This window comes from Pezoporus wallicus, unplaced genomic scaffold (genome assembly GCF_028554395.1).
Source record: "Pezoporus wallicus isolate ANWC-B61680 ecotype Strahan unplaced genomic scaffold, APGP_CSIRO_Pwel_v1 contig_7379, whole genome shotgun sequence".
In the NCBI taxonomy this organism is placed as follows: domain Eukaryota; kingdom Metazoa; phylum Chordata; class Aves; order Psittaciformes; family Psittacidae; genus Pezoporus; species Pezoporus wallicus.
This window is the reverse complement of record NW_026642884.1, coordinates 907,391-1,051,569: the sequence shown is the minus strand read 5'-3', so window position 1 is coordinate 1,051,569 and position 144,179 is coordinate 907,391. Positions and strand designations below refer to the sequence as shown.

General features: G+C 43.0%; 1 protein-coding gene across 2 annotated transcripts; it reads left to right on the top strand.

The window, feature by feature from the left end:
• Positions 1 to 55,638: 55,638 nt before the first annotated feature.
• PELI2 (pellino E3 ubiquitin protein ligase family member 2) lies at positions 55,639 to 134,605 on the top strand. Of its 2 annotated transcripts, none has more exons than XM_057433036.1 (6): positions 55,639 to 55,717; positions 81,873 to 82,002; positions 119,921 to 120,022; positions 128,411 to 128,608; positions 129,295 to 129,483; positions 132,618 to 134,605. In XM_057433036.1, the coding sequence occupies exons 1-6, from the start codon at positions 55,665 to 55,667 to the stop codon at positions 133,182 to 133,184; spliced, it is 1,239 nt and encodes a 412-aa protein (XP_057289019.1). In that variant the 5' UTR covers positions 55,639 to 55,664; the 3' UTR covers positions 133,185 to 134,605. The 2 variants fall into 2 exon arrangements, with proteins under 2 accessions (XP_057289019.1, XP_057289018.1); XM_057433035.1 differs by having other exon boundaries at positions 55,644 to 55,741.
• The last annotated feature ends 9,574 nt before the right edge of the window (positions 134,606 to 144,179 follow it).

The window sequence follows — 144,179 nt, the reverse complement described above, 5'->3', positions numbered from 1 at the left end:
TCTCGTTGCGTATGTGGCCTAGGGCAGGCTTGCTGTAGTTGCCTGTGTTCATACAATGTCTAAAGTAATCAACAAGATTTTCAGAGCACTGCAGGGCTGGATATTCAAGTGCTTGGTGCTCACTGACATTTCAGGAGAGTCCAGCTCTCATGTAAGCATCTAATAAGGCTCAGAGGGGAGAGGGCAATAACACTAATAGCAGCAGCAGCAGTGATCACTAATATGATGAGGCCTCCTCCGTAATTGCCTTTCCCCTGTTTTGTTTCTCTGCCACACTGACAAAGCAATCGGTTTAAAAATATCAGTAGAAAAAGCCATTTAAGTGGCTGGGTTTGCTTTGCATTGTGTATCAGGTCATATTGGCCGTGCCTGATAGCCCAGGGACATGGGGAGTCTCTCCCCCTAGCAGGGCATCCGTATTGTCTTTCTCTCTGGCTCCAGGATGGGTTCCCAGAGGGGACATAGACCTCGTGATGGTGGTGGACAAAAGCCTGGCACCTGATTGCTCATTGAAAGCCTAGCACTGTGGGACTTCACCGTGCTTGCAGGCTGTGCCCTGCAGCTGCCCCCAGCACTGCAGGTGTGCTGTGCTGTGCCCATGAAAACCAGAATAAAAGGCTAGTGGGTGCTGGAAAAAGGGTGTGTTTTGATGATTCAGGGTGCAGGTTAGAAAGGACTGTCTTCTTAAAAGACAGGCCCAGCTTTGCCACATCTGGCTACAAGCCACTGTGTCACCAGAGTGTTAACTTAGGAGAACAGGCAGGACCAGTGACTGATGATCTGAGTTATTTTTATATGAGTTTCAGTGTCTGTGACTTGCTGTCTCAATGCTCCATCCCCAGGCATTACTGCACTCTTGACTCTGCCGGGGCTTCAGTCCCATTGCCTTGCACACAGCGGTGTATATCTGCTCTGGGGCTGCATGCATTAGGAGGGGGTTAAGGGGGCATGGCTGTGCCCCCCCGGGCCAGGGGTGCCCGTACAATGACAAGCCTGGGGCGTCTTGCATAGATGTGCCAGTGTGGTCTGCAACAGAGGCTGCATTCATGCTGCAAAGGGGCTCTCCCGGGGTGGCACTTGGGTCCCTTCTGACCCCAGGGTGGGTTTTGCTTGGCTTAATATAAGACAGGGGAAAGAAAACCACCATAAAAAGGCACGATCGATCCAATATTCACTGTAACAACTGATTTGTGGATTTATGGCAGCAATCTGAAAAACGCAGTGACTTGCAAGCGAGCTGCTGGAGCTGGGAAGAGCGTGCTAAAGGCAAAACACAACGGGAAAGTAAATAGAGAGGAACCCAGCCTAAGGGCCAAAACTCATCTTCAGAAAGCATGGGGAGAGGGGAGGCTGTGTTTTGGATTAAGACAACGGTTTGGAGGTGGGCTGCGGAGATGAGGTGTCAGGGTGTCAGCACGTGCCTGTTGGTCCCTTATGCACCGCTCTCTATTGGTGTACAACATTGTGCCATAGGAGGTGAATTTTGACTAAAAAAGTTGATCTGGAGAGAAAAGAGGAACAAAAGATGTCTCAGTCCCAGGCCCGAGGTGGCCCAGTAGCAGTCCTCCAGCTTAACTGCCTTGAGTCTAGCCAGAAAGAGGAAAACACAGGTGTTTTTGTGGATTTGTGTGTGTGTTTTGTTTGTATTTGTTTGCTTTTTGTTTTTGTTTTTGTTTTTCCCTAGAAATACGCTGGTGAGTTGTTGGATTTTTTTTTGTGTGTGTTTTTTTTTTCTCTTCAGAGCAGACACAAACCAAAGCAAACATTTCTAAGAAAAAAAAACCCAGAGTTTTGTTTTGTTTTTCTCTCTACTTTGTTCAGACAGGGTTTGCTTATGCCCATGTGCAGGCAGGTTTGCTCGCCATCATACACTCTTAAAACTTCAGGCACCTCTGGCCCGGTGTATTTGCTGTTACCCTAAAAACCAGAGAGTATATGGACAGCAAGAGGCACATCAGATACCACTGTCCCCTTTCCCAGAAACAGCCCATTTTCCAGCTGTGTTCCTCGAGCAGAAAGAAGTTTACATGGAGCCATCAGTCTACCACCTGTGGGGATGCTTGGTGGGGGAAGCAGCTCCCACTCCCACCATCTCTGGCTGTGCAACACCTATGCTTGATTGTGTTCTGTTTGCTCCTGGTGACAACATGGGGCTGTACAAGGTGCAAGGGTGTCACTGCTGGTGGCTTGGCCCTAGCATGGCGAGGGCTGTGGTGTTAGGGTGGCTGGAGGCTGACCTGCTCCTCTAAGGGTGCCCTCCGCTCCACTGAAGATATTATTTCAACATTGCAGCTTCCCTCATGACTTTTACAGCTGCTTGTTTGAAATGGGTTTTTGGCTTCTTGTCCTGGAAGGGGTTTGATATCAGAGATGAAATGTGTCTGAACATTTAACTCCTGACCTCCCCCATCTTTTCTTCCCTTCATTCAGCAGCCAGGGGCCTCTTGGCCACTCTTGTGTTGAGGTGAGTGGCCCCAGTGAGTAGTCCACGGCAAGAGGACCAGAGCCAGGTTAAAACCTCACCCAGAAGGTGCAGATGTTGAATCCTGAGCAAGGAAAAGCCCTTTGGGCTCCCCTGCCCTGTTGAGAAGAAGGGAGCCCAGAGGTTCCAGACCAGGGTGCACAAAGACCTGTAAAGATGTCTGCTGCCTCCCTCAAGACATTCGTTTTCTTTTCCCTGGATTAGGTAGAGCACCTTGGGAGCTGAGGAGCCCCAAGAGACTTTGCAGTGGGTAGATGACACAAAATTCTAAGCTCACTGGTGTGAAACCCCAAGGGCGCATCTGTGTTGGCTGGTCTACGTCGGTACGGCTACGTACTTCTGAGTTCCCTAAAATGCTGAATTTGCCTTGTGTCTGTACATGAAATTATCTCCTAAATGTGTAATTTGAGTTCACCTTTGATCTCCAGCCCTCTGAGGCTCTGCATGCCCTCACCTCCAGTCCCCTGGTTTGTCTTGTTGGAATGTGATGGGACCAGTTTCCTGGGCAGAAGCAGCCTGTGGTTCCACACAGAACACAGGAAGGTAATGGAGAAGGCAAAAATAGGGGAAACCAACTTTCTCCTCAGCACCCCCTCTCTTGCAAGTCCTCCCTGCTCCCAGCTCCAGTTCCAGAAGATTTCCAGTCTTGCAAGAGTCTCTGAAGTGCTTTAACCTCCTTTTTTTCTACCTTGGTAGCACCATATCCTTTATTTTCTTCCTTCAGAACTCATGGTAACTATGCAGGGGATGCTTTTGAAGCAGCAATTTCTCCCTGGGAAGCAGAGACCTGCTGTGTGGACATAGCAGGCACAGAATCTGTATACAAACACATGGGAAGATGCAATTTTGAGCCATGAATTCAACCTGAGTGTGAGGAACTAACGTTTTTATGAAGGAACTGTTGTGCAATTGAAACTCCCAGCTGTAAACAACAGCAGTAGGCAGTGCTCAGGAAAGGTTACAAGACTCAAGACATGGTTATTGAAGTCTTTGAATGACCCATCAAAGACTGTAATATAAAAACGTTCTTACACTCAAAACTGCAGTAACTGGGAAAGGCTGCACAGCATAGAAAATTGGTCGCAGAGGGCTTGGAATAGTTTTGTGAATAGGATAGGAAGGCAGATAAATGTGGAGTCTGTTTAATGATGGTGATGCCGCTGCTTTCGCTGACCATAATACATAGGTTGAAAACTGGTGACATGTAGGAAAATCACCCCCTGTGTGGACAGGCAAGATGCTTGATAAAGTGAATGCAGATTTAGTGTGCTTAAGGATGGAAAGAGCTGGAAAGCCCACAGGCATGTCTGGGCATCTCAGTCTGCTGTGGCTCACTTCAGGGTATATCCTGCTCCTAGCTTGGGGTCAGCAACCAGTGTTGCATCCTTCTGCTCCCTGGGCTAAGCCCTGGCTTTACTGAGACCAAGGAGAATATGTTTCTATTGGATTTAAGAAACATGAGCCATGTCGTGACCAGCAATAGGTATTAATGTCTGCAGTGAACACAAAAGGGTGTCCACCATTGCAAGTATTTGGGCTCGGCACCTTGGAGATGTACCCCAGCTATGGATCTGCTCCCAGGAGTGCTTCCTCACCAGTGTTGATGTGAGGAAATAGAAGAATTTGAGCTGGACACTTAGGGAGGAAGACCCAATGTAAAATTTGCACTACTGCCAATACCTGTGGTCATTTTTCACCTGAGTTCTACTGTAAAGCGTTAACTTAATTCCTGTGATATCCTAGGGACAATGTAAAGCATCAGCAACCTGATGGACAAACTGATGAGCAAGGCTGTTGAGGAATGGGTTAGTGTTGGAGGAAGAAAAGCAAGCTGGAAGTTTTGACTTGCATCCTACTTGGTACCATTGAGGATCCGATGTTGCAGTTCAAGAAAACCAAGTTGTAGGGTGCTGCTTGGTTCTTCTCCAGCCCACAGGAGTCTTCCCACCCCACCAGATGTGTATAATGCACAAAGAGACACCGTGATGGGGAGAAGTGCTCTCTTCTACTAAAGGTACCATTTGAGTGTGAACCAAATCATGAGTGTTTTTCCTCAATATCCACCATCCCAGCCTCATGGAGGAGATGACTTCAGTTTGTACTGGAGGGTGACTGGGACAAGTGTGGGTTTTCTCCCACAGTGTTTGTACAACATGGATCATAGAATCACAGAACGGCTTGGATTGGAAGGGACTTTCAAGGTCATCTAGTCCAGCCCCTCTGCAATAAGCAGGAACATCTTCAACTAGATCAGGTTGCTCAAAGCCTCACCCAACCCGACCTTGGATGTGTGCAGGGATGAGACATCTACCACCTGGGCAACCTGTGCTAGTGTTTCACCACTTTCATCGTAAACAATTTCTTCCTCATGTTTAATCTGAAACTAACCTCTTGGAGTTTGAAACCATTACCCCCTGTCTTATTGCTATGAGCCCTATTAAAACACAAAGGGGTCAGGGGCCACGATTAGCACTCCAAGCTTCTTCTACAATATTAATATTATGAAATGATGATGACAATAGCAATAAAACCAGCAGTGATGACAGCAGCGCAAGATGCAGGACACATCTCCTGGGGGTATGTAGAAAGGTAGCAGACGGCTGGAGAAAACAGGAATGTACAAATGCTGACTTGAGAGCTCTGTCTTCAAAAGCACCTTTCCTGCACTGTTTCTCAGCTGATGGGCACAGAAGGCTTTAACAACATTAACTCATTAAGGCTGACTATGTCCCCGGGGGTGTAAAAGCAATGGGACATATTTCCATTTACATCTCTATGGCTGTTTCTCTGAGCATCGCATGTGATGAAGACAGGGAGAGGTGTTTTGGAGCAGTGGCTTTGCTTCGTCCATGGTTTTCTTTTTTGTCAGACAGACTGCAGCCACTGCAGTTTTCTGTTGGTGCTGCATATTGTATGGCTGTAGCTTTTGTGCATGGGAGATAGAATGGCCAGCGTCTAGCAACTCATTAGCTCTCCTTCAGCAGCTTTAGTGGTTAACAGCATAATTAGTTTCAGTGGTAAAAGAAGATTTTGCAGACCCAGGAGAGAGATTGTTAATCTGGCATTTCAGACAACAGCAAAAACTAGTAAATGACTTGTTTATTAGAAACAACAGCATAAATATTGCTTGCTGTTAAGCAACGTGTAACTAAAACACTGACATGAGGTGGCTTTGTTTTGTTTATGAGTTATGTTAAATAATTGTGCTTTCAATGTTGCGAGAGGTCTTGTAATGTCAATGAGCAGGCAGCAAAATGCCCGCCCGGATCCCAGTGTTCATTACCACTTCTGGGTAGTTTGTTGCTCTGCAAATACATGAAAAATACTGTGTTCAGGCTCAGCATCTGAGTCATCTTCCTGCTGTGGGAAGGAGGCAGATTTTATAATGAGGATAAGGACTGGCCGCTGTCCTTTGCACAGCATTTCACAGGCTGGGCCTTAAATCATTGTAGGAATTGCAGAATAACAGGGTTACAGGTAATGTTGTGCATCTGTCATTTTCAAGCGTTCCTCCAACATCTGGGTGATGGGCATCTCTAACTTAATGCTGGCAAATCAGACCTCAGAGTAGGCAGCGTTTGCTTGATGAGGAAACGTCTTTGACCAATTTCTGGGTCCTGGGTCTCAAGGGTTACCTGAAGGCCACATTCACATCATTGAAGACCACCTGAAAGCTGTCCAGAGCATCGTCTGGCATTTGACCATGACCCAAAGCCCAACCCTCCTGGCCCTGGTCAGCAGCTGAAACCAAGGACTGAATACTCCAGGAAAAACATTTCCTGCTGCTCATGCTACAGATTTTGCTAGATTCATGACGTGTTGGTAATCTCGTGAGGAGCACTGGCTGCCTCACATTTCCAGACTGAAGAAGGTCACCTAAAGTTCAGACAAGCTTTGGGAAAACATTTGAACTTCAGGATGTTTGTATGAACCCAACCTCTGACCCCTCCAGCGTCACATTTTACTAATTCATAAGTACTGAGGGACCAGCCCATCTATATATGTATGTGTGTATTGTGGAAAGAAGACTGGATTGTTACAAGAACATGAACTAGCAGGGATATGAGTGCATTGCTCTGGATTGTTGTGTCCCAACACTCGGTATCTAGACAATACCTCCAGAAACACATCCGTCCCTGAACAAAACGAGCTTGGTTACCACTAGGACACAAATACTTTAACCCCTTTGAGAAAATGGTCCTCACACCCTATTTATCATCTTGTGTCTGACTACCCCTTAGTCCCCCCAGAGCAATTTAGGCACCATGCTTAACAATGTGCACGTTATTCCTGTAAGCACATAGAAAACTGGCTCCTTGTTTGAAGAGGGAAGGTGGATTTTGTTATTGTAGCAGTGAGCCGTAGATCCAAGTGCCAAAATGAAGAGGTGGCCTCTGGGTCCTGCGTGGGCTCAGAGGAGTGCTTCTGGCTTTTGAGAAGTTGTGACTCTCCTCTGGCTCTTTTTTCCCAGGGCTCAAGGTCCTCAGAATCAGAAAGCAGAATTGCTAGTTATTTAAAGGGTATATCTATCTGTTGCATGCTGTGTGTATTTATAAGTGTGTGTGTAAATGTCAAAAGATTGTTGGAAACAGGGAAAGGGAGGCACAATGGAGTGGGGTTTACATTTGTGCTGGATCTTTGCAGGACAGAGTGTGACACTGGTGCCCAGAACCTAGACACCCAAGGGCTGGGGACCAACCCTTCTGGCCACAGCCCCAGCTCAGCCTGGTACACTGCTTCCCAGCTGATTGCGGGGTCCTTGGCCACCATCACTCACAGCTCTGCAGGAAAACTGTGCTGCATCTGGCCTTGCAATCTGATCACCCAGCTTGGTGAACCATTGCTAGCATGCAGCCAAATGTGCTTATCCCACCCAGAAAGGGGACTTGTGGGTGAGGGAAGAAGAGACACTTAAATATGGGAAGTTAAAAACCCTTTCCGATAGGCCCTGTTTCCTGCTTTTCCACTCAAAAGCAGTGTGCGGGGAAGAGTGCAGCAGTCCTACCCGACAGCTCCATTCTGGTAACTATAGAAACTTCAAACACAGCCAGAGTAACAAAAATACATCTCTTTTCTGGAGCTTCCTTTCCTTGCAGGCTGAGGCTGCTCCCTGACATGAGCCACCCCAACCCTGCAGGACCCCAGGAAGCCTCAGCCTCGGGTCTGAAATATCCTTATCAGCTAGAATGAGCAGTGTCATTTTATTAGCTGGAAATAGAGAGATGCAGAGGCAAAGCATGGAATACCTGGGACCAACAGAGATCTGATCCTAAACATTGCATTTGTGTAACAACTACATCAGTATAGCTAGGAGTTTACTACTGAATAGACGTGTATATTGAAGCAGAAAGGCTGCGGGAGGCCAGGGATGCTGGAGAATGGTGGATGCCAGGAGCAGCTTGTTGGCAGAATCCTGGTGGCACCCTCCTGCCACACCGTGAGCATCCAAATGGCTTTCAGGCTTTGCTGCAAACCACAGGACTCAGTGACCTGCTGGGATAAGGAGGGGTTCCCTCCATCATGCCTGATGGGCTGAGATATCTGTCAAGATGATTAGCAAGGACACAGGTGGAGGAAAAGGGATTCTTTGCTGTTTTCTGGCCTTTTAGGGAAGGTGTGCAGGCAGGATGGTGAGTGGCAGAACCACCTGAGAGATCCATCCCGATTTCCTTGCTCAGATGTGCCCTACAGCTCAGCATCCCAGTTTTGTCCCAGGTTGAGGGCAACATGGGGCAGAGACATGCCTGAAATGTGCAAGAGAACAACATATTTAATTGACACATCCCATGATAAATACATAAACAAGCGAAGTCTACTGAGCACTGAATCTGTGAGCCAGCTGTGTGCCAGAAGATTATTCTACTCTTGGTCTTGCCACTGCTATGTGCCAAACCACAGTGGCCCTTTCACAATCCCCTTGTTGGGAGTTGCCTTTGGCTGCTTGGGCTGGGTCTGCAGCAGCAGGCCCGCTGACAGGGCAGTATGGTCATCACAGCACCCTGTTTTTTTCCCTTGAATATTGTTCATAAGGGATAACTCAGTCAAAGGGAGCTTACAGCTCTTTGTGTTGGTTATTACTTGGTTTGCTAGGGCTAGCAGAAGAGAAATGGAATTTGTTTTGCCCTTGTAAGGGCATAACAGGTGGCTTTCCCATTAGCATGGACCCCCTGCACGTGGATGAGGTTCGAGTGGGCTCCAGAGCAGACCTTGCAAGCACATTCTTCTGCTGCTGCCAGTAAAGAGGCAGCGCCAAAGGTGGAGGGGTTGAGTGGATATCACCGTGTGGCTTCCCCAGCCACGGGGAAGGTGGAACGGCCACCCTCACCTACATCCACCCTGCTGCCTTGCCTTTCTCCCAGCCCTTTGGAAAGGTGCACAATATTCTAAAGCTGTAGAGGGATGCTAAGTGTAGTGAGCCCCCAGGATCAGGGAGAGACCCTGGAGCATGGTCTGTCAGATGAGGAGGGATGCAGAGACCCCAGAACAGGTGATGTTATGGGGTGGGAAGAGAGGATAACCTTGTAAATCAGTGTGGGAGAGGATCAGGCATGGAGCACAGAGGATGAGGTGACAACATTGCAGGAGCTGGTGTATGGGAGAGTATCTCCCATAAGGCCATTTCTTAAAATTACAGCTGCTTCCGCACTGCCTGCGGTGTCTGTTCCCATGCATTGCTACACTATTGCCAGGAAGTTTTCCCTAATATTTTTCCTAATTGGTGTCTTTCTTTGCTTCAGATAAAGCTGATTTCCTCCACTTGTAGCTGCAGCGGATGCTGAGAACAATGGGTACCATGCCTGCTCTGCCCACCCTGTGTGGTGGGGACTGATATCCTGCTTCCTTAGCACTGGTGCCCAGACATCTACAGGGAATGAAGCAAATTTGGAGAACTCACCCAAGGGAAAAGTGCTACTCCAAAGAAGTGATTTGGAAGATAACTTTGCAAAAAAAATGTAAATGGTAGAAAGCAGCAACTGAATGAAGAATAATGTCTATAGTTGTTCCAAGATGGGTACAGCAAAATAGACACAGGTATCCATAGCACAACTTCCATAAAATTAATAGAAATAAAAGAATCTCAGCACTGGCATGTCTGCAAGCGTAAGGAGTTAAGAAGCAGCCAAGGGTGACCAGCACGACGGAGGAAGACTGTGACCAAGCTTCAAGTGCTGTGTCGCGTTGTTGCAAAGAGAAGGTGCTGCTCAGGGAAACCTCATCCCAGGAGCCCTTCACAGGGCAGAGACCTGCTATGGGGATCCAACCACTGATGTGAAGCTGCTTATTGCGAAATACATAGATGAATGTATCCAGTTATCACTGTCTCTGGGTAAAACCTGAGCTTGTTGTTTTAAAAAATAGCAGATGGTGAAAAAGTCTGCAGCCCCCAATTGTTTAATCCTTTCTGCGTCAGCCCTTGTTTCCAGACCTTGTCTGGTTGCTCTTTTCTGGACTGGCTCCACCTCATCTGGGTTATCACAGTGAGTCAAAACACTGCACACAAACAAAGGTGTCACCTCCGGTGGCCGTACCCAAGGGTGGGTCTTGTGCCTGCCCCCTCCCTCCTGAGCAGCACCCCAAGCTGGTTCCCATCACAACCTCCTGAGCTGCTTTTTGCAGGTTATAGACCTCTCCAAAAGTTATTTCTCAATTGTGTTCCAAAACACAGCTCTTTACTTCTCTGTTCTTCCTGATTTGGGTCTAGATCACTCAGAATAAATGCCATGAATTTATTAAGATTGTTTCTGATTATTTGCCTCCCCAAACCCTTGCAGTCCTTGTAGCTCAGAATTATCTGCACACTTTGTATCACACTCTTCAGTCTATCAGCTGGGTTGCTAATGCAAATTTTGCATACATAGGAACTGGGTGCTCCTTCAGATCCTCTCTCAGTCTGACAGGGAAAGCCTGATAACAGATTGCTGAGCACAGGTTTTCTTCTCTGTTGTGCCCCCCCTTTATAACCTCACCTGGATCAGGTTTCCCTTATTTGTTTGCAAAGTTGTCAGCCAAGACGGTGCCAGGAGCCTTCCTGGAGTGAGGATCTGTCACAACTACAGCTTCCCTTCATCAGCCAGGCTGGCTTTCTTGTCAAAGAGTAGAAGGATTGACATGAATTTACTCTTGGAAAATCCCTGTTGGCAATTTCTCTTTCCCTGATTTCCTTCTGATCTAATACTTCTAAATTGTTTCACAGTTTTTACTGGTAGCTTTCTGGATGCTGAGATCCAGGTCATGGTTGGGATGCCCTGGGCACTGCCTAAATACACTACCTGCTTTGGATCTTGTGTTGCTGATCACAACCCGGGAACAGTTTGGCATGTTTTATTCACCAGTTCTTTGGTGGAGAGGACAAGAGATCTGCTCCCCATGCAGGCTGCTGCAACACCAATGGATTTGTTGTGGCTGTGGAGGGCAATCTCCCCACCATGTAGGCAGTGCACTCAGGATATCTGGGAGAAGCTCCCAGCTCTTTGAGGATGTCGCAGAGCCTTTCAATGCAATGTCAGAGGTCACTTGTATTTAGGTTTTTGGTGCTTGGCAACATTTATGAAGGGCAGAGAAAGCATAAGGGACTGGCGTATATTCTCAAATGCTCCATGACAATGTCAGCTGAGGAAGGTTTATATAGGAGCCGGAGCATATGGCATGTTTTATCACTGCAATCTTCTGCCAGGACATGTGCCGTCACCTAATCACATACCCACATTTTGTCTTCTCTGCTTTGCATCTTGCCTTATTTCCTGCAGAGGCATCAGCCATGGGTTTTTTAGATGGAGAACTCAGTGATGCTCCATCAGAGCAGTGGGACATCCCAGACAAGTACAGCAGGAAGAGGTTTCCCTGCAGGCATCTCCTGGATTTGGTCTCATGCTGGTTTGTGTCTCAGAGCTTGCTGAGGAGTTAATGCACCTCTTAGCTCCCATGTGGCTAAAATCCAGCTGGACTGGCTCCTGGGGAGATAAAAAGAGGATAAGGGCAATCAGAGAAAATAGATGTCTGTTTTAACACATTGTCTGTTCCAAGGTGACACCCTGCTCTGCATTGTTCCTATATGCTCACCTAAGTTGTTCTTAAAGATTTCCAGTGATGCAGACTCCTTTGCTTCCTCGGCTAATCTATACCCCTGCTTAATTAACCTTGTCATTAGAAAGATTTCCTCAAACCTCACCCGAATGTGCTAATTCACCCCTTGTTGTCCTTCCTTGCAGTGGAGATGGAGAACTCTCTGAAGGCCTGTTATATCTCTGAGGATTGTTGGAAGGTCTTTCCTCAGTTGTCTTCATTTCCATCAGACCTTAAGTTTTCTTGATAAACGGTTGTCTTTGCTTCACCCTTTTGGGCTCTGCCCAGTTTGTTTGCATCCTCCGGCACTGGTACTCTCCAACTAAGACGTTGCCAGCATTGGGCCAAACCAAAGGAAGACTCTGTGCGCCTTAAATCCAACAGCTGTATTACCTCATTCCATTTTCAGGAAAGAAAATATCAAAGGCTCTCATGGCCCCATCGTATTGGTGAAGAGGGGGACAGACACTGCGGAATAGAAGACAAGAGGTTCTGCCCATCATAGTGGGATTTCTGACTGCTGGCAACAAGGACCTTCCAGTTTGGGAAAAGATTTTCCAAACTGGAAAGAAAAAAAACCCAAGTCTATCGTGATCCAAATGTTTTACATTTGGAGTTCGATTTCAGTGGTATTTTCAGACCTGCTTTGGTTCTAGTGTGTCTCATTTTGAAAAGATGAGAACATTTTGTGCCAATGAAATTGTCTGGCTTAATTGCATGCTAGAAGCATGTTGATGTTTATATTATGTGAGTATTAATTTTAATCTCCAATATTAATCAGCAGCAATGTAAACAATGTATTGACTATTATCTTCACTAGGTTGTATTTGTATATAATTTAGTATTTACAACAGCTGTTTAATATTTTATATTGTGTGAGAATGTTTCTCTGTTACTGTTCACCAAGGGTAGGAGAAGAAGTAAGGCTTTAAATTGTATCAAGGAAGTTTAGATTAAGCATCAGGAGCATTCATTCTTAAGGGAAAGGCAGTGAAGCCCTTGAGCACTTTGCCAAGATGGTGAAGAAACTGCTGTGACCCCAGTGTCTGAACCCATGCTGTTGCACCAGGCCTTCAGACCTGTTCCTTTCATCCTTATTATTCCCATGGGGAAAGGAAGCTTCAGAAGTTGCAGCCTGTGAAAGGAATTTCTTCGAAATTCCTGAAATCTCATAGATCTGATTGCCCTAAGGGAACAATTTATTTATTTATTATTAACTATGTGACCAGCAGGTCAAAGGAAGAAGTTCTTCCCTGTGAGGGTGCTGAGGTGCTCGCACAGGTTGCCCAGAGAAGCTGTGGCTGCCCCATCCCTGGCAGTGTTCAAGGCCAGGTTGGACAGGGCTTGGAGCAACCTGGTCTGGTGGAAGGTGTCCCTGCCCATGACAGGGGGGTTGGAACTGGATGAGCTTTAAGCTCCCTTCCAACACAAACTATTCCATGATTCTATGATTCTGCAAAAAATGAAGAAAATTAAAGGCAAGATCTGGACTGGTTAAATTTTGCTTTGATTGGGATGTTGGGGTCGTTGAAGTAGCTTAAAATGAACTGCCCAGAAAACCATGGTCTAATTTCTCCTACTCCCAGAGTCAGTTAAACTTTAGCCATCGCTTCCTGGCAGGACTGAAGACCATGTATCCAAAGCTGGATTGTGGCATGTGCTTGAAGATCAAGGGTCTCCATAAGAAATTATATTTTTTGCTTGTAAAGCTGCAATCTGTCTGTCAGGTCTGCTGGGTGTCTGGAGCACCCAACTCAGGCACAGCATGGGAGCTGTGGCCATTTTCACCCCAAATTTTAATGGCAGAAGAACCTGCTGCCATTCACCTTTTACATAATAACCTGGAGCTAGAAAGCTTAGTGGAGAAATTTGTTCTTCAACATACAAGATGCTTTGGATCCTGTAGGAACTTTGTTTTTATTTTCCAAAGGGTAATGGCCATTAGGTGGAGATGGCAAGGGCAGGATGGGATGGTGACAGTGTCTGTGTTGTGTCACAGGCTATACATTGTGAAAGCTATGGAAAGCAGAAAAGATGCATTTCTCAGTCCCTTTGTCCCAGGGAAGGTACCTAACACCAGTAGTGAGCACATAGCACATTTAGAGACATCAGGAAAGAACACAACTTCAATTTAGGACACCTAAATTACCAAGACAATTGAAAAAACAATGCATCTTTTCAGCTGTTTGAGCACCTCTAGAAGTTTTTCTCACCGTTCCCTTACCTGCTGTGTCTCTCCTTGCAAGGTGCCAGAGCTGAGGAAACCTGAACTGTATTTCTGCCATGTCCTCTAACACTTGGATCTACAGCAGGACAACTTCCTTGGATGTGACTCTCGATTGCCAGCACTGAAAGTAGGGCAATCCACCCTATCTTCTTCAAAAATTACTTTGAGATCTCATGGAGTTTTGTAAGAGCTAAACATAATTTTTCAGAACTCAACTGCACTTTTGACATATTTTGACTTTGAAAATAGAAAGTTGGGGTTTTTTGTTATTATTTTTTTCCAGGAAGCCATTTGATTAAATTACATTTTAATGATGTTTCAAAAGACTTTAGTACAGGAAATAAAGTACTCACAAGTTATGCACCTAAGCAGTGATTTGCATTATATTTCCTCACAAAAAATATATATTCGTTGTTGCTATGAAACCAGAAGTTTTGCTTAGATCAGATAATTTTGTTCTCATGTAATGGATAAAGGAACTGAATGAACAATGCATTGCTAATGGTTTTCACTTTAAATCTACTTAAAGAAACCTCTCGCCTCCCACACTTTCCAAACAAATAAGGTCTTTTAAAAATGTTTTTTGGTAAGTTTAGTGTTCCTGAAAGTGCCTTCTGCAGCAAGGTGGGAGAGGCAGAAAGAGGGGTCCTGGGGCTGTCTGTTGGCCTGGCAGTTTGAGTTTTGCAATGGTTTATGCCTTTTTTAAGTTGAGGGGTGGTTTTTTGCTTACGCACCAGTTCCCCCCTTCACAAGAGAGGGGCCTCTGAGTGTCCACCTGCTCCTGTGTCCTGAGCCCAAGTAGAAGCCCAGTGTGTCATCAGGATGTTGATAGTGAGACACTGATGGTGAAATGATGATAATGAGAATCTTATTTTTGGCTGAATAGCTTTTTCTGCTTGCCTTTTTGAAGAAAGCTGTATATATATATATATATATATATATACACATACACTTCTGTTTTTTTATATCTATATATATGCACATACAAGCATATTCCTGAAAAAGGACTCAAACAGAGAAAGTTTCTCTTGCTCCTGTCGTTATGTATTTCTAATAGTGGATGATGGATTGCATTTATATGGTTTCCTCTAATCACTTTATTTAATACAAATATACCTCTGTGAGAATTCCTTGGAAGAACTGCAGGCAGAAGGCTAATTTAGCCTTGGTACTGATTCATATTCCTTCCGTGCTGCAGACATAACAGTAATGGGTTTGTAAAAGCTGGTGTTTGCAGAAAACCCCACCTGTTTCAGGGAGCAGCTCTGGGCGTCTTGTGAACCCCCGTCTTTCCCCTGTTATCAGCAGGAGGGTGGCTGTGAGAACAGTGCCTGTGTAACAGCTCGTGAATGGGAAATGAGATGCAGCAGCCAAAACTGGAATGAAAGTCTCTTTTTAGCTGCTGAACAGAAGATAGGAGTTAAAATATGCAAGTCCATGACAGAGCCAGAAAAATGTGCGCTTCGTTAAAATTAACCAGTGAGGGCTGTTCTCCATCCTTCCTCCTCAGCCGCCACAGTAAACACCACGGCTCCTCTCCAAACAGGAGCTTGTTTTTGGGTTTACCTTGAGCAAGCTTTGACCCTGCCATCCTCATTCATGTGTTGGAGGCACTGGGTACTGCTAGTTGCAAAAATCTTCCCAGATATCCGTCCCGGTGCATGCATACATACATGTGTGTATATATATATATATATATATTTACAAGTCTCTAGCTGCTCTGTTTGCAAAATAAACGTTCAGTCTGTGAATTAAAAAGAATGCAGAAAAACTGAGAGTGAGTGAACTTTGAGACTTTTGGAGCAAAGGGATGCTGTCTGTAAAATCAAAATGTTTCTAAGGCTCCTCTTGCAGGTACAGATACAAGTCCCATCTCAAACTACCTGCTTCATTACTGCAGCACTTCTGGCAAGTTTATTCTCTCAACTTAAACCGAGTTTGCAGGGAGACCAAGAGAACAGTCCCTAATAGTAACCTAGTTCCTACCACTGTTGCTTTAATTTACCACTGAGCATCACTGATTTAACTACAACTTAGCTCATTAAATCAGGGATGAAAGAAGAGGGCATCTCAGAGTGAGAGGAATTAACCCAGCAGGGAACAGGGTGATCAGGCATTGGAAGAGGCTTCCCAGGGATGTGGCGGAATTGTCTTCCCTGGAAGTACTCAAAATGTGTAGATGAGGCCCTCAGTGACATAGTTTAGTGTTGAACTTGGCAGTCCTGGGGTAAAGGTTGGACTTGATGATCTTAAAGGTCTTTTCCAAACTGGCTGATTCTATGAATCTATGAAATGGAGATGTAATATGTAATACAGGAGGCTCCAGGAACTGATTGGTATGGTAGCCCTTTAAAATTTTCTACCCAGGCAACAGGATCTTCCAAGGGGGAAGATTCGTGCAAGTAATCTAGGATATATCCCATGCCACACATAAGCCAAAAATCCCAGTGGATTTTTTTCAGTCCCTTAGCAAATTCTGGCATTAAACTTGCAGGAGTTGTACTAGTTGAACTGGCTGTCTTTTATAGATACAGAGAACACAGCTAAGGGAAAGCTGTCATGTTTTCCTTTTGCATCCTCAAAAACAAACTGTAAGAACATGTCCTCAGCTGTTGGGGCAAGAAGGGAGGAAGACCCACATCTCTCCCCTTGAAATCAGTGATAATTCCTGGATGGTTTGGATGAGAACAAGAGGGGAATTGGAGGATGCAGAGAATGTAACTGTTGGGATCAAAGTGAACTTCTGGGCTTGTCGCACTGGGGTGTGATACATAGCATGGCTGTTTATACCTCCAGTAGGTTAAATTAGCATCATTATCTATTTACAAATGAGTAGGTACTACCATGCTGCCTCTTAAAAAAAGCAATTTCTGTATCTATTGGGCAGTACATTAGATGACACCATTTAATTATAACCTAATTTATCTCTGAATGAAATATATGTAAAACTGCTGTACAGTACATCATTCCATTCAATTACTGCAAATCTCTGTCCGTTTGCTGCCACACACGAGCTCTGTGTTGCCAAGCTGGCCACACAGACCAGCGAGTGCTTGGCTTTTTCTCTTCTGTGCCTGATGAGTCAGCTCCACATTCAGCCCCAGCAGGCTGATTTCTGTCTTTGATGGCTTTTCCAAGCTTTAGTGGAGGCAAGATGTTTTCCAGCCATCCCCAAATGACCAGGGCTGAATTCAGCACTGCTGTTGCTGATCCCTCCTGAGAAACTGTTTCTGCAGGTGTCACAGGCCTTTGGAAGGCTCATGCCAAATGGGATGCCATCCTTGGAAAAGCTCCCAACATATTTCCATAGTATGCATTACAAGAGGTCAGCTTTGGGGTTATCAGGAGAATCCCACATCAAACTGATACAAGACTCAAGAAGAGTGTTGGAATACCTTTAAGGGATGTGGGATGATATCCTAGCCCTACTGAGGTGAAAGGAGTTGATGACCATGTTCATGGGTTAGGGTTTCTACTGCGGCCTCTGGTAGGTCTCCAAGGTTAACCTGCAGGGAAGCCAAGCTGAAATCCAGCAGTGGCCCATTATTTTAGTCCTTCTAGCAGAATTAAATCATGCCCCAAAAGTTTACATTTCACAAAATTCCATGTGTTTTCAGCCACAGAAGCTCACCAGGTGAAATAATCATGGCAAGATTTGCCAATTTGGCTTAAACTTGGGCAGAAACCTGCTACTGCTAGCCAAGGACAGATAATTTGCTGCCTGTGCTGCTAACCAGTCAAAAGAAATGTGCTTGTTCTACGTGTGTGTGACTAATGGACCAGTAAAATAAGGCTTTAAAATAAATAAATAAAATAGCTACGCCTCTGGCCATATGCTCTGGTTTGCCATTATGTCATGTCCCATTTAGCCATGCCACATTTGAAGTCAGGGGCAGGAGGGTGCACGAGACACCATGGCAGTATACATGGCGCAGCATATTTATTGGGCAGTTTAAGAAAGCCCTTATTCATTTGAAAAAAAAAGAGAAAGAGAGATGATTAAATTATTTAATTGAATTTAAAATGTCATTTCTGGCAAGGTTTGCTGTCTGAAAGGGCAGATGTGGATATAATTGTGTGCCACTGTCAATGATGCTGCCTATCTGAAGGCAGATATTCCTTGCTACTACCTGGGCTGGTGGCATACCCTCAGCTGTTGCCCTGGCTTACTCAGTCCTGCGCAAGAGGAAAGTGCCTGTGAAGCACTTTTCCATCAGCTTTAAGAGCTGGCAGCAGTGCTAAGTACCCTAACGACATGATGTTTGTGACTGCCGTCCTGTTTGCACAGGGTTGTGGGAAGCCAGAGAGAGGATTTCATGACTTTGGGAATACAAAGGGCAAACACTGTTGAAAGAATAACACTTTTGTGCAGCAAACCAGAAGATACACAGCTGCCCACTAGAAGCCTTTTGTATATAACACACAGTCACAGCCTTGCAAAGTGCAGTGTGAGAGGGAGGTCATTTCTATTATCATTAATTTGTGTGATATTACTATCTTCTGAGCAGACTGAAATTGGGCAAGAGGTTTAGGGATGGTTGGGAAATAGATGCAGACAGTGTTCCTGCTGCTTTTGCCCTGAGCTACAAATCTCCCTGTGCTAAAGGCACTTTCTTCAGACACAGGTGCCACCACTGCTTCTTCCTAGGACTATGAAATATTGAGGCATCACATTGTGAAGGGAAGGAAAAAAAGACCCTTTCGAGGGACTCCTCCAGCCCCGTGGTAGTGCAAGCCCTGTCTCTAGGGCATGGACGTGGGCATTTTCCAGCCTGAGACTGGGCACCAACAGCATCTGGCAAAGGGCCTTTCTCACAGAGTTTGACATGAAGCTGTCACAGCTGTAACATATATTTCAAAGCAGGTTCAGTCTCCTGCTCTTCAGTACTGTGTGATCCACAGGAAAGCACCCATTCTCTGACCATTTGCTTCGCATTTGGATGGTGTTGCTCACCATGCTGGAAGGGAGGTGCAACCTGGAAGGGATGTGAGTGGGGTTGGGAAGTTGGACCTTCTTCTCTTCTGCCATGCCTTTCTTCTGCAGAAGAAGAAAAGATTGGCTGCAAATCTAATAAAACACAAATCCCATGCATTTATCAAAGCCTTTGATTTGAAATACTCTCCACAAATCTGGTCAGCTTCATTTTGTCACAGGTAGTTTTTTAGCTATATTCACTGCTTTTGCATTTTCTTGGGGGGCTCCGTTCTGAATCCCCTTAGACCCATGGTCAGGATTTCTCTAGGGATCACATTTGCACTGTTACTTCCACCTTCATACTCTTTCCCTGCACAAGTCCTTCCATGTGGCCACAGAAACGTGCTTATATTTTTCCTATGTGCTATATATTGTTTGTCTGCTATATAGGGTCTGTCTTCTATAAATGGTCTATGTGCTATATAGCTATACATTAGTATTCCAAATACATTTACATACAGTAATTGTGATATGAAATAGTAGCTTTTGCCTATAACCACTCAGATCTCATTTATTTTACGAAGGCAGCTCCTGAAGCATGGCTTTAGGGACACACCAATTTCCAGCCTGCAGAAGGGTGTGTTGTTTTTCGAGGTAAACAATCTCATACCCACACTGACGCTGGCTCAGAACCTATTAGCGTATGGATTACGTGTAATGCAATCCATTATGCAATGCAGCCTGGATTACAGCCTGATAAACTCCATGTGCGCGTGAAGCTTTGCAAAACTGAAACTGTCTTCAGCAGCTCTTGAATGGTAGTTACCGATGTGAGGCTGCTCACACATGGTGTTTCAAGGCTCAGGCACCACAGTTTTTAGCTTTTCATTTCAGATACTCATGGGAGTTGAGCCTCCAGCACTTCCCTCCCTGTCAGTATGGGATGCCCAAACTGCAGGGAGGCATTTGCGGTTTTATGGCTCCTAGGGCACATCCTGGTGGGGATGAAGGGGGTATGCATCCCTGTTGCAGAGCATGATGCCTTTCTGTAGCATCCTCGGGTCCTCAGCAACTCCTTCTTCTGCTCAAATGTTGTTTGAGTGATGCGGAATCACACAGCTGGGGCAAGGTCTGCCTTAAATTTATGATGTCCGTGTGACCTTTTTTGTCTTTTTTCCCTCTAATCCAAATACACTATCTGCTTTTTATCCTGAGCTATAAGAGCTCCATCCTTTGCCTTTTGGATCATGCTAATTGGGTTGGAACAGAGGCTTTCATTACCAACAGCAATAGCTCACAAGGATCGGCACCAATTATTTTCCTAGCAAATGCTGGCTTATTAAATCTGAGGCTGGATTTTGAAGTCAGAGGTACAGGGGATAGGGATGCCACATTGGCCTGGCTATAAGGGCATTAGGGATGAGAATGATTACTGAGAAACATACATGGGCAGGGCATCACCTACTTTTCAGGCATGATTTTGGGGGATGTGGAGGTGTCAGACCTGATAAAAGGTGAGCAGCTGCAAGAACCATTCAATGTCAGGATTTCCCAAGGCCAAGGTTTAGCCTATTCTGTCATGGAATATGGGAGAGCCTGGAATCACAATTGCAATTGATAACAAGAGAGCTGGTGGGTTTATTAATCTTCCTGCTCTCAAGGTTAAGATTAATTAACCTCTTACTATGAGATGCCAGGATAGAGCACCCAAGGGCTGTTGGTTTCCATCCCTTAGAAAAACCTGCCTGGTTAGCCCTAGTACTAGGAATCTCTGTCTCCCCTTCCTGAGCTGGGATGCAAATGGAAAAAAAAAAATAAATAGAATTTCCTGTTCAGGGGGAGGATTTAGCATGGCCACTGCATCTCCAGGTCGGCACAGAGGAGTGGAAGCTGCAGAACAGATGCAGTAAAATATTTTTGGTCCAGGGAAAACACTGCCCTAAACTGTTGTAGGGTATTAGGACCGTACAAAAAGTGGCCTGTGCAATAGGGGTAGAAACCTTCAGGCTGTGTGGCACCTGCAGAGCAAGACCTTTTTTAATCCCTGACCTCTGTGCAGCTAATGCAGGAGATTAAGGGAGTAAGGACAGCTGCTCCGCTCCTGTGGGAACACCCAGCCGGGCTGCTGCTCCACACATTGGGTTTTGTTCTCCCAGGGGGCTGCTATTGAAGACATGGAGAGAGGAAAAGCAGCAAGGAATCATCTCTGATTAATCAAATAAGAGTACACACGTCCATGGGGATCAGCTCAGACCTGCACGGGAACGTGAACTCTGCTGTGCCTGATTAAACCCCGTCCATCTCCTTCAGCTTCTTGCCCTGATGCTGGCAATCACCAGATGTTTCTGTGGAAGGTGTAAGAAAGTCTAGGACTAGCCAGAACCCCCACTCGATGTTTTCTCTCCTCTGCCTCTCTGCCCTATTTCTTTGCCATGCAAAGGGGACTGCAGTGACTGCTTTGCTCTGGGCTGCAGAACGGCTCTGCATGCTGGGGGGTTCTCTATCTATCTATCATCTATCTATCTATATCTATCTATCTATCTATCTATCTATCTATCTATCTATCTATCTATCTATCTATCTATCTATCTATCTACCATTTATCTATCTATCATCTATCTATCATCTATCTATCTATCTATCTATCTATCTATCTATCTATCTATCTATCTATCTATCTATCTATCTATCATCTATCTATCTATAATCTATCTCTATCTGTATCTATGTATCCATCATCTATCTCTATCTATCCATCTCTATTATCTATCTATCTATCTATCTATCTATCTATCTATCTATCTATCTATCTATCTATCTATCATCATCTATCTCTATTTATCTACCTATCTATCTATCTATTTAGAGTTCTACTCATCACTGTGCCCAGAGCTGTGCTGCTTGCTCCTGGGGACCCCACAGCATCCCAGCCTCTTGCCCAGTAGAATGGACACAGATTTAGAAAGCCCAGCCAGCTCAGGGAGGGGAATGAGGCAGTGGCTGGATTTGCAGCATTTCTCTTGTATTTGAGAAGCTCATACTGGGCAGATTAAATAGCTTTGCCTCCTTCTCCCAGCACTAAGCCTGCTAAAGGCAGAGCTGCAACCCCTGCTCTGACCCCAGCCATGGTCCCAGAGGTCATGGAACATGGATTTTTCCAAGCCGCTCCCTCCAGCAAAGGCAAATGATGGGTGAAGCCCTGGAGTGGTCAGCTGGGGACAGGCACGGCGTCTGCAATACGTGCCCCTGCCTCGGTGAACAGCTTCAATACCTTCCCAGTCTTAGGGCAGGACCTTATCTTCATCTGCCCCTGCTGTCACTTTATTGCCCTCCTCAGCACCTGGATGCTGTTGCACGTTGCAGGATGAAGGGCTGGTGCCTATCACACTGCTGCAGACGCATCTTGTGCTGAGCCTCCACAAGTGCAGCTGTGCTGTGGAGATGCTGGATTTTTTTTTTTTTTTCCTCTAGAAATAAGACCCAACTTTTCTTAGATCTGCAAGGCTAATTGAGTGGAGGAATTGATTACCATGGGCATGAAACATTTCTTATCTCTTTAAATCCATAAATGACTCACACCGGCATAGTTATGAAATCTCTGTAAAGTCCCTGAGGTGTGTTCTGCCAGAGCAGAGATGCTTGTGGGGTCCCTTCCCTTGAGAAACATGAAACCCAGGGAGTGATGCCCCATTGCTTGATGCCTCTTCAGAGGATAGCTGTGATTTTCTGTCTCAAATGGCTTCATGTTGCTCCAATCAGCAGGACTTTTCCCCAGCCACAGTGGTGGAAACCACAGAGGTAGCTTATATTTTTGCTGGGGATGACGCTGATGCAGGCACATTTCAGCTCACCAGTGCCATTTGTCCTTGGTTTACCATTACTCACCGCCCTGAAATGCACACAACTTGTCAATCCTGACCATGCTGAAAGCAATGAGATAGACTTGGTGGTAGCAAACTTGTCACAGTGAAAGACTGTGTCACTGGGTATCTAATAGAACATATTTTAAATGACTATATGCGCGTTAATGCGTGTATTTAATATATTTAAATGTCTTTTAGACTGTGCAAGTTTTCTGAGCTCCATGAGGAAATACGATGATTGGCACCATCCACTGATGTATTCCAACAGCTCTGATGTTTAAACTCTTCCTTTCGCTGTGAACCTCAGCATCCCTCACTGACACGTGTCTGTGCGGTCACATAGAGTATTACAGGCACCAAGTGTTACAGTTTCAAGCCAAGCTTTGGAAGACTTTATGTGTTTGTGATAAATCCCAGGCTATTAGCGATTGCTTCATGGTTTTTTTTTCAACCAGGATATTATCAACAGCATAAGTGGATGCTTTCTACTTTATTTTTTTTTCATGTATCCTTTGTGGGCAGAACCACATAGTGAGCAATCTGTGTGCTCCAAACAAGATAATGTGATGATACAGTGGACCTCCTGCTCAGCTGGAGATTGCTAAATAATATATGGTATTCTGGTGAGATAATAACCCAAAATGGAGTGAATATTCCTCCCTGCAGCGTTTACATCAAATACTTTGTGGACAAAGAAGACAGAGGTAGTATCATCTGACTGGAGAACAGAAAATACTTGAAAAGTGGGGAGAAAAGAGCTAGTAATTGAGATGATTTTACATTCTTGAGCTTGCTAGGCTGGGAGGCCTTGGGATGAAAGCGTATGGAGGGAATAATTTGAGTTATAAAGAGTGGGCAGCAAGCTTGCTGCTGGATGAGTTAATGAGCTATATGAAAATTAAATCCCCAGCCTGAGAGCCCTGTATTGAAGATGCTCTTCCTTGCGTTTTTCTTGCTGGCTATCAGCAGATACTAGAAAACGGGATGCACGGCAGCATGGGTTTTGCCATAGATGATGCCAGGCCGACCCGCTGACACCCAATTTCTTTCTTCTAAAGGGAGGAGACTTTCTAGGCAAGGAAAATAGAGTGACTGTGGTACTCCTGCCTTCCCTAAAGCATCATCTGTATGCCAAGAGGATATTACAGTGTGAGTTTAAGGGTCAGTGTTGCTATTGTGGCCTGGGAAAGGCTGCAAAAGCAAGGGAATGTGTTAGAGGTGATATAAAATAGGGCAGAATGCCATATTGCACAGGGTGAGTTCATGAATTTTGGAGATGAAGCAGATTTTCTGCTGAACTGAGGGCTCATGACTGCAAATTACGAGGAGAAAGACCCTGGTGCATTCTCTATGTGCAACTTGCATGCAGGGTTGCTGGGGAAAAGCAAAACATGACCCTAAAGTGTAGTAAGCAAAATAGAGATGAAGAAATATTGAAGTACCCTGTGGAACACTGGGGCGATCTCTTTGGGAATATGCCACGATGTACTGGTCTTTGCTCCAAAGAGTCTGAGTTTAAATTGCGGCAGGTGCAGCAAAGGGTTGCTGGGAAGGGCAGGGGAAAAGGGACCTATTTTAGGCAAGGAGATGAAAAATATAATCTGTGTTTGGCCAAGGAGGCTGAGGGAGGATGTGATGCCTGTCTATAAATACAGCAGAAATGTAAACACCAGGGAGGGAAGCCAACCGATTTAGTTCGAAGGGCAATGTCAGCAGAAAAACAAATCACTCTGAACTGGGCTGGAATACATCTAAAAGGAGATCAGCGCATGGTTATAGGATCCTGGGATGACTGGGGCTAATAGGATTGCTGAGGGTGAAAGACCTCAAAACTAGTTTTGAGGCAGAGCTTGTTAAATTGATGACAGATCTGACAGGGCCATTTTTGCTGGCAGCAAACTGGGGGCTGAGCTGGGAAATCCCTCTGGGTGTGTATTACTGTGAGGTCCCTGGCTTGCACCCACAGCACTTCAGTGACCCTAAGCTTATTGTAATATTAGTAGTGACTATCACGAGTTTTAAATCTTAAATTTTTCCGCATGCCTATCCAATGCCATTTGAAAAAGAAAAAGTAATTGGACTATCTGAAAATGCCTCCTTATCTCTGGATGGATATTCTGGGAAAAATTCTTCCGTGTGAGGGTGCTGAGGTGCTGGCACAGGCTCCCCAGAGAAGCTGTGGCTGCTCCATCCCTGGCACTGTTCAGGGCCAGGCTGGACAGGGCTTGGAGCAGTCTGGTCTAGGGGAAGGTGTCTCTGCCCATGACAGGGGGTTGGAATTGGATGGGTTTTAGGGTTCCTTCCAACCCAAACCTGACTGTGATTTTATGCAGCAATGCAAAGCCACCCATAAAAGAGCTCACAAGGTCCTGTGCTGATGGGCAGAGCAACAGCAGAAACGTTATTAGTCCCTGAGTGCTCAGGGGAGTTAATGAGCCTGTGCATGGGTCAGGTGTGTGCCATGCCTGAGCCAGCTCCTTTCAACTGAGCTGCATCCCAGCGGTGCTGTTTTTAGGAGCATGCAGAGTGATAGAACCAGCACAGCTTCAGCTGATGAGGAAGACACAGATGGGAGGATCTGGTGGGGTCTGGCCATTGCAGAAGTGGGGCAAGCACTGCTGCAGGATGCATGGTTCTGTGCCCCAGGGACAAGGCAGGCAGCAGGGGGCCGGAGGGACTGGGATAAAGGATGCTCAGCTCTGTCTGAGGGAAGGATGCATGGGGGAGTGCAGGCACAGCAAAACCACTCTGAGCTGATGTGTACTGCTCCTGTTATGGGAAGCACAGTATTGCGTTAATGCTTTGTAAACAACAGCCCAGAAATTGGCAAAATTGACATTTTTTCTCCAGTTAACCTGAATATTTCCTGCAAGCTGAGAGCCTCCAGACAGATGAATTGTAAAGTCCTCTCTGTGTTTTTTGCAACAGGCCTTTGCAGGGAGATTTGCGGGCTGCCAGCTACACATAGGATTTTGGAAAGGGTCATGCGAGGGAAGTGGGAGAGGCTACCCTGGGGCAAAAGGGTGTTTGTTCCACAGCAGGAACAAACCTAGGAATGATTTTCCTACTTTTTTCCCTAGGCATTTTTTTGCTAATCAGATGAAGCTTGCAGATCTGCTAATTCGCTGGACTGGAATATGCTTAACCTCGTGATGAAGGTCTTGGGATAAAGCATTTGGGAAATTGGGCTGTTTGGACACAAAGGGTTTTGCTAAAGCTTGCGTGGGGTTGCAGTGACCTGATTACGACTTAAGGGAAACTCTGGCTTTGTAAGTGGGCTGGGTTTCAGATAAACGAAGAAGGTACCTGGACTGTGCTGTCACATGTAGGATATAACATTAAATGAGCTTGTAAATTAGATGGCTCTCATTATAAAAGGGCAAGTCTGATGAACAGTTCCTGAGAGCGTTCCCCAGAATGATGCCTTTGACTTCTGCTGCTCCTCTTATTATGGCAGGACAAGAAGGCCGGGTGGATATGAGGGGTAATGAACTGATGATAACGCCGAGCCTTGGAAGAGCACGGCTTTGATGCTGGCAATAAAGAGCAATCATTTTGCCTCTGAGCCCAGCACCAGTAAATCAATGCATGATCACAAAGTTCAGCATGGCTGCTCAGGAGCACAGCAAAACCATTATCAGGCCCTGGGGGACTGAGATTCCTTTGGAAGTCATTGTCAGTGTTGGTGGAGGTTTTGGGCAGGTGTCATGCCTAGTGTCCTACTGGGGCTGGCATGGGCAGGTGAGTCACTCTTGGGTGTATTTACAGTCAAACTCAAGGAATTTCCTCACAGCATCTCCCCAAAGTCTCTCCAGAAGCAGAGAACTCCAGCGCCCAGGGCTGGCACAAGCCATGGTGGAGAACAAGTCAAGAGCACTTGGCTAAGTCCTCAGGATGAAGGAGCACTGTTTTTTCCTGCCTAAAATGATCTTGACTATTAAACCTCAAGTCTTAGATCTTCTCACCCTGATGGTATCACTTCAGAGCATAAGATGATTCCCCTTGAGCTTTCTACTCTCTAGAACAACCTGTGTTTCAGCTCAGCCTACTCATAACGGCTCTGTGCTACGGCCCAGCTAAGTGTAAAGGCTCTGGGGACATAGGCAATATCTCTTCTGAACACCAACGGCTGGAGGATCAGAGATGTCCATCACATTGGTCATCAGGTTAGAGAAATTTTCACATGCAAGGGATAGATTTTGCTGAATAAGAAAGTTTTTGTTACCAATCCTGTAACTGAAGATTAAACTCCTTGCTTCACATCAGTTGCATTCCTGACTCTGGTGGTCACTTTCTTTGGTTTATTGGAAATACACTAACAGATAGGGGGAGAGCCTTGGGGGTTATAATGGAGAGGACCTATCTTTACGGGATCTGTACTGGATTCCCCAGGGGATGCTGCAAAAGGTTTCCTGAACTCCCCTGCTCTCCTGAAAGAGGTATTAGGCTCTGACACACATCTCCAGCCAAACATCCCCAGGCAATTTAGATGTTCACCATTCATAAACATGGTAGATGTTCACAGTTTTCTCTGGGACAAAGAGACTGATGCCCTGAGTGTCTGTGAGTATATGAGACCCAAAGCACTTTCCTTTTGGACTAATATTCTTCTGTGCCAGAGATTAAAACCTGCCCCATGCACTCTCCATTTTCTTTTCCTCATCTCTCCTGCACCCTTGATCTTTGCTCACAGGTTTGTCAGGGCCAGGACTACCCCTCACAGTGTGCCTGTGCAGGTTTAGGCAATGAGGTCCCAGCGCTGGTTACACCCCTCAGCAGGAATCGATATTCCCTTAAGCTGGAAACTACGTGAATAAACCCTTAATTTTTAGCACCCTGTGCTGCTTTCCTGACTCTGACTACAGCAGTTAGCAACCCTGAAATTGTCACTGTAATTATAGGGGACTTGGAAACCCTGAGCCCTGCCAGAAACATAACTTAATCTTTCCTGAGATGTTCCCTTTGAGGGCTGAGCATGGGGATTTACTCTTCTCGCGGTGGCAGGGACCAACCCTGAGCCCACCTCTGGCAGGGAGGGTCTGGGTGGTTGCTGTAGCCTCCAGGCATGTAACAAAGTGCCCAGGTAAGGGCAGCACATAAGCTTGTTACAGGGGCTTATTCACCAGATGGACGAGCTGTTCCCAGGTAGATCTCATTTTTCATTAATATGCCATTAGCCTTATTTGTGTGCCTTGCTCATCTCTGGCTGTATCATTGTCTGGCAGAGAGATTGTGTTTCCAGCTCAGCCTGCCCTTGGCATTGCGTTGCCGTTGCTCCTCACCTCCCCAGATAAAAATAAGCCATGAGGGATCTTGGACTACCTGGCTATGGCCATGCCAGCCATGCCAGCCTGCCCAGGGCTGAGACTGGTCCCAAAGGTGGCATTGGGTCACGGTCCCAGAGCTAGGGGAAAGGCACTGCTCCCAGAAGCATGGCTCTGCCATCTCTTCCCGGGGCGATGTGCCATGGGGTGAGAGGAACTCTGTACTGACAGGGATACAGGCTCCAGGGACCAACACCTCTTCCATACTTCACCTGCAGCCAAAATCAGGCTTGTCAAAAATGAATTAACCATGTTGCCCAGAGAGGTTGTAGATGCCTCCTCCCTGGAAACACTCAAGGTCAGGTTTGATGGGGCTCTGAGCAACCTGCTCTATTTGAAGATGTCCCTGCTTATTGCAAGGGGTTTGGACTAGATTACCCTTAAAGGTCCCTCCCAGCCCAAACTATTCTGTGATTCTATGATTTGACTGCAAGAGATGCCAAAGGTTTCTGTATCTTCTTCAGGTGCATCCTCCCAGCATTGAAAAAAAACCCTGGGATTTCAGAGCCCCTGGAGGGGTATCTGTGAGCTCTGCAGCATGTTGATGTGAGGACAGGTAGGTGACACAAAACCTACGGCACAGGGGAGAGCGATTCAGGACTGGGAACCTACTGGGTTCATCTGTAGCATCTATCAAACTCCTCTGAAAAAGTAAAGCCTGTCAAAATCCCTCCTCCTGTGTCATTCTTTCTTAAATGTTTTCTGTCAAGTACATTTGGTTCTCCACTTTCCTCAGTACGTACTGAAATGAGAGATTTTATAATGATTCACACTGTGCTCTGCTGAGCAGCTTCAAGCAGCAACCAGGGAGTCTGTTAAGTAGGCATCCAGCCCAGAATATTTTGTACACTATCTAAATACAGTGCTGTAATTAAAATACATGCTTGAAATAAATGACAGAGGGCTTGGGGTTTGGGTTTTTTTTCAATCCTTTAATTGCCAAGGGAGGATAAGGAAAGGCAGGTTGAAGTTGCACTGAAGTATTAAAAGGCACAAGAAGCATATATTTGAACAAATAGTATCTAACAATGCGGGCCGACGGAATGACTTCTGTTGCTAGATGTTCAGTTATCACCCAGGGAACTTTCTGTCTGATTAAAAATAATTATTGCTGGCATTAAATCTGTTTAGAATTACTTGGCACAATTCATTTCTTATTGCACGCTGCTACCATATGCCTGGTTTGTTGCGTGGAAAAATGTCTCTTTCTTTCAGATAAATAATGCTTTGTAAATATTTAGAGATGACTGTTCTGGATCAGCGAGCGGCTATTTTTTTCTGACAATAAATATGTGCAAATGAGCTTGTTTTTGGCAGTGGCTCCGCTTGAGGCAGACGCTATATGGGGCCAGATTAATCCCAGTGTAACTGTGCAGAGGCTGTGTCAAGATGACTTACCACAGGACAGCAAAAGGGTCATTTCTGCTGTTGAGTAAGTGGGGTAAAAGCAAATTTTTACAGATTTTAAATCTATTAAGCACAGTATTTGCAATGCCTTCGCAGGTACCTTTGCAAATGCCATGGGTTTCATTTGTTCCTGCCGCAAAATTCCCAGGAGGACCTGTGGGGCACGGGGAAGGGCATGTGAGCTGGATCCACATTGTGTCTGGATCTGACCCTGCTCCCCGACACCTGGAAGGAAGGTTTGCTTGAGGAGAGGGTCACAAAACCTCTTGGCATGCCTCAGACTCCCACCTGCCTGCCCTCTGCCGTCACAGGCTTATGGGGCTGGACGGGACCATGGGTTATTGCTCCTGAAGCTGTGTGACAGCAAGGGAACTGATGCTTTGCTTCTTTCCCCTTTTGCACATCAAAAGCGCTGCAAGGAAACCGCTCATCTCGGTGCCAAGAAACATATTTGCTGAACACATGTAACCACCAGCACAGCTGCTCTGCCTGGGTCTTGGTGATTCACAGGAAGGGACCACAGCGAGGGCTGTCAGAGGGTGCGCAGAATATTTAGAGAAACACAGTTTTCACATGTAGTGCTTTGTCCAGAGGCTTTAAACAAGATGATGATTCTATGATTCTATGAAATTACTCCTACTAGTGAGATAAGGGGCTTTGCGAGGGGTGGGAGTTCAGCCAGACACATCCCTCTGCTCCTGAGACACTTCCCAAGGAGCAGGGCTGTCAGATAGAATGTCCCAAATGTTGAATTTTCCCTCGGGACATGTACAGGAGGGAAGGTGCAAGTCCCAAGCCTCCAGCTGTCTTCACCGACGTACTGCCACCTCTTCGTCTCCGTCTTCTTTTTCTTCCTGGCAAATTAAAACTGGCAGGAGATCTCAGTCCTGCCTGGATTGGGCTGACTGTCTCAGTGAAGACTCTTCAGATGTATTTGCTTTGCATTCGATTAGAGCACAAAGGCAAGCAACAAGCATTAATGAATTCATTCGTTTATGATGACAATATGTTTTTGAGTCCTGCAATTGATTTGCCAAGCAAGCTGATAAAAAGAGCAAACCTTGCATTATTTACTGCCCCGAGTCTCAATGTAATGTCTGAATCAACAGACAGAGCTTGTTTGCTTTTTAAAATTCAAATGAAGACAATAATAATCTCCTTTCCAGGAGGCTGGCAGTCCGCTGCAGGAGGGGTTTTACCCACCTCTCTCAAGAAGATGTCATGGCTTAAGGCCAACCTGAATGACCTGGTAAAACTAACTTGTATTTGCCAGAGTTTCAAGGTCTGCACTAATGCATAGGGAGGCAGACACAGGGTCATGTTATGAAAACTCGAAACCAGAGCAAAAAGGCTTTTGACAGTTGGCTGAGTCATCAAGTCCTCGTGGTTAATTAGGCATAATTCCTAATTAAAGTCACTATTTACCTTGGAAAGCAAAGGACTGGGCTGCTCCTGCTCTTGCTGGGTGCAGGGCTTGGCTTTGATGTGTTTTCTGAGGACGCTGAGAGGAGGATGGGTAACTGGAGACAGACAAGAAACCAGAAACTAAGAAATAGGAGCCACTGAGAGGGTCAGAGCTGCTTCTGGTGCTTTGGGGTTTCCTCTGCACTGTCCCATGTACAGTGGCAGGATGTGATAGAATGGAGAGGGATGAGCAGTGGGAGCTCAGCTGAACACAGGCTGGATCAAAACCACCCCTGTGCAGATTAATAAAACAAATAAACAAACAAAAAGCAGAGGAGTAAAGAAGTTCCTTTATCCCTCTGGAATATCGGGTACTGCAGGACACACCTCTGCCTCCATGTTCACCCCTAGAGCAGATTGAGCAAACCCATCCTCTGTTTGCTGCTCCAAAAAACATGTTCAATCCTTGACCAAAGAGACCATTACAAAAGCAAGCCAAAGGCTCAGTTTAAACCAGCTTGTTTAAATATTTTCATGCTCCATGTGGTTAGACTCCAGACTTTTACTCCCTGCTTACTTTAGCCTGGAAAAAAAAAAAAAAGGGGATGCTGGAAAGCAAAAAGAAAGGCCTGATTCACTGATGAGGACAAGGCACTTCTGAACATAGGGTGCTACAGTTTCTCCAGGAATGCTTTTGGGTCTCAGAATGCCCTGTATTAAATAAAAATAACCAAAGATTGCGAAGGCACATAGGAGATAATTTTACCTGACCTAACAAGTTACAGGGTGCTGTTTGAGTGAACAGTATGCAGGGGATGCTCCTGGCCACAATTAGCAATCATTTGTGGTTATTAATGAACAGCCTATGCTTTCAGCACCCTCAGATTATTTTTGTTCAAGATCCTGAAGTGACTTTGGGTTTACTGGGCATTCCCTTCCCTGCATGCCCATGATGAGAGGTTGGAAGGACCCTTCCCATCTTGCTTCTCCTTCTGAAGTGATGGCTGCAGGAGAGCACCGGTGCCTCTGGGGCTATGCTGAGTCCAGGATCAGCTCCAGCTTCACCCACAAATTACTTGTGGTCATTACTGGCTTTCTGCTGCCCTGGTGTCTTTGGCGCGTCTGGTGTAATGGAGATGCTCAGCAAGGAAAAACCTTCCAGCATGCTTGCCTTGATACCCAGAACCCTATTTTCTTGGTTTTCCTGCATCCAGGAATGTGCTTGCAGGAGCACCTTCACAAGCCACAAACTTTGATGTCCATGGAAGAGATCGGGGAGATCTCCCCCATACCCTACATCTGACAGGCACTTCTTATGTCCTTCTCCCCTTTTACTGGTGACATGTGGCCTGGCTGAAAGCCTACCGTGGTCACAGCCATCTCTCCATGGCCATGGACCAGGCACAGGATCAATGTTTTTTTGCAGAAGATGATTTTTAGGAGGAAAGAGGCAGATGACAGTGGCATGCACTCTTTACAAACAAAGATAAACAAGGGTGCCCTAGATAACTCTGTTCTTGCTGGCAAGGGGTATTTTTAACTGGCAACACAACACAAAAATAACACAGACGGCTGGATAAAAAAGGAACATTTGCTTTTTTGGGAGATGGGTTTGCTGTGTTTCATGGGGAAAGCAAGAAGCTTCTTTTCTGCAGCCCTCTCCTGGCTCTCCATCAGCCACACCATTCCTAGGAGGTGCTACCCATAGTGTTTGCATGAACACGGTAGATGTTTTTAAATGGCAGCTATAAAGTAATAAAGGTTGAAAGGTCAGGCTTGGCTAAAAGCAGCTCTCAGGAGCCTGCATTTATAGCCTGGCCATGCCTTAAACCAAGATAGAAAGAACTGGTTAACTTTATGGATCCACTCATCCAGAGATACCTTGGGCATCTGGATGCTCTGGCTAACGCTGTCAGAAGGCAGAAAATACATCTCCGCCTCAGCGCCACTCCAAGAAGTGACTGTTTATGCAACACTCCTGCCTGCAGCCTGCCTTCCCCATCGTGCAGCAGAGCCAAGGCTGCCCTAGACCATGCCTGGAGCAGGGCTGAGCCTGCCCCTGGCAGGAAGAGGGCTCTGGTATGTCCTTTAGGGTGACTGGGGTTTTCTAGCTGTCAAAAGAGCCTTCATGGCTTTGGGGTAATTTATGTACATGCCTGTCAGCTGGCTTTTCCTTTAGAAAAAAATCAGGAAACAAGCTGAGGTAAGGATGGGATGTACAGCACGTGAGGAAGTTTTGGAGAGAGCCTTAGACCCCTAGGCTATGCGAGGCAGGCAGAATCTGCCAGGGATGTTATATATTCAGGTGGAAAAGCAGGCGTATCCCCATGCAGGTACGTGCACACACATGTGTAAGGGAAATTAAGCCTCTCTCGTGCTTGTCAGGGCTTCATTTGTGGGGAGCAGTCAGGAAAAAGAGTGGCTATGGAGGAAAAGCAAGGTCCATGCTCATAAAGCAGCCCTGTGCTGGAGGAAAACCGGCTCCAGTCTCACCAGCACCTCTCCGTGTTCTTGTGATGTGAGTCAGCTGCTTCCCTCCGCCTTCCCCTCCAGGATGAGTAATTCAGCCGTGATAACCTTTAACGAGTCCTGGGGACTGTCACAGCTTCGTATTTAAATGCAGCCTTGTGTTTCATTATCAGAGCCCAGGACGGAGACAAAGTGCCGGTGTAGGAAATGTGGAGGGGTCTGCTGGAAGTTCAAGAGACCCTTCCAAGAAATGCATTCAGTTCCTATAGCAGCATCTGCATTCGGTGGCGAGGGACCCCCACAACTCAGCCCTGTTGAAACTGCAGCAACCTCTAGTAAATCTTATTTGTATTTTAATGCTTAAAAGCTCCAGCAGCTGCGAGAGCCCTTGCCGCAGTGTTGCAGCACCTGGAGCAAGCCTTTGCTGAGCTGATCCTTGCGGTGCTGAGGCTGTGCCTGAAAGGGGAGGTCTGGTTGCAGCTTGTCCCCTGAAGCAGCCTGGCAGTGGCAGCAGTTCAGTCAGACCGTGTGGACCAAAACGTACATTTCTGGCTCAGACCTGGCCACTAGATTTTCTTAGGCTGTGGGCTTTTCGCAGGACAGGTTGGTTTCATAGAATCATGGAATCATTTAGGTTGGAAAAGAGCCTTAAGATGACCAAATCCAACAATAAACCTAATGCTTCCAAGACCACCACTAAACTATGTTCCTAAGTGTCATGTTTGTGGCTCCTTTTATTTGTACAACAGTTGGAGAGGTGAGTTGTGGCCCGTGATTTGGACATTTTTTGTATCTCATGCAAATAATGACCTAAAGCACCTTGGGCTGAGCCCAGTGGGTGCTGAGATTTCCCAGAACAGGTCCTGCACTGTGGGAGGGGGTAGCAAAACTCACATCAATCTCTCTCCCTTTCAAACTCACAGAGAAAGCATCTATACTGCATAACTGATGTGCCATAATTGTACTTGGGTTGGTGAATCAGAGAGGCAAGTAATTTATGTCAAGATTTTCCCATCACCCCTTGCAAATTATAATGTACTATATTGTCATGATAGAATAATGCTTATGTCTAATAAGTAGTTTTGGGTGCTGGCATCTCTTTAAACTTTACTGCAGTGATTTCTTTGCCTGTCCAGAGGTAAAGGCAGACAGCAAGGTCACACAGACAGGGAGGGCTATGTGGCTTCGCAAAAGGAGATGGCTTTTGGAGGTCAGAAAGAAAGGAGCCATTGTGTGTGCATGTCTGCTGCCTGGCATGGGAAGGGCTTGGTGGTCAGCTGGGCTCATCATGTGTCAGATCTGAGCACAGTTGCTGCCCTTTGATTTTGGGATTGATGGGGTTGTTTGATCCCCTGGCATAATGCTTAGCCGTTGCATGAACAAGGGATGCTTCCAGCTTTGAAGTCATGGGGTTTTGCAGAAGCATGTGGTCACTCAAGGCAGTGCAAGTCCTTAGTTGTGGTCTTCCCTCTGCACAAAGGGCCTAGAAAGATGCTAGTGGTGATGCAGATGATGAAAAAGAAGATACAAACAGAGCAGGATAAAACAATAGCCATAGGTGAGCCATTTTAAAACCAGTCCTGTTCCTAGCGACTTGCAAGTGCTGGTTGTGTTGTGCCTCTCTCATATCATAGAATGCCAGGTTGGAGGGAACCTCAAGGGTCATCTCATCCAACCTTTCTAGGCAAAGCATGACCAAGACTACATGGCCCAGCACTCTGTCCAGCTTAATCTTAGAATCATAGAATCGTTAGGGTTGGAAAGGACCCTAAGATCATCAAGTTCCAACCCCCCTACCGTGGGCAGGGACACCTTACGCTAAATCATATCACCCAAGGCCTCGTTTAACCTGGTCTTGAACACTGCCAGGGATGGAGCACTCACAACTTCCCTGGGCAACCCATTCCAGTGCCTCACCACCCTTACAGGAAAGAATTTCTTCCGTATATCCAATCTAAACTTCCCCTGTTTAAGTTTTAACCCGTTACCCATTGTCCTGTCACTACAGTCCCTAATGAAGAGTCCCTCCCCAGCATCCTTATAGCCCCCCTTCAGATACTGGAAGGTTGCTATGAGGTTTCCACGCAGCCTTCTCTTCTCCAGGCTCAACAGCCCCAACTTCCTCAGCCTCTCTTCATACGGGAGGTGCTCCAGTCCCCTGATCATCCTCGTGGCCCTTCTCTGGACTTGTTCCAACAGTTCCATGTCCTTTTTATGTTGAGGACACCAGAACTGCACACAATACTCCAAGTGAGGTCTCACGAGAGCAGAGTAGAGGGGCAGGATCACCTCCTTTGACCTGCTGGTCACGCTCCTTTTGATGCAGACCAGGATACAGTTGGCTTTCTGGGCTGCAAGTGTACACTGAAGCCGGCTCATGTTCATTTTCTCATCAACCAACACTCCCACGTCCTTCTCCACAGGGCTGCTCTGAATCTCTTCTCTGCCCAACCTGCAGCTGTGGCTGGGATTGCTCTGACCCAGGTGTAGGACCTTGCACTTGGCATGGTTAAACTTCATAAAGTTGACCTCACAAGCATGTCAAGGTCCCTCTGGATGGCATTCCTTCCCTCCAGGGTATTAACCGAACCACACAGCTTGGTGTCATTGGCAAACTTGCTGAGGGCGCACTCAATCCCACTGTCCATGTCAGCGACGAAGATGTTGAACAAGACTGGTCCCAACACTGATCTCTGAGGGACACCACTTGTTACTGGTCTCCATCTGGACATTGAGCCATTGACCACAACTCTTTGTGTGCGGCCATCCAGCCAGTTCTTTATCCACCGAGTGGTCCATCCATCAAATTGACTGCCATGATTTCTCAAATATGATGGCCAGCAGCTTCGCAACTTCATTTGCCAGCTCCTTCAGGACCCACAGATGGATCTCATCAGGACCCACGGACTTGTGCACATTCAGATTTTTAAGATGGTTTCAAACCAGTTCCTCTCCTACAGTGGGCCCAAGGTCTTCATTCTCACAGTCCCTGCATCTGCCTTCCAAGACTTGGGTGGTTTGGTCAGAGCCTTTGCCAGTGAAGACTGAGGCAAAGAAGTCATTCAGAACCTCAGCCTTCTCCAAATCCTGTGTAGCCAGTTCTCCTGAGAACTTCCTGAGGGGGCCTACATTCTCCCTAGTCTGTTTTTTATTTGCTATGTATCTGTAGAATCCCTTCCTGTTATCTTTAATACCTCTAGCTAAGTTTAATTCTAATCGGGCCTTAGAAAGCGTCCAGTGGTGAGGAATCCACTGCTTCCCTGGAGAAATTATTCCAATGGCTGATTGTTTTTATTGTGAAAAATTTTCCTCTTGTGTCCAGCTGGAAACTCCCCAGGAGTAACTTGTGCCCATCACCCCTTGTCTTTTCCATGGGGCACCTTGCAAAAAGGGAGTCTCCATCTTCTTTGCAGCCACCCTTTAAATACTGGAACATGGTGATCAGGTCTCCCTGAGCCTTCTTTTCTCTAGGCTGAACAAGCCCAGTTCTCTCAGCCTTTTCTCACACGGCTTCCCAGTCCTTGGATCATCTTGTGGCCCTTCTCTGGACCCTCTCCAGCCTGTCCACATCTTTTTCATAGAGCGGGGACCAAAACTGAGCACAGTATTCCAGCTGTGGCCTGACAAGTGCTGAGTAGATGAGACAATGCCAACTGTCACCCACGTTCTCTATGATGATGCCCTTGTTGATGTAACCCAGCATCCTGTTGGTCTTTGCTGTTGCTGCAGCTGCACACTGTTCACTCCTATTGAGCTGCTTGCTCACCAGGACCCTCCAGTCCTTTTCCGTAGAGCTGCTCCCCAGCCAGGTAGATCCCAGCCTGTGCTGCAGTCTTTGACTCTGTTTACCCATGTACAAGACCTTACACTTGTACTTCTAAATGTTATAGGTCCTACACTGCAAGGGACTGTCCCCAGAGATGAAGGGCACACATGAGCTGTTACCTGGCCAGTGGCTGGGTGACTTGTCAGCTCTGAGTGCCCATGAGCAGTCCTAATTAGAGTGAATAATACAGTTGCCATCTACTACTTTAAAATATAAAAAGCCTTTTTGTTGCCCAGATCTTCTTACCAAACTCAGTTCTGCCACTACCTGCAAAGCAGACCTGCATGGGTTATTTAAGTATAAAGTTCATTTTCCAGGGCTACTGAGCAGTTTCAAAGTACGACAACTCAAAAATCCCAATGTCAATCTAAAAAAATAAAAAAGGAGTGCTTTCTGTAACGTGCTGATTTTTTCAAGTGTCAGCCTCAAGATCTTAGGGGACTTGGTCTATACTTGAACAATTGCAGTTGGTGAGACTAGATTTGAAGGACTGTTATCTGTATATTAAGTCTCTGGCATTCAGTTATGTGTCACTTGTATGAAAACTGAAGCCACCTTCTCCCTCAGATCTCCTGTTAATAGTGTTGCTTTAATTTGGGCTTGTTAACAGGCTGTGTAATTTAAGGACATACCCCTGTGTTTGAAGCATTCCCAATCACATCAAGTCACTCACCAGTGCTAAGTACTGCCCTGCCTTTGCACATGGATGTAGCTGGAAAAAGCAGGGTCTCCAGAGCCAAACTACAGGTGGATGTCTCCATCTCAAAAAGGAGTTTATGCATATGTATATTTGAGTGGCCGAAAAATCAGGGTCTGTGTGTGCTTATGAAGATGCAACATGCCTGTCTCCTTGCTGGAACAGCCCCCAAAACCCATGGTGTCAGAGTAAAGAAGGGGGACAAGGGATGCCCGGTTTGGCAGCTGAAGCTCCAGCTAAGATTTCTTCTCTAGAGACATTGTCTCTGGGGTTTTCTCTCCTGCTGCCTCCCTGATGGTCTGCTGGGTCCTTGGGCAGCAGAAGGAAGACGAGGAAGAGAAGGAGGGCTGTCAGACAGTGCTTACTTTTCTGGGGATTTTACAGCACGTGTGCCTGCTCCGTGAGCTTCTTACCACATCCTTCTCTGCAGAAGGATCCCACTGTCTGTGCTGTCTGGTCTCATTCTTCCTCCATGGCTCCTACCTTGCTCTCAGAAGAGCAGTTCAACATGTCCTTGCAGCTTTAAATTCATCCACCTCTCATTGTGTCTTCACAAGAGCAAGGTTAAGCACATGCACACATCTCTGCTAATTTACAATCCAGCTTGGGAACTCCATGGCTTCTGGACGTTGCTGAGTGGTTTTGCCAAGCAAAATAAACATCATCCTTCCAGGATTCCAGCTGATAGTTTTATTTTAGTCATTTTTCCCAGTGGGAAATACAGAATCTACCCTTTAATTCTTTGCTAATACCTGTTTCTTTATGAAATATGTTGCTCAACTGAGTCATGGGGGAGAAGAATTACATCTAGCTGCAGAGTCAGTTCCCACTGCTTGGGATTTATGTCACGGACAACGTCTTTTCATCAGGACATAGTTGCTGTGGACATCTCACCAGCAAGACAGGAAGTTGCACTTATCTTGTAGTGTGCATGTAGAACAGGTATCTTCATGATAAATCCAGTGCCAGTGCCTCACTGGAGGATTTCGTTTCTGTGGTAGGAGGAATCTCATTAACACGAACTTCACAGGAATCCAGCACTGCCAGCCAGAAGACAAGTGCAGCAATGCTGTCATCATTTATCAAATGGAGAATGACCTTTGCTATCCATTAGGATGAAATGAAAAGCTTTGGGCTTTAACTTTGTTAAAGACATGGCTGTCTTTTTAGATCTTGGAGACAGCGTGTTGCTGAGATTAATCAAATTGTGCATTTTGCTAGTGCTTTAACAGTATTGTTATTTAATTCAATCTCTGTGTGATTTCAAGACAGCAGGCAGAAGAATTGCACTGAGCCTGGATGCAAAATCATCCTGCTGCGGTCAATGTCTGAGGAGGCAGAAGGGGTTTGGAACCAAGTGCCAACCTGATGTTTTTAAATCACACCCCTTGGATTCAAGTTACTTTTGGTCAGAATTAACTTTGAGTGTCTGTAGAACTGTGTATGAACGCTTGGAAGAGCGCAACTGCAGGAAATGGGTGCACCTCACCCTGGTCTGCTATAAATCTCCCCATGGGAAGAGGGTGTAGAGATGGGGTTTGTATTGCATTTTACTTTGAAAAATGTGGATGTCCCAAGGAAAGGTGGCTATGCTGAAAGGAGGGAGAAGGCATTGATCTGCTGGCATTGGCCATCAGAGAGGGTGCCCACAGAGGGAAGTGGGGCAGGGGATGAGTGTCCTTTGCCTCTCAGTGGTGGCTGGGGCAGGGGCTAGCAACCCGACCTAGGGAAAGACATCTCTGGCCATGGCATGGACATTGGAATTAGATGATATTTAAAGGTCTTTCCCAACCCAAACCATTCTATGATTCTGAAACCCCAGAAATCCTCCTGAGCTCCTTGGCCAACATTGCACATGACCTGTGTCTGGCAGCACTTCCCTCTGTCCCCACAAGCGTTTCCCTGCTCTTTTTTTCTTGTCACAGTGAAGCCTGCCTCCACTCTGGTGGTTGTGTGGGTTGATAATTTGGGATCATCTGTGTCCTGGACAACTCTTGGTGTTCTCACACCAAAAAGGAACCTATTTTATTGCGTAACCCTCCCCCCCCCCCCCGCCCCCCGCCCGGTATTTCTGTTTTTCTGGCAATCCATAAGGTGAGGACACTTCTGCTGCTGACCCATGCATGCAAGACAATAAGATGGAGGCTGAAACCTTCTTGTCTTCACCCAGGAGCTACACCCAGCTCTGCATCCCTGAGTTTCCAGCCATTGCTGCTCTCTGGGAAGCTGGCTGCTGCCGTACAGCCAAGTCCCATTCCCAACTGACTTGAGCAAAGGCAGAATAAGCCTGGAGCAAACAAAACAAACCCCCAAAATCCATGCAGCTGTGTGAATCAGTTTGAGGTCTCACCTTACAGGCTTCTCTGTGTGGTACAACTGAAAAACTACGATTGGGCCTCTGTTTAGAAAAATGGCTGTGTTTATAGATTGTAACCCAACCTGTATTTATTTCAGTGTAGGTCTGTGCAGATGCTTAACGTAAACATAAAAAGATCTTTTTCTTCTGCTTAATGTATCTGCTTATTTACAAACATAAATAAAATCTACTTTAGTGTGTATCATGTAACAGGGCCTTGTCTTGAATGAACAGCAAGCATTGTGTTCCAGCTTGCAGATAAGACCATAATACTTTTGCATCTAAACAACCATAATGATTTTGAATCTAAACAAGCCGTACATATATATACTTGTAGCTTCAATGGAAAAAAGAAAAAGCAATGACCATGACTGCTGGAGCCTTGTAAATCAACTGAGCACCATCAGCTGGTCTGACAAACAGCAGCTGATACCTCAGTGGAAATCAATCCGTTAATAGGCAGGTTTCCTTGTCTATTCCTAGAGTTAATGCAAGTCTCTGTAGAGGATCTAAAACGATTATCTGGAAATACATCCTTGTTTGAGAAGGGTCTTTGGGAAGTGTCTATCTAAAGTTATGTGAACTTTCAGTCTGCCAATGACATCGATGCAAATCACCTCTGAAGTGGACTTGATCCTGGATTTTTGCTATACCAAATACCATGGATATATGCCATTTATTTCTGGTTAATTGTAATAAGAAAGCTTACATCACTCAATTACAAATGCATATGTAAAAGTCATTCCCAGCGTGGACTGTGAATCTGCGTGGAGCTGCGAGTCACCGGATCCACATCTTGCTCTGGCCTGGCTCTCCCCTGGGAATGTCTCTGCTCTGAGAAACTGAGCTAGGAAGCTTGAACAAGGAAGGAGTGACTAAATATTGACTCAGAAAAAACAAAGATCCTATTTAGATGTAAATGAAAAGGGGCGGGGGGGGGGGAGGGGAGAGAAGGGGGAGTTGAGAAGAAGGAAGGAAACAGAAATACATAAAATAAGAGTCTACAAGAAGAATTATGTTGCTGCAGAATCCACTTTCCAGGTTTCCCTTGATGAGTTATCGGCAACACTCCACATATTCGAGCAGCCGGATAGCTGCGAGGCACAAGTACATTCTCCAGTAGCAAATAATTCCCTTTCCTGATAACATCTTCAGCAGGGCTTGGCTGCAACTGTGCAAGCAGCGCAAATTTTGCTCTGAAGGTACTGGGGGCAGCGTGTCAGGCTGCTCAAATTCAAAGCAAAAGCAATATATGCACCCAGGAGGGGAGGCTTACAAAGGCACTGCCGTTTTCCTGTGGGAGACAGGCACATCAGTGGCTGGGGGACCTTTAAGCAGCTGCCTTCACCCTTTCTACGCTTTCTACATTCGGACAGCAAAGATGATAACCAAGAGCTGATGGGAGTGTTTCAGTTCTTAACAGGATGGTGCCTGGCCACCAGCTCCAGACACAATCAATTTTTGGGTGTGGAGAGGACTGTGGAAGAGACACGGGGCAGGAAAATGTATTTTCTTCTTCTTGCTTCCTGGCTGTGCTGGGTATCTGGGCTGCTCATAGGGTCCTTTAACAGTATCAGCATTTGGATTGCAGACATGTCAGGTGTTGGTGCTGCCAGAGCCAGGTCCAGACACTGGTCTTTCCCATGTCCCACCAAGTCCAGCCTCACTCAGCTCAACTCAGCCAGCCCTGTCCACCCTTTTCATTGATTATCTGCAAGCACACTGTAGCTATATTGACAAATAAATGAATGTGCTCTATCACAGATAGTGAGTATGGACATCAGCGCTGGGCTGCTTCTGAGATAGAGCCATGTGAAGGTCTACGCAGGAAACCCTGCGAATTTAAGAGAGTAGTTTCTTCTTTGCCAAAAATACAAGATGCTCTTTAATGTGAAGTATCAACACTTCAGCATTTGCAAAACAGTGTCTGTCAGACCTCTCTGCATGAACATTAATTGCTTATAGGTGGGGAGGCTGCACAGCCCAACAGACAACTCTGGCCTTGGCCCAGCTGCTCTGTGACCATCCCATCTTTCAAATACAGGTTGTCCATCTGTGCCACCTATACCCCTTTACTTTGAGGAGTTATCACCCCTGGGTCCGAGAGCATGTGGCTCCAGGAAGCTGGAGTAGATCTGGTTTGGGAAGGTAGACTTCACCTGTCTCCCTGGTGAGCAGAATGAGTGTTAAGGATGTGTGAAATTATGTTAAAACAATGTAATATTTATTGGTTCAACTTTTTATTTCTCTTTTGTTGTTGTCACTAATGGTAACTGAGTAAGACAAAGTGGAGTACTTGGAGAGAAGGGAAACTCTGCTTTCAAGGTCAATAGTTTTTCTGAGTTCCAGAAGGATAACAAAACATGAAGGAGCAAAAGTCAAATCTCTGCTACAAAGCCCTGAGCCTGTGTTGCAAAATGCCACTAGTATGGGCTCCTCCACTAATGCTTACACCAGTCCAAGTGCTTGCATCAAGGTGTCAAACCTTGCAGGGTTCTGCTTACCCACATTGGCTTGGCTGTAGCTCTCACCAAGCAGAAACATCCTTTTCTTTCTCTTTTTTTTTTTTTTTTTTTTTTTTTTTTTTTTTTTGCCACTTGCTGGGAAAAGTGTGGCAAATGCATAATTCTGTCATCCAGGGACATGTGATTCAGCTGCTGCTCTGCACTGGACACACCAACACAAGGAAAATGGGTGCAAGAGCTCAGCCAAGGGGTCCTGCTCTGTCAGGACTCCCAGCAAGCCTGTTTATTCCTAACTTGGATTTTCCTGTGGATGAAGAGCAAGTTATCCTTGGAGACACAACCCAGAGATGTGCTCGCAGACTGAAATGTTGGGCCCCGCACGCTAGCTGGGGAACGGCGCATTGGCAGTAACCACTCATAGCACGCTGTGCTTAGCAGCACACATCTGCAGGGGCCTTGCTGCTTGTAAGGGTCTCCTGCTCCACAGTGGGGGAAAATGTGATTTTCCTGTGTGTTTTCTTTATTTTTGGAAGGCCTTGCAGGCTAGGATTTGGAAGCTTTCCCAGTTTTTGCAAATAAAACCGTGAGTCTGTCTGTGGAGCGTTGGAAGAGGAATCTCAGGAACGTGGGAGAGTTCTCCCCAGAGCCACTCTGGAGTTTCTCCTCTTGCTGCCTTGAAATACTCCTAAGGCAGTGGTTCTGCATGTCTCCATGTGCTGGAAACAAAGGCAAAGTGGAACCTAACAATAATTTTGTTAAAATAGGCAAATTTCCCCACCCAAAGCAACAGGATTGGGCCCTGCATTTACAGAACAAAAAGAAGGAAATAGCAAGCTCATGTGAATACATGGTGAATGCAGGACAAAATTGATACCAGCACCAGTCCCTGCTTCAGTCACTGCAATCTGTAAAATACCTCAGTGCATCTTTGTACTCCGCTTTTCATGTCACCACACAACGGAGGCTGTCTATCAGGGCAGTTAACCAGCTTCCTAACTCTAATGGGACTCAAGAAAGCCAAGAGATATTTAATGAGCTGAGATAAATGGCTGTAGCTGTCTCCCAGGCTGTATATATTAAAACCTGGGATGTTCTTTTCTTGTTCCCCATCTATGTGAAAGACATGATGACTAAGCATAAAATTTTATAGAACAAAAGCTTACGGGCATGGTATTCCCTATTTTGTGAGTTAGGAGTTGCAGCCAGTTCAGGAATGTGATGAACCCTGAAAAGAGTAAGTTTTTATTCCTAACCAAGGACTGGAACTGTGCAGTACTACCGGCAGGATAATCTATTTCCTCCAGGCTGCTGTCTTAAAAATGTCAAGAAGTTAAAGGGACTTGAGTAAAAATAGAAAAGAACATCCTGGATGACAGGGGAAGGCTTCGCATCCGGTGGGGAACTGGGGAAGTCAGGAAGGCACCAGGCAAAGCCCAGCACCAGCAGGGAGTCCAGCTCACATGGGGACCTGTGGGCTGGGTTGGGAGACAGGGAAGAAACCCTGTGGAAAATTAAAAATCCAAGATGACCCCTTTTCTGGGGGAAGTAGGGGTTTGTTTCTGCTTGTTGGTGCTACTCTGGCATGAACATGGGATCAAAATAAGATGGGTGCCAGGGCTAGGACTGGATCTTGGGGCCAGTGGGGTGGATGGGGGGGGCAAAGCACCTTATCCTGTCCACAGCAGCACCAGTGAGCATGGCAACCCCCTTGACTTCTTGCACATGGGCCACCTCAACAAACAGGAGCTCTTTTCCCTTTTAGTAGCAGTGAAGAGGTAACGCCAGTGACTGGGGTGGAGATGTGGAGGCGTGGCATTTTTCCAGGGCTTGGTGCTGAAATATCGGCTTGGGATAATTGAGTGAAGAAGACTCAGTCTGTCCTCTAGCAGCAAATTAAACACAACTTTGTGGGTTTGGTGGTTTGCTGCCAAGTGCCAATACAGCTCCATATTAATAGCTTATGACAGGATTATTCTCCCTGTTTTTGGCAGGAAGGAGCTCTTTGGCCTTAATCCTGCCTGTGGCTAAGGCAAGAAACCCAGCACATCCCCTTAACAACATCCTAACTCTCACTCCCAAATATTGCTTAAATCCCAGATTTTCAGAGATTAGCACAGTAGAATGACCCTGCATCAATCCAAAAGTGCTTCAGGATGATAGGGGGTGGTGAGGATCCTTCCTACACATCCCAGATGCTGAGGTTTTGAACATGGATTCCCCTGAGTGACCATGGGCACCTGTCCTCCCCTCAAAAATAGAACATAAACTGTCAGGTTGTTAAATGGAAAGCTCTTTAAAAATCTGTTTATACCTGTAGCAAGCTCAGCATTTAAATGACTGAAAGGAGAAAACTAAAGAAATAGTGTCGGAAATAGAAAAGCAAAAGGGATTTGAAGTGGTAGGTTTAGGAGGGCAAAGCACTCAGCACACAACTAGGTCAAAACCCCTTCAGGGGGCATCTGGATAAAGGCTCCCACAGCATTAATCCTTTTTAAAAATCACGGAGTCCAGCCAGGGACCTCAGTGTTCACAGAGAATATACTTCAGTGCAAATCTCCAAATTACGCATGTAAACTAGTTCCCAGGGAAATTCAGCATCCCAACCCTCCCTATGCTTGCAGCGATGAGGAAGTGGCCAGGGAAGCTTCAAGGGCTTGATTTTGTGAAAAGATGAGTTGCCAGCACTAGCAACCAATCTTTGCTGAATTCTACTGGCAGCATCACTGAAAATAAAAGCAGGAGTTTTCTCCAAAAGGGAATTTTCAAAATTTGTCCCTAATCATCAAAGTTTTGACTGGATATGTCAGAATTTGCTGGTTTCCGTGTGGGCAGCAGGGTTGGGCTGGCACTGGAGGCTTTTGGACTGGCCAGAGCTCATGTTGGGTGGGGGGGAGGCGGGCACGGACAACAAAGATACGTGTGTGCAGACCACTAAACCTCCAGGAAAAATGAGGACAGCCTTGAATTTTTATAAGGAGGTCAGCACAGCCATCGCTTTGTGCTTCCCACGGACCTGCGGACAATGTCCCTTCTCACTGTTACACATTTGCAAAGAGGAGGAGGGGAAACAAAAAGTCAAACTTTGTCTCCTTCGCCCTGATGGTGCCAGCCATGCCCTGTGGGCACAGAGGAGGTGATGGGGTGATGGGGTGGCTGGGGTGGAGGTGGCACCGAGCTGCAGCACCGAGCTGCTGTTGCTGCATCGTCAGTGCAAATTTGGGAAGGTAGAAATGTTTATCTCAGTATCACACTGGAAACTGTGTGTGGAGTAACCAGGAATCAAAGCATGAATAAATAACTGCGGGGGGGTGGGGTGGAGAAACCCAAAGCTACCTCAATGCTTGAGTCTGCTTTAAAGTTCTCACATGTCATGAAAGGGAGACATCTGCACTTCTTGTGTTACTTTATCTTACCAAAACCCTTATCAAACCAAAAATCTTATCAAAAAAAAAAAAAAAAAAGAGGAGCGTTTACCCATACACACACAAACGTTCCTGAGAGGATGCCGGCAACGAAACACTAAAATATTTAAATGTAGTACTACAGTCAGTCAATGACCTTTGCATAATTAGAAACTCCTTCTTTTTCTGATCATGGAAACGGCCTGTGGTTTCTGCCTTTGTTTTGCTTGCTATAGTCTCCATATGCTCCATTTGCATTCTGAAATTACCTATTGTCTGCACTTCTCGAATGTAAAGATTTATAAGCAGCAATGGCAGGGTTAGGGGTCCAGGTGGTGGGTTTGCAGGTCACTGAGGTTTTAGCTGCTGCATATGGGACGGGCAGAGGGTGTAGCTGTGTAGAGCCTTGCTAATGACTTGTAAGTTGGGCCAGTTCTTGAATGAGGAGGCTTTCTATGGTCCTGTTCCCATCTGCTCCCAAAAATCAGGCTAATAAAACACAAAACAACTCCCTGATCTCACACAGGGCTGCCACAGCCTCATCTTCCTTGTAAAGATGTCAGTGTGCCCCCACTGCTGGCTCCATCATGTGCCTGGAAATCAGCGGGTTTAACAGCTCACAGAGGAGAAAATAGTATGTGTCTCTTTGGGTTGTTTGTCCTATAATCAGGGGATTATGGCCAGAGGACCACCTTGCATTGCTTTCACCTTTTGGCCATCCAGAGTCGTAAGACCGTGTCCCTCACCTATTAAGTCAATGAGAACTGTCCACCAGCTCTACAGTTCCTTACTATCCAGACATGGATTTATAAGGTTGCTTTTGCTCTCCTGAATGTGCTCAGACTAAAATATCTGAACCAAGGAGTCCTTAACTCCAGAAGGCAGGTGGCGATTTTTATTAACAAGTGGTTTCCTGTTCTTTCTGTTCCTTCAATAATGCATTTTCTGGTGCTGTAGTTAGATGTGTGCTATATATATATATATGATCAATAACACTTAGCAATGAATTCATGTTGATTTTCTTTCAGCTCACAGGCCTTTTTCATTCATTTTCTGGCTCTTAATGGCAACAGCAGGTATATGTGTGCCCTTTTGTAGAAAAAAAATGTCTTGCAATCTTTTCATAGCTTCTTCTAGTGTTCCCATATAAAATCTTCCCTAATTTAACATAGTTAGTAAACCTCAGCAACACGTAACAGTGCTTTTTTCCCTGTCCAAAAGGCAAGGAGCTCTCAACTTCTTCCAAGGTAATTCAGCTCCTTTGTAAAGTAAAGACATTTTCTGATGAGGTATGAGCACCTTCATCTCTTAACAATTCCAGCGAAAGCCAGTAGCAATCAGGGGTCTACCAGAATTGCATTTCTCAGCCATTACCTTATTGCTGTGCAATACAGTTTCAGCCGTCCATCTGCTAAAGAACCCATAATAATGACAACTCGAGCTGTGTCCCCGCCAATCCTGACAATAGCGAGCCTTTCAGATTACAAAGCTAACGGCTTACTAATTACCCAGCAGGTGTAGGAGAAGTGACCATCTATAACCATCTATATAGTGAAACCTCCCACAACAAGGAGGAAGGTAGCACTTCGAGTTTCAGGAGCTGCAGTTGCCCATTGACTTAACAGGATGTTGCAGGATATTGTTCCTTCTGCTCTATCATCCTGACATCTGTGCATGGATGGTTGCTGGGTTTTTTTGGTGGGGTGTGTGGGTTTTTTCTTTTCTTTTGTTTTTCCTTTTTTTTGATTTGTTTGTTGGTTTGTTGTTTTTTTTTTTTTTCCTAATGCTCAGATTTCAAGGGTTCAGGGACAGCAACAGCCTTTTTTCTGAGTTTATCCATTGCCTGGCTGAAGGCAGCCTGGAAGCCTGCCAGGAGCACCTGTCAATGCACTTCGTAAATTATAGTAATGAAAAGAATGTCAAATGCTAGGAGGTAGTTATGAGTCTTTACTGATGTATATACTCTGAAGGCCAAATGCTGCTTTTAACATATTCAGATATGATCTGGAACCTCTTTACCCTAATAAGATGCAGAGGAGCAAACTGATGAACTGCTAGGTCTTACAGCTGGTGAAGTCTGAGTTCCCAAGCAGTTATCAGCTTCACATCCCGTTGCCCTTAGCAAAATGGTGCTTCTCTTCTAAAATTATATGCACATACCAGTGCTGCAAAGACTGCAAAAGACAGTGCTGAGGAGTTTGGGGAGATGAGGTGACAGGCCCCCACTGGCTCAGTGCTTTTGGCTGTGGAGACGAATCCTGTTTGGGAACAGCACAGGTTGGATCATGTTGGAGATGTGGAGGATGTTTCTGTAACCCACTGAATTCTGGCTGAATAGGAACTGAAATCACAGCTGGCTGAATGGGTGCTAGGGGACCATCTCTCATTTTTAATATGCAATAATTTCTAAACTGCATTTCATTTCTGTAGCGGAAATATGTGAAAATGATGTTTAATTTTAAGTGGCTTTGTGGGTGTTCATGCTTTGCTGGTGGGTGAAATACTTCAGTGCCTGAAAATTGGGAAAGTTTTGGGTTTAAGGTTTACGGTGCTGACATGCTCCTCAAGCATCCCCTGAAAATCAGATTCCTTGGTTAATAAAAAATAATTATGTGATATCAGCAGCTAGATGAAGTTTTCAGCATGTGCAGAGGTCAGTGCGATTAGCTGACAAGCCCTCGCAGCAGGAGGCTTTCCTACACAGGCTGATGTAGGGTAAACAAGAGAAACCAGAGCCAGGCTGAGACCATGAATCCAGACTTTACCAGAGCTCCAGCACTTGAAAAGCAGAGCTCCTCTCCTACCTTATATCCTGCAATGATTTGTGTGTTTTCATTCTGTTCAATGGGGGAAGTCTGGTTGACCTGTGGGAGTGCTGAATATCTCTTTGTGGAGGGGACCCAGCCATCTGCTCTCGAAGCTGCTCTCCTGGGGGATCAGGAGCACCATTGGCAGGGATGGCTCCTGTATCAGGACAATGTTGTCCAAGACTGAGAAACCAGTCTCACTAACTTTGTCTGTTGGGATGAAGGCCAGAGCAGCAGAGTTTCCCCTAAATTAGGTATAAGTAAATTATATGTCATAGAATCATAGAATCATTAGGGTTGGAAAGGACCTTAAGATCATCTAGTTCCAACCCCCCTGCCATGGGCAGGGACACCTCACACTAAATCATATCACCCAAGGCCTCGTCCAACCTGGTCCTGAACACTACCAGGGATGGAGCATTCACAACCTCCCTGGGCAACCCATTCCAGTGCCTCACCACCCTTACAGGAAAGAATTTCTTCCGTATATCCAATCTAAACTTCCCCTGTTTAAGTTCTAACCCGCTACCCCTTGTCCTATCATTAGAGGGTCTCTAATGAAGAGTCCCTCTGCAGCATCCCTATAGGCCTCCTTCAGATACTGGAAGGCTGCTATGAGGTCTCCACGCAGCCTTCTCTTCTCCAGGCTCAACAGCCCCAACTTCCTCAGCCTGTCTTCATACAGGAGGTGCTCCAGTCCCCTGATCATCCTCGTGGCCCTTCTCTGGACTTGTTCCAACAGTTCCATGTCCTTTTTATGTTGAGGACACCAGAACTGCACACAATACTCCAAGTGAGGTCTCACGAGAGCAGAGTAGAGGGGCAGGATCACCTCCTTTGACCTGCTGGTCACGCTCCTTTTGATGCAGACCAGGATACAGTTGGCTTTCTGGGCTGCAAGTGCACACTGAAGCCGGCTCATGTTCATTTTCTCATCGACCAGCACCCCCAAGTCCTTCTCCACAGGGCTGCTCTGAATCTCTTCTCTGCCCAACCTGCAGCTGTGCCTGGGATTGCTCTGACCCAGGTGTAGGACCTTGCACTTGGCATGGTTAAACTTCATAAGGTTGGCATCAGCCCACCTCACAAGCATGTCAAGGTCCCTCTGGATGGCATTCCTTCCCTCCAGGGAATCAACTGAACCACACAGCTTGGTGTCATCGGCAAAGTTGCTGAGGGTGCACTCAATCCCACTGTCCATGTCAGTGACAAAGATGTTGAACAAGACCGGTCCCAACACCGATCCCTGAGGGACACCACTCATTACTGGTCTCCAGCTGGACATTGAGCCATTGACCACAATTCTTTGTGTGCGGCCATCCAGCCAGTTCTTTATCCACCGAGTGGTCCATCCATCAAATTGATGTCTCTCCAATTTAGAGACAAGGATGTCGTGTGGGACAGTGTCGAACGCTTTGCACAAGTCCAGGTAGATGACATCAACTGCTCTACCCCTGTCCATCAGTTCTGTAGCTCCATCATAGAACTGTCTCCATCCTCTACCTCCCACCTCTATGTTAACATTCAATTTGAGACAAAATTTAAAAGGAAAAAGGGGCAACATCTTGGAGAAAGAAAATCCATTCCCAGATGAGCAACTGGGGCAGGAGAGACCATCCTGCAAAGAAGGATGAGGTGATTTGAGAGGTGACTTGACTCTGGGCTGCAGGTCCCCACCTGTGGATGGACTGGATCCTCCTGGGGAGAGAGCAAGAAAGGCGACACTAAGATTTGGATTGCCAGTGCTTCTGATTTTGGCAGATACATGCAAAAGGTGTTTATATCCCCTCAGCTATCACAAGTCCTTTAGGAAAGAAGCTGTAAAAAGACTGCACAGTGCCAGCACTCCAGGGAAGACGGGTAAGTGATGTGGCACAGGGCAGAGGGCTGGTGCTTCTGGGCCGTAGGAAAAGAGGTACAGACCATCCACCAGAATAACCCATGTCACTGGAAAAGACCTACAGAAATTTCCTGTCTCACTTTATTTGTCTTTTAGACTTAGGTTGATCTCTGAGCTGATCTTTCAAGAGAAGAACCTATAGTGATTGTAAAACCTCAAGATGTCTTTCCTGAATGATAATAGCTCAATTAGAGCCTGTCATTAGACAGATATGGCTAAGGACATCTTCTCTTATGTACTTTACTTGGACATTTTCTTGCTTGGTCCTTCTATTCAAAGACCTTGGTCCTTAGTCCTTTGCAGTCAGCTTAAAATTTTTGGCCTCTCAGCAAACTTTCCCATTACAAGTTAGCTTCCTGGCCAAGGTCCCACAGCACCACAAAATCCTGGCAATAGGCTCTCCTGAGTGTGAAAATAAGAACCTGTTTCTAGCCTTTGGTTTCTCTTGTAGTTAGCTGGTAATCCATGAAGCCTTTCCTTTGTTTCACGCTACTTTTATTGCTTTGACAGCTCTTACGGTAGCAAAGCTTTTATGAACTCCAGGTATGTGATACACTATCACCTTCTTCATCATATTCATTGACTGCTTCAAAGGATGTGAATGTATTATAAACTTTGACTTCTTTCTCCAATAAAAACCTGTTGCCCTTTCCCCGGTTTATCAGGTCTGCCATCCTTAGGTATCCACCTGTATCTATACTTGACTGTATTTTCTATGCATTTGCCTAGCACAGGTCAGATCAATTGGACCTTGATTCTTAAACTTGCCTCTTTAGAACCAGTTTCATGACTGCTATTTCTCATTTGCTGTGGACAAATAGTGTTAATTGCTCATATAATTATATTTGAATCTCTTGACAAGTCTTTGGTCAGTGACATCTCACCTTGGCAATTTGCTCCTTTCTCAGTTTATCCCATTTTTCCAAAATCTCTGTCGGTAACACTTGCATTTAAGAAGCTCATCATGGGGAAGACCCACTCCAGAGAAAGATGGTTTTGCTGTGCATGTCTCCAGCCCTGTCTCCCCATGCAGACACATGGGAGATTCATTTACCTGACCCATTATGGTTTTATTTCACCCAGGACTTCTTTCAAGCTTCTCCCACTTGCTCACAGCCCCCATGAGTCCCTTGTAGACTTTCTGTCTCTACTGTTTTTACAGGCATTTTTATGCCTCTGGCAAACTGTTCTGCAATACCTTTTTCACTTGCTTTATTGTGCTTTTATATTTGCTAGTGTTTCTGCTATATTCTATTTCCCTCATTTGGATGTAGAATTTTGATGGCTATCTTTCTTGTTCCTAATAGCCTTCTTCACTCTGCTACTTAACTCCTCTGCTTTTAGAAAATCCTTTAGGGTCTTTACTAAGGAGTGTTATGTGTTAAGCTGAAGCCTTTAATATACCTTTAAGCTCTGCCATGATACTCGAAAGTATTTTATCCTTTTAGCTCTTCCATTTATTTTTAATGTAACTTCCCTTTCTAAATTTTAGGTGTTACTGTGAATCAAGACCACTACATAGCATGGTGGAAAATTAAGACAATAGCAAGTTCAAAGCACTTAGACACCTTCCCAAATGTTGTAAAGAAAAGCAATTCTATTTTAGCCCAATCTATGATGGGCACTGAACCCCTGAACCACAGGACTGAAAGGGTTCCCAAAACATGCTAAGCTCAGTACTGCATCATTATCATAGAATCATAGAATCATTGAATCATTGAATGGTTTGGTTGGACAGGACATTAGTGCTCATCCAGTTCCAACCCCCTGCCATGGTCAGGGAGACCTTCCACTAGACCAGGTTGCTCCAAGCCCCATCCAACCTGACCTTGAACACTGCCAGGGATGGGGCAACCACAGTTTCTCTGCGCACCCTGTGCCACAGCCTCACTACCCTCACAGGGAAGAACTTCTTCCCAATATCTCACCTAAATCTACCCCTTGTCAGCAGTCCCTCTCCATTATAAGCAATGATATCACATTTTTTCCTGTAGTATATTCATTTAACCTAATTTTAAAGCATCTACAGCTCTTTCTTCTGCTGCTTCCACTTGGTGGCTGCTCAAAAGCCTTAGTCCCCTGCTAGCTGGGGACTTTCCAGCCTGAGGGGTTTGCACCCACCCAGGCAATACAGATCCTGACCTTGGAGCTGAGACAGATTTTCATCTTTCCTGGGGTTTATTACCTGCCCTGGAGCACCAAAGCCAGGCTGCTGTAACTCCAGAGATCAATTTTCCTTGCCCAAAGTATCCTGCACCCATGGCTGAACATAAAAGCGGTCCTGCCCCTGGAAACCTTCCTATTAACAACAACAACGTACAGCTGGGAATTCAAACCTTTATCCCTATTTATGCACCGATCCCATGTACCATGAGTTTCACGTGAAAGCTGCAGGTATGATGTGAGGGCTATTTACATCTTTCAATACTTTCTCTACATTTTAAGCCCGGTCCCTAAGCCCTGATTCATAGAAGTGCTGAAGTACTTACTCAGAGCCCAGCACATCTGTAAGTACTTTGCTGAATTAGATCCTTATTAATCTTCTTGCATTTAAAATAACTTTTTATTACATTTTAAAAATAAATGGGCATGTACTATTTCTTCATGTTTGGGATTTTTTCAAACATTTATTTTAATGCTCTTCTGGCTTGGCTGGATAACCTTCTATCCAGCCAAGCAGCTGCTTGTGCTAAAACTGGGAGCAAACTCCCTCTTACACCGCCAGCGCTGCTGGGAAAGAGCTCCATGTTATCTGTGATTACCACTTCCAGGGGGAAAACAACCAAACCTCCCTTAACCTCCCTGAAAGGCAATGCTGAATCCGAGATGGCAAGGCATTTTGAGTTGAAAAAAAATGCAGAATGCAGCTGTGGGTACATTTCTCAATTATTTAAATGTATTTGGGGGGAAAGGCCAGCCAAGTGTTGCCTGCACCAGTTGCAAAAGGAATTTTTGGAGCTGGAGGAAATAGTGGTGCTGGGGTTCAGGGCTGTGATCTGTGTGGGATAGGGACCTGTGCGATGTACAGCAAAGCTGCTTCATCCTCCTGGCTCTGCTTCATTAGTCAAAAATCTAAAATTTTAAAAATGAAAAGCATGTTTCCAGGGCTGGGAGCAATAGGTCCTTGGAAATTGCAATGAGAAAACCTATGATTTTGGAAGAAATGACCCAGCAGCCCTTAAAACACCTCGTGGGGCTGCGGCTGAGCTTCCCTCTTCTCCCACCAGCCTAAAGTACCCCATGGAGAGAAGCAGAATGAAGAGATTGTTCATGTACAAATGAAACACATTTCCAAGGAAAAACCTTATGCACTACCACAAGAGGCAGGGCTTATCTTGCTGTCTCCCAAATGTGAGCATCCCAAACCTCTACAGCAAATGCTCTGGTTTGCATGCTGAACAAACAAGGTGCAGCCTTGACAAAAGGGTGCAGAACCTTGCTGCTGTAAACCTCGTGTGCAAGGCTCTGAGCAAATTTTCCCTGTTCTCTAAAAAGTGTAGTGTTAAAAAACAAGAAAGTGGTAAAAAGGACAAAATCAGGTATTCAAAGTCCTTCCTTATCCACTCCATCCCCATGTAGATGCTGTAAATCCAGCCACGTTAATGGAAGGTTTGACTTATGGAAAGTCCAGCTGAGCTTGGGAGTGTTTTTTGGAAGACTATTGAAGTTTGTTTATGCCATATGAAAGCCAAGGTACTGCTGAAGTCTTGCTTTCGGGGGGAGAAATGGGAGAAGTTGAAGAGGATGCAGCCAGGAGGTTTGTTTTTCGCACTGTTTTGGGGGTTGTATTTATTTTCTTTGACAGTGACTTACAGCCAGGCTTTCTTTTCTATTTAGTTAGGGCAATAAAGAAGATAAATCTGTAATAATTCAGCTCTCTGTCTTTAATAAAATCTCGTCTTCTTCACACAGCCCCTGGGAAGACCTCCGTTTTGCAGTCCTGTGAGATTGGCTGGGTTTTTCCATTTCACCTCTTCACCAGAAGCAACTGAAACATTACCGGGAAAATTAATAGCTAAATAGGATTTCAGGCAAAAGGAAAGCTTTTGTCAGGAGGTGAAGGGCTCAGTCCTGACTCTGACCATGCTGGCTCATGGGAGGATTTTCAGAGAAGGCCTGTAATTACTTTTGTCTTTGTTAACAGGCTCCTAGGTTGGAGACCTCAAATAATGGCTAATAGGAATTTCTACCCTTGACGTGGATGGATGTGGAGCTGGTATTTGTTGGTTTTGTGCTTGCGCTGGGTATGGAGGAAAAGGGAAATTGAGCTCTCAGTGTAGGGCCCATGGGGCAGACACAGTGGCAGCAGTGGGTCGGGGAAAAGCCCTTGGAAGTCACTGTGGAAAGTTTGGAGTTGGGTTTTTTTTTTGAATCCTGATGCCTTTTTAAGCCTGATTCTTCACTGCACAAAGCTTTGGTTTCTGGGCACATGCCTACCAGTTTTTTGACATAATGACTTATCTCACCAAAATTTGTCAGAAATAAAAGTGAAAATCACAGAACCATAGAAAGTGATTTATGTGTTTATGTTTGAGTGCTGTAAGGGGCAGGCTTCCAGGGACAGCCTATTTTTTCCTTTTTATGGAAAGTAAGTGTTCGGAAGGAACGGCCACGGCCCAGCTTTGGAGCAGACTGTGAAGCTGGGGATGGTGGTCGCGCCTGGAGGGGTGCGTTGGAGCACTGAAAAGTGCCGGGTTTGCAATGGAGATGATCCAGAACCCTGATGTGATCTGGAATCCTGGCCCAGACAGGAGCTGACCCAGACTCCCAGGTGATCTAGAGCCTCGGGCCTCTGGGCTGGAGTGTGTCTAAAGACACCCCCTGGATGTTGACATCCCCGGGGCAGAGATGATCTAGAACCCTCCGCAGTGATCCAGTCTCCCAGGTGACCTGGAACCCATCACAGCCACCCTGCCCCCGCGGAGCGCGGTCCCTTTAAGAGCAGCCCAGTCCCCTTTACTCTATGTTTACATAACACACCGAGGCTGTACCACTCGGGCGACCGCTGGCTCAGAGCGGGGCGCAGTGCGAAGCGGCGGGTGACTTAGCGGCGGCCCCATGTTTTCCCCCAGCCAGGAGGAGCACTGCGCGCCCAACAAGGAGCCCGTCAAGTACGGGGAGCTGGTGGTGCTTGGGTGAGTGCTGCGGAGGGGAGCCGGGGGGGGACCACGGCGGTGGGGGTCAGTCCTGGGGCCGGGGGAGCGGCGGGAGGGTCCCGGCCCCTCAGCACTGAGATGGCGCTCGGAGGTGTGAGACCGCCGGCGGTGGCGAGGCGGGAGGGGACTGAGGGGTGGGGGGCGCCGCTTCCCGCCTTTCCACCTCCGGAGCGCGCAGGGCGGAGCGGCTCGGCCCCGCGCCCGCGAGCGGCCCCGAACAAACTTTGGTGGTGGGGGGTGCGGAGCTGCGGAGAGGGCGGCGGGACCCCCCCGGCCCCCTCCTTGCCGGTTGCCGGTCGCAGGTGCTGGCGAGCCGCGGTCCTTGGCTGCAGCCGCTTTCGGAGCGATCTCTGGCGGTTCCTCTCGTCGCTCCGAGAGACGGCGTTCTCCTTGCAAATTGCAGGGGAGATGACTTTGGAATTAGGAGGAGAGGCGGGGGGAGGGGGAGGGCGAAGCACTTCTATTCGGATCCGTAGTGGCAATGTTTATTTTCTTAGCTTGATATGGATCTTAAAGTAATCCGCTTGGTGTTACGTACTTGCCCTGCAGTTAAAGCTTGAAGCCTTTCTGCTGAACGCTGTAGAAGCAGATGAGGGAGAAGGGTCTAAGACGTGTTTGCTGAGAGCCCTTGTGAACCATAAAGGAGATGCTTAATTTTGATAGTTTAATATGTAGAAACGTACGGTTAATTGAATAATTTTTAGGAATCAATACAACGGAAAGGTTTCAAACCAGCCGTGAAGCAGAACAGTTGCAGCCTTCCAACACCATTCAGCCTTCCCCAGAATGTTACGTATTTTCAGCAAGGTCGTAGAAAAACCTTTATCGTGGTTTGTTAGGGACTTTTTCATTTTGTTTTGGTCACGTCATTTCATAAAGAGCTGTGTTCACCTCTGCAGAAACAGCATTTGAATCTCTGGGAGCAGATAAAAAGAGCAGTCGTGACTGGGTACTCTTGTGTCCAATGCTGTTTCTTTTTTCCTGAAGGGATGCTAAGTGTTTCTTATCACGAGACTAGGTCAAGCTGCAGTTACCATGGAATAAAATACAGCTATTGCCATGAACGTGGCACAGCTGCGACTGGAAAAACTTGAATTTAAGTTGAATAACTTGATTTGGGAGAAATACCCATATCAAACTAAATTTAATAAAGAAATGATCTTGCTGCTTCAAATGTGGAAATGGAGGGTAACTTCAGCTGTGCAACACTGTCTCTGATAATAAAGTCATAGTATAATGTTGAATCTTAAATTAAATTAGAGTGCATAAATTGATGTTATGCTGCAGAGGCTTTTTCTGCACAGCTGGAAACATTTTCCTTTCTGTTGCTTACTATTTTTAGCAGCAGTTGAAAGTATAGAAGTATGAAATGTTTTGTGTTTTGGCTCAGATCTTAACCTAGCAGTCTGGTGTGCTTTTCCTTTAATATGGGAATGCATTGATCTCAGCTTATCAGTTCTTCTAGAGGTTTTGATCCTCGCTGCTGTGTTCTGAAACATGCTAATAACATTTAAATAAATTTCATATGTCTTAATTTTCATTTGAATATCAGCTGTTCCCTAAAACTGCTGAGGTTGTATCTTCTGGATGTCACATGTGCTGAAAAAGCAAATAAATCCTCTTATAGTGCAGTTATGAGCAAGAAATCTGCAAGCAGGCAGCCAGGTCGCTTTGGTCAGTGCATCTCTGTGGGCTATACCGAAACAATGGGACATTGGCTGTAACAGCTTCCAGACGCCATGTGCCTGGTACATGTAGAAACAGGTAGACATGATGGAAGCAGTCTGTGTAATGATGTTTTCCATGCTTGGACTGAAGGCTGGGGGGTGTTAAGATCCTTTCAACACTTTAAGAGTTGAGTACTGCATTTGCTTTCAGAGATGTCTTAAATGTCGCATGTAGTGCTGTAAGTAATACAAATGTCTCTCTTTGGTGACTCAACATTTGTGACTAGGAACCCTTGGAACAGCTTAAGCATCTGTTCAGCATTCTGAAAAAAAATATAAAATATTTTTAATACCTTTTTTTGTATTAAAATCTTGTAATCTGGAGTTCTGTTTAAATAAGGCAGTGTAAATCTGCTCTCCTCCGTATAGTGAAACTGCGACTTGTGGACCAGACAAAGTGTAGCATTGCAGCTCTTGTTAGAATTGCTTGATTAAAGTTGATAGTGATCTCACAGCTAGATTTAGAAAAGTTATTTTGAGAGACTGTGTGTGGTTTTGTGTGTTTTTTTTTATTTTTTTAAAAAAGCTTTGATTGTGATGTTGATTAATATCTTCTCTCTTGATCTGTGAGACTTTTAAATTATGTGGTGAAAAGGATGATGAACAAAGAAACTGGCATACCTCATAAACTGCTCACAGTCCTCTTTTTAAGATGACAAAACTTTATCTTTCAGTACTCCTCTGTCTTCACAGTATTAAAGTATGGTTGTTGTATACTTGACCCTTAAATAAAGGTGAAGGTGTTCTTTTGGCAGTAGGTAATTCTTCCACCGGAACACATTCTTATGCTGTCTCACAATAGTTGTGATTGCTTCTCTGCGCATTAATGTGATCAGAGGGTAAAGCCTAAGGCATTTCCAAGTCAGTCATTGCAGCAAACACATTTCTAATAACCTTCTCTTAGTAGTATGTTACATATCATCTGTCAGTGATGTGGCAGCGTATATTTGGTTAAGATTTTGTTTGAGGTTTACATAATCAATGTTGTAGTGAATAAAAACAGTTAATGTAAATCAAGCCAGACAGGTCAAGATGGTTGGTAAAGAAGAGATCATCTGCTTGATTGTGAATCTGCTCGTGGTGTCATCTATTCACAGAAGGCTGTGGATGAAGCTTTCTTGATGAAGCAGAAACATTTATATTTTATTTTTTTGGGGGGAAGAGAGATAACAAATCTTTGTTTGAAGTCCTGTCAAAATGATAGCTCATTGTATATTTCTTGAAGCATGGGACTGGAGAGAGTTTCAAAGGAGATACTGAATTACAGTACCAAGTATGTGACTAGATGTCACAATGTTAGTAGGTTGTTTATCAGTAGCCTTCATCTGACTTCTGTGGTATCTGGTTACCACTAGAGGTGCGTGTCCCATCCCCTTCCTCCCAGTACCCCTTTTTCCTCTGACTTTGAATTGCACTCTGAAGAAATTGTTCCGTGAGAATGGTATTCAGGCCAGCAGTGCTTTTTCTTTTGTGTGTGCGGTGTGCTGGTCCCTGGCTGCATAGGGTAGCTTTCACTGAAGGCAGGTGTCAGTGGCCTGGTGCCGTTAAATCTCCCCTCCTTTGGGACTGTGTGATGTTGATGGGCAGCTTTAACTTCTCAGAAAAGCCACTTGACTAAAATGATGCAAGTTGAAGGAGGAGTGCCAGTGAGGTGTAAGTTTTAGTTAATGGCCAAGTTCTCTAGCGGTGAAAGGATTTTGTACCTGATGTTAGATATTTTCAGTGTGATGTATTGCAGCCAATCCCGAGGAGTTTTGGATGGGGTTTCTTACAGGTGTGTGCATGTAAATGTGGTATTTCTTAGTAACTAAAGATTGCCGTTAGCTATTCATTAGTAAGGAGGTACAGCCTGGTGGTTCCTCCGCTGGGGAGGAGTTCTTCTTACCTATTTAATTCTTTTTGCATTATCTAATTTATTTTTTTTTAATTGAACTAGACCAAGCTCTAAGGGCTGTCAGTGTTTTTACAGTGGTCACTTTGAAATTGCTGTCAATGCTTGATCTATACATTTTCCATAGTCAACCATTAAAATAAATGAATTTGTTAACTTACAGGCTGCAGCGCCTGAAGGAGCCACTGTGGATTGTTGTGAGCTTTGTTTAACATGAGTAAACAGGCTGTAGTTCTGCTTAAATTTAACCCTTTGAAAAAACCAGAATAAAATCCTCATCTGTGTTTGCAGTGATGAATTCCATGGTCACTTAGGGGAAGTTTTTCCAGTTGATGGTCCATTTTATGTGTGCAGCAAACTTAGATTTGAAACATGTCTTTTTGTGTTAATCTAAAGGGGCCTTCTGTTTTCTCATACAGGCTTTTTCTGACTGATCGAAGTTGCTCCTTAACCTCTCCCTCGATAGGCTAAATAAAGTTCCCGAAGTGTTTTGTACTTTTAAGCACATTTCCAGTTTTTAACTTACCTGTTTGGCTTTTCATGGAACCCTTTTGTTAATCACCAGCTGTGCAATTCGGGAAGAAGCTGATGCAGCTTTCCAATAGTGTTGACAAATGCAGATGCAATATGGTGTCTCTGCTTGTCCCTGGTAGCTGCTTGCTTCTGTTTATGAACCAGAGGCAGAGGGAGGATCATCCTGGCTACAGCATTAAATTGGGGACTTCTATGGCTTTGCTGTTTGATATCAAGCTGAAGAGCTTTTAATGATTCTGTGTTTTCCCACACTGTATGGTACAGGTACACTGGTGGTACTGCTTAGATGACTCGGGTTCTGCTGTTGAGCCTTATTTAAAAATGTACTTTAGGCTTCATTTAAAGGAGCGTCTATTGTAAGTAATGGTAGGCACCCGTTAAGTACATTCAAGATCATGATTCCATCTGAGAATCCTTTTCTGCAACAGCCATAGCTGGGAAGCTGCTGTTCTGGAGAAAATGATGTATTATTTTATTTGATATTGACAGTGGCTTCTCGGAGACCTTTATGTCTTGTGCTTAGTTTAGGGTGAATCTTCTATGCTGCATATTGAGAATATGGGATCAGTGCCAGTTCAGAGCTTGCAAGTAGATTAATCAAACACCAGAAGTATTGTGTCTGACTAGCGCACTAACTGCAATGTAGAAAAAATAGTAGAAAGGATTATATTTGAGGAAATCTTTTGTGGATTTATTTTCAGTGAAAGCTTTTGTATGGCTGGATAGAGCAAAGGTTTTGCTTCATTTAAGCTAAGAAAGAAAGCATACTTGCGTTGGTTCTCTGTGACTATGTTATTCCATGGAGTACTTTTGACTTTGTCTCAGAGTACGGATTTGTAACCAGCTGTAAGCTTTATTCACAGCATCTCAATACTGATGTAAAATCAGAAAGCAGAAACGGCAAACTCTAGAAACCAAAATCTGTATTTGTTAAAGCAAACATGTTTAACGCCTGTTATAAAAACCAAACAGAGTGCATTCTGCAAGTTAAACTGTAATCCCTTTGGTGTGTACAGGCAGTAGGTCACACATATTCAAGGGGAAGACTTTGTTTTTCTCTAAAAAGAGGAAACAGACTGTTTGAGTAAACAATGTAAGGCAGTGTTGCACTTCTCTTGTAGAACCAAAGAGCTGTGTCTTCCTATCTTGGCAAAGTCAGGGATGCGTAGTTTTCCATTTTCAGCTGAAATTTATTAATAACTTGGAAGTGAGCAGATACTGTGAAAGTCCACTTGTTTCTACTTTAAAATATGGATATAAACCTATAAATTACTTGCTAAGCTATTAAGATTTGGGGTTTGTTGCTGAAAACAGCATCTTGCTTAAGCTATTTCATGCTCTGCCTTAACAGCAGGCTGTTTTTCAGCTGTGAAACAAGGTTGCTTGAGAACAGTTTTTTTTTTTTTCCTAAGAAGTCAGGAACTTCTTATTATCCAGTTTAAATTATGGCTGTTTAATGCCCATTTATTATGGAGCTAATGCTGCTCCCTAACTTGCTTAGTCCTTATTTTTCAGTAGTGATACTTTGAGAAGATGCAACTTTCTTTTCCTCTAATCTAAGGTAATGAGAAGCTGTGTGAGTGTAGTATGGCAGCGAGCCTGAGCAGAAGGTAGGGTTTATTAGTTCAGAGTGCCAGCAGAGTTTTACAACTCTTTGCAAAATACTATTCACATGCCTGTAGGCAACAGCTGTTCAAGTAGGCTGAACCAACCGTTGTCTTGTGTTCTTCTTGCTGGTATTGTCTGCACATGCCTTGGTTCCGAATTTGCCTTGAGTATCTGTGACTAATATGGGTATGAAACCTTCCAAAGGTGACTCCTGTAGCATGCTGAACAGTTGTAGTCTGACTTCATGTTTAGTAGAAGTGCTTCTCATGATGTCATCTAGAGTTGTGATTGGTTATTCTGCACTGTTGTACTTGTTTATTTGTCTCTTGGTCAGCAAGGAAAGTGATGTAGAGGACCATTCAGTCTGAGCTCCCAGCTTGAAACAAAACCTGATTGGTTTCCAGGTGTAATTTGTGCTGTCAAATCCTGTTCCACTATTACAATTTGATACCCTAAATCTCATTTGTGTTGATGCTTTTCCTATAATCAACAAATATCCTTATGTTTATTCTCACTCTGTCCCAAGGTCACCACTGAAAAGCTTGCATGTGACCTGTCACAAGCTTAAACCTTGAGGGCCAGGAATGGGGATGCTGGTGTAGAGAGCATGTTTACTTCCAGAGACTTGTAAGGCAAAGATTCTCATTTTGCTTGGTTTATAAATACATCACTAAATGGTGTCCTCACATTTTTTTTTCACTTTTATCACCTGCATATGCTAATATTGTTTTGAAGGGGTCCCACTTCTCTTTTAGATGACTTGTTTTCCTCTTGACAAGATGTACTTCAGAATTTTATGCCTTCCTTACACTTGCCTCATATTTGTTTTAGGCACCTACTGGTGTAGCTTTGTGCAGGTTAGTACTAAGTTTTGAGATCATAGTGTTATTTGAATTCGGGGGGGGGGGGGGAAGTTCAATAATACTTTGACAAACTAAGTAACATCTGGGATTCGACTATTTTCATCCTATTACTTGGTAGCCTAGAACAGGTTTTGGACTTCGTATTAAGCAAATATTACAGTTAAGAGCAGCAGGGGCTTCCATAGTAGATCAGTGTGCTTTGAGCGTAGAGGTGTAGCTTGGAGTAGTGCTGTTGGAGCTCTTCAGAGGTGGTATGCTACTGTGCATGTTCTCTGGATGACCAGATGTGCCCCTTCCTGTGATGACTCCTACATTTAACCTTGCACAGAAGGTCACAACCTAAGTACTCAATAGTTGGGTCTCTGTGTGCTGTTGATGACTATATAATGGTTGCACTTCTGGCTATGAGATTTAAAACCCAACAGAGACCTGGGGGAGGGAAAGGGTGGCAGGCAGTTAGCTCTTTGGGGGTTTTTCTTAATGTCCAAGTAGGTATTGTGGTGCTGGGAGTTCAACAGCAAGAGTAACCTGTCTTCAGGTTTGACTGACTGTACAAAATAAACATCTTTCTACTGCCTTTCCCCACAAACAGCGCTTGTTGGCTAGAGTTAGAGCTTAAGATGGAAGAATACAGACCTTGTAGGGCTTGCAGTAAGCAGCAAAGCTTAAACAGTTATAATACAAACATTCAGTCTTTGAAAACTTGTTTCCAAGGGGCTGTGTGGTAGGAGGACACAGCATCTTGGTGTGGTTGGGTTATGGACGATACATGAACAAGGTGACACTGGGCTTACATTGTCTAGATGTAGCTTTTACTTGCTTTGATTAGTATGACTTCTGTTCCTAAAACCGGCAAGTATCAGCTGTTTAGTGCTGAGGTTTTGTTTAGTTCTTCCAAGCCTGGAATATGAAGTCCCACTAGGTTGGTCAGAAGTGTGCATGTGCTTCATAGTAGCAGCAGTTACTAGTTCATGGTGAAGAAATAACAATTCAGCTAAAAGCTCTCTTCCGTTTCACAACAGAAATGTCCTATAGATGAAAGATTGCAAACAGCAATTGTGAAAGTGGATACAGACAACATCTACAGTGCTGAAGAGTCTGTTGTATTAAAAGCAGAGTGGTTTTGAGATGAGCTCAATTTGATCAGGCATGATATGAGGGTGCATATTGCTAAAGGACCTATTAGGTATGCTTCTATCAACAGCAATTCATTTTTCCTGCAGGGAGGGAAAGTAAGCAAGCCTTGTTTTATGCTTCTGGAAGCGATTTGCTTTGTGGGGGGGGGGTCCCCCTCATTTAACAGTATCATCTTTAATAGTGGACTTAGGCACACTGCACATCTCAGCCTCCCTGTAGATAAAACTAGCCTACTTCAAGAATGGTGAACTAGATGTGGGACCGTTCTTAATCTAATGTAGCAGAAGGCTTCCTATACTGGGGAATGGCACGAATGCCACACATGCCCTTATGAAGCATTTGGCAATAAAGGCCTAATGCTAATTTGTCATATTTATTGCTTATACTGTGATACAGCTACATTACTGTGTAGTGACTAATTGTATTAAACAGAGACAAAAGCAGCCAGTTGTACAGCGAGAAAAACACTGACTCAGAATGTCAGTTTACTGTGCTGCATCTCCAGGGGAATGGGAACAGGAAAAAAAAAATTAGAGGTAGCTGGTGCATAGTAAGTTTAAAAAGAAGGCCAAGAAGTATTTATGGTCTTCTTGAGTGTTGTAATGTTAACTGATCTCCATTGTTGCAAAATTCCCTTTTTCCTCTTTGCATTGAAGGAATTGACGAAAAGGAGATGTTGGCATCATCCTTCTTACTGATAAACACTTTTGGAAGGCAATCTTCATGTTGCTACTGTAGTGATGCACTTGGGCTTTCAAATTACTATTCACCCTCAAATATGTATGCTATCTTTATTTTAGAATCCAGTAAATTCATAAACTGTCATGGAATGATTTTATTTTTCAGACTGGATGGCTTTAGTAATGCCTAAAGAAACAGGTAGTCTTCAAACTGATGAGGTGTATCCTCTTAAGGCATGTAAATGTCATGGATGAAGAAAAAATGGTACTGACTGCGAAGACAATTAGTCACTGTGTGAAACTAAACTAAATGAATTGAAGCATATACAAGCTTAAATCTCCTCTTGCATATTGCAAATAAGCTGGAGACCAAATGTGCAAACTCTCTAGCACGTGCCTTTAGGAAGAGTGAAAGAACTGTTTAGTCTAGATGCAGAAGTTAATGGGCTGAAACTGATAAAGCACAGCTGTATTTCTTCATGTGCAACAGCATGACCTTATTTTGATTGTTGATGTCTGATTTAGTAATGGTGGAGTCTTTGAAACAGGAGTAGTGTGTATGCCTTTCTTTCACAAGGGAGACAAAGTTGTTGAAAGATACTAAGAAATGTATGGTTCTTGCTTCCCTGCACATCCTTTGGCAGGGTTCTGTACCTCACAGATGACTGGTTTTTTTTTATGGAACATTGACTAATAATAATAAGAAATGTTGTTCTATTTCCAACTTGCCTTCCTCCTAGTCCATGCTTGACCTCTGAGAGCAAACAGCTGTGAAACTCAGTACTTGGATTCAAAATTCATTTTGGCATTGGAGAAGAATCTTTCAGCTGAGATAGGATTCTTCACCTTATAGCTGTTCTAACCTTTTTGCTAACAGATGTGTAAGACCTACTATGCATTACTTTTTGAATCTTAAAATTTGCTGGATAGTTTCCCAGTGCATCAGGGAACTGAGTTTTGAATTTGTGAGTTTAGCATGTGGCGTTTTGTTGTATGATGGGAGAGGTCACAGAGCCTGGCTGCGGGTCTGTACTCCCTCTAGCAGAACAGCAGTGAAGGTAGAGGATTTCTTCTTAAAAGTGTTCCCTCATCTGAGTCTGCCAGAAGATTTTATTGAAATGTGCTGTCAGTACCTCAGTGGTTTTGGCCAAAAAAACTACCAGCAAATGAGGCAAGTGGAACAAATTGGTCTTGGGTCAGATCTATGAGGAGTCCAGGTTTGCTTGGCATGAGCAGTTGAGTTAAGTTCTTCCATTGAAGCTGAATCTGGAGAAGGAAGCTTGGCAATAGGCAAATGGGTCAGTTTTGCATGGATTTTTACTCCTTTTTTTTTTGTTAGCTGGTCTTTGCTGGACCAGTGAAAAGTCTGAAGCACAAGAAACGCTTCTAAACGCCACTGACAAGCAGATGCCTTTGGGATAGTATTGGCGTTCCTCAAAGTTATAGGATATAGGGATGCTGGGGATGGACTCTTCATTAGGGACTGTAGTGACAGGACAAGGGATAATAGGTTAAAACTTAAACAGGGGGAGTTAGATTGGATATAAGGAAGAAATTCTTTCCTGTTAGGGTGGTGAGGCACTGGAATGGGTTGCCCAAGGAAGTTGTGAATGCTCCATCCCTGGCGGTGTTCAAGGCCAGGTTGGGTGAAGCCTTGGGTGGCATGGTTTAGGGTGAGGCGTCCCTCCCCATGGCAGGGGGGTTGGAACTTGATGATCTTAAGGTCCTTTCCAACCCTAACTATTCTATGATTCTATGAATGTGCCACCATGGGCAGTGACCCTAGAAGCTGCAATGCTTTTGTTGTATTGATGATGTGGAGATGTTTTCCTTAGGTAAGATGTATTGCTGAGGGTGCCAGGGGTAGAGGCTGCAGACTATTCATTTGTTTTTACAAATGTGAAGTGCCATTTCTTTCCAGAATTCCAAAAGCATTTCTTAACTTTTTGGTAGTGAACCTCTGCACCTGTTTAAAGCCTTTGACAGAGCTTTCCCAAAAGCTCTAAGTATGTTCCTCCTTTTGCTTTTGAGTAATAAAGAAGCCCCCTCTTTTTTTTTCTTCCTGGTATTTTCAGTCTGCTTACTGTCAGAGCAAAAGAGCCTTAACTTTTGACTGTTTTGTGCCTTATTTTCAATCTTTGAGCACAAAATACTGCTGTTACACTGCTGGCTCAGCTGTACCTTATCTATTTGGTTGCACAGTCATACTTCCAACTGTACTACTTGAGTGCTATCTAGTTTTATTGCAAGTTTTGAGTTTCTGGCATGCAGAGGCTGGTGTAATACAACAAATACCTTTCCATGTAAGGATGCAGGGAGGCTACAAACTATAAAGCACAATTCCCTCTGTAAGCAGAGTTAGGGTTTTAGTAATTAGCAGGGTCTAAGTCAAGTTCAGACTACCTTCCTAGTTTATTATGTGCAATGTGACTTTAAATTCAGTTCAGGAATTGGCTTCTGATCATGTATTGCTAGTTTGCACCTTAAACTCCTTGGAGGAGGCTGGTTTATATTAAGGCTTTAACTGCTGGAAATCTTTCAGCACAGAGAGAACAATTGTAAAGTAATACTTTGTTAAAGATGTTTTTGTGGCAAAAGTGATTTGCTCTTTCTCCTCTGGGCTTTTTGTAGCCAGTGCAGGCAGACAGGAAGGGACCAGCTTTGGGTTTGGCTAGATTCCAATTACAGACTCTATTCAGAACCAAGCCAGGAAGAGTATAGGCTGATTTGTAAGTTTTGGTAGAGATGGCAGCTGAGAAAAACAGCTGTCATAGTTTGTGGACTGATGAAATTTGTTATGAATACGTCAGGTAGTAGAAATGTGATGTTTTGTGCTATGTAGAGTTAGAGAAACGCATTAAAGATCAGTTTGTCATGTGTAAGTTAAGAGAGCAAAACGGTTGAGATAAACTAAAAATACTGGTAGATAGGCATGTATGATATTCTTTACTATACAGAAAGTGTGTAATAACCTGTAAAACTAGCTACTCTTTCATTAAAACCAGATGTGCAAAGTGATGTTCTCCCTCTACCTGCCACTGTTCTTACTTGTCTGTGAACTAAGTGAAGCCTGTGTAAGTGATGTTAAGCAGTCTATAATTTACTTAAATGAAGGTAACTTCCCACCTATGTTCATTACTAAGTCTAAAGAGAGGTCTGGTTGGGGATAATACAAACTTTCTATTTTCTTCCTTCCTCTACTTGTAGTTTTTATGTATGCTATTCATTCTCTGTCTTTAGAGAGAGGAGTTTTAAGTACAGACCTATGCAGAGCATGACAGCTGGTTTTATAGTTTCCTGTTGTTTGTTTTGTCTTTCTCTAGAACAACAAAAGTCTAGATAATGACTGTTCACATGTGCAGTTTGTCTTGGCATTAATTAAGCTTACTTAAAATTTAGGGAAGCTCTGATGAGGTGCTGTTTCAAACTGACCATGTTAACTGCTCGTAGCTTCTAGAACTGCCTGTATTTAAGTGGTATGGGATAAACTTTTTGAGGATCTCATGCTTCTTTGAGACTGTAAAAGCTGGAAGTTAGATGGTGGCAGAACAAGGTAGTTGTTTTGGGGTGATGACTCAAATGGATGGAGTAAAGTAGATATCTGAGGTAGTTACAGTTCCTGGCTGTCTAGGCAGTCATCTTGTGGGAGGACACCACATCCTCAGCTCCACTAGCAATATTAGCTCCCTGTTCCAGTCATTTTCCCATCTGCTTCTGATGAATATGCTGTGATTTACTGAAAGATGTAGTGACAGGAGAGGTGGTAGTCTGTGGCTGGAAATGAAGTATGTCACTGAACAGATTGTATTCCAAAGCCGTTCCAATGCTGTGTGAGCTCTACTGAGGAGAGTTTATAAGATGAATGAGATGAGCCCCCCCGCCTCCTTAGACATCAAGGAATCTATGTGACTGATTCTTACCTCTGAGGAAAAGCTTCAATTGGACCTGTCACCTTAGTAGACAAAGAAGGAATCCAACTGCAAGACATGTACCAGAGGAAATCTTAACTTTGCTGGTTCTCTGACTCATGGAGCGACTTGGTTTCTGATTATTCCCTTTGTCACTACTAATGCTTCCCCTCTACTGCCTGCAGTGATGGTGGATGTCAACTTTTTGAATGGGAATGGACACAAATGTTCTGGCAGTGCAAGTAACTATGGAGAAGGGGTTTGAATGTAGAAGTATTGCAATCCCTAGTGGCAGCCTGGGCTGCACCATAAGGTCTGTTCGTGAAGAAAACACAGTGCTTGTGGAGAATACTTCAGTAAATGTTCATTGTGTTCTATGTGTAAGTCAGTACAGTGCCTCTGGGTGGATAATTTTCTGGTGGTTATTGGGGTACTAGAAAAGCCTTAATGTGCTTCCTAGAGCACTGTGTGTATCACTGTGCGGTGATACTTAACTTTTGCTTTGAATCAGTTCATCTCTGCTTTTTTAGTGGAAAAATGATGTCCCTGAAGAAAAACTCTGAGTGTCTGCGTTTTTTGGAATACGGGGGTTTTGGAGACATTTTAAACGCAACCTGAAACTTTAGAATTGTAAATAATATATTTTAGCAGCCTCATTCTTGGATGTCTTGTGTGAGATCAGTTCAGAACTAAGACTAGTATGCTGTGTTATTCAGCATAAACACTGAGTTTTCTGGGTATGAAAAGCCTTCCTTTCAAAGTGGTTATGAAATAGCCCAGTTAAAGATTTTTGTCCTTGGCCAAAACTCTGAAAGGAGAAGTTTGTCTGGGATCAGTCCAGTTGCGAATGCCTCTGTAGTGAACTGCAGGCTTGTTATAATGGGCTGAGTTTTTACAGATGAAGATACTGAAGCAGATTGATGGGTGTGTTTCTGTACCTCATTCTTGCCTTCTGTTACCCCTCAAGGTGGCAGAGTGATGACATCTCTCGCCTGAGACATTTCTTAGATTAACAGAATCAAAGTTGTAGGTGCCCCCATCCCAGGCAGTGTACAAGGCCAGGTTAGATGGGGGTTTGAGCAGCCTGATCTAGTAGGAGATGTCCCTGCCCATAGCGGGGGTTTGGAATGGGATGATCCTTAAGGTCTCTTCCAACCCAAACCATTCTCTGATTCTATGAAATGCTATAGTGCTTTTTTCTGCTTTTGGAGGAGGAAAGTAAACAGTTGTGGGAGACCCTTACAAATACTCTTATGGGTACAATGCCAAAGTATTGACAGAGTAGCAACGGAACATGCTCTTTATTTTCTAAAATGCGCATGCAGTATCTTTAGCTGGGTAAGGAGGAATAAGTAGGAATTTGGTTTTCTGGAAAACCCACATGAAAAGGAGGTAGACTCTGTCTGTTCTAGTGTATTGTCATGCACTTGCAGGGGATTGGGATGCAAAATTCCTTGGCGTTGCAGTGCTCCTCTATTCAACTGAAAACAGCACATCATGGCCAAGGTGCCCTTATAGAGAATGATGTTGGGTACAAAAACTGGAGGACAAAAGGGAATCTCTGGAGCCAGCCAGCTGTAACCAATTACTTTATTTTTGTGGCTCTGAACTAGCTCTCTTTCAGACATGCTTTACTGGGGAATCCACTTCCAATTTCAGACTTGGGCTCATGAGCTTTATTTCTACAGCTGAATTTCCATTTGGCTTACAAATACTACTTCTAAGTCCTGTAATACTGTTTGGAATTTCAGCCTGTACTTTGGGAAGCTGCTTCAAACAGATCCTCCTTTTTTTTTTTCTTGTCTTGTTTGTCCTTTAGGTCATCCTTGCATTTAAAACTAAGGAAATCTAGAGAGAAACGTATGGGTTGGCTTGTTTTTTTGAAAGTTGGTGAACAAAAATAGTACAGTAATAGCATGCTGACTGCCTTTGTGGGTTTTGGCTAAGAAAAAGAGCTGGATTTCCAAAGGAAAAAAAAATGAGGGAGAACTATATGTGGTCTTAAACTTGTTTTCTGTTTTACAAACCATTGTGCTACTTGTGTGCGTTACTTAATATCTATTGGAATGTATTTTAATGAAATTTTTTTGAAACTTAAGTTTGTTGACTATGTAACCAGAAGTAGGCAGTCTGAAACAGCACTGCAAACAAGTGAAGGGAAAATCTTGGTCTTCCAAGAAACTTCACTGGTGTAGAGCCTTCAGTGTGGCTTGAGGGTTTTTCAGTGGTTGCATCTGTATTATAAACACCATCTTGCATAGCTATCTTGCATAAACTCATGTATTGCTGCATCATTGAGAAGGACGTGCCTTCCCATCTGGAGATGACAGTACTGCAAAGTCTCTGGTTTGAGCAGTTGTTGCAAGAAGTTCTATAGTGAGATTCTTCTAGGGAACAGAATTCCTGAGCATTTGGAAATGAACAGCGGTAGGAATACACCAGTTCTGTGACTTGATTCATTCTTAAGAAGTGCATGCAGATGCCTCATAATTCTGACCATATCATACTTACTTGATGTAGCATTTTGGGAAGCCCTCTGAAGGGAAGAAAAATCTCAAAATGCTGTGGGTAAAGGTGTGAAACTGGAATACTTTGCTGTCGTAAAGCTGTTTAGATCAGAGCTGGTTTTGCTGATCAGCAGTAAACATTTAACAGCCTTGCGGAATCTTTTCCTGGCTAGAGGTGTCTAACTTTGTTACAGATTATGATAAAAGCAAACAGCTAAGGTTGCTGTGAATTAGTAAGCTGTCAGAGTGTTTTAAGTCTGACAAAGATATATTGAAGTCTAGTTCTCTGCATTGCTGCACCATTAATTTCTGGTTTATTAAGAGTTTTAAAAAAAACCCAAACAGCCAAAACTCACAGGTTCAGTATCTACTATGATGCTTGTGTACTTCTGGTGCATGAACTGATCTGGTAGGTTTTGGATAGTTCTATAAAAGTGGGTATGAATAATTATTTCTCCTGTCTGGCTTTTAGTGCTTATAGCACACTTGTTACCAAAGAATAGGTAGTGCTTAAGTTCCTTGCTAGCTGTTCTAGGAGTAATGCTGCGTTGATCTTCATGGTGCTCTCTGGGCCTCTGGAGCTGTAGTTCTTCCAGGCTTGTGTACATTCCTGGTATCTCACTGGCTTTATTTCTACATCTACCTCATAGAGTGCCCATTATTTTCTTATTTACATAGTTTGGAGGGAAAGAATTAAGAGCAGGACCCTCTGGCAGTAACTCACACTGAGTAATACTAATGTAACCACAGAACAGTTCTCAGCTAGGTCAGTACATCTGGTCCAGTACATCTGGTCCAGTACATCTGTCTGGTAGTGCAGCAGTCCTCTAAAATAATCTCCATCTTGAATCTTTCAACCTCTAGATTTTGCTGGCTGCCAGAAGGTGAAAATACAGTTGTTTTTTCTGTTTACTTGCCTGCCCTAAATCTGCTTGTAGCAGGCTGTGTGGTAGATAATCTTGCCTTTGACTGCTTGTGTCACTGTAGCAGTTGATGATAATGCAGCACCAGTGATATTTAAGGAAGCTGCTGTGCTCAGAGCAGTAATGCTTACACGTGCTACAAAGAAGGAAACCTTATTCTTTATGTTTTGTTTTTTGATGCAGACATTTGAGATCATTAAGAAGTTGGGATTGAACAGGGAGCTGTGTGTTTGTAAGGCTGTATTTTCCCAGGGAAACTAAAAGGAATGTTAAAGTTGATAGGATTTGACACATGTTGCAGGTCAGGATATGGTAGTTGAGTGCTTCACTTTATATTCAGTACATTGCTTGTGAGATTACTTATACTCACAAAAGAGATACAAATTTTATCTCTTCCTCTATGCTAAATGATACTGGAATGAAACTAAGAAGATTCCTGTCATGCTTTAGTGTTTGAAAAAGCTGTAAGTAACAGACATCCTGGAACTGCTTGTTTGTGGAATCGCAGAAATGATAGTACCACTGCTTGTATTTGGAGAATAACTGAAATTATAAGAAAGCTATCACTTTTTCTTATGAAAGTGTGAGCTGTCAAATAGTTCTTGATAGTGTTTTATAAAAATGTGTCATTGCTTAGGAAATGAATTGTATGTAATGTGCTTTTTTTTTTTAAATGGCCCAAATGTCCTTTGAATCAAATGTAGTTCCTCTATAATGTTTACTGTAATGAAGTTTCAGATGGAAGATGGTGTTCATTCCTCAGACTAAAATTTGAACAGCTTGCTTTTGCACCTTCAAGAATGCATGAAGAACAAATAGGTTGGGAACGTGTTTAGAATGTCAGGGCAGGTGTGTTTTGAGGTCTCTTTTCCCCTTGTGTTACATAAAGTCTAATTTTTCTTAATTTTGAAACTTGCAGTTGTCTTTTGCTCTGGTATTTGAGAGAAAATTGTAAATTGTTTCTCAACAAAAGTGTGTGGATCCTAAGCCTCTGGTATTTTCTATAAACAGTCTTCCTCTTTCACTTCTTTATCTCTTGCATTGAAACCCAGCTGCACATAGTGCTTTCCTTTGAAAGGGATTTTGTGTTTATCTGACTTGTTTTGAATGCAGTAAAAGCTGGATCTCACTTTCTATCATATCTATCTGTATTTAACAAAATGCTGTATCAAACAATTTCAGTGGCATTTGGCTAGATTATAGATAGTTCTCAGATTAATAGCATTTCTGTAGTATGAGAGGTTTAGGGTTGGAAAGAGTATTCTCTAAACATGGTTCTTTGTACACCTGTTATGTTGTTTTAGCTAGAGTAAGAAACATGCTTTAAAATGAACTTGATTAGTTTATACTCTGTATTTTGCTGTGCACTAAACATTGTTGGTTTTATGCAGTCGTGAGTGGTTTTAGCTGACAGCTTTGGAGATGGGCTTAAAGCACTGAATAAAACTGCCTCCTTGTTAAATGAATGCTGGGGGGAGCTGTAAAATGTTGGAAATAAGGATTGTTAAAGAAGTCATTATATGAAAGAACAGATTCCCTTACCCTTTGCTTCCTAAAAGGAAACCCTCTTGCATTCTAATGCTCTTCTGGGATATTACTTACTGGAATTGGTATAGTAGAATCTTAAATGTGGGGTTTTGGTGGGGTTTTTCCTGTTAAAGCTAACTGCTGTTTTCCCCTACTAGTATCGTGTTTATTGATACTTTTAAGAAATGTATGTTGTGAGACTATAATCATTCCTTTCTCTGGCTATAGTGCTTAACTGGGCTGTCTATATAGGTTTTCAGCTACTAACCTGTTTGGAACTATCATGTTACTTGACTGCGTTAACTGAAGGTTATCCTGATGTTCTACAGACTACTGTCTGTATTGGTATGCCCCTTTGGGCATCCTAGAGCATCTTCTTTTAATCAAACTCTTGTGCTGCTTAAATAGTTGTCTTACACTAGCCTCTGCAGCAGATATTCTCCATTACTGCCTCGAAATACCTGTTTCTATGTTGTCATTAACACATGCAATTGAAGATCTTTAATTTCTTTAATTAAAGTTGCAATGCCAACTGAAACTTCAACAGAAACTTGTGTCATCACAGTCTTTCAAAAGTGGTGGCATGGTAAGGGTCTGCTGTCTTTGATTTCACAAGTTATTTTCTAGAAAAAATAATCGCTGGCAAATAACAAACCACTTGCTAAGAAAAAAATATGGTTAAAGAGAGTGAGAAGTTTCTGTAGTAAGTTCTTCCTGCCCTAGAAAAAAGATCAGTTAGTTTACATGAGTGTCAAAACTATGCTCCTGGTGAGATCTCCGTTATCTTACGTTACAAGTAGTTAGAGTAGTACAGCCCTGACTCCTGTGTCCGTCACGTGGTGACTGGCTGCTTTTGCTACTTTGCGTCTGTATTTTCATGCGCTGGTTTGGAGGAAACTGAATGTGCAGTGTAAATAAAGGTGATTAAAAGCAGTTCTTACACGGTCGATTTGGTATTTGCCAGCCAATAGCATCCTTTAACTTTCTGTATGGGGTGAAATTAGTTTAGATGAGGTGCGAGTTGTTTTGAATTGCCTATATCATGTTAGCTAAACATGCATGAGGATTAGGCAGTTGTATTTTCTAAAATTCTTCCTGAACCAAACTTGATTTTTTTTTTCTTCATATTGGGTAGCCCTGCATTGCGGGGGGGGGTGGTGGTGGTAAGAACATGTGGAGTAGGGCGGTTCAAAAAAGCAACCTGTGAGCTGATCTGAACTGTAGGGTACCAGATAAGGGGAAGGGGAATGTCGATGGGACAGGGAATGCCGAATGTGGACGGGGGTATCCCATAGCAGCCATAAATAGGCTTTTTCACCTCTGAAATAGTCTTTTTTTGTTGGTTTATTTTTTGTTGCTGTTGTTTTTTTTTACCCCCTGCAAACCAGAAAAGGAGCCAGTTCTCCTCCAGAGCACTAAGAGAAGTAAGGTCACCCTGGAGAACCCCAGCTATTTCACATGTGATTTCTTGTGCTGTTTTCAGTAGATAAGGTTCTTCTTAATTTGTATACTCTGTAGTGGAAGGAGGTAGTTTCTAGGTTATCTGATCTGTTGTAGGTGCCTCTGAAGATATTTTTTTGTATTACTATGTGTTCAGTTTTTTTGTTTTCTTAGGTTTTTTTGTTTGTTTTTTTATTTTTTTTAATGGTATGCATAACCTTTTAGCCATGTGTTCAGCTAATCCACACTTCTGGTTCTGATCAGAAAGAGCCTGGCTGTATTTAAACATAAAAGCACTATAAATGTAGCGTACAGCTTTTGGTCAAGCTGACTGGTAGGTTCCTAATGGTAGCAGGACAATTAGGAGCAACTTTTGAAGGGTAGCTGAAAAAATAACCCTTAATCAGTAGCCAGAGATATAAATCGGCAGTCTCTGAAAGTACTGCTTAATAGTTATCAGGTCAGACTGCATTTCACTGAGCCACTGCAACCTCTTTGAAGGCTCTAGGAGTGATGGGTAGTAGTAAATGAGGCAGGAAATGCTAAAATTTGGTGCTGGGGAATAGAAGGCATGTGCTAAATACACAGGAGTGATCACTACACAAACAAGTACTCCAGAAGTGCCAGATGAAGGGAATACCTCCTGAAGTGTCTTGTGATAGTAAAATGACTTCACAGATGCAAGTTGTAAGAGCAAACACTTGTCTCCAAATAAAAAAAAAAAGGCAAGGTGATTATAGCCAGAATTAACTGTTCCAACATACCTTTCTCAGGGATGACAGAGTTCACAGATGCAAAACCACTGCTCTTAATTGGGAAAAGAGATGAGATTATTTGGGATTTTGGAATTTGCTAGTTCAGATTTTCTTGCTCTGCAGGAAAATAAACCAGTACTATCCTGTTGGTACAGAAGTACTACTTTTCTTTGCCTATTTGGCAACACATGCCAATGAGATTAAGTTTGAGAATAACTTCTCTGTTCTGTTTCACTGAAATTCTCAGATAATTGGCAGACAGCAGCTGCTTGCTTTATGAAGGCCTGATACAGATAAACATACCTGGAATAAGTAGTCAGTTTTCTTGAAACAGTACATCAGTTCTTCTACATAAAAAATAAATTGGTAGGATACAAGGGAGGGTGGTGTAAAGAGTATGAAATACTGGCAGTGATATTACATAAAAGGAAACCCCAAGTTATTTTGTGGTAGTGTTACATATGTTGAAGCTTTCTGTTTGCATTTAAATACAAACCAGCATGTAACTTTTTCTTCCGTTTACTGTGTGTTCAAGGGGGTAAATGTTGGATGTATCAGCTGAAGAGGGCCTTCGAGTTAGGGTTTGAGAGTACAGTCCTGAAAATCTCTGGGGCTGGATATGGTGAAGATGACTCTTTAGACATCTACTGCTGTAGGTGACTTCTACTGCTGAAGGTGAATCTTTAGACTTTTACTGCTGTAGATGTCATGATAACTGTAGACATATGGTACTTCCAGAGGAATCTCTTCTGCCCTCTCTACTTTTTCCCTTGTTGCTAGTAAGTGCTTCCGTGGCTTTGCAGTAAACTGGAGAGCAAGGAATTGGTGTGGTTTAAAACTAAATTTAAAGCATACATCTGGTTTTGTTTCCCCTTCATGTGAACCAGGGAGAGAAGTAGCAGCAGCAAACTAGCAAATGGAAGGTTGGACTGCTGCTTTTGGCAGCAGCGTTGGCCCACACTAGTTTGCTGATGGTAAAAATATAGTGTGAGCACAAACGGAATTTTTGATGTGTGGAGTATATACTACTGGATGATACCAACTATGGAATGAGAATGCATGTAAAAGGAAATATTCACTCAAGCCTGACTTCACTTCTGCAGCTTTATTGTTTAGTGCAGCAGAGATGTTTTCACCCATTAGAGCTATGGAAACAACTGAACTTGTAATGTTATCTGTTCATAGCAAAGCCTGTGAAACAGGATGGTTTGCGTCTAAAACTGATGAGGTACACAGTAGAACTGTTAGTACTAGGTGAGGAAGGCAAAGTGAAATACTTCTTTTTGTCCAGGAGCAATACTTCCTGTGAAAATTATGACTTGTTCAGTTTGTAGTGTTTTAGGAGCTAGGTTGCATAGGTTATAAAAAAAAAAAACCCGAACAGACCAACATAAGCTACATGCAGCAGCTTCTGTGTCTGGGAAGTAGTAGATGTGCCCTATAATTTTGAGGATGACTTCCCTGGGTTGAAGTTTAACGTTTCAAGGTGCAGGTCAAGATTTCTAGAGCTCTTGGCCTAAATAAGAGACCTTGTTTACTCTTTGCCACTGGCTAAGCTTGATCCTTTAAAAGAACAACTAAACAAACAAAAAGCCTGTGTTACAGGTCTTGTTGATGATAACAAGTAATGAGTGGTGTCCCTCAGGGATCGGTGTTGGGGCCTGTCTTGTTCAGCATCTTCGTCGCTGACATGGACAGTGGGCTTGACAATCTTGCTGAGGGTGCGCTCAATGACACCAAGCTGTGTGGTTTGGTTGATATGCTGGAGGGAAGGAATGCCAGCCAGAGGGACCTTGACACGCTTGTGAGGTGGGCTGATGCCAACCTTATGAAGTTTAACCATGCCAAGTGCAAGGTCCTACACCTGGGTCAGAGCAATCCCAGGCACAGCTACAGGTTGGGCAGAGAAGAGATTCAGAGCAGCCCTGCGGAGGAGGACTTGGGGGTGTTGGTCGATGAGAAAATGAACATGAGCCGGCTTCAGTGTGCACTTGCAGCCTAGAAAGCCAACTGTATCCTGGGCTGCATCAAGAGGAGTGTGACCAGCAGGTCAAAGGAGGTGATCCTGCCCCTCTACTCTGCTCTTGTGAGACCTCACCTGGAGTATTGTGTGCAGTTCCATGTCCTTTTTATGTTGAGGACACCAGAACTGTTGGAACAAGTCCAGAGAAGGGCCACGAGGATGATCAGGGGACTGGAGCACCTCCCGTATGAAGATAGGCTGAGAAAGTTGGGGCTGTTGAGCCTGGAGAAGAGAAGGCTGCGTGTAGACCTCATAGCAGCCTTCCAGTATCTGAAGGGGGCCTATAGGGATGCTGGGGAGGGACTCTTCATTAGGGACTGTAGTGATAGGACAAGGGGTAACGAGTTAAAACTTTAAACAGGGAAAGTTTAGATTGGATATAAGGAGGAAATTCTTTCCTGTAAGGGTGGTGAGGCACTGGAATAGGTTTCCCAGGGAGGTTGTGAATGTTCCACCCCTGGCAGTGTTCAAGGCCAGGCTGGGCAAAGCCTTGGGTGGGATGGTTTAGTGTGAGGTGTCCCTGACTATGGCAGGGGAGTTGGAACTAGATGATCTAAAGGTCCTTTCCAACCTTAACTATTCTATGATCTCTGAAGTAGTCAAGTAAATTCCTACAAGTTTTGTAGAAAACAGGAACTTGCCACAGTGCTCAGAGCATGGGAATGTGTGTGGTCTTGCTCTCCAGACAGCCATGAATGCGTGCAGGGGAGAGGCTTTCATTACATATCCCAACCATGGGAAAAACTTAATTGAAGTTAGCAGTTCTTATATACCCATGTCCTCAACTGTTTGATGTAAATCTGTAGGAAACTGGCTTTGATAATTATGGTGCCCATAACCTATGCCAGCACCACTCCCTTATTTGCAAGGAGTAGTGCTATCAACAGAAATAATTATCCCACAAGGTTTCATAATGGTAGTTGTCACAGCATTGCTGTCACTGAGAAGCTTTTGGGAAGGACGTAGGCCTGCTTTTACCGCATGCATTGGTCTGATGTTTTGAAACATCTGGAGGACTTCAAAAGTGTCCCATAGATCTGCATGTGAAGAGGCTCATCTCAGAAGTGGTCACTGGGTCTCTGAAATGTGATTATTTTTTCCTAGTTTTTTTTTTATTAGTTGGAAAGAACATTTTGTTCTAGGCTTTTTTGGTGGGGTGTGGGAGAGTTCCAGCTGCAGGCTGTCTTTTGGAAGTGCTGGCCATCTTGTGAAGCAAAACATTGGCATAAAAATGTGCTGGTCCCTATGATGCACTGGGCTTCTGGAGCTATTGTAAGGGTGCGGAGGGAAGAGAAATGGGATGATCCTTTTGGAGAGGTGTTGTGAGAGGTTTCAACAAGGAGCTTCTGTTTATGGAGCTCCAGTTGGTTGTGGGGAAGCTTGGGGTCTCACAGTGTTCAGTAGCAGGGAGCTTGTGCCTTTAGTCCTTGTCCCTCTTCTTCCTGTGCAGTTCCATCCAGTTGTTGCTCACCAATGTGCTGCTCAGTAGGACAGTTGAGAAAAATGAAGGATCGGAGAGGGCTCCTTCTCTTGTTGTAGCTCCTTGTGCTGCTGCTTAGAAAAGCTGACTTGGCAAAGTGTGGGTGGACATGCCTGTGTTCCTCCTCCTCTTGAGTACTGAAGCCCACTGTGTCCTTCAGGACAGCTCAGCTTAGAAAGGCAGGGACTTGCCAAGAATTGCTGCCTCAAGAGCAATCAGAGTTGTGCACTTGCCAGCACAGGATGGTGGGTGGGTGCAGTCCTGTTGCGGCTGACAAGATCCCATGACATTACTACTGGTTCATTTGGTATGTAGATGGTTTGGGTAGTGGCAAGGAAACGTGTGGCTCAAGTGCTGTGGGGAGGGTTTCTTTGTGGTGAATAAGTTGAGTCCTGGCCTAGAAAAAAATGAAGGTGTCTGATGGCTGTGGGGAGGAAGGAGGCAAGTTTTGACACTCTTTTTTTTTCCTGTGAAACTCATATGTATGCCTGGTAATTGATCTCCCTCTTTTCACCAGTGTCAGATCAAAATAAAATTTGCAGGTCTGTAATTAGAACATAAATAGTAAAACTACTACTCAATTTCAACTGTCCTTTTGTACAAATGAAACTCTAGAAATTGGCACAAGGAAAACCTTCACGAAAACTTGTCATTGCTAATCAGGATGAATGAATTGAACTTTCACTTTGCTTGCATATCCTTCCTATTTAAAGTTTCCAAAAGGCCTTTTAACCTTGAGCAGGTTCTTTCTTTCTCTTTCAAGAGAATTAAATCCCAAAGACCTAAAATGAAATCAAGTAGCCTTTCCCAGTTACTTTTTTTTTTTTTGTGAAGATGAGGAAAACCCAAATAAAATAATCCTACTAGTCTGGTTTTAACTTTCAGTGGAACTACTTAGATTCAGTCCTTCTTAACAGTTACACAAATACAAAAAGTGAAATTACAGAATACAAAGCTAGTGATGATTTTGTCAGGTTCTCAGATAAAAGTACTTGTAGAAAGAATGTTGTCTTCAGGCAAGCTAAAACTTGCTGGCATATTCATGGTAACATAATGTCTTTGAAAGAAAGCATGTGTATATAATTTGTAAGATTCAAGCTGGAAAATCAAATCATTCCTATTTTAAGGCTTGGTGTTTAGGTTGCCTGGGTATCATACTGAGACCACGTCTTTCTAGGAATTTGTCTCTTGTGATGAGGATCTGCTGTGTTAACTGAGTGCTACCCTCTTGTGTAGGGTTAATAAAAGGTTTCAGGATACTAGTAGGCCTAGCATGAAATAAAGTGTTGTTTTTCTGCTGTGCTGGGGAATCTCTTAATATTCCAGAGATACAGTAGCCTTCTCTGTGAAAACAGGTGAGAAGAACAAGTTCATTTGTAGTCCACCTGTAAAGCTCTTCATTATGTGTCTAGCATCAAGTGTTAAATGTATATTGGAAAAAAAAGTCTGGTTTTATGCTCTAGAGTACTTAAATTTGAGATTATTGCAATCTTAAATCTGTTCTTGTTTGTGCTCACAAATATTTATCAGTCCTGCAATTCAGACACTGTGCGTATGACGTTTTAAACTATCTTCCTGTATGACACCAGTCATCCTTACCCAGAGAAAACTTTAAAAAGTCTTCTGCAGGACAGTGCTTCAGAGCCTTAACAATGAGACCACTTGCTTTCATCCATGACCCATTTCTCATTTGTTTGCAAAAAGATACAGGGCTCTACAACTGCATTCTCTTGTTACACAAACTAGTTAGTTACATACACAGAATGTAATGGCAAGGAACATTACCCTTTAATGGTATTGTCTGTACTTCTTTTCCTAGTCAGCGATGGTCACAGAACTGCTCTTACAGCCCTAGCAGTGAGTGGCTGTTGGCCTTCTGCAGGTCAACCAACAAATGATTTTGATCTGCAGATAGTTTGGATGTAGAGCCAAATCACTTCGAGGTGTACCTCTAAGCAGATAATGAGTTCTTCTATCTTTTTTGTTTTTTTTAGTCTCCCCTGCTTGGCAGGAAGTTAGTCATCTTTAAATCTTTCTCTTTCATAATCTTTTCCTGACTGTGATATTAATTTTTAATCATAAAGGCTGTAGGAGAGGGTATATGTGATCAGTATACAGTAGACCTCACCAGTAAGACAAATGAGACTTGTAAGTGGAATAACTTCTGTAGTTCTTCAGGTAAAAGTATGACATCTGAGGATCAGGCATGGAAGAGACTTCTGTGCAGTGAAGTAAAGTTCCTGAGCTTAGAGTTAGCAAGAATGCTACAGGTGACAGTGCTGTGATGAGAAGCATCTACCTGTCCTAAATCTTTGGGCTGGGTGGCAGTGAATTCCCTGCTCATGCAATGCAAAGATTTTCAGTTGATCCCTTCCCTGGGGAAGGAGTTATGTCCCCCTGAGGCTCAAGACTTCTCTGAATAATTAGTGTGTTGGGTCTCTGTCTTCAGAAAGAGATGAAAGAACTGTTGAAGGCTGTTGTGTTACACTTGATGAAGGAAGTCAGTGGGTCTGCAGATAGTCACATAAATTAAAAACACTTGCATCATCTTTCCTTAATAGATGAAGCCTTTAGGATTAGAGATTAAAACCAACAAAAGTGGAAAAAAAAAACAATGGAAAAGTTGCATGTGAGTGAATAAAATTCCCTTTCATGTAGTTTTACTTTCCCTAAATTACTTTGTTTTTCCAAATCATGCCTGTTCTTCCTCTTGTCTTCTCCATTCCTGCATGAGATGTGGGAAGGCCATCATAGGGTTAAAAAAACCACCATTTAAAAAAAATGCCTCATTTTTTGAAATGACAGAGAAAATTTAGGGATTATTCTCCAAAGTTCCTTTGATTCTAGAAGTAAAGTAGTATTTCATCAGCTTAACTACTCAGTATTTCGTTAGTAGTTTATTTATTAAGGATGAATAAGATATCGATCATTGGTGGGTAAAGAGTATTTGAATACTCGTAATTCAGGAAACAAAACTTATCATGGTGGTTCTTGCTTTTGCCCCATGTATTTGATGATATCAGGATATTGTGACCAAATTGCTTCACTCCTTTTCTGTATTCCAAATTGGTGGTGGTTTGTGCCAAACTTTTTTTGTTTATTTCTAGGTATAATGGATCCCTTCCTAATGGTGACAGAGGGCGCAGGAAAAGCAGATTTGCCCTCTATAAGCGACCAAAGGCAAACGGAGTTAAGCCCAGCACTGTTCATGTGATTTCTACTCCTCAAGCATCAAAGGTATGGGGCAGTGGGGCATATCCTGTTTTTTCTGATGATCCTGGGTGGTGAACATCTCCTGAATTACTGCTGATTTATCTTGCTGCTGGTCCATTCTTTGGTAGTCAGATATATTCGTTTTAATGAAAAGACTGCAGTGGATTTTCTTTCTGGGAGTATAATCTTCAATTTTAACCCAGTTACCTGTTTAAAATAGTCTTTAACTTGAGGTATGAGAGAACCTTTCTGCTGCTGTTCCAAAAGTTGACTTTGTCAGTGGTGAGCCATGGGGTAGTCAGGTGATGCAAATAAAAGCAGTGTGTTAATTGCTTTCTTACTGGGTCTCTTTCCCCTTCAGGAAGTTAACATAGTATAAATAAAGTAGTGAATGCCTCTGTGCCTTTCATTTTTGTTGCTAATAATGGTATTGTATATGTTACCTGAAGTTTGGTGTAGATGAAGTTGAAAAAACAGTAAATATGTTAATTCATGGAGGAAAAGCAGTAAAGTAAATATGTCAGTATAGTAATAATATATAGAACTGTCTGGTTAGAGTTCTGGTTATGGAGCATGTTTTAAGCTGCAGAAAGTCATGCAATGTCTCCTCAAAGCCTTTCTCCTAGTAGCAAAAAGTGACTAGAGCCACTGGAGGGAGAGTTCTGTGGTGATGACACACAAATGGATGGTGTAAGAGGTGTACATCACTTTTACTGAAATACACATCAGGGGAGGGAGAGAACCTACACCATTCTCAGATGTGTGCTAACTTAGACCAAGAGAGGAATACCATTTAATACAGAGTATAGGCTTATATTTTCATTTACAATACATACCATACACAGTAAGCACCTAAACTTATTAAAATCTACAATGTCAGAGCCTGTTATTTTAAAAGATTGTATAGGGTATGCCTAGAGCAGCTAAATATGTAGTCTCTGTAAGTATTTTTCACTGTCTGTATCCTCAAAATGAAAGCATTTGGAAGTTGCATCTTTCTGACTAAGTAAACTTTCACAATAGGCCTGTAGTATATGTTTGTATGTTGGTAACTCTGGTCTGTTGCTTAAAGATTAACAAATTTTAAAGTGTTATATAAAATACTAGCTGATGGGAATATATGCGTGTTCTTGGTGGATAATCTTAATCATTTGGACTGCAGATAGTATTTCAGCATTTGAGTTGCAAGATATTTGAATACCTGGCAGACACTGCAAGGTATCTGGTTAACGTTCATTTATGGTGTTACTGTAGTGAAGATAAAATGTGTGCTGTACAAATTAGTGCCCTTATAAAGATAGCATAGGGCTGAGACATTAAAGCCCCTCCTTTGAGGATTTGGATTCAGGTAGATATATCAGCTTGAATGTATTCTTTTGCACTTTCTCTGAACCCTTATAAAAGCCCTTTTGTGTATTTATACTGTTGTCTGGCACAAGGCTGGTGGACTTGTGCCGGAACAGTGATGCAGTGGATTCCCGTTAGCGCTCTTTTGATGCTCAGAAAGAAATCTTACATTTTAAAACTCTTTGGTAGACTTGTCTGACATCTTAGACACCAGAGCCTCAATCTGTTTCACTAGGGATGGTTTCTGCATACAGCTGCTGTGAATGACTGCAGAAACATAGACCAGTAAAAAAAAAGTGAGCTGCTTTGTTCTTGAAAAATAATGTGCAGCTTGACCTCGGAAATTTTGTTCTGCTCTCAGTCTTTAAGCCTAACTCTTTTAGGAAGATAAAACAGGGCTGCATAGGGTATTAAGAAGTTTTCTCCCTCTACATCCTTCCTTCTAACTTTCCAGATACCAGTTCTCTGTTTTGCTTTGCTTGACCGTCACTTTGTAAACTGAGGCTTTGAGTAGAAAGACATTTTTAGAGTATAAATGCTTTTTGTGTGGTGGATTTAGAAGTGTTTTGCCTTTGCTGTAGCATGGATGCTGGAGTAAGGTGCATGGCTGGGTTTGTGCTAATTGTATTAACGCAGCAGCTCAAGAACTGTAACTGCCACCAGTTTCGAGTGTCAGCTTGAAAACTGCAATAGATCATAAGAGGATGCTCGTTATGTTCCATTGTCTCTGCTATGCAGGTGTCAAGGACAGCTGGAGTAGCAATTTTTTCTGTAGTAAATTTAGCTGAGTTAATTGCATATGAATCAGTGCCTTTTGTGTTTTCCACTGGAATGCTTGTGGTTTTGCCACTCTGCCTTCTGGAGTTGCCAAAGAAAGTTTAGAATTGTTTGGCCTTCTGAGGAAACAGGAGAACTGGCTGAGGTTCTGAATGACTTCTTTGCCTCAGACTTCACTGGCAAGTGCTCTGAGTACACTGCTCAAGTCTTTGAAGACAGCTACAGGGACTGCAAGAATGAAGACCTTAAGCCCACTGTAGGAGAGGACCAGGTCTGAGTTCATCCTAAGAATCTGAATGTGCACAGGTCCATGGAACCTGATGAAATCCATCCACAGGTCCTAAAGGAGCTGGCGAATGAAGTTGCTAAGCCACTGGCCATCATATCTGAAAAGTCATGGCAGCTGGGAGAAGTTCCCTTCATCCAGAGGGACCCTGACATGCTTGACAGGTTGGCCAGTGCCAACCTCATGAAATTTAATAATGCAAAGTACAAGGTCATACACCTGGTCAGGGCAATCCCAAGCACAGCTACAGATTGGGTGGAGAAGTGATTCGGAGCAGCCCAGTGGAGGAGGACTTGGGGGTGCTAATTGGTGAGAAACTGAACATGAGCTGGCTTCAGTGTGTGCTCACAGCCCAGAAAGCCAACTGTATCCTGGGCCGCATCAAAAGGAGTGTGACCAGCAGGTTGAAGGAGGTGATCCTGCCCAGCTGTTCTGCTCTTGTGAGACCCCAGTTGGAGCACTGTGTGCAGTTCTGGTGTCCTCAGCATAAGAAGGATATGGAGCTGTTGGAGCAAGTCCAGAGAAGGGCCACAAGGACTATAAGGGGAGTCGAGCACCTCCCGTAGGAAGATGGGCTGAGAAGGTTGGGGCTGTTCAGCCTGGAGAAGAGGAGGCTGTGTGAGGACCTCATAGCAGCCTTCCAGTATCTGAAGGGGACCTATGAGGATGCTGGATTGAGACTCTTCATTAGGGACTGTAGTGATTCATAGAATCATAGAACAGTTTGGGTTGGAAGGGACCTTCAAAGGTCATCTAGTCCAAACTCCCTGCAATTAGGAGGGGCATCTTCAACTACATCAGGTTGACCAGAACCACATCCAGCCTGGCCTTGAATGTCTCCAGGGATGGTGCATCCACCACCTCGCTGGGCAACCTGTGCTGGTGTTTTACCACCCTCATTGTAAAAATTTTTTTCCTCACATCCTGCCTGAATCTTTTTTAGTTTGAAACCATGACCCCACATCCTATTACAGCAGCCCTGCTGAGAAGTATCTCCCTGTCTTTCTTATAGGCCCATTTTAAGGACTGAAAGGCTGCAGTAAGGTCTCCCTGGAGTCTTCTCCATGCTGAACAACCTCAACTCTCAGCATTTCCTTGTAGAAAAGGCGCTCCATATTGCGGGCCCTAATACACCCTGTCCTATATAAAATTGTATGATCCCAATTTCTGCTAAGCAGAGATACTCGGGTTCCCAAATATATCCAGGCTGTTGATTCAGTGGGCTTTTAGGTTAACACTTCCCCCTGTGCAGGCATAGTTGGAACATCAGTTTGTTCCCTCCTCTTCATAGCCATTAGCAGCATCCTTGTTAGATGTTGTTAGTTGGAGTTGTTTTTGTGGAACAATGGGTGCTGGCAGCTGGTGTTAACAGTGAGGTTACTGGTGATGCTGAATACTGAAGACCTGTAATACCCCTGTGACTTCAGGTTTGTGCACATTTAAATTTCTTTATTGGTTTCCAGTGTTTTGGAATTATTTCCATGGATGTGAATTTTAGAAAAATGAAGGAGCTTCATGCCATAGTTAAGTAACTCAAATGCACATTAGGAAGCTTGAATTGTTGACATTAGCCCTCCAGGATTCCCTAGGATTACTGTGGAAGCATGAATGAATTCTAGAATTCTGGAGTTTGAGACTTTCCAAAGTACTGTGTCAGTGGGCAGGAGAATAAAACTAGCAAGCACTAGAAGTACTCCATTCTAGCAAGTGAATGTTGTGCTTTGATACCTGTTTCTTGCTACTGACTTGATAGAAGATTGCAAATGTCTTAAATTACTGCAGTGCAACACACCCCCACACACCCCCTTTAATACTGTTTTATGGTGGTATGTCTTGTTATTTATTATGTCTGTCTTGGCATCAAAATTTTCTTTTTGTAACCTGTAGTAGATGAAGACAACCTAGTTTCTCCCCTACGAAATTACTATTCCAAGCTGACTGGGGAAGATCTTTCCCACTTCAAGTCCAATTACCTGCCGAGTTGGCTTCTGCTTTGTGCTATCACAACAGCAGCTTGTGTAGTCACTGGCTGTGTTCCTGCAGCTCAAATCAAGCTTCATGTTGCTACTGGAGAAGAACAAAATGCAGCCAGACAAGTAATTACTAGGTGGGGAAGAGAGCTGCAATTTGTGCTTTGAGTGATGAGATGAAATGAAAGTATAGGATTCTTGTGATTAGTTATCTACTGTAGATACTGCATCTGCTTTGACATACTTCATGAATTTTGAGTAAAAAGACCAGAAATCCTTTTGGCACTGACAGCTTTTTGATGTTTGCTCTGGATGAGAGCTGTAAAGCTCAGCTGCTGTCAGGAGGATGCTGTGTCTGTCAGTGACTTCTGTCTTTCCTGTTGGGCTTATTTATGGTGTAATCAGTTCACAGAGCACTAATTTGTTCTGAAGTAACTTAATCACATAGGTATCTTGTGAGACTTGAGTTGTGCAGAGGCAGCTTTTTCTTGGCTCATCAGACTGAGTCTGCCTGATAGTTCCCTTGGTGTAATATCCTTGTCTTAAATTAAATGAGCATCACAATAACATGCTAAGTCCCTGTCCCCTTGCCCTTGTAGATAGTAGGGAATGGTTAGAAGAAAATAGTTAGACCAATTTCATTAGTAGGGCTTAATAAATAACAACTGTAACTTGGTTTGAAGCTCTCCTTCCTGAGCTTTTGGGACCTATTAAGCAGAATGCATGTCAAAGGTTTTTCAAAATCATTTTATAGTGTTTTCTAACAAAAACCAGATGTTTAGTGAAGGAAGGCGATTAAAAATTGCTGAGGACTACAACAGTTTTTTTTTTTAATGACTTAAAGTTGCTTTTTGCTTTCATGCTCTCCCTTCAGAGGGTAGACAAAAGATCCAAAAATGCTTTCCTTGTAAGCTGTTTAAACTACATCTGCTCTAAATCAACATTTAGAGTACTTTAATTTGGGTGCCCTTCGAAAGCAGAGGAAGATGCAGTGATCACCAGAGCTAGTGTTAAGAAACTCATTAGTGTTACATTTCCCTGTATACTTCGGAAGTGTAACCCACTGCTGTGCAGTATCTGTCAGTTTGCAACTTCCTTTACCCTGTCAGAAATAACCTGGGGGAGTTTGGTCTTGTGGTAATGGAGAGCTATGTAGAGACTGTATCCCAGCTGAGTTTAACATGCTGTAGCGTAAGGTCAGATGCTGCAAACCTTTGCTGTCCCTCAGGGAATATCCTCAATTGTTTGTGCCACTGGAAGAGCTTCAAGTAGTATTTATACTGCAGGCAGCAGAGCCACTCATTTCACTGACAGGTAACAATTTCACTACTCTAGCTTTATGTAGCAGGACTTGTTTAAAACTGTCTTGTTCCAATTTGACTGGGTTCTGCATGCTTCCCTACCATTCCTAGGATTTAGAGTGGAAACTTTAGACCACCTACTGTAGTGGTGAAGGTCTGTCCTGTTCTGCATTTATTCTACTTAGACTCTTATTGGCTGGAATAGATCTGGTATTAGAAGTGCATGCCTCCTGAGAGCTGGGCTGGTTGGAGCCTCTGGAAAGTTAAGAGAAAACACAATACTGGTTTCGGATCACATGAAGCTGCATGGACTGAGTGTAATATTCCTACTTGTGTGGTGGTAATGCCTTTTGTTGAACTTGCTCTTGGGGATAACACATCATTGCAAGTTGGCATTACTAATTGAGAACCTCCCTAGAATATTAGAAAGTGAGGGCAATCTACTGTTGTGTTCCAGGTGTTTGGGTAGGCTGTGCTGCAGCACAGTTGTGAACAGCCTGATGACTACAGAGGCTTGTACACAGTTGTTGCAAGAGTCTGGGACTGTTAGGAATAAAAATGGAGAAGTTCCTAGCTACTGATTTGGAAATTTCATCACCTCTGTTGTGGGGGGACTTTACATAAGTCTGAAGTGTAATTTTCACATTAGCTTTGAACTTCAAAGCCACTTTAGAGACAGACATTTGGATTCTAGACTGTATAGAATTAGCACATATGACACAGAGCCTGTCCTTGACTGAGACTTGTACCACAGAACTGAAGACAGATACCCTAGCATTTTAAAGAAGCAGTGTGCACATTTTTCTTCTCTTGCCCCCTTTCAGTGAAATGAAAGGTTACTGGAGTATTTATGAATGTTGCGCATGTAGGTCTTTTCATGCTCAAAAGAAAATGTGGGAACATGCAGCTAATGACATATATGCTTTTCCTGTTATCTTGAACTTTAATGTCCAAATTAAATTATTTTAAATGGAATGTTGCGTTTTGGAAAAATCAGGTAGCATATACTCGGTCACAGCAGTATGGAACAGCTCTCCTGGAACAAAGGAGTTGGAACTGCATCAAAGAGTAGAAACTCCTATGCTCCAAGGCTTTGTTGAGAGGGGCAATTATTTTGAAAACACAGAAAGTAATTCAAGCTTCATGGGCCAACAGTAACTTTTCAAAGACACAAACAGCTGCTATTCCTGTTTTACAAATTAGGGAATACTTATTTTCCAGACTGCTTTGAGATTTTCTTGATGGAAAGAACAAAATCTAAATATTTTTCTTTTTCGGAGTCTTTTATGACTACATCAGTAAAATAAGTAATATTATCTGTTCACTAAGTGAAGTACTAGAGGGGTGACTCTTGTGAAAAGACAAGATTCCTCATTCCACTGTTTGTAGAGCTCTTGTCTGAGATGTGTTTTATGCTTCCTTTTAGATGAAAGACTACTTTATTTTGTGATCTTGCTCCTATTCAACACCAAAAACCTCACAAAGATTTTTAGGAGAAAACAGGGAGTACTTTTATCAGGATGGATCCCCAGCAAAGTTGTTATGGTGATGCTTCATTTGCTGACTGCTCCAAGCTCTTTAGTGTCTTTGACAGTCATAAAAGCAATTCAGAATTCTTTAGCACTATGGGTTTGCTTCTACAAGATCATTATCATTTTTTTTTTATCATCTCATGAGCTTTCCTTTCGTGGCAACAAGTTTGTCTAGCTATTGGCTCTACATCAGAGCTTGTACTTACATGACCTCCATGCAAGACTGTGTGGTGTGTACAGACTTGTCCTTAAATTCTGCATGTATCTGTTGTCCGTAGTGCTTCTGTCAGTATTTCAGGAAGTTCTGGACTCTGCAGATGCCTATTGTGAGATAATGTGCATGGCAATATATACCTTGGCCTTCTAATTTCAGTAACAGCAGATGCCTATCGCTTTGACTTGAGGAAGCTCATTAAAGGCCCACCACTGCCAACTTGCTTGTTTATACAGTACTCGTTTTCCTCCAGCTCCATATGAGTGAGCTCAGAAAGATCTCTCCTACACCGAGTTTTCAGTCAGGGAATGGTGGATGCTTTCTCCTCTGCTTTTTGATACTGGCAAGGAAGAAGGGGTATTGGCCCCTATCAAGCTGAGAAACTGGATTTGGTGTGCTGAGATCAGATTTGCATATTCCCCAGAACTCTCACTCAGGTGACTACTGGCCTGATGTTTGTCTGATTGCTCATGAGAACGAGACCAGTGTCCCAGCAGTTATCTACCTGGGACTGGGATCATTCAGAAGTGTTGCGTGCTCGGTCTTGGGTATTGACAACTACCACTTTTGTGGTTGCAGAGATTTCCTTGGGAACCATTCCTGTTTTATCTTACACCTGTTTAGGTATAAGATAAAGGGGAAGCAAACATTTTGTTGGTGTGGTTGTGTTTTTTTTTAGTTGGTTTTTTTTTCTATGGCTCCTATGTAGCCAAAGAAACTTCAGATCCAGGGCCTCTTGTGTAGCTACCTGTAGTTGCACAATTCTGTTTCTCCTTCCAGACTTCTCAACTGAGTGAAGACTTAGGTGACAGAGCATTCCAGTTTGCAGCTTTGGTAGCTCTTGTGTCTAAAACCATACTGTTTTAGCTGTTCATCTTCAGTGAGGGATGAAGCAAGGGAACTGGGGAAAGAACATGGAACTTTCCTGTTGATATAAACCACACTATTATATGCTTACACTGCAGCAAGATAAACTTCTCGGTTTTTATTGCTAGTTGATCTCAAACTCCAGTTAACTGAAGAGATACTTTCCTTTGTAGGATCAGGACTTTGTGGAATTCTCTGTGGAAGCTGTTTTTTGGGTAGTGATTACTGCTTCTGAGGATTTGAGGTTCTGTTCCTTCCCCAGACAATGCTCTTCCTAAGCAGCTGCTTGTTGCTGAAGCTTAATTGCAGCTGAGAGAGGTTATTCCAGCTTTTCCCTTCCTGACTATAAGGTGTGTGCATTTTTGAACAAGTTGTGCTGTCTTCTCCAACTGACATGAGCAGCAATGGCCCATCGCTACCACAAATAGCTAAAGGTTTGGTCATCTTACAGCTGTGTTAAAACCTGCTGTGGACTCTCTTGCATTGAAAGGACTGAACCATTCCTAAAGAATAGTTCAGCTCCTGAGATTTGCCCTAGTTACATGTCACAGTCATTAACACAAATAGTGAAGTGTCTAGATGCTGTACTTTGAAAAAGTTGTCATTCAGTCCTTGGCTTAACTGTGAACTCCAGGAGACTGCTGTGCACCTGGATCTTTGGGGTTGGAGTTCTTCTTGGAGTCCCTCACTGTATGGGTGGACCTAAGCTGATCACAAAGATAACCAAACAGCCTCTCCTTTGAAGCTTCTTCCTTCACAGTATTTTGAGTATGCATCTGTTTAACATGCAGTCTCCTTCTGAGTCCAGAATTCCAGAAGTGGTAATTAAGGACATTAAGATGTGGTTGAGAGATGGTGAGGGAGAGGTGTGTATTTTTTATGCTTGAGGTTTTAGAGCGATTGGCGAGTGTAATTAAAGCAAAACTCTGTACTGCATGAATGCAAAGAGAGTGCATGAATGGTCAAAAAAATCCAACAATTATGGGCTCATTTCTGTAGTTTGCACATCTGATGGCACTGTACTTCATATATCCAAACCTTACTAATTTTGCATTTTCTACAAAGCAGGTTTGGAGGAAACGTGGAGTAGGTCAGTGACTGCAAACCCACAAAACTGGAAGGAGGACTGAAAGGAACTTTGCATGGGCTTTGTGGGTTAGTTATGACTGCTAGCCTTAACGTAATGACATTTACTCTTATAAACTTCAGACAATAGACTACTGTGTAAGACACTGAAATTTGTCTTCCTCCCTGTTTCCTTATGCTAGCATTTGGATTTCCATGCTGTTTTCTCTGTGCTTCAGCCCACCAAAGAATTTTAGGCTGCTGAAGGTCAGCAATAAGGCAGTGCCTTGGTGGTCCAGGTGGGAGGCAGAGGAACAGAGCTGACCTCACTTTAGCATGGGCAGCTGCTCTTTATTTTGTTCCAAATGAAAAGCTGGCCTTGGAAAGCTGGATTGTGAAACTTCTAATAGCTCATAAAGCATTCTTCTGAACTCATCTCTCCCTGTCAAAGCTTTCTGAAATCTTGCTGTTTGGTGTTTTGTCACAAAAATTGACTCTTGCTGCTTGAGTGTAATAAATAACTGTAAGTCAAAACAAAATGCTTGCAATTTGCTAGAGACAACCCATGTTAAATAGCTTAAAATATCACTGTGTTATGATCTGGACTATTGCTGGGAAGGTCTAACTAGTTTCCTTGATTGGAAATATCTTGGTTATTTAACATTTTATCTTGGTATCTGTATACTATAGTAGCAGATAGTGCTGGAGTAGAAAGTATCATGTAAAAAAGCCAGGACTCTTCCTGAGGAACTTTTTTTAAATTCTGGAAATAATAGAAAAGTTTTCATAAAAGCATGAAGTTGCATATCTATTAAGTTCCTTTGGATATGGCAGGGGGGTTGGAACTTGATGATGTTAAGGTCCTTTCCAACCCTAACTATTCTATGATTCAATGTGAATTTACTCAAGGTCTCAATTAGATTATGGAAAGTTCAGGCTATTAAGTTAAAGTAGCCCCATTCATTACTTTTCCAGAAATGTTTTTGTCAGATGCCTATGTAATGTGTGTATTTATATGATGCAGCATGTATTTTATGGATATTTTTCTGAACTGCTTTTATGGCTTTTGCCATGGAAATATGTTAGGAACTGGAGAGAGGAAAAAAAAAAAAGCATTCCAATTCTTAAAGAGTACTGTAATTTTTTTTGAGAGAGAATTTGTAGCTTTAGTTTGATGGCTATAGAACTTGTTACAGTGAAATTTGGGTACAGAGTTCATTCAGTAAATCTAAACAGGAGTTATGTGATCTGTACCTTGTACTTTGTTCAGATATTGGACAACTACTATTTATTTACCATCAGTTACTAAAAGACTTTGGCAGAATGCTTTTCTTCCTATTTGCTGTGGGGTTTAAATCCAGACCTTCAAGTTCAGGATGCTTCTTCCTGGTGAGTAGGTGTGAGGAACATCTGCAGATCCTGACAGATCAGCCTGTACCTCCCCTGCAAACCTCTGACATCCAACTTTATTTCTAATCCTTAGTGCTTTAGTCTCCCTCTATACCAGTATCTGCATACACTACTGCTGTCCTGTCTGCAATTGCTTTTTTTCCATTTTTCCTCATATTGTAAACTCTTGATGTGGAACACTGTCTAATGCTTTGGGACGTTGACAGTTGTGTGGTGGCAGTGATATGGTGGCATTGCATTGCTTGATTCCATTACGTTAAGGAGGTATTTCCCTTCCTGCATTCTCTTTCTCTCTAGATGAAGATTTACTTGCTAAGATGAGAAAGTAGGGCTTTTGGCAGAAACTGATAGATACTTTGCTGGGGCAGGTTGTCTTCAAGTATGCAGTTTGGTTGTATGTGTAAGCAGTGTGAAGACCTGCTCTCTGATGTGGTGTTTTGGGTGAATTGCTGCAAGTTACTAGGCTGGGAGTTAGTTCCTGACTTTGCCAAGGTTTGGGGTTGAGGTGGTTGCATTAAACTCTTAAATAATAAACATAAAAGATCTGGCTCTGACATAGTTTTGAAAGGGTGCATTCTAAACTTATTACAAGAAGATGACATACAATGTGGAAATAAGCTGAAACAGAAACTAGTGGTTTGTCTTTCCCTTACACAATCTTCTTTGTGTCTTATGAAAATATATATAATGCATAACTTAGGGGAACCTTTGATTTGATGAATTTATCCCATCCCCTACCAGTTACCCATCTTGTGCTTCTCCCCTATTCTGTTTTTCTTGTCACTGGGAAGTAAGAGACACCAAGAGTACTGAGGTTGTTTGTTTGTTGGTTGTTTTTTTTTGGTGTTTTTTTAATGTTTTTTCATTGGCCAGTATAGGTATAGGTGAGATGCCTTTGCTGAGCTTCTTAGAAAGTATTCTGCAATGTTGTTTTTGGAAAGATAATGTTAAAACTGCACTCATGTTTTTTTAAAAGAGAATTTGCCTGCTCATTTTGCATGTAATATATAAAACATACACTGTGCTTAGCACTCACTACGGTTGTAGTGCCTTGTTCCTACTGGAATACATAAAGTAAAAATAGTTCAATATGCTCAGGAATTGAGACTTGATGTGTCCCAGTTTTCGTTTGTACTACTAATGCTTGCACAATGTCGAACCATCACTCTGTTGGTAGGATTTGATTATTTTTTATTTTCCTCTTAAGCTGTCAAATGAGAAACTGGGTTTTGCCATAGCAAGTTTCTTGTCTCTGAACACAAACCACAGCAGTGTAGCAATAGAAGGGGAGGGGATGTGTTGTCAGAATGTTCACATATGCCATCAGATCTGGGAAAGATATTTTAATCTAAAATGTAGAATTACAGATTGTTAATAATTTGCTTTTAACGCCTGTGTTCATGAAGGTAGTTCAGAATCAGTGGGTTCTGGCTTAAATCCTAAATTCTTCATTGAGTCCTAGTTTTGAATCTTCATAAAGAAATAGGTCTTAACTTTGTAAAGCAGGAAGTTGTAGTATTTATTGCACTGCTATTTGTTCATGTTCTGTGAAGGGGAATCTTGGGATAATAAACATGTTTCTATAATTAGGATATTAGTTATAGTAGATTATCTCTTCATTTTACTATTTCATACTGAAAATCAGTACTTTATATGCTTTGCTAAGTAAAATGCACAAAAACAAGCATTAAAAATTACGTTATAGACTTCAAACTCTTCTGCTGCCTTTGTATTTTACTTGATATTGAGGCCTTTTGCTACTGAAGGCAAAAATGCTGTTCTTTCATAGCTGCCGTTTCTTCAAAACTATTATTTTCCTTGGAAGCTAGTCTGAACAGAAAGTGTCTGTCATCTGTGTGCGTGTCTACCAGCAGAACACTGATTTTTGATGTCCTGGTGTCACAAATAAAAAGAGTGTTTCTGGATCTAGACAGAATTTCAGATAGTTTTTCCTGTAGCATTCTCACTGGAGAAGCTTCATAGTAACAACTCAGCTTTTTTCCTCCAGCAGGAATGCCTTGTCTTTTGTTCTTACAACTTAAGTGCATTGTTCTTTTATGAATGCCTTTTCCAGAAGTGCTGTGCGGTTTTTGTTTCTTCTTAACTAAAATTGAGAAAAAAAAAAAAACTTGAATTAATTTGTGAAATTGTCTGAATTTCCTAACAGAAGTTAGTCAGGTTGATGTGCAGAGATACAAAGCTGCAATTATCACTAGCTTTGTTACTCCCGTGGGGCTTCATTAAAGTGGCTCCTCTTTAGCTGCTTCTGTTGCCCAGCACCATGAAGTTTGGGATTCAGCAGACGCAACAGATATTTCTTGTGTGTACTATTCCATACTTGCAGATGGAATGTTTAACTGCCCTTTTTCACTGATGTTGTAGCAGCAGGAAGATCTATGTGAAGTCTGACAGACCTAGTATTTAAACCTACTTGTGTGACTGTGATGTAGCAAAAGTATTGAGACTTTTATTGCATCAGCTAATTCATTGCTCTCAGCTACAGACAGGGACAGTTGTATCTCTGAGATAGCATTAAACTGGTGTATTTCTAATATTGCTTAATGCAGTTTGACAGGCAATTAATACTTTAAAATCTTACGCTTACCTTTGAGCAGTGAGTATTGAATATTCATAGAATCATAGAATAGTTAGGGTTGGAAAGGACCTTAAGATCATATAGTTCCAGCCCCCCTGCCATGGGCAGGGACACCTCACACTAAACCGTATCACCCAAGGCTTCATCCAACCTGGCCTTGAACACTGCCAGGGATGGAGCATTCACAACATCCTTGGGCAACCTGTTCCAGTGCCTCACCACCCTAACAGGAAAGAATTTCCTCCTTATATCCAATCTAAACTTCCCCTGTTTAAGTTCTAACCCGCTACCCCTTGTCCTATCATTAGAGGGTCTCTAATGAAGAGTCCCTCTGCAGCATCCCTATAGGCCCCCTTCAGATACTGGAAGGCTGCTATGAGGTCTCCAGGCAGCCTTCTCTTCTCCAGGCTGAGCAGCCCCAACTTCCTCAGCCTGTCTTCATACGGGAGGTGCTCCAGTCCCCTGATCATCCTCGTGGCCCTTCTCTAGACTTGTTCCAACAGTTCCATGTCTTTTTTATGTTGAGGACACCAGAACTGCACACAATACTCCAAGTGAGGTCTCACGAGAGCAAGGTAGAGGGGCAGGATCACCTCCTTCGACCTGCTGGTCACGCTCCTTTTGATGCAGCCCAGGATACGGTTGGCTTTCTGGGCTGCGAGCGCACACTGCTGGCTCATGTTCATTTTCTCATCAACCAGCACCCCCAAGTTCTTCTCCACAGGGCTGCTCTGAATCTCTTCTCTGCCCAACCTGTAGCTGTGCCTGGGATTGCTCCGACCCCGGTGTAGGACCTTGCACTTGTCACGGTTAAACTTCATGAGGTTGGCATCAGCCCACCTCACAAGCGTGTCGAGGTCCCTCTGGATGGCATTTCTTCCCTCCAGGGTATCAACCGAACCACACAGCTTGGTGTCATCGGCAAACTTGCTGAGGGCGCACTCAATCCCACTGTCCCTGTCAGCGATGAAGATGTTAAACAAGACCGGTCCCAACACCGATCCCTGAGGGACACCACTTGTTACTGGTCTCCAGCCGGACATTGAGCCATTGACCACAACTCTTTGCGTGCGGCCATCCAGCCAGTTCTTTATCCACCGAGTGGTCCATCCATCAAATTGATGTCTCTCCAATTTAGAGACAAGGATGTCGTGTGGGACAGTGTCGAACGCTTTACACAAGTCCAGGTAGATGACATCAACTGCTCTACCCCTGTCCATCAGTGGTCCATAGAAGGCCACCAAATTGGTCAGGCAGAATTTCCCCTTAGTGAAGCCATGCTGGCTGTCACCAAGCACCTTGTTGATTTTCATGTGCCTCAGCATGCCTTCCAGGAGAATCTGCTCCAAGATTTTGTCATGCACAGAGGTGAGACTGACTGGTCTGTAATTCCCTGGGTCATCCATTTTCCCCTTCTTGAAAATGGGGGTTATATTTCCCTTTTTCCAGTCATCGGGAGCTTCACCTGACTGCCATGATTTCTCAAATATGATGGACAGTGGCTTCGCAACTTCATTTGCCAGCTCCTTCAAGACCCGCGGATGGATTTCATCAGGTCCCATGGACTTGTGCACGTTCAGATTTTTAAGATGGTCTCAAACCAGATCCTCTCCTACAGTGGGCCTAGGGTCTTCATTCTCACAGTCCCTGCATCTGCCTTCCAAGACTTGGGTGGTTTGGTCAGAGCCTTTGCCAGTGAAGACCGAGGCAAAGAAGTCATTCAGAACCTCAGCCTTCTCCAAATCCTGTGTAGCCAGTTCTCCCAAGAGCTTCCTGAGGGGGCCTACATTCTCCCTAGTCTGTTTTTTATTTGCTACATACCTATAGAATCCCTTCCTGTTATCCTTAACATCCCTAGCCAAGTTTAATTCTAACTGGGCCTTAGCTTTCCTAACCTGGTCCCTAGTTTCCCAAACAACATCCCTGTACTCTTCCCAGGCTGCCTGTCCTTCTTCCACTTTTTGTAAGCCTCTTTTTTCCTTTGAATTTTCCTCAGCAGCTCCTTATCCATCCAAGGACGTCTCCTGGCCCTCGTGCTTCACTTCCTTCTAGTTGGGATGCAACACTCTTGAGCTTGTAGTAGGTGATCCTTGAATATCCACAAAGAGTTGATATGGTTCTGGTGTTGTGCGTTATTTTGTTTCATTGCAGTGGAAGACAGGACTATATGAAGGATGACCCTATTTTTTTTGTAAGTGGTGGTGTCATCCGTTATTGAAGATAATTTGGAGCACCCGGGCAAATTCTGTTATGTATGTTAAATAGCATATGTGAGAAACACATTCAGGAGGTTCTAGTCCAAAGAAATTCCTTGCATGCCTATGTAGTAATTCAAGGACTCTCTAAGACGAAACTTTCTCTGGCATTTCTGTAGCTTCCTGAGGTTTTTTGCCGATATAATAAAGGACACTTTCAGAAGGCTTATGAGGAAGTAGGGAGAGGGAATGTTGTATTCTAAACTACTTACCTTCATGTTTTTGTTGACGAAGGGGCAAGAGCATAGCATGAATACCAGAATTTAGTTTCTCACCCATTTCAGTTATTTGAGCCCATTACAGTGTCTTTTGTACAGCTGGAGTAATGAAGCGTTCTTTAAGTTTGTTAGGAACATGAGAAAGCCTGGCTGTCTTTTGTTCCCAGAGGGAGGTAGGCATGATAAGGCTTGCGCAGCACCTCTTCAGTGTGTTTTCATCCCTGTTCGCGCATGTTTTTGTTGCCTGTTATTTGGGGAGAAAAGCAGAACAGCATGTCTGTTCACTGGGGAGTTATGAGGTGAGTCCTGGTTTATTGATATGTGCTAGAAGAGTCATATAGAATCATAGAATAGTTAGGGTTGGAAAGGACCTTAAGATCATCTAGTTCCGACCCTCCCTGCCATGGACAGGGACCCCTCGCACTAAACCATGTCACCCAAGACTCCATCCAACCTGGCCTTGAACACTGTCAGGGGTGGAGCATTCACAACATCCTTGGGCAACCCATTCCAGTGCCTCACCACCCTTACAGTAAAGAATTTCCTCTTTATATCCTATCTAAACTTCCCCTGTTTAAACCTATTCCTCCTTGTCCTGTTGCTACAGTCCCTCTATTTGCATCCTTGTAGGCCCCCTTCAGATACTAGAAGGCTGCTATGAGGTCTCCACACAGCTTCTCTTCTGGCTGAACAGGCCCAACCTTCTCGGCTCGCCTTCACAGGGGAGGTGCTCAAGCCCCCTTATCATCCTCATGACCTCCTCTGGACTTGCTCCAACACCTCCATGGCCTCCTCATGTTAAGAATACTTTTTAAATGAGTTTCCAAGAATCCTGAGTGGCCAAAGAGAGAGCAAGAGCACATGGCTTGGTGATTCATTATTGGTATTATCAGTGGGGGAATTCCTGAAGAGTTTTAATGGTCTGCTAAGAGTGTGAAAGGTAAACCGGGTGATAAAGGGACTGGGATTGAATTTCTTACAACTCCATGTACAGGGTGGGAGCTCTGTGGACTGCTCTTGTTGATAATGTGCTGATGTATACAGGACCTGGGCATGCAGCTTGTCTGATTAACGGTATCAATACCCTGTTGTGTGTAATCCTAAACAAGTTACTGTGGTTCAGCTGCCTGGTCATAACAGTTGAACTGTGCTATTAATATGGTAAGTGTGAGGAAGCTTACTTGTTTTTAGCTGAGAGGAGTAAAATTACTGCTAGTGTTTGCACAGTATTGTGTGACACTAAAGTGAGAATTGTGCACAAGGATGGTAGAACAGCTCACTGATGGTAACTTGTGCGTTGCATTTTCCTTATTCTCTAAGATATTACGTTTTTTAGCTAATGATACTCTGATACAAAAAGTCAAGAAACAGACATGGGAAGGAGCTGTATGTGATTTTATAGTCTCAACCACTATCAGCTGGCTGTTAACTAAAATCCCAATAAGTTATTTGTGGAATTTAGCTGATCACTAATGGAATAACACAGCAGAAATTTACAGCACTAAACACATCATTTGAAAGATTTTTTTTAAAAAAAAACAAACAAACAAACCAAAGAAGCCCACATAGCAAATCCCACAAACTTCATTTGACAAAATTATTAGCAGTTCAGCTGTCAGAAGGCTAAATAAAATAAGGGTGGCTGTATAGAGTGGAATAAATAGTTTGGTGATATAGTTCCTTTTTTAAAGAGGCATGTTGTTTGTAATAGAACTTTAACCAAAATTCCAGCAACACTAAATACTTGGGGGGTTTCAGTAGGGTCTATAGCTATTGCAGCAGGGACAGTATCTTGGAAACAGGAGATTTCTACACTTGGTAAAAAGGCGTGATATAATTCTTGGCTTGGATTAAGAGGGAAGCAGTAGGAGTAAGGGAATAGGAGCACTGTATAGTCCGTGATGATGAGGCTGCTTAATGAAATACTGTATGCAGTTCTGCTGCCAAGTTTTCAGAGGGATTTTGAAAAACTGGGCAGGATGCAAACAGCAATTGCAAAACTCAGTTGAACGAGGGAATAGACTGACATGAAATGAAAACTGGCAGCTTAAAGTAGCTATTCTTCAAGTTACTTACCGCAGCTACTCAATAAACTGCCATTTCCATGGCAGAAAGTGGCTCACAAATTTGCTTACCAACTGCAGGAACTGGCTGGCAATTTAAACTTGCTGCTGTATGAAAGCTGAAACTCCTTGAATAGCAGCCTGTTTTACTTCTCAAAGACTATGGAGCTCTGTTAGCATGTATCCTGCGGCCATGAAAATATGGGATGCTAAAAGGCATTCTGTTCTAGCAGGAGGGTCAATAACTAGAGCTAGAAGCTGAAGCCATACCAACTCGAAGGAGAAGCTTTATAGGAGAATAGTTCACTATTGGAGCAAGTTAGTAAGAAATGACTTAAAGTCTTGGTGTCTTTTAGTATCTTGATGAAATCAAATTAGCATGGAGCAGACTGAAAGATGCCAAGCGTGGTTTACTTAAAAACTAACATTGGGACAGCTGGCTGAAACTGGAAGATATGTGGTATGGGGAAAGTCTGAGGTGATACAGAAATTATAATTAAGATTTTTAAACTCTTTAATTATGATTAAAGTGCTCTTTGGGAGAAAATAGTGCCCAAGGGTCATTCTGAAGCTGTTGCTTACTCTTTTCTTTAAAGATGGGGTGGGGGATGAGGTAAAGTTGTGTTGCAGTAGCTGTGGTGGACTGAGAATGATGGAAAATATTCTTGGTTACAGTAGCCGCTGTTAGCAGTGCAGGGAACTGGATGTTATAAAAACAGGGCTGTTTGTGAGCAAATGCCAAACTTGAGACTTTTATGTGAAGAAAATGATAGTGTTTATAGAGAGACAGTAGTATCTATGTATACAATGTGGGTAGAAAACCTGGGAAGCATTAGTACCGAAAGATTAAAGGAAGATACTATCTTTATTGCCCCAATGTGATTTGTAGCTTCAACTCTGTCTGCAGAGGAACTGGATTGCGGGGAGGAGGTGGTCCTGGTTAAATCATGACAGAGGTAAAAGCCCATGCCTTCGTGGATATGAAGAAAGCCTCTCGGCTGGCAGGGCTTTTTGCTTTCAAAGCAGATGCCATTCACAGCTAACAAAGTAGAGATTTAAGAGTTTATTTGCTACTCCCTTATAGAGGCACAATAAGAAAATCGAATACCAAAAGATCCTCAAACTGAAGCTTGTATTTAATCTGCACAATTGTAAATTTGGAATGATAATGTATATAGTGTAAAGAAGTGGTTTAGAATCAACCATGAATTTTAATTTATAGCTTCTGTCATTAAATTAAATCCCTGTGTTACCCATATTCACTGACCTAACTTAATAGTCAGAGGGTGAATCTCTTGCGTGAAACCACTTTTACATCAGTTGCCATGTACAGGAGCTAAATGGCCACAGTGAGATACTTTCATAAAGGGTATTTATAAATTACTTGTTATAGCTATTTTATTTAGTAAGGGGCTAATACAGCGGGATAGATTAATGTAGCTGAAAAACCCTTTTAGTTCTGAAATGTTTTCTACATATTACTTCACTTACTGGGCTTGCTATTAATAAGTTGCTGTTAATAACTGCCTTTATCCCAGAGAATTAATAAAGCATGGGAGAGTCAATGTAAACAATAATGTTTTAGTAAGACTAGGCATGCTGAGACAGTAAATTGTTCTAAGTCAGTTGCAGGTGGGCAGTGCATTCATTTAGAGATGCTCAAATGCTTCCTTACGTACTTACAGAAAAACTGAATAGGGGTTTCAGTACAGTTTTCTAAAAGTAATTCTTTAATTAAAGCTGTTTGTGTACAATCTGCACATGAAGATAATATTTCTTTGGCATTGCACTCTGTGTGGTCTGTGTTTCTCCAACACTACTGTGTTACTTACTACTTGTTTTTAAGAATCACTTGTATCTGTACTAGCTTGTTGGGTGTTTGTTATGAAAACTGATAAGCTTTTTTCAGTTATAATTAAATGTGAATTTGAATACATTTGTCAGTTACTGATTTTTGGAGAGATTATATTTTTCTTTGGATTTCAATTTATTATATTCTAAAAATGTTTAAGTTCTTAATATTTTTTTTAACCTGGAATTTGATCTGGACTGACATTTTCGTGTTGTCAGTTAATCAGGCTTCCTGCTGGTTTTGTAGCTTTGCAGTTCATACCTCATGAAAGAGTCGATTGCAGTGTAGATACCCACATTGACCTCTTTGGCTCAGCATAGTGGTGGCTGGCTGATCAGTTTTTGTAATTTTATCTTCGTAGTCACTGCTGCCTATTTTATATTATTAAAAGGCTATTTTTAATTTTTCTACTGCTGCCTTTGTTAGATAATCTTTATTTGCAGATAGCAGTTGCTCCAAGGAGTATCTATAACTGCTTCCAGATTCACTCATATACAGTTGACTTCACTTGCCATTTGTACATTCAGTGTCCTGAGAATTCCTTTGGATACCATCCACATATTAAAGAAGTGTACTGGAATTTGACTAGTATTTGACTTAAAGCCATGTGATTTAAATGTTTTTAATTATATACTCTATATATTTTCCAAATCATGCAACTACTGTCATTTGGTCAAGAAACAATAAAGGGTTGATATGTCCGAGGTGAAGGTGAGTGCAGAAAAAAGGGATAGCATAGTGCAAATGATTTAGACAATTCTGGGAATGCTTTTATGCAGCAGCTCTCAAAGTGGTAATGGGACTTTCTGGCAGAGGACTTGCAGAGGGAAATCTGTTCTTACTATGTGCAGCATAATTTTTCTGCTGGAGTCATCAAATCTTAGAAACTAATGTTGGTCTGTAATATACGCAGTTATTTGGCACATGAAATGAATACACGCTAAGCTAAAAACCTGTGTAACAATCAACAGGCTAAACTTCAGATCTGGTTGTGGATTAAAGATGTTGTCCTTCAAACTGCTAAGTTGGTCAAAACAACATTAAATGGTGGGTATCTAGCTCAGCTCACGGTTCCAGACATGTTTGGGAACTTAAGCACAAGCTGTTCCTTTGGGAACAGTTGTGTTCATGGGCTGAAAAGAGTGAGTAAACAATTATCTCTTCAGCTGAATACACCTTGTAGGTGTCTGTGCTAACACACTTTTAACTGGCAATCTCCAGTTCATGTGCTGCCTGCAAGGCAAGACGGTGAATGTCTCACCAGCAGTCAAAAACATAAAACTTGGGGCGAAGTCTCCTAGATGTTCAGAGTTGTAACTTGAAGAAGGCAGCATGGTGGTGTTGTACAGGGGAGTTTTGCAGGCTCCTGACATAGCACGTGTGTTGTGCTGCAGTGTAAAAGGTTAAGAAATTGAATACTGGGGGGGGGGGGAGGAGAGGGCATGGTTTTGGTTTTGTTAACTTACTTTTCAGTAAACTTATAAAATTGTAGATGGTGAGGTGATTTGACTGTGAAACATCACATATTGCTAGTAAAGCTCTCAGAAACATATATCTAAATTTATAAGTTCTTAAATTTAAGCAATAGTCTTGAACTCATTTATCTTTATTATGGGTAGCTTAACAGTGCTGCTAACTACTCTTAACTGTCCCAAGACTGAGAGCTGAAGCTCTACCAGAAGAGTTCAGTGCAGCAAAGATTTTTTTTTTCCCAATGTGTTAAAACTTGATATAAACAACTAATTTAAGAAATTAAGTAGTTTAAGGCATCAAATTAAAAACATGATTTAAATCATCAGTTAACACTGTTAAACACTAATTTCTATGTAAAGAACTTGTATCCAGTCATGCTGGGGGAAAAAGGTACTTGATGTGCTTTTTGCTGTATGTAATTCAGTTGCCAGCACCTATAATAAATGCTTAGAGCACTGTAGAGATATCCCAGCTGCTCCAGCCAATGGGCCGGCTTCAGTTGGAGCTCAGCTCAGATGCCTCTATACAAATGCCTGTAGCATGGGGAACAAACAAGAGGAATTGGAGATGTGTGCACATCTACGGGAGTATGATATAACAAGCATCACAGAAACATGGTGGGATGACTCCTATGAGCGGAGTGTTGGAATGGAAGGTTACAGGCTCTTTAGAAAAGACAGGCCTGGCAGGCGGGGAGGGGGAGTTGCCCTTTATGTTAGGGATAGGCTGGGGAGTATGGAACTCTGTCTGGGGACAGGTGAGCAGTCCACAGAGAGTTTGTGGGTCAGGGTTAAAGGGATTATAGCTATGGAAGACATTCCTGTGGGGATCTGTTACAGACCGCCTGATCAAGGAGAACCTGCGGATGAAGCACTCCATAGACAGGAAAAGCTTCACGCTTGCAGGCCGTTCTTCTCGTGGGGGACTTCAACCACCCTGACATCTGCTGGAGGGACAGTACGGCCCGGCACAAGCAATCCAGGAGGTTCCTCGATTGTGTGGAAGGCAACTTCCTTCTGCAAGTAACAGAGGAGCCGACAAGGAGAGGTGCCATGCTTGACCTTGTGCTCACCAACAGGGAAGGGCTGGTTGGAAATGTGACTCTCCAGGGCAGCCTTGGATGCAGCGATCATGAGATGCTAGAATTTGAGATCCTCAGGATAGTGAGAAGAGCGTGCAGCAAGCTCACTGCCCTGGAATTCAAAAGAGCAGACTTTGGCCTCTTCAGGAACCTGCTTAGTAAGGTTCCATGGGATACAGCCCTAGAGGGCAGGGGAGCCCAAGACTGTTGGTTGATATTCAAGTATCACCTGCTACAAGCTCAGGAGTGTTGCATCCCAACTAGAAGGAAGTGCAGCAGGAGGGCCAGGAGACGTCCTTGGATGGATAAGGAGCTGCTGAGGAAAATTCAAAGGAAGAAAGAGGCTTACAGAAAGTGGAAGCAAGGACAGGTGGCCTGGGAAGAGTACAGGGATGTTGTCCAGGAAGCTAGGGACCAGGTTAGGAAAGCTGAGGCCCAGTTAGAATTCAAATAGGCTCGGGATGTTAAGGATAACAGGAAGGGATTCTTCAGGTATGTAGCAAATAAAAAACAGACTAGGGAGAATGTAGGCCCCCTCAGGAAGCTCTTGGGAGAACTGGCTACACAGGATTTGGAGAAGGCTGAGGTTCTGAATGACTTCTTTGCCTCGGTCTTCACTGGCAAAGGCTCTGACCAAACCACCCAAGTCTTGGAAGGCAGATGCAGGGACTGTGAGAATGAAGACCTTGGGCCCACTGTAGGAGAGGATCTGGTTCGAGACCATCTTAAAAATCTGAACGTGCACAAGTCCGTGGGTCCTGATGAAATCCATCCGCGGGTCCTGAAGGAGCTGGCTAATGAAGTTGCTAAGCCACTGTCCATCATATTTGAGAAATCATGGCAGTCAGGTGAAGTTCCCGATGACTGGAAAAAGGGAACTATAACCCCCATTTTCAAGAAGGGGAAAACGGATGACCCAGGGAATTACAGACCAGTCAGTCTCACCTCTGTGCCTGGCAAAATCTTGGAGCAGATTCTCCTGGAAGGCATGCTGAGGCACATGAAAATCAACAAGGTGCTTGGTGACAGCCAGCATGGCTTCACTGAGGGGAAATCCTGCCTGACCAATTTGGTGGCCTTTTATGATGGGGCTACAGAACTGATGGACAGGGGTAGAGCAGTTGATGTCATCTACCTGGACTTGTGTAAAGCGTTCGACACTGTTCCACACAACATCCTTGTCTCTAAATTGGAGAGACATCAATTTGATGGATGGACCACTTGGTGGATAAAGAACTGGCTGGATGGCCGCACACAAAGAGTTGTGGTCAATGGCTCAATGTCCAGCTGGAGACCAGTAACAAGTGGTGTCCCTCAGGGATCGGTGTTGGGACCGGTCTTGTTTAACATCTTCATCGCTGACATGGACAGTGGGATTGAGTGCGCCCTCAGCAAGTTTGCCGATGACACCAAGCTGTGTGGTTGAGTTGATACCCTGGAGGGAAGGAATGCCATCCAGAGGGACCTTGACATGCTTGTGAGGTCAACCTTATGAAGTTGCCAGCCTTATGAAGTTTAACCATGCCAAGTGCAAGGTCCTACACCTGGGTTGGAGCAATCCCAGGCACAGCTACAGGTTGGCCAGAGAAGAGATTCAGAGCACCCCTCGGAGAAGAACTTGGGGGTGCTGGTTGATGAGAAAATGAACATGAGCCGGCTTCAGTGTGTGCTTGCAGCCCAGAAAGCCAACCGTATCCTGGGCTGCATCAAAAGGAGCGTGACCAGCAGGTCAAAGGAGGTGATCCTGCCCCTCTACTCTGCTCTTGTGAGACCTCACCTGGAGTATTGTGTGCAGTTCTGGTGTCCTCAGCATAAAAAGGACATGGAACTTTTGGAACAAGTCTAGAGAAGGGCCACGAGGATGATGAGGGGACTGGAGCACCTCCTGTATGAAGGCGGGCTGAGGAAGTTGGGGTTGTTCAGCCTGGAGAAGAGAAGGCTGCGTGGAGACCTCATAGCAGTGTTCCAGTATCTGAAGGGGGCCTATAGGGATGCTGCAGAGGGACTCTTCATTAGAGACCCTCTAATGACAGGACAAGGGGTAACGGGTTAGAACTTAAACAGGGGCAGTTTAGATTGGATATAAGGAGGAAATTCTTTCCTGTAAGGGTGGTGAGGCACTGGAATGGGTTGCTGAGGGACGTTGTGAATGCTTCATCCCTGGCAGTGTTCAAGACCAGGTTGGACGAGGCCTTGGGTGATATGATTTAGCGTAAGGTGTCCCTGCTCATGGCAGGGGGGTTGGAACTAGATGATCTTAAGGTCCTTTCCAACCCCTAACTATTCTATGATTCTAATTCCATAAGCTGTCTGTATTTTCCATAAAAATGTAGGCTGCTTTATCCTACTAAGTGCACTGTATCATTATTTAATATTGTTTGTCAGTGTTTGTCTCATTCAGTATAAAACCGCAAATTCCATGCATCACTGGGTACTAGTCTGCATTTTTCATAGGTATAGTGACATAGCCCATAATTTTGCTATTACAACTCTAGTCTTGTGCTGAACCTTGAAAAAAATTGCGCCTTTCTGATCATATATTCAGATAACTTGGTCCTTATTATTAAGGAAACGTGGAAAAAAATCACAGAATCCTCAGGGTTGGAAGGGACTTCAAAAAATCATGTAGTCCAACCCTCCTGCAAGAGCAGGGTAAGCTAGAGTACATCACACAGGAACTTGTCCAGGCGGGCCTTGAATATCTCCAACATGGGAGACTCCACAACCCCTCTGGGCAACCTGTTCTAGTGATCTGTCATGTATTAATACAGGATGGAATTCTGTCTTGCTTATTTCTGCGAGAGCCTGTATGTGTGTATTGGGGGGGAGGGATACATATTGATGGTAAAATCATGCTGTGTTAAGTGCATAGCTTCTGATGAGCTGTTCTGTTATCCAGCATTACATATGAATATAAAACAAGTTGCCCGTAAAGCTTGCTTCAAATTTGAATAAACCGCACAAGAGGTAAGTGGTGACTTCTGGATATGAGCGCATCTAGTACAGCCTGCTAAAACTGAATTCCACTATTATACATTTTAAAACAAAGCTTTGTGCCTGGGATTTTTAAGCCCCCGTTATAGATTTAAATTTTAGGAACACACGTTTTCCTTCCTCCCCTCTGTCTGAATCAGTCTTCCTGAAAAATGATAAAGATTAGAATTCAAGAACACAATGAAAATAACAGGAACTGAGACCAATAGAGACAACTAATCCTCCTGTTAGTTTCTCTGAACACTGGGAATTGTGCTGCAGAATATCCTTCATTACAGTCTAGAGTAAGGTAAATTTATTCCATACCAGAGCTACAGAGGGAGGGATTTCACTGCCGTGTTGTAATAGTAATGGGCTGTGTTGGTCTTTATCTGATATAACAAAACAGATGTGTACTGTGTCAAATGTCTACTGCCATGTATTTTTCTGGGTGTTACTTGCCCTTTGCTCACCCTCGACACCCTGGGTTTTGGAATTTGCTTAAATGGTAGGTAGAGCACTCCGCTCTGCGGGGCGAGGGCTGAGAATGTGGCATATCTGCGGCGGTAACTGTTTGGGTTGGACTGACTTACAGTTAAGTTGGGCTCCACTCAAATATCAAAGCTATTTAGTGACAGATGTGACCCACATTTTGACTTAAGTGCTCTCAGACAGTTCTTGTGTACTCTTACTTACTCGAGTTGATACTGACATTTTTCCCAATCTGGTATTCCACGCTGCAGTTAAAAAATAGACGAAGGTGCTGAATTACTTGGATTTCAGCTGAACCTTCCTGTCCTAGTATTGAATGTATTTTATGAATCTAGGTGTTAGCTTGGACTGTAAAATGGCATGAGTGCGAGGGACAAAGCATTCTGATAAATGAATCCTGAATGTGGTTGTTAACACCTGGCAGTGTTCAAGACCAGATTGGACAAGGCCTTGGGTGATATGGTGAAGTGTCCCTGCCCATGGCAGGGGGGTTGGAACTTGATGATCTTAAGGTCCTTTCCAACCCTAACTATTCTATGAGTCTGTGATCCAGGTGAGTGACTGAGAATGGGATATGTATGTGTTGCTTTCTCACTGTTCTTTCTTCTCTGCAAGATGGAGAGGCAATGTTAGTTACTGCAAACTGCCAGAGCTGTGCTATCTCCTCTGTGAAGAGATAGTTTGTCTTTTTTCCTCTGGATAATTAAAAAAAGCCTGTGAATTGGGGCCAGACTTGTTTTCAGTTCTGTATGTATTCAGAGACAGCATTGGAGGAGCTTACAGTCACTTATGTTTTGAAATGAGCTTGGCAACTGCGCATATAGTGAAGAAACCTCCTTGCTTCCTGCTTGTTAGCAAGCTGATATTTTTCAGTTTACATGCACTTAAGTAGCACTTAATCACTTAAGTAGCTCAGTTAAACAGAGTTAAAAGAGGTTGCTTAGTGATATTTATAAGTGGCAAGTAGAAAGATTAGAAATGCTTTTGTGTACCCTATATTCATAGGGCTTAAATCAAAAGTGATTGTTTCCCACATGCAAGATGTCTGCTACTAACTTGCATGCTATTTCTTATACTTGAGTATTTGTGTATTGAGAGCCTGCTGATCAGACTCATCACCTTCATCCATATACAAGCCTGATCTTACAAATGCACCTCTTGTTACTGCTACCCCCAAGAATGTCTTGCTGTAGGATGCCCTTTTTGAAAGGTGAGCTGAACTTGTTTTTCTTGTGGGCTGCTGTCAATAATATTTGTCCAACTTGGTTCAAGTACCAGCTGAACTGTTCTGCAGGAATTGTTTTTGTTGGTAGTCTCCACAAAGGAAAATGTTAGAAAGTCTGTTTTGTTGCAGTGACTTCTTGTAATTTCTGTAGGAATCTCAGACTGCTAGAAAAGAATCTGATTGCTTTTGAGGTTGATCTGTCAAAGAGTGTGCTTTCTATCAGGACAATACTCCGGCTATAGTGTTAAGTCTAGAAGGCAGCTTCTATCCCTTGTTGGGCTCTGTAAAACATAACTGCTTTCTGTAAGCACTTAATGGCTCTTTTGAAAGAGGAAGTTCAATTTATTTTTTTTTTGTTTTTTCCTTGTGAGAGATTTTTGTGCAGCTGCTTAACAAGTCTGGAGAACTTTTTTCTGTCTTAATGTAAAATTGATTTGTGTCATTGAATTTATGGTTTCAGGAAGCTACAGGATGGTATGCATCCCTTATTATGTGCTCTCCTTTGGCAGGCAGGCTTAGATTGGTGCTCATGCATGCTTCTTTGATTCACAGAAGCATTCACTGCTGATGCACGAAGTGTACAAATCTTTCAGTCCCTCTATTGATAAAAGCCCTCGAGGGGACTTTGTCACTGTGGGGTTTGTTTTTTTTTTTGTCTGTTTTTTAGTTGAGGATTCTGATCTGTGGGTTTTTTTGTGCGCTTGGCATATCCAATTACGTAAGTGTAGCAGGCATCTGCTGCTTTTGTTCCTATGTATATAAATGAATTGTAGGCTGTTGGCACCAATGTTCAGCTACAGACACTGTTGCATCCTTCTCTAATTACTGATATTTTTGTGGGTGTATCAAGAGTATTGGGGGATGTGCTCCACCTGCAGTTGCAAAATCATGTTTATGCCTTCATGCTTAAATTTATAGGCTTATAGTCTTCCAGAAGAAATACTACACTTGGTTCACTAATGCCAGGAGTTTGGGGGTCAGGAGTTTTGTTTTCAGGAAGCCACGCATAGGGGAATGTCATACTGGTCTTCAGTATGTGATCTTAATAGAGTAAGCATCGTGTTCAACACAACTCTCTGGATAGTAGGCTTTTTTTGGTCAACCAATTAGTCTTTTTGTCCCTGAAGAGGTTGTAGCTGAGCTGACTCTTGTGCAAAGTCTCTTTCAGTAGACTGCTAGTTTCTTCTGCTCCCCTTGCTTTCAAGCGAGAAGGTTTCTTAGGCTTCTCTCCTGTGGAGATGGGAACCAGCTCCGTTGTATAAAGGTAGTGAACCTTAGCACTACTGAACTCCCAGCAGCATGACCAGAAACAAGAGCTCTCAGCAGAGCTTGGCTGCTTATCTCTCCTCTTCCCTGTTTGTTGCAGATAGAAAACCTCAAATGCTCATTACATTGTTAAAAGGTCTCATTCCAAAGTGGCATCCTGGCAGTAATACGTTCAATTTTTTGGTCCTACTTTTCTGGGCAGTTTTGCTTCCTTTCTACAAATGGAAATAAAATATCCTGCAAAACCACTTTGCAAATTCATGCCCGTATGAACTTTTTTTTTTAGACAGTAGTATGACTGCATAGTGGGTTGAAGCTGAAACAGGGACAGATGTATCTTCTAAAAAGTTAAAGTATCTTAAATCATTTGTTTATAGTCTGTATTGACAGGTATATGGGAATCTAACCTGTAACACAGCGGGTGCATCTCTATATGCTCCACAGTGATCAGTTAAGATAATACCTGAGGAAAAGAGAATACCTGGTGGAGTAAATGAGAAGTTGTAGTATGAGTTGTATGTAATACATGTAATTAAGTACAGGATGGTGATAAACGTATGTCTCCTGCTTTCCAAAGCAGGTGAAATGTGTCCGCAACACAGGATTAAAGCAGACTGCTTCAGAGCAGTTGCAATAGAATTACACCTTCTATTAACAGCAGTGTGCAGGCAGTGATTTGCTCAGAGGAGTGTTCTGGAGTTTGGGGTAAATGATTTATGCTGTGGGTAGCTGGTGTATCTGACACTGCTGCAGCTCTGTGTTGTGCCTCTGAGCTATCTCCATCTCTAGTCTGCCTGGGGGAGGAAATTTGCTAACCTGACTAAAGGAGGAAAACTACAGACTTAATTTCAAAGATGGATGAAAGATCACTTGCAATATAATGTTCCTGAATGCAGATGCAAAAAAATTGAAAGGGTATAGAAACATTTTAAGGACTAGAAAAGCTAAAATGTGGCATGGGGAGGAAAATGATTCACAGGTTGGTCAGGTAAGCTGTTGATTCACAACCACCAAAAGTTTGTGATTGACAGAACAATTCCTGAGCTACTGTATCATGCAGCTGTGCCTGTTAGTATAAAACGGCACCTATTTTGAGCTGCTTTTTATACTTTGAATTATTAAGTGGAACACCGTGGGTTACTTTACCAGAGCTGCTCAGAAGTCATAGGTACAAGGTAGAGCTTGAGTCTGGTAAGTGGCTGCAACAATGATGATTTTGGCCACCTAACTTTAATCTGTGCACTCTGGTTAACAGCCACTGTGCATCTTGAAGATGTGTTTTGAATATTCTCAGCCTACCCTGTTATTTGCGGGAATAACAACATACAGTTAAGTGTCTGTCAGCCCTGACCTAGCTTGTCTAGAAAAACTTTCAGATCATTGCCCCCTTACCCAAAATGGAGAATTAGGGAACAGCGTATTTTGACACCTCTTCTGGAGAAAGAGTGATACGCACTGTGCGCGCTGGTTGTCTAAAATTGCACACCAACTCAAATTCAGCAAATGGAGAAAATCATTTCACATCTGCCTATTGAGTTGATAAATGGTAAATTGCTTGAGTGGCAACACACAACCCCACACGTGCACTTGTAGCAGATGGCTTTGATGTATGCCGGAGACAAATGTGATGTCCCCTCTGCCCCCTCCCCCTTCAGTCTCCAAGCTCAGCGTGAAAGGGTACATAGAACTTGTGAATGCTTTGAAAGCTGTAAAAGCCTGAAGTGTAAATAAGCTAGCCTATTTGGTGGAATTGTTTCTGCATAGGCACAGAGCCTTGTACCATGAGTTTTGGGGGGCAGTTCACATTCAGCAGATTGAGGAGGGGTGGCCTTGCAGGCTGTGTGCATTAGCTTGATTGCTGTGACTGGGGTTGCGGACCTTGCTACGCATAAATAATTTTAAACTGTTTCTTCAAAAATCAAGTACTTGTTGTCAAATTGCTTGTTACATGTGCGTTTTTAACTCCCCCCTGGTCTGTTAGGGCTTAAATCATGTAATTACCAAAACCATCTGAAACCAGTAAAGAATTTGTAATGTTTTTGCAGTTAATTGGTGTTTTTCAGAAGGCAAGCATTGTTCTGTTCAGTTTTGCCATGCAAGAAAAAGAAACAATTTGCCTGTAGGTAGCTGCAACATCAGTATATGCATTAGTGCATATTTCTGACAAATATTTAAGTGCTGTGTACAAAATTTAACTTCTTTATGGTGGCATGGTTTTACTTGTATTTTCTAACTCTTAGTCTTTTTTTGACCATTTCCTAACACACATTTAGTTGTCAAGAGAATATTAACAGCTGAAATATTAGACAGACAAAATTTACAAAAATGTGTGCATAGATGTTGCAGTTCTAATGTAGACACTTGTTTTGGAGGAAAGGAAGAACATTGAACATGGGCTTGTTCAGAGCTGTGCAGGGAGCAGATGCAGACTTGCTGAACAGCTGGGCCTGTGGTTCTGGTTGCTTCAGTCATTTCAGCCATTCCTGTAGGCACATGAAACCCATAAGGTTTCCATGATAATGTCTAGTTTCTTTGTGAAACGCTAAAGGAAAATTATGTATAATGGCTGTATCAGTAGCCAGAGGTCAGTGTAAATTTTCAGTGTTATTGCAATCTAGTGTTACAGAAGCAGTAATTCTGTGCAATTACTGTTGGGTTTAAGATGAGACAGAGTAAAATTGCAGTCTTTAGTTATATGAATTGACATTTGTCACAATTTGCTGGGAAACTTCCAAAGTGGACACGCTTTTCTGATGTGGGCAAAACATCAGTGTGTCACGTTCATGAGCTTTTGTTGTGTTTTGTTACGGTAACCTAATGTCTGCTGGCTCTGGAAGTCAGTCCAGAAATCCAGTGGAAATGCGATGTGTTCTTCGCTTCCTTCCTTGCTAGCTAAAGCTTCCTTTTAAGTTGCAAGATCTTTTGTCTGACAACCCTGAGTGTTTCTTGTGTTCTCTTTTTATAAAAGAAATAGAAGGCTGGCAGCCAAGTAAGAAAGCATTTAACTCATGAAGGCACTGCTGTCATTAATTTTAAACACGTCAGTGTGGTGTCGGTCAGCTTGACTACCAACAAAGAAAACTAAAGTGTTCCCATAAATCATTTTATTGTCCTAATCCAACCTAATTAACTAAACTAAAACTCCTATTCTAATAGAGCAGCCCTTCCTGTGAGACATCTGCCTCTTTCTTAACGGATTTTAGCCCTCACTTTCTGCTATAGTGCAGAAGACTTGGTGACCATAATGGTGTTAAGTCTCTCTCATGATCTGTGGGGAGCTTGCTAGGCACAAGTGAAGTGGGAAGTTTAAATTTCAATTTCAGTGTGCAGAGTTTTCTTGGGCTGGTTTTTTTTTTCTTTATTTATTTATTTGGTTTTTGTTTTGTTTGTTTTTTCTTGGAAACATTGCAGACCAGAAGAAAGCAAAATCTCCATTTCTAGAAGTGGGTTAGACCTGCTTCTTCCAAGCCTCCAAGCAGCAGCTTAAAGGCTGTGAGAATTTTGGGATCTGCTTTTCCAGTTTATTGATGTGCTCCTTACATTGAAGGCTTGACCTAATAGTGTTAAGAATGCAGTCATGCTGTGAGCTCCTGACCTGTTCTTGAACTCTTGGACTGAAGATTACTGAGGGAAATGAGCAACTTCGTCAGTGTGTGGGGAGAGCTGTGGCACACCAGAAGATGGTCCTAGATAGGCAACATCTGGCTCAGGGTAGTTGTAACATCTGCACAGGGATAAATCATAGAATCATAGAATCGTTAGGGTTGGAAAGGACTTTAAGATCATCTAGTTCCAACCCCCTGCCGTGGGCAGGGACACCTCACACTAAACCATATCACCCAAGGCCTCATCCAACCTGGCCTTGAACACTGCCAGGGATGGAGCATTCACAACCTCCCTGTGCAACCTATTCCAGTGTCTCACCACCCTAACAGGAAAGAATGTAGAATATCTTACTAAGGAAACTTGCTAAATAAAGAACCAGAAACCCAACTGTACTTCAGGTCTTGAGCCTCAAGCTAGAATCTTTGCTATACCCTTATGTCTGTCATAGGTCAAAACAGGGACATGCTTATTACAGAAGACAGATTTTAAGAATACACACTAGTTCATCACTGTGTGCAAAGCGGGAACTTGCAGAGATCTGAATAGCCCGTTAAAAAAAAAAGGACTTTAAGGAAAATGTGAGTTTTCTTGTTACACTTGGAGAAATCCAACACTGGTATAATTAACCTCTCGGAAAAAGAATTCCATCTTGCATCAGATTATTTTACAGGCTTTTTGTATGCTCTGCAGAAGGGGTAGTCTGCTCCTGTTTAACCTTGTGGTTTGTCAGTTGATAAAGGCATTTCTGGAGATGTGTTTGACACTAATCTGTCATTGTGCACCAGGAAACAGTTAACATTTTTACTGACCTTCTGTGCGTTTCCAGGGCAGTAGCTGCCTATGCTGTCAGTGCTTAGGGGAGAGGTGGTACTCTAGAGTGGTGTCACTCAGTGCAGTGCTCACTCCCGGGTAACGCTGGGTGTTTGCAAATGTGGTGTTGTGCGTCACTGCCAGTCGATTGGGCTTATGTCCAGTCTGCTGAAGATTTAATACTTTTTAGTTGTGTTCCCTCCTTTTTCTGTATCTCTGCTAAAAAAGGCAGAGGATTAAAAAATGCTGGTTTTGTGTATTCTTATTCCCCTTATCTGCAAGGATTTTTATATGTGGGATTTAGGGAACTCTACTTTCTCAGATCTTGAAATGATGGTGAAACTGATAGCAGCTGCCTTTCCAGGGGAATGAGTGGAGAGCAAAGAATTCAGGTAGGCTAGGATGTTCCAGTTGCAGTATTGCTGTTGGGAAAGCAGCCTCTATTTGATCTTAGCTCCTCTGAGACCTAGCAGATTTGTAAGCCATAGCCTTTAACTAATGCTTTGATTGTGAGTGCAGAGTGCTAGAATGTGGTTTTGTTCTCAAAAGGGAGAGATAAGAGCAAGAATGAAAAGTGTGTGTAAGGAGGCAGCGGAGAAACCAAGGCCAAGTGTAATGCCAGCCAGCAGAAAGAATATAGTTCAGAACTGAGCTACCAGGAAAGTTTAAAAGAAACCCCAAAGCCACAAATACTTGCTTAGTCCATATTAGCGTGGAGGAGAGAGAGCGTGCCTTCTAAGATGCAGCTTCTCTCAGTCTCTGATAACATATGGTAGTTTTGATGACCCAGAATCACTGGACAGGCATCTCAAGGGAGGGGGAGTGCCACAGTGGGGGTAACTGCAGGGTTTGCTTTTGAGTGATGGGAGGGGAGGCGTCTTGCTGCTGGGGTAAACTCACTGCTCAACATACAGTGAGGCTTGGAGCTGCTGCACACTCTTCCAGGTTAAAGCCCTATGGAGAAGGATGGATTACTGTACAAACACAAGCTCTGCTTTGGAAAGATGTTGGGATGTCTGTCCCTTCATGCCAAGTAGAATATGGCACCTCTGTATTCCCTTGTTGCTTTCATTTGGCATTTGGGCTTTCTAAAATCCCTCAGCCCTAATGCAAACATAAAGTCACTGGCAGTGGAATCATGCTGGAAAAGTCCCTTATGGCTATTATCTGTTTTATCAGTCCACAGGGGTTTTGTCAGTCTCCACTTCACTATCTGTTCCCTCCAAAGGGAATTACTTGAATTCAGCATCTTGAGACAGTTAACCATATAAAACAGACTGTTCTGTGGGCAACTGAAGTAATCTAGCCTGTGTCTCCCCACCAGAATTCTTGCTGGACAAGAGATGGCATATGCTATGGCCGGTCTGGAGCCACATGTTTCAGATTGGTTTGGCAGGCTCAGGCTATATACATTAGTGAGGGTTTTCCAGTATTTGCCTCTGCCAGGAACTAATGTAGCTTTTTTTCTGTGCTCAATTGATGACTTTCATTAAACTTTTAAGAACCTGAAAGATACGAGACAGCTGCTCTCAAATTAAGCTGATACTGGCCCATACACTCAAAAGCTTGGTGGACGCTGAGTACAACCTTTGAAAATACTCGTTATTGCTCTGATGGATCTTGTCAGCCTTGAGGTGGAGTTGAAGAGATAGAGGTAAAGTTTAGTGCCTGCTTTTTGTTCTTTCATGTTTTATTTCCTGCCTGGAAGGTGGACATGGTGGCATCCAGCATGAAACTCTTCAGTCATCTGCTACAACTTGTAATGCTGCTATATGTCTTGCAAGAGTCAGGACTTTTCTCACTTCAGCTGCTGCAGCAGTGCAGTTATGTGACAACATCAAGGTTTGGGGCAGGGGAGATGACATCCTACTGGTGGGGGCGGGGGGAAAAGAAGTCTGGAAATTTGAATGCTAAAAGCAGTGAAAAGGCAACCTCACTATTTTGGTTGCTACAAACCAATTTCACCATACTTTTTTGTGGTCTTGTAGTGTGATTCTATAGCTCCTCAAGCAGAAAAAATCCTTCATGATCCTTCATTCAGCATTCCACTTACAGTATTGTTTTATTAAGATACTTACCTTTCACTAGTCAGTCGTTGTGAATAGCTCGTAGTTCTTCTTTATTTGTGTGCTTCCTGAAATTCTGCTGTTTATTTTTTTTTTCTTACTTGGAAGCGGACAATTGCTTTGAGACCAGCAATTAATGTGCCTGTAAAAGATATATGAATTGGAGCAACTGTTGGTACTGAGCAGACTGTGAAAGCGCAAGTTGAAACACTTCTCATAATGTTCTTTTATTTGAAAAATGATTACACAATTCCAGGAAATTATTGTGGCATTTCACACTGAAAGTAACTGGATTTAAATAGCGGAAAACAAAGAGGAGGGGAAATAAGACGAGGAAGAGAAGTTGGGAAGGGAAAGGAACACCTGGAGAAAAAGATTGTGTCCTACTCCAGTATTTCAGAGAAGATACCCTGGTCAACCTAATGGGCATTATTAACATATCCCTGTCCAGGAATTTTACCAGGTTGCTGATGGTCAGTGCTCCACAGACTGTCTGGAAGCTGAAGCCAAGGGCCATCATGTTCACAGTTGGTGATAGGCCTGTCCATCACTGTATCTGCAGCTGTCACAGTTTTGTGGAAATAAATGAAAATTTTGTGTGTGAAAGCTATTACTATCTGGTGTTTGATATCTGAAATAGGAATATAAATTCATTATTGCAGTATTATGCTTAAAATGCAAGGTGTGAGGGTCTCCTGTTCATCACTGTGTTTCACTGATATTCTAGAAATACCCAAGACCTGCTCAGGGCTTGAGATCCCCTTGTAAGTTGTCAAATATGCATAGAAAGAAAGGTCTTCATGTGTATTTCAGACCTAGAGTTCAGTGTCTTAGGATGTCCCAAAGTGTTAGTGATTTCATTTGAATTGCATCTCAAGGTGATGTTTGTTCTTGCAACATGCCTGTGTAATGGTTATTACAAAACATAAATTTAAGCTGGTAAATTTAGAATCTGTGTACCAGTGATTATCAAATAATGTTTACCTCACTTTTCAGCTCTTGCTACAGTAATTGGAACAAAAACCAATGCCTTGAAATTTTGTCAAAAGCTTCATTGCAGAAAATAGTACTGGAAGAGATTGGGAAAAGTTATCTTGCTTAGTCAAAGAATCATATCATTGAATGGTCAAAGAATCATATCATTTAAGGGAATTGCCCCTTAAAGCTCATGCAGTTCCACCCCTATGCCATGGGTAGGGACACCTTCCACTAGACCAGGTTGCTCAAAGCCCCATCCAGCCTGGCCTTGAACACTGCCAGGGATGGGGCAGCCACAGCTTCTCTGAAGAAAAGCTGTGCCTTCTCTTCATAATCCAGTCTCTGCCCAGCCTGTATTTGTGCTTGAGGTTACCCCAACCCAGGTGCAGGACCTGGCCTTGTTGAACTTCACGAAGCTGGCACTATCCCACCTCTCCAGCCTGCTCAGGTCCCTATGGATCCCATCCCTTCTCTCCAGCATGTCAGCCACACCACACAGCTTGGTGTCACTGGCAACCTTGCTGAGGGTGTGCTTGATCCCACTGCCCATGTTGCCAACAAAGATGATGGATCCTTTGCCTCCAAGTAGTAACTCCTAAGCCTAAATCCTTAGCAATGTTGAGCATTTGTTTAGCAAGTGTTAAGAGCTTTCAGTGCGAGGCGTGTTGCAAAAGTAGTCTCTCATCTGTTGCTGTAAGTGCATGAGATTTACAGAAAAGAATTCTTCCAATATGTGTTTTCAGTAATTCTATGTCAAATACTTTTGCTAACTGTTAGTAGGCTTTTAATATGCATGTAGGTGGTGTTACTACCTCCAACATTCAGTAAAACTTTTAATGATTTGTTTAATAATTGATCTATAGCTTTGGGATCATTTAGATTTTTGTGAGAGATGACAGAAGAGTAGAATATATTTAGCTGCTTAGTTTAATCATCCCTATCTGTGGATTTTGTAGGTGAAGAGCAGCATGAAGGAATAGAGCTAGTGAGAGAACCTCTTCTAGAAAATTACCCCCCCTTAGCAGGGTAAGCTAAGGAAAGCTTTAATTAACTTATTAATTCAATACGTAAGTGTCTGCAGAGTGTTTCCTGAGCAGTAATAGTCATTACCTTTCATAATTGTGTGCAGTTACGTGGACCTTATATTTGCATGTATTTCCCTATTTGCCAATAGATTTCTCAGCTTGTTTCCCTCTGTCCTGAAGCTTTTACTGGTGCATTTACATTGTACAGTTAGCTCAGTTATACTTTGGCACCATTTAATCATTTGAAGTGAGTGTTGGTCTTTAAGCTTGAAAAAATGATCATTGGTGCCACAAAGATTTTGTATGCTGAGTCTCGGAGGTTCTGAAAGGATCTCTAGGTTCTGCCCCCATTATGGCTCTGTGCTGTGGCAGCTATGCTCTGTATTTATTAATCAAGGAAAACTGTTTCTTTCAATCAAGGTTGCTGTTTCTTTCCAAGTTGAGACTGCTTCTGTGTTGGGGTGATGTCTCTCTTCTGTTCTCTGAAGGACTTGCTGGACTAATAAAAAGGGAACCTAGAGATGTAAATCTGGAAATTCTTAACAAATAAGGATTTAAATCTTAGTGTGGTACAATAGCATAGCAGTTGTCCTTTTCTAGTCTAGTTTCAAATACTAGAATACTATTTTGTCTTTGCTGTATTCACATCTATAGAGACCAGTTTCCTTTGACAGGTAGTATGAAGTACCCTTTTAATGAGGAAAAATAGGCTGAAAGCATTCACTTATCATCACATTTAAAATTGTTAGGCTCTTTCTGATGTAACTAGAAATCTATTTAACTGTAATGATATCTCTGAAATCCTGGCGCTTTTAACTGTAAATCAAACGTATTGCTCACTTGCTTGAAAAAACAGAAACCAAAGAATCCTAACCCCAAAGTCTGTGCTAGGATACAAGTTCCTATGAGGGTTAGGAACTTACTATAAATTCAGAGAAAACCATGTGTTTGGAGTCTAAACTGTGAAAATGGTAGGTACTGGGCACTTCTGAACTAGAAACAAACTAGTGCCACCTGGGGTTTTCATTAAAAGCAAAATAAAAAATCCTAGTGAATGTGATTACCTAGCCTTGTAATAACATGTTACAATACACTGCTTTTCCTGATCATAGTAAAGGTGTTTATATAGTGAAATGAATTTGATACTATTTTTGTGGAAGCTGTATACAATAGACATATTCTTTTATTCAACAGGCAATCAGCTGTAAAGGTCAGCACAGTATCTCTTACACGTTATCCAGAAACCAGACTGTTGTAGTGGAGTATACTCATGATAAAGATACAGACATGTTTCAGGTAAGACTCTATGCAATATATGCATTGTTTTTTAAAAGCAACATATGGAACCACAGTTCTGCATTACATTATTCTGGGTGTCCTCTGTGATCTGTGGAATTTCCATGGTTGAACCCAGTTGCATTAATACGGGAGGACTTTGCAGTTTCACATTCTCTGCTCTTCTCAAACCAGCACTAGCATGTTAATATCCTTACTGCTCTAACTGTACTCTGCTTTTTCTGCAAGGACAGCATAGCAGTTTTACAAATATCACCAGAAACAAATGTGTGCTCTGTTTGAATTTGTAAATAAGCACAAGAATACACCCCTCACCCTCAGTTCATTAAGTAGCTGGAGTAAAAAAGGAAGTGGATAGGAATAGGATATGGGATGGGGAAGAAGGAAGGTAAAAGCAAGGATAGGGAGGGGAATGTGGGAGCTGTGCACTAAAGGAGACAAACTAGTGATAGAATGATAATGAAAGCCATTCCTGGATGGTGTGCAAATATACCAAATGGTGTAGGGGACTGTGCAGAGTTTCTCTAGGCACACGTTTTTCTAATATGTTTTCTCTTCCCTGTATGCATTTGTGTTTTTCAGAATCTAACATTCTGAAAACAAAACTTTTTTTTTTTGTGCGGTGCTTAATTTTATATATGATAGACTAGAAATTCTGCACAAACTTAGACCTCCAGCTTGAAAAAAACCAAACACTCACAGCTTTTTCCAGTCTAGACTAATCAGGTTTGTCTTGTCAGTGATTAGATCATCTTACCATGAATTATCCCTCCTCATTCAGTCTTTCCTATTTAGAAGGGTGTGTAGTTGAGTTGTTGACAGACACTATCAAGATGTCTGTGCTTCATGTGGCTTCTGGGTTTTTTGCTCTATATAAAATCTAGTGTGACTTTGGAATGGTTAGGTCCAAGTAAGGTTTGATTAAAGAAAAAATACAAAAAAATAAAAAACCAAAAAGTCTTGTTCATTTGCTGCTTCACAAAGGATTGCACAGGCAGAGTGAACTGATGTTGACTGGTAAAAGAAAAATTTAACCCATCCTTTTGGTTACTGTGTGATACTTGTTTATCTTTACAATATTCTTTTGTGCCCTTATTGGCTTCAGTGAAACTTTCCTGTATGTAAATGCACAGAATCATCAAATGGTTTGGGTTGGAAGGTACCTTAAAGATTATCTAGTTCCAACTCCCTGCCACAGGCAGGGACACCTTTCAGTAGAGCAGGTTGTGCCAAGCACCGTCCAACCCAGCCTTGAACACTGCCAGGGATGGGGCAGCCACAGCTTCTCTGGGCAGTCTGTTCCAGTGTCTCACCACCCCCATAGTGAAGACTTTCTTCCTAATACCTAATCTAAATCCTCCCCTCTGTCAGCTTAAAGCCATTCCCCCTTGTCCTATCCTTACAGGCCCTTGTCGAAGTCCCTCTAAAGTTTTCTTGAAGACCCCCTTAGGTAGTGGAGGGAAGGCTTTCCAAAGAAATGGTCAATGGGACAGGTTGTTTTCCCAAACCTATGAGTATCTCATGTGTTTTTGGATGCTAAAAGGTTTCACAGGCAGAAGAGCTCTGTGCACTCCAGCCAGTCATTAACATAGAGAGCAATACCCCCTCCTTGTCTCCCCAGCCTGTTCTTCCTGAAGAGCCCGTGTTCTTCCATTCCAGAACTCCAGTTGTGGGAGGTATCCCCCCACCTCTTTGTGATGTGCACGCCTCTAACTCCTCTTGCTTTTCACTCATCCTATATACATTGCATAGAGGCATTTAATTTGGGCCCATCAATTAAGCTGTCTTATTGTCAGGATTGGCTGGAAATCCTTTCTGTTGAGCTCTTTAGCTGCTCCCTTGCTGTCCCGCAGTCCCTTCTCAGGCTCTGGAAATCTCCTGCTGGCACCAGGATGGAACTAGCAGGAGCAGGATGGATTGAAGTTCCCCTTGCCTGGCAACTCTAGCTTAAAGCTCCCTTTGCCAGCTTGGCAAGCCTGTATCTGAAGATGCTCTTCTGCTTCTTTGACATGTGGTCTCCAGCAGACCAGGTTACTCAAAGTGAGTCCCATTGTCTAAGTAGCTGAATCCCTGGCTGTAGCACCAATCCTGTAACCATTTGTTGATTTGCCAGATTCAACTGGCCCTTTCAAACCCTTTCCATTCAACTGGGAGAATTGATTAGAAAACTACCGCAAAACAAAAAAAAAACAAACCAACATTTTGAAAAGCTGTTTTTTGAAAGCTAGAATTAGAGTTGCATTACAGCTGCTTTTCTGGTCATATCATATAGACAGCTCTTTTCTTGATTGTGCAATATCCTAGTGGTGCTTACATCTTTTACTTGGGGGGTACTGGTATAGAATTAGGTCAGTTGGGGTGCTGAGCTGTCATTCTAATAAAATTCAGCAGTCTGAGGCAAGGAGATGCATAATAGGCAAAGCAGTGCTCCACATGTCCAAGTGACCCTTGTCTAAGGCAGTAGGTTAAGGCAGCTAATTAAGGATGTTTTGGATCTAAGGTAGAAGTTTGACTTAGCAAGGAAGGGGCTGGTTAATTATAGAGTAGCCCAGCTAACAGCGTATCTTCCCCTGCTTCCCTTTGAGACCCATTGGTGCTTGGAAGTGGAGGAATTTGCACAGGGTCATACACCGAGATGGCTTGGGCTGGCTGCCTACCCCAGAGACCTCCTACACTTCTACAGCTGGCACTGGAGTGTACATCCCTTGCTGCACCCTCACAAGCATAGCTTGTGCTTTCTCCTTCCAGCAGCTCCTGGGTGCCCCGGGAAATATCACAAAAGCCCTAATTTTGGTCCATGTACTGAGTCACCTGTGTGACTGCCTATGGTTCAGGCAGTTATCTGCCATACATTTATAGTTAGCTGACTAGTTTAGCTTGTAATGGGTAAGATTATCCCATCTTAACAGTAAAACTTTTTTGAGCTGAATCTTGTGTTGATAAAGTGTCTCGGTCCTCCTGGTCCCCCCTCAAATACCTAATGTGTCAGAGTTAAGGCTTACATGTTGCTTAAAATTTCTCTTTCCAGTGCAGTCTGTTTCTTCTGTCTTGATGTGTAGACTGTCTTGCTGTGACTTGTTCTCGACCTCTAGCAGTGTGTCCTGGTTCATGTTTCTGCTCTCTGTGGCTGTCTTCTCGGGGTTGTGTTCCACACATTGGCCTAGAGGGGCTGATAGCTGTGAGAATTGGAAAAGGAATAGTCTGGTAGACTGAGACAGTATTTTGCTGCTCAAGCAATGCCTGAGATCAGCTGAAGAGGTTTCCATTATTTAGAAAAGCTATTAGATTTTAATTATACGCAGTAACCTGATTGTGAACAATCAGATTATTTGAGGACTGATTTGTGCAGCCCAGTGGTACATGATGACAAATTATATGTCCCCTGTTGATCCAGACAGTAATGTCTTACTGTTGATCTGGCATCACTTGAATAGGCAATCCTTGGATTTTGCTGTTTTCTTTTGAAATGTATGTGCTTCTGTAGAACACTAGCAAGGTATGGGGAAGCTGAAAAGGGGAAGATAATGCCTGGACCACAGAATTACCTTGAAGCTTAAGGCCCCTCCTTGGCTGCTGCTGACACGTATTATCTTGGGCAAATAACTTAATGTTGTGTTTGTTTTTTTTTTATCTTCATCTTCCCCTCTGTGAAATAGGGTAGTAGCACTGCTTGACTTCACTAAGGTAACCATACTAAGAAATGTGAGAAGCTTGGAATGGTGGTTGTTAGTAACACCTTAGTCAGTGGGACCTGAAATAGGAAAAAGGGACAGCAGAGTTTTTTGTTTCCTTGGTCAGGGTATTATTTCTAACCCGTGAATAACATGAAAATAGGAGGAGTGATGTGTTGGTGACTTTTATTCTGAAGTTTTTCCAGAAACAAATGGGAAAACTGTAAAGATTACAAACCCAGAATAGCTTCTTATTTTATGTTTTCCAATTTTATAACCAAGAGGAAGCATAAGTAGATGGTTTATTGGAAGTGAGGCATATATGGAAAGTGTGGGGAGACTATATAGCTGTTGTTGTATGTAAGTACCATGCAGCCGCCCGCTCGCTCCCTCCCTCCCCCCAGTGGTATGGGGAAAACTGCAAAAAGGTAAAACCCATGGGTTGAGAGAGTAACAGTTTAATAATTAAAATAAAAATATAGGGAAAAAGAGGAGTAAAAGACAAGTGATGCACAATACAGTTGCTCACCACCTGCTGACCAATACCCAGACCGACCTGAGATCAGTCCCTTCCAGGTGACTCCCCCCAGTTTCTATATTGGGCGTGATGTGCTGTGGTATGGAATACCCCTTTGGCTAGTTTGGGTCAGGTGTCCTGTCTCTGCTCCATCCTGGCTTCCTGTGCCCCTCCTCACTGGCAGAGCATGAGACTGAAAAGTCCTTGGTCAGAGTAAGTGCTACTGAGCAACAACTAAAAACATTGGTGTGTTATCAATGTAATTCTCAGACTAAAGTTGAAAACACAGCTCTACCAGCTGCAAGGAATTAAAGAACTGTTAAAGCTGAAACCAGAGCAACAAGGGACAGTAAGGAAGCTCAGAAGGCATTGAGGAGCAGTGTTCAGGCTCTCTAAATACCAATTTTATTGACATTTTCTATAATAAAATGAAAAGGGTCATATTTTCATGCATGAACTTAGCAGTTAATAAAGTGTTTATATCACCCTGCATAACCAGATGTCCTGGACATCTCTGTGGTTCTGCTCTTATGTGCTAAACTGTTGTTCTGCTGTGTTGTGTGTGGTTTGGGTTTTGTTTTTTTTTTAAGTGTAATTCTATAGTGAAATTTGTGTACAAATGCTACTATATACCTTTGTCTTGGTAACATCTAGATCAGATTTCTTCATGAAATAACAAAAAGAGAATGTACTAATGTGTTCCATCTGGCATTTCTTAAAGTCTACATGCTGCAACATCTGCATGCTGCTAATAATGAAGATTTTTTTTCATTGGAGTTCAATAACCATTCTGTTCATGATGCATCAGTTAGAGCAGAACCTGCTCCTTCATGGCTTGGTTGGATGAGAATGGGTTGATTATACCTGTTCATATCATTATAAAAGGAAACAAAATGTGTAGCCTGTACCCTTAATAACTACAAGTTTATACAAGAAGCAGGTACATCCAATATGTAAAATTGATTTATTTTTCTTTTTTCTGAAGAACAGCCTTTCAGAAGATGCATGGTCCAATTCTCCCTATCATCAAAGTGAAATTCTGTTGAAGTCCAAGAATCTGTAGCTGTTAAATTATCTGCTGGCAGGTTGCCTGGTTTTGCTTTGTCTCAGGAGTGAGTGTTTTTAATAGCACTTTTTTGATTGACAGTAGATACTAGCAAATTGAGTGACTGCCTGGCTCTTACACAGCTTTGAACAATAACCTGTAGTGTAGACAACAGAAGTGGTCTTACGGATCAGTAGAAAGGTTTATGGTTTGTTACTGTGTCATGGTTTAAGCCCAGGCTGTAAATCAGAACCACGCAGCCCTCTCGCTCACTCCCCCCCACCTTTCTTCCCCCCGCCCCCACTCCTGGAGGGACAGGGAAGAGAATTGAAAGAGTGTAACTCGCACAGGTTGAGATAAGAACAGTGCAGTAACTAAGGTATAACACAAATCATTACTGCTACCACCAATAATAATAATAAGGGAAGTAACAAGGGGAGAGAATACTATACCACCCATCGATATGCAGCCCGATCAAGCAGTGGGCCAGCCCTTCTGGTTAACTCTGAGTTTACATCCTGGGCATGATGTGCTGTGGTATGGAATACCTCTTTGGTTAGTTTGGGTCAGGTGTCCTGTCTCTGCTTCCTCCTGGCTTCCCCTCCTCCCTGGCAGAGCATGAGGCTCACAAAGTCCTTGGTCAGACTAAACATTTGAGCAGTAACTAAAAACATCGGTGTTATCAGCGCTGTTCCCAGGCTGAAAGTCAAAAACACAGCGCTGAACCAGCTACTAAGAAGGAGAAAAATGACTGCTACTGCTGAACCCAGGACATACTGGAAATGGCTTAGTGAAATAATATATATGAGGCAGTTAACAAGAAAAGTCCCAAAATACAGACTAAAACTATTGGAAAGAAGACAGTGCTATACAGGAAAATGGAAGAGAAAGGGGTAATAAAGTCTGCAAAGAGTAGCTTTGAATAGTGGAACCAAGTCTGCAGTGACTGCAAAGTCAGATGAGTTAAACTTCTTGGTAGGTAAATGGTGATAGCATCAAGTTCTTCATTTGTTCCTGGGGGACTTTTTTTTTCAGGTGATCTCAACCTCAGAATTCTTATTTGATATACAGAATGAGGAAATTGCCATGAGAAGGCCACTTTTTAGAATAAGTTTTAGTATTAAATTGTAGCACAAAACATCGTAATACAGATTCTGTAGAAGGCTTTTTCAGTAAGAAGGGTGCAGGGGGAACAAACAAAACCCCAAGCAAACAAAAGCAAACCCAGTATTTAAAAGATCTTAAGGTCCTTTCTACCCCTAACTATTCTATGATTCTATGGATGAGGTACATATAGTATTTTAAGGAGCAAAGTAATTACATTTTAATGCTTATATATGAAGTGAAGCATTCAGATTTCATGTTGACTGATTAATATGATATGAGCAAGACCGGGAGCACACACTACTGTGTTTGTCATCATTTAAGGGAAAATAAGGCAGGTTTTTCTCTTAATTACATCTAAAAGCTGAGTCATCTATTTGAGAGACTGCAATATGTAGAAACTTGCACAAACAAATGCAATTCATGTTCGTTTCTGATTATCCTTTAAGAGACTTAACATACAGGTACAGTCAAAAGTTATGAATAAGCTTCCTGCTGCTAGTCAGTGCTGACTCTTAGCAGGAATTGGATGGGAAATAGAAGTGTGTTGGGAATAATGCTGTCTTATAGAGTAATACTGTATTACAGAATATAGCTTTAAGTTTTAGCTGTAACTTGTCAAGTTACATAAATCAGAAATGTCCCATATTAAACAGTTTCTAAACTCTGTCTCTTGGGTATTCTAGTAGTCACTTTGTGTGAAAAATTGAAGTGCATACTTTTGATTAGGCCTTTTTTAGTATTTCCTCAGCACTTTTATCTGCAGCAAGCTGATCACATCTTATACTTGGGTTGAGACCTGTGATGTGGAGAAAGTAACTGGGTATGTCACGTCAGACATGAATTTCAACGTGTCTTTAACACTGCAAAGTAGAACTGGGAAGTACGGGAGTGATCCCTATATTGTTGCTCTCAGTTCAGTTGTGACAAGGGTTAAGTATTAATAATGTCACTTCCCTTGATGCTTGAATAATGTTTCTTTACAGTAAATCTAGTTTGCAGAGATATATGTTAATGGTGAAACCATACATCTCTTCCCATAGCTGGCTTTGAAGAGCAAGAAGCTAAGCGGAATGTAACTTCTTAGGGGACAATGAGGTTATTTTATATAAATGTAGATGCCTGATATTGCAGGTAGTTTCATGTGAAAAATATTCTTAATTTTCTTCTGTTTGATCACAAGGTGTGTATAAAATTAAAATTCTTTTCCACTCCTTGTTCCTCTGCTCCGCTTTCCTTGTTATGCTCAAAGTTGGTATAATGCTAATTTTCCTGTAGAAGTATTGATGTGTCTTCCTGTACATTTGGTTGGCATTCAGATCCCTCTGTCCATTTTTAATCAAGTTTTCTACTCTAGCTGCCTCGATATTTCCAGGCTTGGAATTAAAATTTTTAGATGGCAAGATAGAAAAATATTTTTGTCTACTGATCAGCTGTGTTGTCTTTCTGCTGAAAGAAGTTAACTTCTTCAGTTATGCATGTGCATAATTAGGAAAAAAATTAATCATACAGTGGGTTTTCCTGAAAACTCTTCTGTCAAGGAGCTAGAAATTCTGAAAACATGAGGGTGGGTATTTTTGTTACGATGTATTTAAATAACCGAGTTCTGGGTTTAAAAAAAGTGCTTTATTTTCATTCAAGCTAACTTGGAGCTAGAAATGTGAATAAAACTTGTCATTTCAAGCTAATGTTTTGGGTTTTTTTAATTTATAGAATGTAGTGGTAAGTAGCTTGCTGTGGTTGGATTATGAAAGAGCAAGGTGATAATACATCCCTGTTGTTGACAATACTCTAGCAAACAATTAATTGCAGCTATGTTGGGCAAGCATGTACGTCAGTCGTAGTAAGTGAAAATTTGTCATGTCAGTGATGCCTGCCTAGGACAAATGTGAAAATACAGATTAGTCTCCATTTGGATCTTGCCATCCAAAAATGTAGTAGGCAGTAGTTTAGCAATGTCATCAGCATTAACTTGGCAAACTTGTGTCCTTAACGCTTGGTATTTCTATGAGTATTCCTAATTTTACTGTTACGTTAAATTTTTTTTTCAGGTTGGGAGATCAACAGAAAGCCCCATAGACTTTGTAGTAACAGATACTATTTCTGGAAGTCAAAATAATGATGAAACCCAGATTACCCAAAGCACCATATCCCGTTTTGCATGCAGGATTGTCTGTGACAGGAGCCCACCATATACAGCAAGGATTTTTGCAGCTGGATTCGACTCATCTAAAAATATATTTCTTGGTGTAAGTAATAACAGTTATGGTATGTATGAACAAACTCTGTTTTTTATTCTCATATTTTCAAGCACCACAATTTGCTTGTACTAGTTGATAAGTTATCCTGTCATGAGACTTCAATGATTTCAATATACCAGCTGCAGTGTTAAGTAGAAATGGCAGTTTTATGTGCCTGATTTATTACCAGTGTGGACTCATGGTCATAATAGTCTTCAACAGTGAAACTCTATTTTACTAATTGTTAGTGGATTTTCTTTAGGTTTATTTGATATATTCTTGTTAGCCATTATGAATAAGTTGCTATTGCAGTTGTGAGCAATGCAGGAGCAGATCAACTGCATTATGGAAAAGGATGTGCCTTTACAATAGTATTCCAGTAACTAAGAGTATCCTACTGACTTTAAGACCTTAAGTCTTACCTGACCTGCAGTCAGGGGCACTCAGCTGAGTTAAAAATAATGTTTGAAGAGAGAATAGTAATTGAAGATGCATAAGCACAAGGTGTTACCAGTCTGGCCCAAGGTATTAAAAGTGCTTCCTTTATTTATTTTTTCTTTGTAAAGCTAAGTATTGCCAGCTGGTGAGGAAGTGTGCATTAGACACCACTAGTAAAACATTCAGCATGTAAAACTTCTTTGGTCCATTCAAGTTTAGACAAACTTTTTCTGTGCTGGGGTGATTGTCACATGCAGGAAAAAGCGGCAAAGTGGAAAAATCCTGATGGCCATATGGATGGATTGACAACTAATGGGGTGCTGGTTATGCATCCAAAAGGAGGGTTCACGGAGGAGTCTAAACCTGGAGTTTGGCGGGAAATCTCAGTCTGTGGTGATGTGTACACTCTCCGGGAAACCAGATCTGCTCAACAAAGGGGGAAACTGGTAAGTCAAAAGTAACTGGTAATTAAAACAATATAAGGGATACTTGTTTTCCTGGTTTTGAATGGAGGCAGTCATAGGGTGACTGCTGAGTGCTAGTGTTGTGGGTAGTCCTGGGTGCTGGGCACTGAAATAATCTAAGTAGATATGTGTTATAGTAGATTCTGTACTGCTCTTCTGTTTATGATTATACAGGAGAACACTACATTTTCTCCTAATGTCACTTTTCCAACTGAAATAGCACAGAGTGTAAAAGCTAAATAAACTTTGCATTTGAATCTCCATCTCTGAAATGTTCTCCTGAGACATGGGGACATCTGGAAATTACTGCATGGGAAGCTGTCTTTTGCAGTACTATCTTAAAAGGAAGAGTCCACTTGCATGCGAAACAAGTTTGCATAACATAGCTTCTGTTTGATTTACCTGCCGCTAGGAAGATAAGAGAAGCCCTGCTAAGTATATTCCTGTTTTATTCTTTGAAGCAGGATGGGCTTTGCTGCCACAGGGACTTGTGGCATGCGTAACTGGGAAAGGGGTTCCTATGAAACATGTGCCTGCTTTTCATGAAATCATAGAATGGTTAGGGTTGGAAAGGACCTTAAGATCTAGTTCCAACCCCCCTGCCATGGGTAGGGACACCTCACACTAAACCATGTTGCCCAAGGCTGTGTCAAACCTGGCCTTCAACACTGCCAGGGACAGAGCATCTTACTGCCTGGGCAACCTGTTCCAGTGCCTCACCAGCCTAACAGTAAAGAACTTCTTATATCTAACCTGAACTTCCCCTGTTTAAGTTTAAACCCATTACCCCTTGTCCTATCACTACAGTCACTCCTGAAGAATCCTTCTCTAGCATCTTTGTAGGCCCACTTCAGATATTGGAAGGCTGCTATATCCTTCCGTAGAAGATGGGAAGGAATTCCCATGGCTCTTGTTGTTAACCACCACCATATAGAAGTAGCCCAGCAAAATACATAGGTAGCCATATTTCCAGTGAGGCAGATGACCTTCCCCAGAAGTCCTCATTGGCTTCTAGGTAGGTTAGGATGCTGTCCTGCCTGCAGACCTGGAAAAGCCCGTTCTGCTCTGTTAGAGTTCAAGGGTCATCTTCACAGCAGCTGAAGTTGCCCCTTGTGTAGCTTTATAATCCAGCTAGTAGACTTTAAAGACTAAGAAAGTGTGTGTCGTGGTGGGGAATATCTTCTCTTTTTTGTGCCAAAGTTCCTTTTGTCTTGCTGCCTTAAGTTCCTATTAGCTTGATGGTATTAGAGATGTCTCACATACTTGCAGAAAACTGGCTTTCCAGCTTTGACATTGGCTTTGCAGAAAACTGACTGCTCAGAGGAGTTAGGAAAATGGAGTTTGACTATTTTGTTCTGCTTTCAGTAGACAGCCTTCTGTACATAAATTGTTTTGTCACTTTAATGATGGCAAGCAAACATTGCCTTGGGGACTGGGACAGATGATGTTGCAATTGCACCCTTGGTATCTGGTTAACAGAACACCTTTTTAGTGCTGATGAAGAAAGGCATACTAAAACAAATTCCCTTTCCTGCATCCAAAATGACTTGAATTCTCATTTAAATAAAATTACATGGCACACTGGTATTCATGTGATCAGTGTTTGTTGATTGGGTTCATAAAACCAAATGCACTCTATATAATGAATTGAGCACATTGCATATGAGAGAGCTTTTTGCTTTGCTGTTTGTGCAGGAATTATCTGAAAAGTGCATAAAATCAAGGCTTCTCTCATTTCTACTTCAGCTGCTGAATTTTTCTGCTGGAAATGCTTTACACTGGTAACCTCTTATTTGTAGTCTGTATTGTACCATCTAGGTGTTTTGTGCAAGGATGATGCACAGTTAATCTCTAAATTTGAACTGGATTTAAATGTAAATGTCAAATTGGTTGTCATGCGTAGTGTTCTTGAGTAGACATTATGATTTCATGTGACCTACTTAGCGTATTTGTATTTCGCTATGTGTTTTGCCTTAGTGGTGTTTTCTATGTATTTTCTATGCATAAAGCCAGCATATGTCTGTTTTCCCCTTAAATTTCATAAAGAATCTTCTTAATATATATTCATTGTTACTGAACTGGTAGCAATAGTAGAAGATGCTTATATACTTGTGACATTAAAATAAATTAAAGAATATTTCAGCAAAATACAATGTGTGTTTGGCATAATCCCTTGAAAATATTTGAAGTATGTGTGTTTGGTCAGATGAGAGAAACCTTTAGGTAGCACACATTGGGGCTGTATTTGCATGCAATAGTTCATTAAATAAGAGGCCTAACTAGTTGGGATGGTTAATTGTTCAGAAGTTGAGCCTGTGTGGCTTCAGTTGCAGAACTTGTTACTTGAGAAATTCAACTGGTAACTCACTCTGCTGTAATGATAATCTGTGCAAGTACCTGTGCACATAGCTTGCAGTGCACTTGTCATTTATCCCTAATGTATCTCTAGAAGAGTTTCACTATTGATGAGGGAGTTCATGCTCCTGCAAAATGCTTTACGCTTACCACAAGCCAAAAAAAAAAAAAAGGTGTGTGAATGGCAGCTGGTCTATTCTGCGTAGCAGTTTTTATTCCGAAAAGGATCTTTTGCTGTATGAGCAGCCTCTGCCAGTCTAATGGGCAAAGAATTCCAGGGGAGCAATCTACTAATACAGCCCTTAGGGAATGGCAAATTTCCTCTTCAGTCGATCAGGACTTACCTTAACCATGACAAAGGAGCACAGAGAATCAGTATTGGAGAGGAAAAGTAGCATGCTGAGAGGTAGGAGATATTTGTGAATAAGTTAGTGATTACTAATGTAATACCTTTCCCAATGTGCAGGCAAGAAGACTCTGTATAATTATTAGTATTGATATAGCATATAACAGTTGCAAAATCAAGACAAAATTAAGACCAGTACCAGCACAGAATGTGACACCAATGCTTGCTATAATCTTAAATATAGGATAAGAGATGGATTCAGGCAAATGAAGGGGTCTCAATGAAACAATAGAAAAATATTATCTAATGTGCTAGGGATGGTAACAGCTTGGTGAGAAAGACAATACATTTACAGAACTCAGTTGTTTATAAAAGCTCTCAGGCTTAACTACTTGTCCTTGTGTTCTTTCTTTAGGTAGAAAACGAGACCAATGTCCTACAAGATGGCTCTCTCATTGACCTGTGTGGAGCCACCCTTCTGTGGAGAACGGCTGATGGACTGTTTCGCACTCCAACTCAGAAACACATTGAAGCTCTGCGACAGGAGATAAATGCTGCCAGACCACAGTGTCCTGTTGGGTTAAACACTTTAGCATTTCCCAGCATCAACCGTAAGGATGTGGTAGAAGAGAAACAGCCGTGGGCATACCTCAGCTGTGGTCATGTTCATGGCTATCACAACTGGGGACATCGCAGTGACACAGAAGCGAATGAGCGGGAATGTCCTATGTGCAGAACCATTGGCCCTTATGTGCCTCTCTGGCTTGGTTGTGAAGCAGGCTTTTATGTGGATGCTGGTCCTCCAACTCATGCTTTTACCCCTTGTGGACATGTGTGCTCTGAGAAGTCTGCAAAATACTGGTCTCAAATCCCCCTGCCTCATGGTACTCATGCATTTCATGCTGCGTGCCCTTTTTGTGCAACACAACTGTCTGGGGAACACAACTGCATCAAGCTAATTTTTCAGGGTCCAGTTGACTGATACCGCTTTACAATGACCACAATAACATTTTCTTTAACAATTTACTGTGAAGATTTTGCCACTAACTCTAAATTTTACCTTTTTTTATAATGTTATTAATAGGGTGGTAGGGTGGGGATGGGGAGCTGACAAAGGAAATTGTGAGGGACTGTGGTGGAATTGGGATACATTGATACCTGGAACTTGTCAGATATCAGTGGTGTTGCATGCTCAAAAGCAGCATATTCATGAAGTCTTCTTGGTCCAATTGTATTATATTTGTAATCTTTTTATTAGTACCCTGGATCAGAAAAAGGTGTCTTAATGATTTTTTTTAAGCTAAGATTTTTTTAATGGAGAGGTTTTTTTTCTTCTGAACTTTGACAAGCCTTTAAAACCTATTTTTCAAATCTAGAAGGAACATACAGAATGTAACTGTCTTTAATTTGTGATATAATTTAACTTGAATAGTTTCTCAAGGAGCTAATACAGAATGTGTGGACAGCCGTAGGTGAATGTTCACTGGAGATAATTGGATATGTAAGAGAAAAATCAGCTGTCTAAATTGTAGAGTATAAAAGCTATTAAAGTATCTATTATGGTATAACACAGCTGGCCAAAAAGGCATCAAAGATTACTTGAAACTGAGGAAATCCTGTTTTCATTGATTTCCTTTCAGTGTAAGATATCCACTGTTCATTATGTATGGTATATGGCTGATTTTTATTTTTCCTCCCCTTTCCCCCACTTTAACCTGCATCTGGTGAAACTGTTTTACTTTTTTTACATACTTAATTCTGGGTTTTAAGCCAGTGTTCTGTATATGTGTAGTCCAGCCTTTTTATTTCTGCTTAACTTAGCTTGCCCTAACTGCTCCTTGCATGCCCAGGACCATTGGGTTCATTGAGATGTAGCAAGCCTTTAAAAACTGCATTAATGAAGGGGTAGTTCTGCAGCAAAACAGAAGGTTTAGGTACAACTTATACAGAACTCATTTACATAGACCTAAATTCAGGAAAGCACTTAATTTGTGTTTAGATCTAAACCCATGGATGGGACTGTTTAGATTCTCAAGTGCTTCAGTGGATTGTGGTTATATGCTGTTATGTTTTGAAATAAAAATGCAATTAGGAGTCAGGGTTTTTTTTTAAGCTCACTTACTAGCCAAAATGCTATAAGGAGAATGTCGATTCTAGTTCAGCTGTGTATTTTTGTTCAGTTTTCAACCTGCTCCCATCTGTCACCTTTTTTTTTGCAGATTGAGCTGTGTTTGTATCCATTATTTTTTTTTCAAATGTGTGCAAATCAAACAGCATTCAAATGTAATCAAATATATGCACCAGGGTGGTACATCTGAAGTGGATCACTTGAAATTCCTCACTTTTTGAGAGCTGATAAATGTTTACTGTGGAAAAAATTAAATCAGAATTTCATGAGATGTACCCTGCCCACTGTTAGTTTCATTTCATACAGGATGATAATGCTTTGATTTGTGATTTATTTAGTTTGGGTTTTTTTTCTTTTGCTTTCTGTACTTTTGGTATCTGAGGTATCAATATATCCAGGTTAAAAAAAAAAGTAAAGAATTCGGGAGAAAACTGTAACATCTTTAGATGAAATTGATCATTCAAGCTTAGTTCTGTTTAATCAACTATAGCTCTTTGCTATATTTGTGTCCTTTGTATAAATACATAATTTATATGATTTTAATATATTCTGTATATATATACTTGAATTGGCCTGTTAATATTTTGGTTGTAAAGTTGTTTTATAGTTAACCTTATAAACATTTTACATGTCCCTTGCCAGTGGTGACGGGGCATACTTTGTCTGCTGCTGTTTTTAGTATGATTTTGCTGTATAAATGTTCAGCATTTTAATAATTTGGGAATATCTTTTCTTTTTATGCTTTTTCTGTTTAAAAAAAGAAAACCTGCAGCATTTCCTCTAAATATCCCAAACTGTACAGGAAATAGGGTGAATCTTGTTAATCTAAAACTATATGCTTCTTCCTAGTGCCTTTTCAATGAGATCATCATCTTGTGATTCTGTATTCTGAGTCCTTACTCCCACAAGACAACCTTGTGGTTAATCACCAAGAGCAGCAGCCCAGCCAGATTGGGAAGAAATGCCTTTGGCCTTCAGTTCCTTGTTGCGGTTTCTGTCATAAACGTGAAGGTGCCTCTTCCTTGTTTATATTCAGTACAAGTTCCTCAGGTCCCATATGCATACGGCAGCATTATTTCTATTTAGCATATATACCTCATCTGCAAGAGGCAGTCTCACCTCCACCAACTCCTTACTGGACTCTGTGAAACATTGTTCCTCACAAGATATGCTATGAAATACACTTTCAGGAAATGTTCTTTGTTGAATTAAGGCCATGAGCTATGTGTTAAGGCTGGTGGCCAGAAGTCTCAAGCTCCATGTATGACAGCTTCCAAGGTCTGGGATGGTAACTGTAGTACTGAGCGGAGCTGATCGGCACTTGCATGTGTGGTCTCCTTCTGAGCATAAATATATTGTAAACATGCAGGTTCCCAGGTATCTCCATTACTGAGCTGCTTTACTTTCTTCTTTCACTGTTGCAGTTTAATTGCTGCTTCAGGGCTCCATGTAGCTATACCTTGTGCAAAGTGAATGTACAGTGTCAGAAGAATCCTCAATGCAAACACCTAGCGCACCATCTGGTTGTGTTGTGTTTGCCTTGCATGAAGTGGAAGGTCGACTACTGGTTTGTATCCAAGTGAAGCGTCTATTTTAAAAGACTTTTAAGCAAGACTGTTGTTTTCTTTCACTGTTGGCAATTCTGTGTAACACAAGGAATACTGCAGGGAGGAAAACTCTCCTGTTGGCTGGGAAGTAAACTCTACACAGTTCTTTGCGTGAATCCAGGTACTTTGCCATTAACCGGCATTCAGATCTAGGGTGAGTCCTGCAGACCTGGATTTGCTGTAAAGCAGAAGAGTTTGTAGCATTATTTTTCTCAAACACTCCTGCCACACTTACTGCTCTAATGAAATGATGGACTGTTGGGCTGATAGCCCTTTTCTCCTTCTCTCATCTCAGTAAACACACACCTTCTGGTCTGGTAACTCAATAGCGAAAGTATTTGCTGGGTAAATAAAACTAGTTCTGTTTGGAGTGAGTATACTTGAGAACCACTCTCAAACTTTGTTTTGAAAGCTTATTTCATTATTTCAGCGTTAGCTGTGATTCTTGTGTACCATTTCAAATGCTGATAAAGTGTACTGTAAAGAGTTTTTTCACTTGTTACTGTTGATTCTATTTGAATGCTTCAAAACCAGCTTTGACGGCGTAACTTAGAGGTAAAGGTATTTTTCTAGTCTGAACTTAAAAAATAGGTGTTATACGCACGCACGCTGGAGCTGTTACACTTCCCTTCTTCCTGGCAGCTTTTTGATACAAGTGCTGGAGTCTAAATAGACATCTGAGTGGTAAGCATTGTTCTTATTTTGGATTGTGGTCCAATTAGTATGAAAGAGTTAGCATGATACTGCATTTTAATCACATTTTTCTTTTCAAGTGTGGTCACTTTGTGTGTCAGGGTACAGTAGTAGTGCTGTATTGGCAGAGTAGTTACAGGAGGATTTGGTTTTGTCCTTTGTGAGGCTGGGAATGGGGCTCAGAAAAGACTAAAGCCACTGCTGGGCCAGTTCCAATAGGGACAGATCCACTCTGAAGCAAAGGCATGCCAGGAACCCATCAGAAACATGATCTGAAAGCTGGTTCATGCTCTAAAAACGATTCTCCTCCAGTTCTTTGGGAAGCTCTGGATGGCATGGAAAGGCTGTGATCTTCCCAACAAAACACTGTGATGTTTTAGTGGGATTTCCTGGAATTAAGAGTGTTCTGCTTCAGAGCCTGAGTGTGGAGCAAAGCTGCTGGGTGATCACAGTGACAAACTGCAGTAGTCTCTGAATATAACCTGTTTTTTTTAACTTCATGCACCAGCCAAAGGAAACTTGGTTTCACCTGTGGTAATTTTCCTTTTAGTGCTGTTGCAGTAGTTGGTCACTTTGCTCACTATGTTTTTTTCCTTCTTCTGGAAGTGGAAGCTTTTCCAAGACTGTCATGTTTCTGTTCATGCAGCTCATAGTCTCAGCACAGCTGTGGGCTCAGACAACTTGGTAGCTATCTGGCTATCAGGAGAACCAAGAGGGGTGTTTAAATGCATTTTTAGTGTGGTAGGAAAACTGATCTGCCTTGACTCCTCTTGCTTAAAACTGAGCTGCAAATATGCTCTTGAAAAGAGCAGTGATTGTCTGTCCATTGTAAAGGAAGGCTCTGTCACAGGTGGTTAAGTCTTGTTTTCCTGAAGACTGTTGCTAACATGCCACATGGAATGCAAAGTGGAATTGACAAGTTAGAGCTGTTGATGGGTGCAGGTAGGAACAGAAGAGTCTGTTGGGTACGTGATTTGAGTTGGTGTGGACAGCCCAGTATTTCTTCAGTATTCTGGCCAGGGATTCCTCATTTGCTCAGTTCTCAGCCTCTCATGAGTTCTTGGCTCCTCTCACTTTCTATTTATCCATGTAGTTGCAGGTAAACAAATAAAGCTTGGAAAACAAGAGGAACAAAAAAAAAAAACCGACACCTTTCAGGCTTGCTTATCTCTTCAAGGGAAATATAAATTGGAGTTGCAAATGTTTCTTACAGATTTTCTTCATTAATCTAATTTTTATGAGGATTCTTTACAAGCCTTCGCACCTCATGTGAAATAAAAATAGGAGGTAAGGCTGTTTTTTGGGGGATTGAGGGAATGGAGAGGGGGTAGTTTTTATGATGAAGTTGCAGTAGTTCTGCAGGCTCTGTGCAAACCACATGCCACTGGCTACAGCAGACACACACTGTTCTTGAAAAATCAGTTGTCAGCCTTGGCAGGTAGCAAAGATGGATATTTACCTTTTGTGGTGATAAGAGTTTTCATTTATTGGCAGTGGAACAAAAATACAAGTTGCTTGAACAATCAGACTACAGGTGAAACTGGTGGCTGTCATGATTTCCTTTTAACAGGGCATATTTATACTTTCCTCATGGGCGATTCAGTTTTCCAGTCCTCTGTAAGTCTGTTCTGTTCATGTCGTGGCAATTAGGGATAATGTTGCTTTCCTCTTGGATTAAATACACGATGGAGAGTCCCTGGAAGGCGCCTTCTTGTGACCCAACCGTAGTAAAAGTCTCATGCAGGAAAGTCCAGCATGATGGAGATGTTTACCTTTCAACAGTGTTAGCAGCTGCTACAGTTCTGGGTATATTTGTAAAATTAGTCTTTTATATACCGTATGAAATGGACTGAAAGAATTTCTTTGCTGTTGTACCTGTGGGAGTACAAGCCATTTTACAGAAAAAAAATCTCAGTATTGACTCCTTTGGTGTTTTCTCCCTGCTGGTTGGCTGTCAGGGTTTAACTTTGATTTGCAAAATATATAAATAACTTAAACAGTTTCTCCTACCCTCTTATCCCCTTTCTTCTCAGAAACAAAAACCTAAGCTTTTGAGGATTCTTATGTATTCAAGGTGTAGTGGAGTGTACTCAGGTGTAAGCGCCCTGAAATTTCAGTTAATTCACTTCCCTGATTTTTAAATTGAACTGTTTGTTTTCAATGCCAACTGCCTTCTTGCGGTGTTAACATAATTGCTAAATAAAAGCAATTTCCAGGAATAATATGCTTTGTGACTCTTAAAATTAATTTCCATAATGGTAATTCAGTGTTCTGTTTGTGTCTGTGTATTCATCCCTTTTTGTATGCAGTCCCTCTGAGTATGCAAGCTGCTTTTTTTTTTTTAATGAGCTAAAATGAATTGTCAGCCTTTCTTGGTAAGCAGGAAAAAATAAATGTTGGTGTGAGAATAGGAAAGGGAAATAAGGATATCTACAACTTCTTTTAGATGTGGTTGTAGGCCAGCTGACTGTCAGGCGTCCTTGTAATTGAAGAATGCTAAACACTTTCCAGGGAGGATGCTCCCACGTGAATGTGAGGAGGAAGCTTTGGGTTTGTGTGTAACTGCATGTCCACCTCTCCATAGAAGAGCAAACCCTCTCCTCTGGGACTGTTGCTGTCGGTGCAGGGACTGGCTTCACTCAGAACATCCTTAATGGTGCTGGACACACACTGTACGGACCTGGTCAGACCGGTCTCTACGCCAGTGGGTTTCTGAAGAGCTAATCTGTGCTTGAAGTGCGGTGCATGGGTGGAGGACAGCAGTTCACACCTGGCAAAGGTAGACATGATCTGATTCTGTTTAAAGCAGAAGCAACTGCAAAGAAGTACTTTTGCTGGGGATGGTGAGAGAGAGAGGTTTCTGCTAATCCTTTGAGGGGGAGACACGCCTGGAGGCAGGAACAAGGACTGAGTGGGAGGCGTGGGGAGCTCTGGTAGCTGAGGTGGCTGCTGGTAACCCAGAGACCATACTATAGTACCCCTTGGTAATAACCTTCTGTGAGCTTTTTGTGCAAATTCCATGGATTTTTATATCAGTTCCATCAGATAACAGGAGTTTGGCTTTTAATTCCAACCTACAGCTTTTAGTCTGTGCTCAGTTTACTTTCTGCACGACAACAGGACCAAATGTCATCCTAATGATCCCATTCCCTTCCTGCCTTTCTCATTCTTCTAGCTACCTGATGAGAGATGCTGTGGTCTCTTTTCACTCCTCAGTGAAGAGAGTAAGTATTCCTGCCTCTCTGTTACCTGGCTGTAAAACTTCACTTGTTTTGAAGCTTGTTCTGAGCTTGTGCTGCTCAGAAATGGTTTTTGTGAGAGGTTTCCAGAGCATTTGTGATTACTGCTTCTCTTTCCCTTTCAAAGTGCTGCTGTATGGATGCATATTTTTAGGAGGAACTTAGGAAATCTCTTTCCTAAACCTAAGGCAGACAGAAATTTGGCATAGGAGTCTGAGCCCGTTACTCCTTTTTAACTTGCTGAAAAGGTGTGTCTGAAGATGGGCTCAAGATGAGCAAATACTTAACAGCACAAAAGAACTCAATAGAAACCCAACTACATCAGTGCTTAGAATCATACAGAATCATAAAACGGTTTGTGTTAGAAGGGGCCTTAAAGCTCATCCAGTTCCAAACCCTGCCACAGGCAGGGACACCTTCCACTACACCAGGTTGCTCCAAACCCTGTCCAACCTGGCCTTGAGCATTGCCAGGGATGGGGCAGCCACAGCTTCTCTGGGCAACCTGTGCCAGCGCCTCACCACCCTCACAGGGAAGAATCTGAACGTCCCCTCTGTCAGTTTAAAGCCATTCCTTGTTGTCCCATCACTTACATATGTGAAGAAATACATTTTGTGAAGTATTTGCCTTACATGCTGTTTTGCTAGAGCTAGCTAAAGCAGTTTGCAGGGGCCGTCGCCTTCGAAATAAGTGGAAATGTGCAACTTCTGGTAGGAGCGGACTTCTGCGAGAGAGCAGCAGGGTGAAGAAGGCTGTACTGAAGTCTAAAACTAGCCTCAGACTCCCTTGCTGTATGCTGAGGTGCTGGGGACCCTTGCTGCCCCTTCCAGAGAAGCATCTCAGACTCCCCTCGTTGGTCTGGGGTTAAACAGCAGAGTGTGGCTGGAGCTGTGCCCACAGACCACAAAGGGATGCTGGTGGGTCTCCTTATGGATGGTTTCTCTATGGCATTTCTGCGCAGAGCCTTGTGGAGGCGAGGGAGGTGTGTGTGTGCCATGGGCAGCTCCCAGGTGGCTGGAATCCAGTTGCGGCTCCATGGAGAGCTGCACAGCCAGGTTTGTCAGGAAGGAAGGGAGCCAGGCTTGGCCTCAGCCTCAAGGGACATGTGGGATTTGGGCCAAATTGCCTCTCAGGCTGAGGCCACAAATCCAGCTCAGCAAGCTGGGGAGAGCAATGAGTAACATCTGGCTCATCTCAGGTCTGTGGTGCATCCCTTCCCCTCTTATTTCTCTACGATTAAATTGAAGTGAGGAGCCAGGGATAGGGTGGAGGAAGGGAGAGTGGACTGCAGTGATTCTCCTGATGAGAGGCTCCAGACAAGGACTGGGCTAAGCTTTCTCCAAGCAGTGCCTGTACAAAGCGGATTTTCTTCTCACGGTAGATGTGATTCAGCCTGCACACACACCCTGCCTGTATGTATACCAGGGGCCCTGGGCTCACATCTGTGCTGCTTCATACTCCTGGGAAAGCTGTTTTGCTTTTTCCTCTCCTGTGTGCACCCAGGTTGTCTTGTTCTGATTGGAAATCTTGACTTCCACTGAAATTTTCAGGTTGATGCAGAAAGGTGCTTACAAAAGCTGCCACAGCCACCATGTGCTGTGGAGGTTGTATGGGCACCTAAAGCCAACAAAATAACTGATCCCAGGGGAAGGCAGCACATTAACAGGGAGGGCAGGTCTGAATGCTGCTTTTCGCTTTTCAACCATTGGGTTAGATGTTATTCATTTCCCCTTTGTTATCTAAAGAATAGGAACTGCAGGGCTACCCAGCCCCACTTGGAGGTTTGAAACGATTTGAGGGTTTTCTGAAAGAAATACGGCTTTAGCCTGAAGGGTTTTATCCCTGCTCCCTGGAGGATAATGTTTATTATCCTCAAGGGAAAAGAAATGTTTCTCTTCTTTTAATGGGAATGTTCCCTACAGAAAACAGTGTTTTCCTGTGTGTGCTTGTTCTTCACCCTCCCTGAAACTCCTAAGGGTGCCATCCTTTTGGTGAGATCTGTTTTCTCCTTTCCCTCTCTTCCAGTCAAGATACACCACCCCAGTCACAAAGTCCTTTGGCCAGGCCCTACACATCAGTATCCTCCTGCCTTTTCCTTGGCTGGGGAGAGTCGTGCTGGTAAGGAGAGTCAGCCCCTCCTCAGGAGGAGAGCCAGGAGAGTCACTTCAAGCCAGATCAGGAGCGTCTGGGGATTTGAGTGCATGTAACCAAACATGTCTAGACAGCCAGGAGCCTCCAGTGGAGAGAACAGTGAGTTTTACAGCAGTCCTTGATGTGCAAGGAGAGACGGTTCCTCCCCAGCACACGTGTGGGCCAGATGTTTGTCCTTGCCATTGCTGCAGTGATCTGTGGTCTCCTGAGCTGCGTGGACAGCAAACAGTGAAGGTGGGCTCTTGTCCTCCTACCTAAGCTGAGGTTTGCCTGGCAGGGACAGGCATGTGTGCAGCAGATGCAGAAAGGACTCAAGATGCATGTGGAGCAGCAGGGACCTGCTGCCTGGGCTGGCAGGCATTAGGGAAGACTCAGGTTCAGTCTACTCATGTAGGTTTCAATTCAGCAGCAGCAGATCTGGTGTGTCCCAGCTAGGGTGGACTTGTCACAAGCCATTAGGTCAGAAAGTGCATGCCAAGCGGCTGTCTGCATGGGACTTCCAGCCTAGGGAAGCACACAAATATTCAAAGCTTTTTATGTTTCTTTTTCACTTGGACAGAATTTGCAGGTGGAAGAAGAGATTTATAGTAAAATTTATATAATTCATATCCCTACAGTTAAGGAAGTACATGTAGCCTCAGTGGAAGGGTGCTGAATTTAAGGCAAAGGAGCAACTTGCTTGTCTTCATCCTAAGCATTATTTGATCCGGTTTTCAAGGAAGGTAATTTTTTTGTTGTTTGCTCACAAATGCAATGCTCCACTGCTGTAGATTGCTCCAAATAGAAAAACATCTGATCTGGATAAAGTTTCCCCCACTTGGAAAACTTCAGCAAGTTTGGTCTGAATAAACCCTGTAGTGTGAGCATCATCGCTTCTCCATCAACTTCCCAACAGAAGTGTTGGGAGTGGATTGTTCTGCAGCAGCTCTCAGCATTTTAAACCTTTATCTTGAAAAATTAAATCAATTAAAACACTGAAAATGTCTTTTTAACCTTTCCAGAAAGGTTCAGAGGTTCAAGCTAATGTCTCCACAGTGGTTCTGGTTACTGCATGCATCATGTGTGCCAGCAACTACAGCAGAAATGTCCTGGAAACCCCAAAGTCTCTTCAAGTGCTTCACGATGCCAGACTGGCCAGAAAGAGAACCCAGCCCCTGTCTGCAGATTGAAGGACTTGCTGTATTTTGTGTTCAAGGTCTGCAATTAATAAACACAGAGCCTGCTAGGAGATAGGGCCCTGGCTGCTCATCTCAGGAAATGTAAGTCAATGCCCTTCTGCAGGGGCTGATGAAACTACTGTGCTACGCTTCTCTGGATCCGGCTGCTGTTCAAGGGAAGCTTTTGGAAACAGATCTAGGGTGTTTGGCAGGAGTTCTCCAAAGCAGGGCTGGGTTTAGCTTGGGAGGATAAAGCACTGTTAATGTCACTGCCCCGTCTGTGTTCCTGCATCTCCTGTGCCCTGCAAGCAGGGATCAAAGCAGCCAGTTCCTGCCCTTCTGAACCGAAGATATGCTTGCACTGATGGATTTCTCTAGGGAAAATATAAAAATAAATAAATCTTGGTTGTGAAACAAAGAATAAATTCACAGTGGGATCACAGCATCTACTGGGTGCCATAGCCCAGGGTTTGCTTTGGCAGCCCTTCCCAGTACCCAGGTTTCCTTCAGGGCCCTGACCTGCAGGGCATCAAGCAGCCCTAATTTACAGCTTCCAGCCTCGGGGCTTGTATGAGCTCTTCTTTCAAGAGGGATGTGACAAGGGTTAAACCCTCAGTATTTACCTGCTGACGAAGCTGGCCAGAGTGTGGCTTTTACTAGAATCAGCCGTTTCTGGCTTAGTTTTGTTCCTGTTGGCAGTATCACTACAGGATTATGCATTGATGTTGAGTTGCCTCCTACTGTCTTCCTGAGCTTGTCCTGAGGCTCTCCATGGTAAAAACCCAAAGCACCATCACCCTCAAGCAATTGCTCTGCTCTATTTCTGGTGACCTACTGGTTTCTCAAAGCACTAGCCTGTGGGCTGTGTTGGAGGGCTGTATGGAAAGGAAAGAACAGTAGTTGTCCCAGGGGCGGTGGCTGGGCACAGTGGGGTGCTGCAGAAAGAGGGAATGAGGGGAGATGGACACATGGATGGGAACCTAGCTGGGATGAGTCACTATC

Bases quoted from the DNA above. Each gene is read 5' to 3' on its own strand.
- PELI2 (XM_057433035.1), top strand. From the start codon at position 55,665: ATGTTTTCCCCCAGCCAGGAGGAGCACTGCGCGCCCAACAAGGAGCCC. The intron at 82,003-119,920 runs GTATGGGGCAGT...TTTATTCAACAG, and splicing joins CTACTCCTCAAGCATCAAAG to GCAATCAGCTGTAAAGGTCA. The intron at 128,609-129,294 runs GTAAGTAATAAC...TGTCACATGCAG, and splicing joins CTAAAAATATATTTCTTGGT to GAAAAAGCGGCAAAGTGGAA.